The 125,526-nt window shown below is 39.9% G+C and overlaps 2 protein-coding genes and 1 long non-coding RNA gene across 5 annotated transcripts; 2 read left to right on the forward strand and 1 right to left on the reverse strand.

Annotated features, from left to right (window-relative positions):
- Positions 1-681: 681 nt before the first annotated feature.
- On the forward strand, positions 682-2,716 carry LOC125285751. The gene is made up of 3 exons (XR_007192055.1): positions 682-709; positions 1,459-1,599; positions 2,564-2,716. It is a non-coding gene; the product is annotated as an uncharacterized LOC125285751 (long non-coding RNA).
- Positions 2,717-16,044: 13,328 nt separating this feature from the next.
- On the forward strand, positions 16,045-87,691 carry msto1 (misato mitochondrial distribution and morphology regulator 1). Its single transcript, XM_048229907.1, has 14 exons — positions 16,045-16,312; positions 25,332-25,461; positions 41,094-41,163; positions 41,268-41,343; positions 41,769-41,826; positions 44,225-44,375; positions 45,833-45,947; positions 51,406-51,540; positions 69,972-70,124; positions 74,540-74,671; positions 75,456-75,640; positions 80,063-80,161; positions 83,849-83,961; positions 86,809-87,691. The coding sequence occupies exons 1-14, from the start codon at positions 16,232-16,234 to the stop codon at positions 87,066-87,068; spliced, it is 1,758 nt and encodes a 585-aa protein (XP_048085864.1). The 5' UTR covers positions 16,045-16,231; the 3' UTR covers positions 87,069-87,691.
- A 6,830-nt stretch (positions 87,692-94,521) lies between these two features.
- wdyhv1 (WDYHV motif containing 1) lies at positions 94,522-107,621 on the reverse strand. 3 transcript variants are annotated; one of them, XM_048228927.1, is made up of 6 exons: positions 107,357-107,613; positions 96,379-96,478; positions 96,245-96,295; positions 95,131-95,279; positions 94,928-95,052; positions 94,522-94,834 (listed from the first exon to the last, which is right to left on the reverse strand). In XM_048228927.1, the coding sequence occupies exons 1-6, from the start codon at positions 107,434-107,436 to the stop codon at positions 94,698-94,700; spliced, it is 642 nt and encodes a 213-aa protein (XP_048084884.1). In that variant the 5' UTR covers positions 107,437-107,613; the 3' UTR covers positions 94,522-94,697. The 3 variants fall into 3 exon arrangements, with proteins under 3 accessions (XP_048084884.1, XP_048084886.1, XP_048084885.1); XM_048228929.1 differs by having other exon boundaries at positions 96,249-96,295; positions 107,357-107,397; XM_048228928.1 differs by lacking the exon at positions 96,379-96,478 and having other exon boundaries at positions 96,249-96,295; positions 107,357-107,621.
- Positions 107,622-125,526: the final 17,905 nt, after the last annotated feature.

The raw sequence follows: 125,526 nt of genomic DNA on the forward strand, positions 1-125,526 counted from the left end.
CTTTAGTTGGGTTGTGGAGGTTAGCATAGCTTCTACTAGAATAGAATACTGGTAGAATACTGTTGGGTTGTGGAGGTTAGCACACTATAACGTTACAGCACAGGGTATCCCATACAGAAAAATCAAGGGAAAAAATATATTCACATATATGCAGCTACATCCAGCTTATATTTAAATAGATGGCTACAATATATTTAATACATATATAGTACAAGAATGTAGGCTATATATGCAAGTATATGTGGGACCCAGCAATGTAACATATATGTGGATATCGTACATGAACATATATAGTGAATATATTCAATTAACTTATTTGCACACAGGCAGTGATCGGTGGGGTTTACAAAAAGGCTACCTTCAACTTCAAAATACGTCACTACCAACGTACTCTAAGGTCGTTGGAATAACAGTTAAAATGTTTGCAGCTTTTTCACTACATAAGCATAACTAACAGCTACTACTAGTCCAAATGTAAAACGTTTGCTCTGGTTAAGTGGATTGGCGGGGAGTATGAGGGCAAAACCAGTATTTTGCCGACTGACTGCATTAGTAGACGTAACGTTAATGAGGAATACTTTTTCAACGGCTCTGGATGGGACAACATCTTGCTAGAAAGTTTCTAGTAGAAACTAACGTTATGTGGTGGAGGGGGGAGGCTGACCAAGAAGCAGTGGCAGTTTTGAGGCCATGGTGGTCAAAATTGCTGGTAAGTAGATCTTCATTGTATGCTGAATTGCTTTCATATAACATTTGCATAAATTAATGTCCGAATTAACAATGGTATTATTGGTGGAAGCTAACCTTTGCTACTTTCTGTAACATTAACGTTAGCATAAATTAGCCAGCGCTAGCTATTGTTTTACACCTGAAAGGGGTTTGAAAAATAAATTCACTGAGAAACGTTTGGACAATTAATGAAAACGACTTGTAATGACCGTGAAATACGAATTTAACCTGTCTCCCTGCCATATTTGGTAGTATATTTGCCTCTTGCATGTAGATTGATAGGCATAGATAGAAGCTATCTTATGATTTGTCATGCAAGGCAGAAAATGTAAAGTTTACGGTTAACATTACTAGCCTAAGGTGTAGACATTCTATTAGGTTTAGCTAGCTAGCTGCTATTGTTGCATCATGGACAACACTTAGAGCTAACATTTGCTTTTTTAGATAGGATGTAGTGCAAATGTGCTGGAGAGTATTAGAGTGGACGTGTAGAAATTGAAGACACAAGTACTGTGCTTAATTTCATGGAAATGGTATCGCAAGTAATGTGTTTTGTTATTGTGCACCATCAAACTACTTTGTCATGCTTTGTGCATTGACATTCTTGCAAAACCCTTCACACCCATGCTAAATTATGGAAATGTAAAAGTTGAATTGTATTGAAAAGTACCATGTATGGTCATGTAGTATATTTGAGCACTGAAACCCCCCTTTTTTTTTACATTTTAGAGAGTGAGGCAACACTCGAAAGCTACATCAAGGACACCGGAGGATGGACCAGAAGACCTGAGACCAAGACGACCCAAGCCCAACCCATAGTATGCTTCACTGACAAATGTTGATGTTGATGCTTCATCACATAGACCAAAGGTAATCAAAACTTAATGTTTACTTATGAATATAACTTTTTTGTTAAAGGTCTATTTTCGAATGCAGAACATAATCTTTTGTTTCTGAGAATTTATACATTTGTTTGAGTAGTTTTGATCTTTTTGAATAAAGAAATCAGCTTCAAGCTACTGGGGACACAAAGTGAACTGAAAATATACCTTTCCAAAATACCCCATTGGATGGATGGTCCTCTTCTCCTCTTTAGTATACAAAAAGTTAATTTTAAAGCATTGGAAAGATTCAGAGGCCCCCCCATCGCTACAGCAATGGAAGGGTCTAATGAAGTACTATTTAAATATAGAAAAATCAATGTTTGAAGATCGGAACAAAATACAACAATTTAACAATGTATGGCAGATCTATATATGAAGCCTTGTAAATTAAGTGGCTAAGTAATAAGAACTAGGTATGTGACTGAGAGCGGGGAAACCAAACGTGTGTGTGTGTGTGTGGGTGAATGTGAAATATGGATGAGTGGGAATAAATGTTATATGGGTAAATGGTATATGTGGATGAGTGGAATATGGATAAATGGTTTATTTGGATGAGTGGTAGCATGGAGAGCAAAGTATGTGTATGGCTGGGAAGGTGTGTATGTGAATGTATGAGTACTGTATGAGCATGCATGAGTGTGGGTTAAGATCCTGTGGAGTAAAGGGAGTACTGTTACTGTTTGTATTTTGATGCTGATATGAAGTTACACAGTATATGCTGGTATATGTATTAATTCTTGATGAAAATAATAAAAATAATTATAAAAAAAAAAAAAAAAATATACCTTTCCAACCATATCTTTCTATGATGGTTGGTACAGCTTCCTACAGTCTCAGATAGCAGTCTCGGAGACACTTCATGAGTGGGAATATCCCAGGACATTACATATTACGCAGTATACCCAACCAAACGCCACTCTATTCATGCTGTAAATTCTGTTCACTTGCAGGTTTCAGAGAATGCTGGTAGAGCTCTCTATGAGTGTGAGCTGTGGGAGATAACCAAGAACTGACAACCACCTACAGAAGAGGTGGTGATAATGGCTCTCCAAGAGGAGGTTGTGAGTCTGAAGGCTTTTATTCAACAAGGTTTGTAGAGTGTTTTCATACAGATGTGAACTTTTACATTAAAATTTACATTCATTAACTTTAATGAAATAGCAGCTTCTTGGTTGTACAAGTTTAGTAAAAAATTGAGGATGAATCTAACTTTTCCTTTCAGTGTGTATCTGTATGTTTCTCTTCTGTGTATATGATATATTAGTTGTGTTGTCTCATGTAAAAGTGTTAGGCTGTCTGTGTGGACTGCTTCACATTTTCACTTCCACCATCATATATCTTTTTTCTGTGTTAGTAAACTGTAACTATTTGAGGTCCTAATTGATTGTGCTATTTTTAGAGGCACTTAGAGGGAATGCCTGGACCCTGGGAGAGGACTAAGACTATAATTGGTGAGTTTATTTTATTTGAATGTCTTTCTCTCCAACTCACTTTGTATTTATCTCCAATTATCGTGATAACACAACATTGTTTCTGCACTTTAGCATCTGTATTTGTGTCACTAATATTTTGCATGTTCTATTTGTATATGTTCTGTCTTATTCAGAGACCACCCTGAAGCAGTTCCCAGGCCAGACACTCACTCCAGATTGCTGGGCCAGGCAAGAAATGCCAAAGTGACAGAACTGAGGTTCCATAACAAAAACAAAGATTTTCAATAAAATAGAATAAAAGATAACAGAAGTGTTGTGTGATTCTTCCTCTTTATACTGATACTATGGTTGATTTTAAGTAAACACAATAGTGACATATTTATTGATCAATGTGGAAAATATCAAACCATAGTAGAATATGAACTGTATTAGAGAAATATATGTCTGAAATATATAGATCATGTGATCAGAATCTTTATCAAGGGTCATGTGATCATTCTTCTTAGTGTCATATATTTAAATATTTAATTATATGCATAAAATATAAGAAAGTGGCCAATATTGAATATTTACTTATATTTTGAAATATATTGATACATGCATGGAAATATATGTATTTAACATAGATGTAAATATATTTATTTAACATAGATGTGCTTATACTGAAATATGTTCAAGCTGCATATATGTGAATATATTATTTTTCTAATCCTAATTTTATGGACTAAATTTATTCCAATCCAACTCAAAAGTTTTGAACAACACAAAGGTTTTATCCAGATCAAAACCAAGAATAGATTATGTGATCTAATCCAATTTCAGGATCCTTGTTTCCCTTTGAACAACCCATTTTCAAGATTTGAACCGAGCAGTCAAATCCGATAACCGAATCCAATCACGCTTTTTGAACAATTGGGCCCAAACAATCAAAGCATATGTAAACTAAAAGCTATGCTACCTCATGTTCATTTTGCTTGGACCCGTTAAATCACCGCTTGGCGGTTATATTAAGGGGTCCGAGCAGCGTAACTGCTGGGACCCCTATTATTGATTCTGTAAACCGTTCATTTTTTTGCCAAAATTCTGTAAAGTCATACTACAGCCCTAAACCGTAACTCAAAACTCTTGAAATTTTCAGGTGGTATGGTTACCAGTACCCCTCTACCCATAACCCAAAATTTGGGGTACTGCACCCAAAGGTGGCTAATCTCTAAACTCAGATGCATCTTTTTTGGCCCTGGGTCTTATGGTCTAAAATGTTTACTTTTGCCACAATTTCATGGAAAAGCCAAACATTATAAAAGTTTCACACTCTTCAAAAAAATAATCAAATCTTCACCAAAATTCTCTCAGACAATGTTTAGACCCAAGCCTCACAAAGTTATCGCCCTGAATTTTGATATTTTGTTCCATTTCAGAGATATGGGCCAATGAAGTTAGACCACTTAGGCCTTTTTCCTAGATCACCTATATTCCTATAAACGTGTAAAGTCCTAGAAACCACTACATTTTCAAGTATTGTTACCAATACCCCCCACTACCCATAACCCAAAATTTGGGGTTCTGCACCCAAAGATTGGCTCTTGTCAAAATGCTTATTTCTCGTTACCAGATTGACCTAGACTCAAAATTCTTTCATCATATTAATCTCTCTACATTCAGATGCATCTTTTTCACCCTGGTCTTATGCACTAAAAATGTTTACTTTTTGCCACAATTTCAGAGAGAAAAGCCAAACATCATAAAAAGTTTCACAGGCTTCAAAATTATCAAATCTTACCAAAATTTCACAGACAACGTTTAGACAAGGCCTCACAAAAGTTATCAAAATAATTTGGATATGTTGTTCCATTTCAGAAATAGGCCAATAAAGAGTTCGACCCGCTCAGCCCATTTATCCTATATCACCCTATATTCTATATGAGTACTTTATTTCTTTGGATAACAACCATACAACCATCATTAGGTGGATACCATTAACAGTGCACATTTTTCAGATCTGTACTCTTTTTTTAAAGCCCTTAATTCTATTGTCAAATGTGTGCTAGTTTTTTTTGATGTTGTGTGTTTTGCCACATTTTCACCATGTGAATGTGACTATCCAATATGTAGGATTGTCAGTGGCTCAGATGGGATAATGCCTGAGTGCTGTGGTGTTTGTTAGGTTGAGAGTTTGAATCCTGGTAGAGCTTTAGGCATACCTGCATATGCTATTGGTTATTGAAGATTCACACCATTGAACAGCACCTGAATGACATCAGGCAATCAACATACAGTCATTAGTTGCCAAGAATCAGAATGCGAGACACTCTATGACATTCAGGGGAACTTCTTTTGTTTTACTATTTTTCCTTCATCATTAAGTCTATCATATTTATTTATATTTCATCCATTAGTGTTCTTCTCTACAAATGTCTAATTGCCCAGAATTTCAAAAAAGTTGTCAGGTGTACTCTTTTTAGGAAAGCCCTTCATTTTATTGTCAAATGTATGCTTGGAGTTTTCTTGTTGTGTGTGACTTGGCCAATATGTAGGATTGACAGTGGCTCAGTGGGATAATGCCTTGTACTGGCGATCCTTAGGTTGAGGATTCAAATCCATAAAGCATTAGTGTTTGAATGCTGTTGGGTTGTGGAGGTTAGCATACTAGGAATAGAATGCTGTTGGGTTGTGGAGGTTAGCACACTATAATATTACAGCTACTTGTCAATATGGACTTCATGGCTTGTGGTCATGTGGGTTTAGTCAGATTTTTTTCTTTTTTTTTCTTTTAATGTCAAATTTCCGTCAGGGATTCCCGGGGACACTGAAAGACGAATTTTACCATGAAACTTGGTGGGCATGTAACCCCATATGGATAGCATGGAACCATCGTTTTTCGTTTTGATCTGCTTAGCCCCAGCTGGACTGGACCCCGGAAGGAGGGTGGGGAGCGAACACAGTTTTCTGTGAATATCTCGAGAACCGTGGGGTTTAGGGAGGACCATTTTATTTTGTATGTTGATCTCAAGGGGCCATGTCAACCCATTTCCATAACCACTCATTTCATGTATAGCGCCGCCTAGTTAAACACAAAAAAGTAAAAATGAGGTGTTGTAATCACAGGTATCTGTGACCTAATATAGTCAAAACTGCCACCGATCATTGTGACACCCTCTGAATGCACACCAAGTTTCGTGGAATTCGTTCATGGGGGGCCACACAATAAATTAATTTATGTTACTATACACCAACTGTGCCTGTAGGTGGCGGAAACAGTTTTCTGTGAATATCTCGAGAACCATAGGGCCTAGGAGGTCCACCTTTTTTGTATGTTGGTCTTAAGGGGCATGTCAACCCATCCCATTACCCTTATTTCATGTATAGAGCCACCTAGTTAAAATTAAAAAGCAAAAAATTAGGTGTTTTTTCATCACAATATCTCTGGCTGACATGGTCAAAACTGCAGGGAAAGTGAAAGTGTAGGATCATTATGACACCTTCGAAGGCATGCCAAGTTTTGTGAACTTTTGCTCATGGGGGCCTTACAATAAAATGATTTATGTGTACATTTAGTGACCGTACACCAACAAGGATTCCTGGGACACTGAAAGGCGAAACTTGGTGGGCATGTTACCCCACATGGATAGCATGGAACCATCGTTTTTCGTTTTGATCTGTAGCCCCCAGCTGGACTGGACCCCCGAAGGAGGGTAGGGCAGACACAGTTTTCTGTGAATATCTTGAGAACCGTGGGGCCTAGGATGACCAATTTTTCTGAATGTTTGCCTCCAGGGGTCATGTTAACCCATTCCATGTGCACACATGTGCATAAACAGATACACACGCACACACATACATTCACAGTAATCATCATTATGACACATACTCACAGTAGACATATGTACGCATGCATGCACATGCACAAACACACATCATCACATGAACAAACACACACATAAACATAAACGTGTGCACCACACATGCACACAATTCAAGAATTTCTTAGAATTATGAACTGGCAAGATGGGGGTGGGGTTGTATAAAATGAATTTTACATGTGAAATCTATGAAGTAATCATGTTTTGGTACTTGTTGTCTAGCAGATACAAGTGAGAATTGAGTGTAGATAATGCAATTTAGTGAGACAGTTGCATTAGAATCATATAGGCCTTTCAGCTTGATTTATTTTTGTGGAAAAAATGTGCTGGACTGGGCGGCGGTCATATTTTGTACCGCTCTGCGGTAAATCTAGTTATTATATTGTTTCTCATTTTTGAATGTACAGTTAAATCTGCACAAAGTCCTTGAGGTGAAAGTGGCTGTGGAGAAATTGCAGGATTGTTTGGCTCTGCCACCTAAGCACACCCAGTTTACCTGCTGGAAAACCCTGTAGCTCCGGAGCAGGGGCTCAGACCAGGATAAATTGTTTGTTCGCCCTCAGTTCACTCTTTTGTTCATCTCAACCCAGCACTCCAGTGTGTCCTGCTTTGTGTGCATCTTTGAGTTAACGTAAGTCATCACTTTAATGACCCTCACTATGACTTTTGTGATGTTTATCAGTTTGTAGAGTAGCTCTGCCATCATGTGTAAAGTTAAGGTCTTTGTTTGATGGTTTGGTGTGTTGGAGTCCCATGTGAGAGATGATTAGATGATGTTGGTTGACTTGGGATGTCAAGTATTGTTTAGTTGTACCTTATATAGCCATATGATTTCAGTTTATTGTTGTGAGTTGGGATCTGTACTGATTTACCCCATTTCACTGATTACTCTATTTTCTGTTTGTTTCCTCTTTGATGCAGCACACATACAAGTAAAGAACAAAAGAACAGATGAATTGAAACTCAAATAAAGTTCACTTGTGTTGCACCGAAACCTGCCATCTCCGTGTCATCACTCCATACCATTGAGCATTCTGACCGAGGCTCTGCCTGCTCGCCACACAACTCACTCTACCTCAACCCACATACAGCCTTTCCAGTTGGGTTGTGGAGGTTAGCATACAGTTCCTTCCAGTTGGGTTGTGGAGGTTAGCATAATGTTAGAATAGAATACTGTTAAAATACTGTTGGGTTGTGGAGGTTAGCACACTATAACGTTACAGCACAGGGTAATCCTAATTTTATGGATCAAATTTATTCCAATCCAACTCAAAAGTTTTGAACAACACAAAGGTTTTATCCAGATCAAAACCAAGAATAGATTATGTGATCTAATCCAATTTCAGGATCCTTGTTTCCCTTTGAACAACCCATTTTCGAGATTTGAAATACGATAGCCGAAATCCGGTAACTGAAATCCGATAACCGAAATCTAATCACGTTTTTTTGAACAATTGGACCCAAACAATCAAAGCATATGTAAACTAAAAAGCTATGCTACCTCATGTTCATTTTGCTCGGACCCCGGTAAATCACCGCTTGCGGTTATATTTATTATTAGAATGGTAAATCCCATAGACTGTCGTGCCAATATTAATCTTATTTGTTTGGCATTTTCTTGCTTAGATTTTGTACAAAGTATCGAGAAATACACCGAAAATCCATTGACCTAGTTACTGTAATCAGCAAATAAATCTGAGGTTATTTGCGAGGTGTCTGCCACCCAGTTTAAAGAAGAACGATGCAGGTCTGGTTATTCCTTCGTTGATTCTGGGTTTTCACTGGATTTGGGCTCGCATTCACGACACAGCTCCCCCTGCAGCTTCGGTAGCAAGTGACTGCTATGCTAAACCGCCACTAGCTAGCGAGCTAGCCATCAAGAAACCAAGCTAAACACATACAGGGCTCACAATAAAACTGTCGAGCAAGCACATTGTTCAAGATCAAACCACATTACAAAAACGAAATTCACCCATGGGTAGGCTACTTACAATTTCAACAGCAACAAAGCCAAGTTGGCGTCCGTTTTGCAGTCTTCTTCGAAACTACAACCTGACTACATTTTCGAGGCGCGATTGGATACTTCTGCTAAGCCACATCCGGTTTCCTTCGGACCGGGAACAGAAAGTTGCATATTTGGTATTTCCGCGGAAAAGCGATAGGGGGAGATGAAGCACCCACCAAATGACCCAGAAGGTGTTGTAGAACCATCAGAACGACTCAACCTGCATAATTAAGGTCATTTTTTGCTAAAATTGTTGCATAGTGCTTCTTTAAGTTATGTTAGTATAAGTATATAAGTAAGTATATATACTCTTTTGATCCCGTGAGGGAAATTTGGTCTCTGCATTTATCCCAATCCGTGAATTAGTGAAACACACACAGCACACAGTGTACACACAGTGAGGTGAAGCACACACTAATCCTGGCGCAGTGAGCTGCCTGCATCAACAGCGGCGCTCGGGGAGCAGTGAGGGGTTAGGTGCCTTGCTCAAGGGCACTTCAGCCGTGCCTACTGGTCGGGGTTCGAACCGGCAACCCTCCGGTTACAGGAAAGTGTTAGCAAAGTATTAGCAAGCAAACTTTAGCACAACTGTCCACAAAGTACTGCTTGCTGGCAAAGTGCTAATTTCAAAACGTTACTGACACATAAACACTTTACAAACGGATTGTGATTCTCCAACTACAGGCCCTTTTGGCCTTTCAACTTTTAGAAAATTAATTATCTCCAAACACACATTCAAAATCATTGATACACTCATTAATATGTCTTGAAACAAAGTATGATACTGGGCACAATTGCATGACATGGAATATTGTTATTTTTTATCAGTTTTCTAAAGCGTAAGGGAAAAGTGTAATTTCCACCACACCTCAAATTATGTCCTTTATTTGCAGATTATACAATATAATTCATTATGTTACATTATATATCAGTTACCATGTCTATGACTACTTAATCATACCACATAACAAATCCTAAGACTTTGTGAACTAAATGTATATTGCTTGAAGTTGCTCGGTACAATGAATTATGTTTTTTCATAATCAAAAATACTCTTTGTTTAAAGTATCCATAAATTATTAAAGTCACTCACATGTTTTTCTATTAATAATGAAGTATGGATTATAGTTTCTGAAAATAGTATAAGTCTATGCCACCTGGAATTATGTTTTTTTCCTTAAAACATATGTTGTGATGGTCATTTTGTGGTGGAAATGACTGTGGGGACTGTGGTGGAAATGACATTGCATCACTGTCTTGCTGACTTTGTGGTGGAAATGACCTCAATTTGTGGTGGAAATGACTGTGATGAAAATGACATTCTCACAGTTTTCAGCCATATATAATCACATTCTATTGCCATACCCAGATACTTTTGGAGATAGGGCACAATGTATCCAAAATACACACAACTATGCTTTTTTGTCACTTTGCATATTTTGACGTTTGAAGTTACAGCTGTGGTGGAAATGACGTTGAATAAAAATACTCTATTCTCAAGTGATGGTTACAATGATTTTTCTTCAGTTTCTGATCACCATATGTCTCTGATATTTGCCATCAACCTTCCTCTTTAGTAACACTATGTTTTGCCCTGGTAAACAAATAAACATTTTTAGGTAAAAAAGTATATATTACTGGAAATAGGTTGTGTGGTGGAAATGACGGAAAACCTGGGGACACTGATGTTTTCCCTAAAAAATAGTATAAATATATTATTTGCATTAGAAATTGAAATGGTATGTGTTTATTTAACTCTTTCTGGCAACAAACATGGTACAAAATAATCTAGGTTTAATTTGTTTTTAGTGTATTTTAACAGTTAAAGGTTACAAGTCTGGGTTGGGGACAAGCTCAAAACAGCCAAATCCACTGATAAAAGCCCCTCTAAGAGCAGTAAATCAGAATATATAGGCATGATTAATTTTTTATAGGATGCTGGTGATCTGGGCTTTGCAAATTGACATGATTGAAACAAAAATATTATATTTTTCCACAAAAACAACCACAAGGACACAAAAGTGCCTGTAGTTGGAGAATCACCCACAACCAAAATATGTCAGAGTTTATTTGCAAAGCTTATGTCAGTGAACTAGCATGTTGCTAATCCCCACAGTAGGCTGCTTGAAACACACAGGACAAGTTGACCAATCACAGTCCTTGCGGGGTTCATTAGGCCGCCGATCTTGGGTTACAATTTTTGGAGGTGCACGTCGAGCTACGGCGGAGGGGTCGGAGAGGGGTTCGCGGCGACGCAGAGGGGTCTGCGGGGGTACGCCGTTGATTCGACACAGAAGTATAAAATAGGCTTTACACCATATTTTTAAGCAAATACAGTTGTTTATTTAAGATTAGTGAGCGTGTGTTTTAACCTTTGTTGTGGCATCCATGTTTTTCACACATTCCGACCGCAAAGCACATGAACATTCACAGTGGGAAAAACAATGTAATCATGGGGGCGGTCCCTGATATTCCCACATGAAGTGATGTAAATGATGATGTTTTCACTGGGAAAAAAGTTTTTCCCATGCACATGAACGCACCGCTACTGCCCCTGGGCAGTCGCACTTGTGTCTTTCCTTGGTAGTTTTTCTGGTTGGTGAGTGCCTAACCAAAATTCACAAAATAATGTAACTTAATTTTCATTAAGAGACTGACTCCCCTGCTGGGTTAATTCTTGCTATCTATGTTAATTTGAGTGTTGACTTGCTTTTTGATGGTTATTGTTATAATCTTCACAGATTCTTTAGAAAAGCACAGTGATTAATGGTGTGGTGGCAAAAACAGGTGAATTGTGGTCTGAATGGTATAGGTTTGATTCTCTTACTGAGTGATATTGTCCTCTTGTTTCTGACTACATGCAGGTGAACGTGGAAATACCAAATAAAGCAGTGCAACTTTATTTGAAACAATTGTTTTTGACTGATGTCATGTTCCTTATGGTCTCTCAATGTAGAGTAACTATAGGGGCAACTCCATGCAAAACTGTCACATCCATAACACAATACCAATTTTAAATGTTGGTCGGCTTAATGCCCTCCTTACACTGAAAGATTTTGCAAAAATTGGGAAAAGACTTTTGAAAGACTACAGTCTCAGACCCTCTCACATCTAAAGACAAGTGATAGAGTTGTTGAGTCACAGACTAGTCACAGACGATTTTGCAACAACTAAGGATCATTCAGGGTCACTATTTACAAGACTGCTACTAGATTCTTTAAATTATTTCCATCATGTACTACATATTAACAGAAACTCATATGATAGCCTGCTCATATCAAAGTAATTTTTTTGTGTTTCTGTAACATTGTTGCATGTGTGACATCCCTTAGTGTGTGCTTCACCTCACTGTTTGCTCACTAATTCATGGGATAAATGCAGACCAAATTTCTTGAAATTAGAGGTATATCCTATTTTTTTCATGATTTTGGCACATTGGGCTTTTTCATATAACATTAAATTACACAAAACTTGTAATACAAATTTCCTGTGTAAAAGACTTTTCATCTAATATGCCAACACAATGAATAAGTAATTTTGAACCTGGCTTCATCCAATGTTGAGATTTTTTAAGTTTATGCAAATCAGCACATATTTAATTAGATGATGCCTAATTTGCATATTTAAATATTAAATTACAGATAACTTGTAATAATTCTTTTTATGTAATCAACTGGAGAAGTTTCATAGTGATATCTGCTAGTTATTTTTTTTACCCGATTCGCATTGTATTCAACACATTGAACAAGAAAGGGTTAATATACAAAATTGCTAAAGGGATATCCCTGGGCACCCTCCTAAATCTTAAAGAGGTACCCCTACAAGATTCTGCAAAAAGGTCTGACCTGGCTGCTGGACTATACTGGTATTATGTTTAAAACAACTCCATAATATTAGGTGGTCATGGTTTCCGAGTGTGTTGCACTAATAATTTGTCTCCTGGTGGATTTTTAATGTCTGTCAACATCATTCATTGGTAATGGTTCATGAAAGTCTTGATATAAAGTTCTGTAACAGTGATTAAAATGCACTTTTTCTTTGATTGACAGGGCTGACCCCCAAAACGGACTTTGGAATCTGTCTGCCTTCATGGAAGTATCACAAGCATTTTAGACTAGGCTATCTATTCAAAAATAAAGAAAACTATCAAATAAATAATTATGTTGAACTGTTTTATTTCAGTGCATGGCTTTTGATGGCCATTTCTAATATAGACTGTCTATATCAGGCCTTAAGCTGTTAACAGAAGGTGTGACTTTCATGTAAGTAAATACAAACTTTGAGTTATTAAAAGTTTGTACAAGCAGAGTATTTTAAAAATCAACCAGTAGATTTTGGTTACATAACCCAAACATTACGTAACTTTAACTAAACAGTTGTGTCAAAATAACCCAACACATTGATTAAATTTCAACCCAGTTGTTGGGTTAACATCAGTGATGTAGTACTCGAGTCCGGTCTCGAGACCGATTTCTGCTTTCTCGGACTCGACTCGGACTTGTTCCTTCAAAGACTCGGTCTTGACTCGGTCTCGGCAGTGGGAGGAGAAGGACTCGTAATTTCAGACCGAGTCCTCGAGACCAACGCATTTTTTTATGTTTATGTTTGCCCCTTGTTGGCCTTGGTGCCCCCTTCTTTCAATATTCTGCTTTGCGTCCGTTTAATAGCGATTTTTATTTAGCCTATAGCCTGTCAAAATAATCTTAGCATCACAGCGCAAACTAATTTAGTCTTACACAGTGGAGAAAATGACAGCGCATGGCAAGACAGAAAGTGTGTCCAAATTCACCCATTCTTCTCAGTTGAAATACTCGCAATCGCTAAGCCTACTCATCACACAGGCACATGTATCACATCACATGAAAGAGCCTTTTCTCAGCTTTTAAACAATGTTAGCCGCTAATTGCTGTGGTGAACGGTTCACGAGAAAAGTAAATAATATAATTACATTTAATCATAACGTCTACCCTTCGTTCAACACATGACAAACCATATATCAGAATAAACAGCAGACCTTACCGAACACAAAGTCCCCTGTACAGGGCCGTGGGAAGTGAGTTTTGGTTGGGGGTGCTGTAGGGGGGGCAACAGCATACTGGCATTGCATGACACACAGCACAGGCATACATCACTGTCAAGAACATTATGGCTACATTACAGAAAAAATGCGACAAAATGTCGCAAACCACAGATTGATACTAACGCAAACAAAGTAACCGTCTGCTATCTGACATTACACTAGTAAGGTAACAAAGTTTCTGTAGCCTTGCACCGAAATCGACGGTGAACACGTGAAATATAAAACTGTTGAACAGCAACATTAATAAAACGTAATAATTATTGACGCTTCTGACATGGGTGTCAAAACAGGCTAAAGACCCTAGGCCTATCGCACAGCATATTAGACCGAACACATTGACTCAAAACATATGCATAACATAGGCCTACACAACACAATATTCATAGGCTAGCCTACATTAAATTGATCCACATATCACAAATATAGTCTACAACAAATGCTGACCTACACTTTCAAAAAGAAGAGAATTGAACGCTCTGTGGAGGCCACTGAAACAGGCACGCAAAGACACAGATGAATAAGTTCATCTACCTCGCTGAAGAGAGCTCTTGTTTGTGGATGGAGCTTACTCAATATCCATGCCACCTTTCACCGTGGTGCACGAGAATCCCCGATAACACTATGCATCATTTTAAGCTGAAGATTGAGGCGGCCCGTGTTCAGCTCCTTGGGAAACTCACGGTAATATTCAGCTACTTAATATGGCATATTGTCGTACCATAAAGCTAGCGTCATAGGATATCTCCCTCAGGTTTGTTTTGTTAATTTGTTTAGTTTTTGTTTAGATCTCCCAGGTCTAATGTACATTTTTTTAGTGCATAATAGAATAATAGACAGGGGGACGGAGAGCTTCTTTTTTTTCTGACCGTGAGTGGTATGACATATAAATACGCGTGCTTTCCTGCAGGGGGTGCTGCCGCACCCCAGCACCCACTTCCCACGGCTATGCCCCTGTACAGTAAGCCGTTCCACAGTATTCCGGTTAAATTAAAAATGTAATCTGCAGCAAGATCTACATTCATGTCTCCAACTTTGGTCTTTAGGTTTCAAAATGTGTTTAAATCATTCTTCATGATTTCATAACAGGCCAAATACAAAATAAATGTTACAAATATTGCCTAGATATAGGTAAATATTAAAATCAGAGGATATACAGCTGAGTAAGAGTTTGTGAAAGGAGTCTTAATGATCCAAAAATGCTAAGCATGCATCTTGGTTGCATCAGTTTCTTAAAGCTGAGCTGTGCTTAAATTGTTCAACATGATTCCATAACAGGCCAAATATAAAATAAATATAAATATTAAATATAGCCTAGACATCTAAATATTAGATGATCAGATGATTTACAGTTCTATGTAATATGTCATGTTTCATGTTTTTGTAATGTTTCATACAGTGATTCAGGTCTACTGCTGTAAATAGGCTAAATACAACTTTGATTATTTTTATAGCCTACTACTGTATAGTTAACTTTGGCCTTGGTGCCCTGACATGTGGCCACCAAATATGCCCAACTGAAGGCCAAGCGGCCTTGCCCCTAAAATGGTGAAATTCCAAGCCTGGGCCTGACTGTTGATTATTAATTGGGGTGATATTAAATCATGAATATGAAAACTGACATGTTTTTATGGTCTTGGTCTCGACTCGGTCTCGACTCCTAAAGGACTCGGTCGACTTGCTTCTTCAAAGACTCGGTCTTGACTCGGACTCGACTGTATTTGAAAACCAACGGACTCGGTCTCGACCCTTCAAAGACTCGGTCTTGTCTCGGACTCGGCATAGGCGGTCTTGTCCCCATCACTAGTTAAGATAACCCAATGCTGTGTTGGACCCCATTTTACTCAGCGGCTGGGTTGAAAACAACAAACCCAGCATTTTTTTAGAGTGTAAGTGTACTTGGCCTATAAACCTTCATGTACGTTATTTGTACTTTAACTTAAGTAGGCTACTCGATTCAGTACTTCCTCCATCACTGAATGTGACAAATTAATAACTTGAACTCGAACTTCAATAATTGAAGAGGGCACTTTTATTTTGACAAATTGGCGGCCATGTTGGAAAATGTCGTGGCTGCTACACTCACCATGCAGCCAGACCCCCGCTTACTGAGAGCCGGTTCACTCCCTTATTCTCTGATGCAGCTAAAAGCATGCCGCGAAATTGTGTAGTAAACATTGAACGGTATATGCCATTTCCTTTCCGTGTATGTTAAGAAACAGAAAGATTATTTCTCGATCATAATGAGTCTGTGTAGAGAAGTGATAACACTGCAGCTCGGACATTATTCAAACTTTGTCGGGACCCACTGGTGGAATTTACAGGTAACATTTATTGTTCTTTCCTTGATCGTCATGCTAATAAGAACGCGTGGTAACTTGAGTTAAAATAATTATCGTAACACCCCCAATTATCACCACTTTTGTTCAGAAATTCTAAAACAACGATGTTTTTCAACACTTCAAAATAACATTTGCTAAATTAACCTGACATTTTTCAGTAGCCATAGGTGTGAAGATTTGAACAAAATCTGGTTTGTTTGTTAACGGGAGCATTTACTGCCTGAAATATCCGATTTTGTTTACCACGCTCGGAGTTATAGTGCTGGCCTGATGGGTCGCCTATTTACACCGTTTCAACGGCACATGAACGGTTAGACCGAGAATTCTCGTCGTGAAATTAAAATTCCACTGGAGCTCCAAGCGGTTGTGTACACGCAGCCTTACAACACTGTCTCCAGCTCTTTGAGTCACGGTAAAATGTCATTTTTGGTACATAGCTAATTTAGATACACCTATGGTGTGGGTGGTTGCGTTTCTTTAGGAGTCTGCTATCTTGGTTTGTATAGAAATTGATATTAAGTGACACATACACGCAAGACGGTAATAGGGGGAGTTCCGATACCAATGTTAAGTGACGGCCAAAGCTTTGAATTCGGACAAGACCGACGCTCCAAGTCTGCTTGTCTACATGTAACGTTGCTACGTAACAGTTAGCTAAATTTGCCCCTAACCACAGTACATTTCCGTTGTCACGCACCGTAACTATGTGGATTTTCCTGTTAAGCAACTTTATATCTTTGTTACATTAACGTTTCTTAGCAGCTGCATTTGTCTAAAGCGACTTAAAACAACAACAATAATAAGCTCTACAATAGCTCGCGACCACTTCCGGTTGGAACGCCGAAAACCAGCGCATGGACAACTGAAGTGAATAAAAAAATAAAAACACTAAATTCGGCAACTGGGTAATTTTCTTATGAACCAGTTGGTAGTTTGTAGATGCACTTAATCTAGCTATAGTCAACTTCAGAATGTAACACTTGCATTTCTATTTCTCATCAGAACAGTCATGACATTTTCTAAAATCATTTACAACCACGTGGTTTTGTTTTTAACGTGCGGCCAGAGCCCGTCTACGGAGAGCCTTGGCACTTCCTATTAAGCCTCATTGTATCGACATTGGTTGCAGTTCCATTAGAATTCCACTGGGTGTGATCGCGGGCGAGTACAGGTTGAATGGGGGTCTATGGAGCTAGACGGCTAAATGTATCTCTTTCACCTGCTTGTCGTAGAAGAATCATAGATTTTATTGTAGTTTATGCAGGTTCAATATAGATTTAAGATCTAAAGTTGAATGAACGAGTACTTATGTCCTTTTCATTTCTTACAGTTTGGGTCGTTGTTGCCCATATCACGCTAGCATTGTGCTAATGAATGACGTCATTGACATATTTGAAAGGCTTTTTAGAAGACTTACGTGACTTCAAAAAATATAACAATCAACAGTGTGTATTTTCTTTGCCTCTCCTAGCAAATGCAACATTCAAATTACTACTCAAAAATGAAATCCAGAGAAAAGTGGATATTGAGGGTTAAAGCTCCATAGACCTCCATGCATTCTGCACTCGCCTGCGAGCGCCCTCAAGTGGAATCTGAGGAGGAACTGCAACCAGTCCAGAAACCGGAAGTAACCAGACAGTGCCAATTCTCTTCCTGGTGCGGCCAGAGAATGTCTAATAAGGGGAGAACTGCCACTCTCGGAAAACTTCCGGTTTCTGACCTGGTTGCAGTTCCTTTTGTGGTTCCACATGAGGGCGCTCGTCCACGAGTGCAGAATTCATGGAGGTCTATAGAGCTGTACCCCTCAAAATCCAATTTTCTCGGGATATAATTTTTTTTCAAGTAATTTGAATATTGTATTTGAAAGGGGAGGCAAAGAAAATACACTTGGTGGAGTATTAGTCACTTAATTGTTCTAAAAAGCCTTTCAAACGTGTCAATGATGTCACTCATTAGCACAATGCTAGCGTGTTATGGGCAACAATGACCCAAACTGTAAGAAATCAAAAGGACATAAGTACTCGTTCATTCAACTTTTGACCTATAACCCATGTTGAAGTTATACAAACTACAATCAAATCTGAGATTTGTCAACGACAATCAGGTGAAAGACACAAATTTAGCCGTCTAGCTCCATTGACTCCCATTCATTCTGCACTCATGGCAATCGCCCCCAGTGGAAATCTGGTGGAACTGCAACCAAAATTCGGTACAATGGGACTTAATACGGAGTGGCCAGGCTCTGTTGCATACCAGCAACAGGTCTTAATTGGGCTTTCCTTGCCGAAGAAAGTACCATGAGTCAGAGGATTAAACACATCAGGTAAGTTGTATTCGTCCATAGACTGTACATTACATACTGTTAAGTGACATAGCAGGCAGCAAGATGCAACCGTTAACTAGCATAACAGCTCTTATCGTTTCATTACGTTGGTGACATACATCGTTCGAGACGAGAGATGTAGTCCACTGAGTGGATTCGCAAAAAACCAACATAACTTTTGAAGTCTATCGAACAACAGTACTTTCTTGACGTGAAAAATTATCTTTTAAATTCACACTCATCATATGTGAAATTCGTGGCACAATTCAAACTGGACCAAAAAAGAATTGTTATCTCTCCATTAACTCCCGTTCATAATTTTTTGAAAGAAGAAGTAGAAGGGGCGGGACTTCGCAACTCTATGGTAATTTCGAGCCGAAGTCCCGCCCTTTCTGTTTGCCACCATAGAGCAGTGGTTCTCAACCTTTTTTCAGGGATGTAGGCCTACCCATAGACATAATATACATAGACGCTGCATTGGCTGCTGGAAACTAGAAATGCGGCCACCATCTTGGACCGGTCATACTCCTCGTTGCGTTGCAGCAGAAGACACAAGATGCCAGCCCTGTGCAGCATGTTCCTGCTCAAATCGACGGACCATCGCAGACAGGGCTCGGGGGATTTACTTTTCACAAGTAAGATTTAACATTACCATACTATTGGTTGTATTTTGTGAATAGAATATTACCAGAGAGTTGAGAAGGAGCAAGGATCTTTGATATTACTGTATGAGAATCGTAGCCAGCTAGCTCGGTGTTCACCCGGCTATGAAATGAGACTTGATAAGTCATATTCCATAACACTGACTTAGATTACAACTGACACAAAAAGGCTATTGTAGAAATAAATCAATCTAGATTTGGCCTGCGAATTTTGCACAAGTGGCACAGACTGTAGCCTATTATTGGGCAATCGGTAGCTGCTACCTAAGTGTGTTGGTTGGTGGTAGCCTAGCTTCACTATTTCCTGAATAAAGTAACTTTTCAATAGCTTAACTTTTTTATTTATCAAGTAACTTCCACACAAGCTACACTTTTCTTGTCATGTGTAATTGGCACAATTTAAAGTAGCTTCCTATGTAGAGAACTAGCCTACTGCTGTGTTTGTTACTAATACATTTGACTGGGTGGTAGTATTGTGTAGTGTTTTATTCATGGCAGAGTAACTGATAGTTTAGCTCACTACAATTTCGAAGTAGCTTGCCCAACACTGTATTATTCACATGTCATTTACCCTAACAAGAATAAGATGCCTCTCAAATTCCTATTCATTCATTTATTTATTTTATATCTCCCCAGAACAACTGCCTTGCTCAAGGAGACTGTGAATGAACTGAATAGTCTCCTCACATCCCTGGAACTGAGGAAGGTGCAGCTCTTCATTGCAGTACTGCAGGGCATCTGCTACACTGTGACTGAATATTTGTGAGCTCCACCTTCATCACCTGCATTCACCACTCTGTGTCCCATTTTCCCATCGTCTGGTTGACTCAGTCCTCTTTTATGGAGTTTACCCAGTTTCACTATGTACTGCTATCTTATTTGCCCACCTGCTGTCTGAAGCACTTTTTTTCTTAGCCAAAGTGTACCCAAGCAATTTTAGCAAGGTGGGAACATACAAATTGCATGCACCAGTTGTCGAAATCATAGAACCAACTGCATGACAGTAACCTCTTTCTCACTGAGCCTGTGAAGACACTCCCCGATTCTTTACTGATTTCAATGAACGGGGCTGATCTTAGCAGTTTCTAAAATGTTTCTTAATTACTCTTTATTTAATCTCTTCATTGGGGCTGAAACCTTTCTGTGAACTGTAAATAACAGATGCTGTTGATGAACCCATTGACACTGTACAAGTGACAAGTCACCTTTTTGTCTTGAATTGATGAACTGTTACACTTACTATGCCAAACCAATGTCTGTTTTTTATGGATCAGAAACAAACCTACAAACTTGCACTTTACAATATTTATGGAACTTGTCTAACAAATGCTGTTGATATTGAACCCAGTTACTCCATTTTCTTTACTTATGCCACACCAATGTCTGTTCATCAAACTTTATTTTTGATGGCACTGAACTGAAAATGTTAATGGATTTTTTTCTGTCAATTTAACTCATTAAAACTTGCATCAAACCACTTTCTGTCTATGCTGTCAAACATGGATTAGTTATGTTCCCAGTGTTTATATTGGATGTCATCACTTTATAATATATCATATATCAGAATTTTCTATTACTATTAAGGCCACTATGAATATTAAAATACACACAACCATGTTTCCTGTATCATACAGCTTTTCTACTGGGAGGTTTACAACTTATTCTGTCAATTTACCCAAGTTTGTCACTAAAGATGTCTGAATGGCACTGATCTCACTTAAATGTTTATGGAACCTTTCTGTGAATAATGCTGTTGATGGAACTTTTCTGTCAACTGTCAACTATATTTAACTCATTAAACTTGTATCAAACAAGTTTTGTCTATGCTGTCAAACATGGAGTATATTCCCAGTTTTGATATCGGACGTCAGGTCACTTTATCTCATATATCAGAATATTCTATTACTGTTAAACCCACTATGAATATTAAAATACGCTAAATCATGTGTCCTGTATCATAGCTACATGTATGACCTTTGCAGCAAAAACAACCGCGTGAGAATCTGTTCGGTATTCAGTGAGATATGATCAATTAAGTGCGCTGACAGCTCATCGCACCGGCCAAACAGATTACACTGAGTGGAGTGGATGACCGGTCCAAGATGGCGACACCAAATCTCGTCAGCGGTAGTAAAGAGTAGCGGTCAATGCGGCGTCTATGTATGTTATGTCTATGGGCCCCCCCTGTGAAATATTTTTTCAGCCAAGTACCCCCTAACCAGCGCAAAGCATTTACTTAAAGCAGAGCGCTGTGACATCAGTGTCTAATTTATTAAACTTTGGAACCATGACTATCCATAAACTTCAACCACGACTCCATCGTTTGAGTTTTGACAGTGATTGACAGGTGATGGCGGGTTTCCTGACATATGTATTAAATTATTTATTAAATAATTGTTTTTAAAGTATTTTGGCATGGATCTACTAAATCTTTTAACCCTAAACTGTTTTTAGGACATTTTTAACTACCTTTATTTATAAGGATTTATCCTGATCACACACACATATTATATATGGTATTGTTTTTTTTTTTTTTTTCAGCAGAATCTAGGTTATCCAGATTAATTTCATGTATTAGTACTAGCATTGATTTTATTTTGATTTTTAAAGAATTAAAATATAAAAAGCGTATTACAAAAATTATTATATTTTGATATGTATCTCACCACAGCAAGCTCATAGCTCTTAATGCATTTCATGTGTGTGTAGGGCAGACTGTCCTGAATCTGGAAATATCATTGCCATGGTGGAGGAATTCTTTGGGGCTGAGCAATTTACAGACATATGTGGCGTGTGCCTTACAGAAATAAATGCCATTTTTTTATTTAGTGATTTAATGACCTTTCTGCGCTCCATATCTGTGACAAAAACTGATCTGACCTAACTTGACCCGAGTTTATGTGTTATAGCCTGTGTGTGCCTATCTGCACTCATGTTTCTCTTCAACTTTTTACTGCATTGCCATGAACAAAGTGAAGGCAAAAAAGGTGTTTCTTTGCCGAAAAAATTGGGATGCAATATGAGCCTTGAATTGGATGCCATGCAAGAATTTGGTAGGATCTAAAAACCGGATTATGAACATTCTTTGCCATAGAGAAACATACAATAGCGTTCGATTATAAACAAAAATGCTACAAAAACGTGAGGTAAGTCGAGCTATATGAAGTTATTATTTTGCTGTCACTTCTTCTGTTTTATAACCCAGAAGGATGTACTTGGTATCAAAGAATAGCTCCGTGTCTCCTCTTTCATCTGACATGCGCGGCATAGGCTATCTATCCGATCACAGGTCCGCAAGTAATTCAAACGAGAGTAATGTGTGTGCAGCATTGGTTTTTGTACATGACGTTATTATTTTGTAGTCACTTCATCTGGTTCCATAAGCCAGAAAGATCAACATACTTGCTATCAATGGATAGCCCTGTGTCTCCTCTTTCATCTGATATGCTTGCCATATCTATGCGTTCACGGGTTCGCGATCATGGGCGGATTATGAACTTTCGGGCCGCTGGGCCAAGATGCATTATGGGCCCCCACTAATTTATGCATATGTCGGGTTTATTTGTTTGTTATTTCCTGTATTCTGATGTGATTTTGGGGATGGCCAATACTTTAATTCAATCAGATTCATAGCCTACATCCTGATTTGCTCTCAGCCTACATCCTGATTTGCTCTCATAGCCTACATCCTGATTTGCTTTCTATGGGACCTATCTTCGGAAAAATTATGAATGAGAAATTGTTCTCTGGTCCCGATCGACTTGTGCCTTTAATTACACATGATGTTTGTCAATTTTAAAGAAATGTTTTCGTAACTATTGAATTACAACAATCAGCACCTTGTCATGCATTTAATTGTTTACAAGCAAGTAGGGAATAAACCGTTTTGAATCAAATGATATCGTTTATTGCCCAAATTCCAAAATTTTTTTATGGACCGCTTTTTATCCAAACAATACGGTTTTATGGACCAAATATAAAATAAATGTTAAATATAGCCTAGATATCTGTAAATATTAGATGATCAGATTTACAGTTCTATGTAATATGTCATGAACCTCATTTTCATGTTTTTGTAATGTTTCATACTATGTCTACTGCTGCCTGAATAGGCTAAATACAACTTTGATTTTTAATTTGTATAGCCTACTACTGAAATACTTTCATGAGTAGCCTACTCATCATCACAGACATCCAAATTATCACATTTAACTTTGGGCCTTGATGCCCTGATTCATGTGGGCATTTGTGTCCCCCACCAAATATGCCTGAAGGCCAAAGTGGCCTTACATGATTTCCCTGCAAAAAAATGATGAAATTCCAAGCCTGGTCTTACCCAGGCTATTTGAGTTTCCACTTAAAGTGACATAACCCAAATATAAAATAAATGTTAAATATAGGATATCAAATAAATTTACAGTTCATGTCATGTTTCATGTTTTTTTTTGTAATGTTTCATGCCTACGTCTCTACTGCTAAATACAACTTTGATAATTTGTATAGACTATGCCCTGATGTAAATGTCTGTGTTGATAGTTTATTTCTGTGTTGATAGTTTTATTTCTAACATTATTCTATCCTTGCATTTCAATGATCGCATAACATTTTGAGGGACTAGTTTGCGTCCAGGCTTAATTGGTTGCACAAAGACCAAGCCAGGATGAGCAGACACGGATTCATCAAGCCAGGTGAAACCGATCCTGGATAAGTGCGCGCTCACGGCTCCGCCACCGATCACAGATTCACTGATTCATCATGGCAAGTAGAGCGGCTTCATTGCTTCTTCTACGGCGTAAAGTAGGTAGCAATAGCCTTTTCACAACAGCAACACCTCTGTTTCGGAGAATATTGCAACTAGTGTCGCGACCACCACGCGCGAGTATAAATGGTTACGTCGCTCCCGTGACATCACATTGTCGCACAACAGGTCGGGAATGGCGAGTATGTAAAATACATAATTAAAAATTAAAAAGCCACAGTGATAAAGCAAAGCATACATTTTACAAACTTTAAATTTAATTAAATATATGTCCTGCAGTTATGCATGCTGTGAATTTCCTAATTTCCTCCTTCAGTGCTTCACATAGGGGGGATTAACACAGTTTAGGGCAGATTAATACAGTTGGGGGGCATACATTTTACAAACTGAAATTGATTAAGAACAAAGTCCCGATGTTAAGGATTTTCCTTAAATACAGATGTCAATGAGAACAACACTTAACATAGTCCTCACTTACACGATTTCTGTTTTGATTTTCTAATCCCGATGTTAAGGATTTTCCTTATTACAGATGTCAATGAGAACAACACTTAACATAGTCCTCACTTACATGATTTCTGTTTTGATTTTCTAATAGGAGTAAGTGTTTGTGACAACACATGTCATAATAAATTTGGTAATATTTGATCGCTGTTTTGGTATAAAGCATCTTTCATGTAATGAATTGGCACTCTAGAAAGTGAAAGTAGGCCTAGCCTACTATGCGCTCTGTGTCTGTAGCTGTCTGTTCACGTGCAATCAATTATAACATTCCTCAAATGGAGAACACATCCATGTTCCCTCGTGTCTCATAGCCACTCTAGGCGTCATGCTCCTGTGTTCGCAAAATTCCTGACAGTTCCTGATCGCTAAACTTTTGTTTTCCTTTCCTCGGTTAGCAGTTGATGTAGAAGCACCTAGCATAATTTGATTTTAGCGGTGACAACCCATTAGGCTTGCTAATTTTGAAGAACATTAGGGTGCTATAATCATTCAATGGCAAGGCAACAAAGGCTAAAAAATTAAATCTAATATACAGTATTTTCTTAATATCTGCTTTATACAGCAGTGAGGGCTTTGAGGGAAGGAATTCAATTTTTGGCATCTTTCCTAATTCTACATCTCCTTTTTGCTGTCCATCTCAGCTGTTGCATCAGCATTCCGACATAAAAGTAGTGAACAAGGGTTTGAGGGGATTTTCAATTCTAACAGCTTTTCTTACTATTTGTCTGCTTTGTGTTTAATGCTTTACGGCAGGATGCCTCTCTCTGTTATGACTTGGATGGATCACCAGGCGAGCTGCAAAGTGATGTTATGTTCAGAGAGGGGGTCACCCATGGGGGACAGGTCACCTACACCCCCCGTCTCATTGCTATGGATCTCAAAGGTGAGGGACATACACGGTGCAATTATCCTGTTGAAAGACAAGCCTTTGCTTAAGCCTCAAATTATTCAGATTCAAATTATAAACAGCAAACTATGACATGCATGTAATATTATGTACTAAGTCTATTTATTTTCTGCCATTTTCCCTTAATTATGTGTTCCCTGTAGAAGATAAGCATCCACAAAGCAGGAGGTTTCTATTATCATTGTACACTGTAGGGATAGGGCCCTATCGTGCACTCAGGCAGGCGCAATTGACTTTGTATACTGGCACTTTTGTCTTTCCTATTATGCATTCAGTGCATATTGGAATTTTTCCTTCACTGGCACACGTCGGTAAATTAGGGAATGCAATTGTGCCCACGGGGGCGGTTCAGCGAAAAAGAGGAGGCGTGTTCCGGCGCAAACGTTCCCTGTTGATATTTTGCCGTTTCAGAAAACAATTCTGCCACAGACCAGGAAAATCCTGGTCTAAAGTCAGTGGCGCAAATTCAGATGCTATTTTAAGGGCACATGCATGGTCACAGGGGCACCTGCAGGAATGAATGCTATGCACATCTACAGACACCCCCAAAAGTAAAGTAGCCTATATAGTACAACATCTACATGCAATATCTTTACAACAACAATGCCTAATTACGACCTATTAATTTGGACAACTTTATACAGCCTTATAAAGGCTAAAGTTACCTTTAGATTTGTTCCAATTTACCTTTGTGTATGGCTTTAAACATTGTGTGTGCTTTAACATCAGCCTTTATTCCAGCATTATTCCAGCTGCGCTAAGGTTTTGACAAGCACCACAATTTTGCCTACCTTGTTGTTGCCCATCTGAAATAACTCCAAGCTTTGCTTTGTTCCCTCCATCCCTTCGTTGTGTTCAAAAAACGTTTTATATCCATGATGGCCTTGAAGTCTTGAGTTAGTGAATTAGCTTAAATCAGTTTATCATGTGCTGATAACCAGCAACCATAGATAGTAAAAGAAAGCAGCAAGTAGCCTTGGCTACAATTTGTCCATGCATTGTTATTCTTTCTCCCCTGCTCAAACAAAAGTTGTGCGTGCATTAAGTTGATGCTATACTTTTTACATTACCAAGTTTTATCTGGTATGCGCTATGACATCAGTATTACACACATCAGCCAAATATCCCCAAACTAGCCTACCAATAGTTTTTCCTGATCTGAGCCGAAAGCCTATTTCCAAAGAAAACTACTGCTTCTTAGGTTATAGCTAAACTTTGTTATGATCAGAACTCGGCTCATCTTCCGATGCTCAGCTATAAAGTAGCCTACATAGTAGCAAAAGCCTCTTAATTTTGTCAACTTTATGCAGTGCTAAAAAGGCTCAATTTACCTTTAGTTTTAGTTTACCCTTGTATGACTTAAGTTTAAACTAGTGCTGTCAAACGATTACAATTTTTAATCATGAGTAATTGCTGAATTCCTATAGTTAATCACAATTAATCACATATTTTATCGCATGATTAAAATTCTATTATTTTGCATTTCTGAACTTTCCAGGAGTCCATGTTAACAATATAAAGCAATTATTGTGTATCTTGATTAGGATTCAAATGAAAGCAAAGCAAGTTACTTCATTAACTTAACTTTAAGACGTAGGTCTATTTGATTATTTCAAATCAAATTTCAAAAGATGTGCAGCAGACCTGAGGCAACACAATATATTCTTCAGAAATATAGCTAATAAAGGGCATAACAAACATAAAATACTATATTCATTATCTTTGAGTTCAGTTGAAAATAAGGAACTTTTCGACATGAGTGCACTGCCATTTTATAGGCCTACAGTCTATGGTGCACTGTCACTTGCCACACACATCAGCGCCAAAGTTTTTAACACGCAAACACTGGATGAACAATAGATTTTATGGAGCGGCGTCGACCAAATATAACTGAATCGTGATTTACACGGCGGCAAAGTGCGATGCTGGTGTGCAGAGTTGTATTGAAAAGAATAGAATCTAATGTACAGTAAATGAATGTCGAAAGCAGAGTTCATCGCACCGGCATCGGTGTCCACAGCAATTTAAAACACTATTCAGCTGACCGGGAGTTCAGAACTGCGTTAGTGTTTATTGTATGAATCTACTCTTTGGCCGGCTCGTAAGCCCAAACAAGTGTGTGCAGCATGCCTTTACGTAGCCTACTAAAGGCGCATCATCATAAAGATAGGTTACATTTAATCTGCATCACGCCCCATTTTAGCGGAAAACAAGTTAACATATCATTGATTCTAATGGGAAAGACAGATAGCCTAATCACACCTTGACGTTACATCTAGTTATAAATTTACAGGCCATTCAATAATTTTACTAACACGGCAGTTATAAAGAATTATGTGTATGTAACTTACTCATGTCGAAACGATGTAGGCTACATTACAACCGATTCAGCACGTACTAGCTACCATATCCCATGTAAAACGGTTAGCTTGCTAGCTAGCTAACTGTGGAACTTCAGTATAACAGGCATAGCCAATTATCTCACCTAGTTGTAGGAAAAAGGCTATGTTCATATTACAAGTGATAGATTGAATGTGTGACTTATGTTTAGTTGATGTTATGACATGTAAAGTTAAGCTTGCCGAACTTAGTTATAGTCAGCCACGGGCAGTTTGACTGTACATTCGTTACACTCCTGTTAGGCTAAACTGGAAAGAGCAAAAAATAGGAACATAATGGTCACATTAATCCCATAAACACACAGATAACTCTTACACCAACCTTATTTTGTGCCTTTTATTCACGTTTGTTTCAAGATTTAGTAAGTATAACCCCTTTTCGCTCCCCACTTCTATGCAGCATAGGTTTCCATTATTCAAACAGCTCCCTTTCCCCTAAAAGGGGGCGTGTACATGCAGCAGGGTCTAGCTAGATCCAGTGTGGTGTTGTAGTTGTTCTAACGTTACTAGTTGTTGCAACAGCTTGTGAAAAAACTACAAAGTTTGTTACACCAAAAAAACGTTAATCTTGCGATAAAAAAATTGACGCCGTTAAAATAGGTTTACGTTAACGCCGTTAATAACGCGTTTAACTGACAGCACAACATGCAAATTTAGCCTACCTTCTTGCTCATCTGAAATAACTCCTCCAGCTTTGCTACTTTCTTATTTTCTGTTTTTGCTGTTTGCAAAAAAGTTTTATATCCACGATGGCCTTGGAGTCTTGGGTTAGTGAATTAGTTAACCCAGCAACAAGTAAGCACTCCGTGTGTTGCCAAACCGACTTCACGTTCCAATGCGTAATTCAGCTGCATAAAACTGAACAAATAAATGTGCTTATTTTAGAGAATGTGGGCTACAGTGCAGTGATAGGTTGGGAAGTTGTGGTGGGCCAACTTGGAGTGAATACACACACACGCAGGGCAAATGCTCTCTTTGCTCGTAGCTGCCTGATAGCACGCACACTGCTACAGTGGGCAGTGCTTCGACTTGGCCAGCTTCACTCGCGGTCCGCGCGTGGGATCACGCGACTTTAATTTGTATTTTTCCAGTGACGCTGCAACGACGCTGCAACAACCCCAAACAACGGTAGGTGTCTCAAGTGAGCAGGGTGTCGTAAAAGAAATGGAGCCTGGAAAACCCTACACAGACTTCACTACAGACTTTAGCAGACTAGTGTTAATTTCGTCAGACGAGAGGAAATATGTTCGTCAACGACCTTTTTTTTCATGACTAAGGCGAGGCGATGGCCGAGGCGGCAGTAATGTCCTGAAACACTGACTAAGACTATCTTAAGATGAATTATTGTTGTGAAAAAGCCGAGACTAAAATGTTTTGCATGAAATAAGAACTAAGATAAAATCTCTCTTCATTTTCGTCTACAAAATGAGAAGACAGAATATCTAGCTGTTACGTTTTCTAAAAAATATTCGAATGAGTTCATACACAACAGCTTTCCTGTAGGCTAGTCTACGTGCTGTTGCTGCAACCCTGTGGCTGCAACACGAAACTACATGGAACAAGAACACTGGAGATTTTGCCAGAGTTACCAACTAACTACCTAAGCTTTATGCCACAATGCTACATACCCAGAAGTTGAAGCTTCTCTCATACAAATTAACATCCACCAGAATGTCCATCTGAAAATGTTCATCATGTAATGTCAACTATTTAACTAGTTAGACTGATGATGCAAAGTTTGCTAGCAAGTAAGCTAATATGGAAAGTTAAGCTAGCAAGTTAGCTATGGCTAAGATGGAGAGTCTGTTTGGGGAATGTGTTGTGTTTGAAGCATATCGCCATCTAGGCGGAGTAAAACATTAATACTTTGGTCTCGACAGTGTTTCTCAATTTTTTTCAGTTTCAGGACCTTAACTAACCCTAGCTAAAAAAAAAAAAAAAAAAGATTAGACCTACTTCAACAGTAGCCTATAATTAGTCTACACTATAGGCCTACTCACTGAACCACCTTGCTTATTGTCTTTGCACTTTGCTTATTGTGTGGATTCATACTGTATGATTTAAACTGGCATATCTTACATAGACAGTGTTGCAGAACTGTTTTTACATACAAGTTGGTTCAATATTGCAAACAACTCATCTATATTATATTTTACCACGTCTGCTCCACGGACCACTGGAGATAGCTTATGGACCACCAGATTCCCGGACCACACTTTGAGAAACACTGGTCTCACCGAATATGACAGTGGTCCAGTCAAATCTTTTACTGTCTATGGTCAAATCCCAGCCGAGCTATAACTGAAGGGTTCAGATGCAAAAGCCTCTAAATGCCACCTATGTCAAAAATGAGATAAAGATGGTGAGGGATGCTCTCCACACATAGTATCGCTAATCAAATAATTAACTTCTAAAACCCACTAAATACCACTCCTTTCCTGGTCTGAAATATCGATTTATAGGCAAAACCTATAGGAGACTGAATTTAAATGCTCATTTAAAAGAAAAGTGGTCAGACGGAGTTTAGAACTGAACTCTTCAACTGTAGCTCGACTTACCTGTGCATGTAAACATACTGACTGACAAAAATCAGAATGAGTAATTATAACAGGCGAGTAGCCCTGTGGACACACAATATTGCTGGAAAAATTGAGATGTGTGAAACACTATTTGACTCAAATGGTAATCAGAAATAATTTGTTATAAAAAAAGACTAAAATGTGTTGACTAAAACTGACTAAGACTAAGATACCTTTAGTTTTCTTATGACTACAACTAGACTAAAATGACGAGACTTTTAGTTGACTAAAACTTGACTAACAAAATTATATTTGAATGACTAAATATGACAAAAGACTAAAAAGGACATTTCGTCACAAGACTAAGACTAAATTAAAAATAGGTGACAAAATTAACACTATAGCAGACTTCGTTTAGAAATAATTTAACAGCCAGAAATATGCCTGCCCTGCCCTAATAAAGAAATATTTGGTTAACTTGAGTGAATCCGTTTGCAGCCCGTAAAAAAGCATGGGACAAATTAAACATTCTGGTTTTCTCCGAGTGCAACGATGATAGACAGACATCATTTGGACAAAATATAGAGCATATTAACCTCCGTTGCTCAGCCAAATGCCTTCCTGTTACGTCCTGGGGCAGCCGTGGCCTACTGGTTAGCACTTCGGACCTGTAACGGAGGGTTGCGGTTCGAACCCGACCAGTACCGGTGAAGTGCTTGAGCAAGGCACCTAACTCCTCACTGCTCCCGATGTTGATGCAGGCAGCTCACTCGCCCGGGATTAGTGTGTGCTTCACCTCACTGTGTGTTCACTGTGTGCTGAGTGTGTTTCACTAATTCACAGATTGGGATAAAATGCAGAGACCAAATTTCCCTCCCGGGATCAAAAGAGTATATATACTTATATTTATACTTATACTGTTATCACGAAGTTACAGGCGATAAACGATTTTTGATGGTCACAAGTTTACTTCATTAGCGGTTTATTTTTTTGATTATTAAAGATAATTCAAACCTTTAAATGTTTTTCATTTAAAGGTTTGACTTTGTGCTTATTCAGTAGAGCAGTTAGTGCTCTTCCCAATCCCAGACGTTCACATTGCATGTTTGTTTGTAATGGATGCAACCGCGAGATAGGCTACGCGTTTGATGGCAATGAGTTGTTAACAGACATGAACCAAGACATATAGCCCATGGGCGTAGATTTAGGGTGGGACGCTAAGGACTAGTCCCAATCAATATTTTAAGATGACAAAATTGTCCCCACCAATATTTTAGCGAACTTATTTGTGCTGCTGATCATTCCGACAGCCAGCACAACAGGAAACGTCGTCATATGATTTGCTGAAAAACAGAGGGGGACTGGGAAGGGTTATCTGACATGCACGCTACAATAGGCCTACACGCACGGAGAGTGTCAAACTGTAGCCTACTTGTAGTCAAGCGAGCGGGTGTGTCAACGACAACGGTAAGTTAGGGCTGTCTGCCAATACATAGCCTATCCCAAAAAAGACCAGAATAAAACATTGTGATATTCCCTTTGCCCTTCAGCATGTACATGTTTGCCCCTTTTGTGGTTTGTACAGCTATGCTACCCAAATATACAAAGCTTTTTCATTGCAGTCTAGGCAAAATAATTAGCCATACAAACTGGCAACTGGTGACCAGGCTTTCAAATGCGGATTTTACTGTGTAAAATAGCATTAGCTTTTAGGATATTACCCAGGATATTATCACAGCTAACCTAGCTTCTGTAATCTTTCAACCAAAGTTAGGAGTCATGTTGAATAAGGGTGTGCTGCACGGACAGTCACATAGGCTATAAGTCACCATCACTGACTGTTTGGCTACCAATCTTGCAGTCGCAATAAACAATGGATCCGAGACATTTTCCTGTTCTATATTCTATCCTATATTCTGTTTATGTAGGCTAATGTATTTGTGAATGTAGCCTGCACAATGCAAAGAAATAAAAGATAAACTGGTGCATTTCAGTGACAGGCACTCAATTAGATTTACACACCAAATGTGATGATATAGACAAGTGTAGCCTAATAATTTAAATATCAATATGATGTAATCAAATTACTAAATATGTTTAGCTATTAGTAATTATGCAGATCATAAAATACTATAAATATTTATCAATATACATTTATAGTTTATATGAATTCCAAAATATGAAAAGAAACCTATGACAACCATCACTTTCTATGTGTGTGTGTGTGTGGAAGGTCAATCAAATTCTATGATTGCCACTGATGTGAATGATCTCACAAATCACACAAACCAAATCAAATTTTAAAAAATTGCAATAGTATCGAAATCGAGATTCTTCACTTGCTATAAGTATTAAAACGATAATGTTGGTATCGTGACAACAGGAGTTGTGGATGTGTCCCCACCAAAGCTGAGACCAAACCTACGCCCTTGATATAGCCCAGCAGCAATCTAGGGACTGTTACGTTATTTATTGAAGGGGCCACCAGAGGAATTTTGAGTGCTTCAGTCAAAAGTTGCATGACCCTCCCTTGCCTGCTAGAAATTGTTCAATGACCCTCCGACAGAATTGTTAAAAGACATGACCCTCACCTGCCAATTGTCGCTGTCTTCCGCCAGCTGCTTTTAGCGCCACAGCCACACACTGTGATAAGCGTTCTTAAATCAATCTTTCCTGTGAGCGTGCATGCTACCAGTCCTTCCTTTTCAAATGTGTTGCGCCTGTTTGCACAATTTCACAAATAATCATATGTGAATAATAATATGACAAATAATCCCTGTGCACGGGGACCGAAACAATGCATGCCAACTTTTTCCGTGTTTATCACATATTTTAACTTTCCCCCGCTGTCTTGCCGTTTTAATGTTTTCCCGTAGAATATCCCATATTTTAATAGCCTACTCTCATAACAGCCCTGCCATCGGGCCTGTCTCTGTGTTGCCCTGTTGCTACCCCTTGCCCTTCCAACGAAACAGATGTCTTCAAATCATCGTTTTCCTTGCTTGAAGGCGAACTTAGAGTGATGTTAACCTATTTAAGTAAGTTTAACGGCGTGATTGTCGTGAGGGCACGATTCATTGGCGCTTGCATGTTCGGCCTTATGTCTACGTGCGCACCTGAGGCTACTCAGCTACTAGAGAAAGAATTTCCCCTGTTTGTATGTTCACTCCAAGTTGGCCTACCATAACTTACCAACTCTGCACTGTTGACCCTAACTGGCTATTTATATTTTTTTGTGAAATAAGCAAATGTATTTGTTCAACTTTATGAAGCAGAATTACACACTAGCCTAGGCTACTTGGAACATAACACATTTGACAAAGGACAGATGACAAAATATTAACTTTCAGTGTTTTACAATGTCTTTGTCATGGGGAAGTTTTTTTCCCCATGCATTTATTCTAGGCTACTGTCAGTGACTGCCGTGAGAGAAGCGGGTTCTGTGTTTCGTTCATTACATTACATTACATTACATTTAGCAGACACTTTTTGACCAAAGTGACTTACATATGTCAGCTATATTACAAGGGATCACATTGTCCCCAGAGCAACTTGGGGTTAAGTGCCTTGCTCAAAGGGGCTGCTTGGTGGAAGCCGGGAATTGAACCGACAACTTTCAGGCTACTGCACGCTAGCCCAGTTCCTTAACCACTACACTACCACCGTTCATGTCAGTGACTGATGCGAGAGAAGCGGGGTCTGTGTTGTGTTGCGTTCATTTATTTTCAATTGGGCATGCCATGCCGTGTCGTCCACAGCTCTTCAGTTCTGACAAAGCCGAAATTACTCCTTTTGAAAAAATGAGTGCGCGAGTTTGTATGGTTATATTGCTTGACGGGGGGATCCCAAGCTTTCAGCCATAAGGCTACAGTACTTTGAGAACATTTCCTAATTCACCCGACACTAATATTCAAAATGTTGAAAACTATTTCGGCATAGCCTATAAGCAGTTTAATTAAATGTAATGTTAGTTGTAAACAAACGGGCTACTTGGTGAGGCTTGGCCTATTAACTGACCACCCGATTCACGTTGACTGGGGGCAGGGGGGGCCATCAGACATTTGTGCCCAGTTAATCCGGCCCTGCCCCCAACAAATCACACCTTCCCACCAGCTGTGACAGCTTAAAAGAAGTCGAGAGGACTCCTAACTCACAGACCTATTCACAAACCGGTTTTGTGGCATTTAGCCTGTTTTGAAATCCTATCGCGGCTACAGGAGCTTCCAATTGTGAGGAAGCAATTTTGCATTGTAGGCATAACTAACATGCAATAACGCCACCAACAACAACCAAAACTAGGCTACTCATTGTCAACATGTAAATTAAATGTAACATTATTGTGAATCAAATGTTCGAATAAAATGTTCTCTTTTGCAAACGTAGGCATAGGCATAGTAACAGATTAATTTAATAATGTTACAAAGATACTACATCAATCCATTATGTTTCATTAGGCTACTAGGCTATTTGTTTTGTTTTTACTCTTGATTCATTTAGGCTAGGCCTTTTTATTCAGTTATTCATCATATTCTGTCCTTGTGTAGCGCACGCATTCTCAGACCTGTCACCTGCCACTCATCCTAAGGGAGGTGTTTGGAATCATTCCCGCGTTACAATCATCAGCCAATCAAGGTGGTCACTTCAGTCAAGCTCGTGCATGAGTAATAACGTCATCCATAGCAGCGAAGACTCACTCACTCTTAGTCAAAGATTCTAGGCTCAGCTCAGAATCTGTTCAGGAAGTTGTCATTTTCCCTTAGTAAGAGTAGGCTAGGTCTGAAAGGCTTTGTGAATAACTTAATAAGAGAAACTCCTAGCTAAAATCTTTTATTGCTATTTAGGAGTAGCCTACTCCTAGTGGTAAGATAAAAGGCTTTGTGAATATGGCCCTGTGTCTAACCCAATGCATAGCCCATTTAAACAAAATAATGGTCGAATATTAGGCTACTGATGATCATTGTTATTTAAGAACATGCAGTCTTGGCGTAGGGCACCAAAACATTTTGCTCGTAAAAATCATCATACCGCACATTGTAGGGTCTGTTATTTAACCTACTTACTAGGCTCGCCAAACCACAGGCCTTTATTTTTGGGCAAGCCTGCATTCGAGGCAGGCCTTCTGTTGAAGAATTTTATATAAAGCCTGCGCTAACAGTAATCCTCCTGCCCCGATACCACAGCTGTGGATAGTGTGGAATGTTCAAGTAATAACACAATCAATGTGTGTCTCAATTGTCCCCGCTGACCACCTCACACATTTCTCTAGATTTTGCAGCGACCTTACATGACACAATGCCTTAAAATGCCAGTTTTAGGACACAGAATAATGTTTGTAATGATACCAGTTAGGCCCTCGTTCAACAGTAGCGTAAGTGTAATGAGCTATTCATTGTCGAAGGTGCATGGTGAAGTGAAATTCTTACTTTGGAAAACAAACATTTGCCGATATCATTGGATAGGGGATAGGCCTACTTCTTTATTTTACGTAGCCTACAATGGCCAGTTCAGACAAAGCCGAAATTACTCATTTTGAAACATTTGTATGGTTATATTGCTTGACTTAAATCCCAGAGATTAGGCTACCGCACCCCACAGTGATGGGCCTAGCGGTCTTACGTGTTCAGTTAGTGCTGGGCGATATACCGGTTCACACCGTATACCGGTGTATATTTTCGTTATGATATGAATTTTTAATATACCGCCATACCGGTGTATTTGATTACACAACATTTGGAACGCTGCGCCACACAACAGTGTTTCAGACGGGACTTTTTTCACACGCACGCATGGTGCCACTGCGAGGCGTAGTGAGGGTAAACACAAAACCCCTTTTTTCCCTGAAGTATGACCCTTACGGCTTAATTCTCAGGTAAGGGGTTTATTTAAGGGTGTTGCACAGAATACCTTAAATTGTTTCTTTAGTTAAGGAAAAACGTTAAGGGATACTGCATCGAAAGGGATTTACCGTCACGAAAATTCTATTGAGATTGTTCAACAGCTGTAACTAGCTGGCTAGTAGGTGATGTAGTTAGCAACCCACCGAACACAGTGAAGTTTAATGTTCTTATCATTCATCTCACCTTAAGAATATTCGCTGAAATTATCCAGGTAGCAAGTAAAGCATGTTATAGACATGCACTGAGCAATACTAGCTGGCTAGTTAGAAATGATCCTGACTGTCATCAGTGCACCAAAACAAACTTTTTTGTTAATGTTTAGCCTAGCGAACCGAACCGAAGCTCATGGCAGGCTAACAAGACATCCACATCCACATGAAGTTAACGTTAGCCAACCACTAACGTCATGTAAACCACACAATAACAATAAGGCATGTTTGTGATAGGCCTATTTGACAGAGTAAGCATATTAGCAGAGAAGTTTTATTTTAAATTGTAGAATTTTCAAAAAAGTATAATTATTGCAAGTTGCACTACTTTTTGTATTGGTTTTATACAAGATGTTTGTGAAATCTGCACAGTAAAAGTTCTTTATTTTGACTGCAATTGTCTTTGCATTCTGATTAGATTCTTCATTAGAATCATGAGTGGCTCTTTGTAAACAGCATCATTTTCTGGGGCCATGCAAAACTGCATTACCACTAGTGTGGACTTATTCTACATCATGACAGTAAAATAGACCATCCTTAGTCAATCTACTGCAGCAATTCCTCTCTCAACCTGTAGAAAATGCTGTGAACATCTGATTATGCATGGAGAGAAAAATACCTTCATATACTGTGAAACTGTAAGAATTCTGAAAATACCGTGATATACATTTTTGGTCATACCGCCCAGCACTACGTTCAGTGTGGGGTATAAACAAACTGAGAATTTAGCGGTGTCACGTCTGCCTGTCACAGATGTGGGGAGCTGAAGCTTGGGATACAGTTACTACAGTAACAGTATTTTATTTTACTTCTTATGGAATATTTTTTTTCACTTTTATAAAGGCTTTGTTTGAATGCTGTTGGAACAAATAGTAGTTGATTATAAAGGCAACTTTCTGTTGCAATATTTTGTGTGTTCTGGACTGCAGGTAACTTGTTAAGCCAGTGGTTCTCAAACTTTTCTTTCATTCCCCACTTTGATCAAGGGGCATTGACTGATGATAGTGGAGATAGCGTGTTATCGAGGCCTTTGCAAGTCAGCATCTCCGGCGGTAGTCTACCCTATTAAAAATATCGTTTTCGATGTCCCAAGCGGAGAGCCATACTTTATTGTTTTAACAATCTCTATGCTACTCACCAAAATGTAGGCATGGGAACATGATGAAGTATCCAACTGTCGTGTGTTAAATTATTGTGATTACGAGCCAGTGGTTTTCAAACATTATGCGTGACTCGGACATCTAACGAAATGCAATACGTTTGTATGTAGGCAATTTATATTCACAATACTTAGGCCTACTAAAATAAATAGTATTTTATTTGTATTGGTTGTTTAGAGTAAAAAGAAATCGGTCGGTCTTAACACAAGTTTACAACCGGCAAGTCGGTCGGACTAAAAGAGGAAAAAATAAATATTTGGGTCGGTTCTAAATATTTTTAAGGATGGCCTGGCAGTGTTTTTTTGCGCGTCTGCAGAAGTAAGCCAAATATGAATGTAATTCTGCGGCATAAAGCAGATGTATTTGTTTATTGTACAGAAAAATAAAAATGACATGTCAAGCAGTCAATTGACTACATTGCAGTCAAGAAGTAGGGCAAATTAATTTCTGAAACCAAAGCGTGGGTCATAGTTGTCTAAGCCTCTATTAAGTAGCCTGTAAGCCAGATAAAAATCGGCAACAACATTGTTTTCTGCAGAAGCCTACCCAAGGCTACAGATTAATTCTGAACAGTTATTTCTCTACTGGCTCAATTATCACACAAGACTGACAATAATGTAGACAGCAAATTTCGATTTCGATTTTCGTTACCACCCTGTAGTCAAGCCTTAAGCCATACCCAAGTAGCCTAAATCGAGGTAATGTTTAATTATGCATGATTTATTTTGTTATTGAGTTCGTAGGCTGGGATTACTCTCGGCAACAATTATGTTTATTGGTAGCCTCCTTATTTTTCAGAAGGGGCGGCAGGCAGAGCGATGTACAGTGGCACAGTGACGCACAGTGGCTGAAAGTGGTACTAAAGCTTTACGCAGCTTCACGCCTCGTAATGGGCGACTGAAGTGGTCATTTGAAAGCGATGCCCACTGTATGCACACCTGCAGGTGCCACTGAAGGCCTGAGATTGGAGAACCTGGTGTTTCTCCTCAGCTGCCCACTGTAATGGCAAGCAGGTTTATTCTGGTAGTGGTTGCAGTAATGCTGATGTTACGCACAACTGGTGTATAGAATCATTGGCAGCAAGACTAGCCAAGTAAATAGCAGCACATATCTTTATTTTGGGCTTTTCCCAAATCACGGAAGTAACAGCAGGAGCGGAAGCAGCAGAGAGTAGAAGCCATTAGAAGTGTTAATTAAATAAACTCCTGGTTTATTTAGTTAGTAATTTGGTCGAGGAGTAATTAGTTTACTCCTCGACCAATGTTCGACCAAGGGGAAAAAAAGCTTCTGGGGGTGTGTTTGGCTTGCGGTCATCGTGCAAATGACCCTAGGGTGAAATTCACTCCGAACCATTGCTTTAAGCTCTAAAAGCTTTATCTCTTTTTGTCTCTTGCTTCTTCAGCTGTCAGCAGCACAGGCTGAAGCCTGAAAATATTGTTAACAAAGTAGCCTAACCAAGCTTATCATAGTCTAGGCCAGGGCTTCCCAAACTTTCCCATGACATGACCCCCCAAATACCACAAAGTTCTGGCCATGGCCCTCCTTTTGCAAGATGTCTTAACCCATCGACAATTCCAAAAATAAATTAAACTCCTCTTCTATCTGTTTAGCCACAAACACTTCGCAATGGAGCATACAGTGTGTGAAAATTCCATTTGGAGCTTTCTGCTTGATGAGAGCTGTCGGTCCACTTATTCTCAGTCATAGCCACAGCCCCGTCTGAAAACACTCTCACACAACAAGACCAGTCAAGTCCATCTGCCTCAATATACTCATCAAAAAATATTTCTCCCTTTGGCTTTCAAGAAGGTGTGCATTTTGGCAGAGCTAGCTAGTTAGCTAAATAGCAGTAACATTTGCAGGTGTCATGGACAGTTTATGTGATGATTAATGTGTTTGAATACTAGCCAATCAAAAAGATTATCACAGAAAATATATATTTTTTTAATTTATTTTTTGCTTTTATTTTTCCTTCCAACTTGCTGAGGCCCCCACTTTGAAAATCATTGGTCTAGGCTACTGGTTGGACTGTTAAGTTTTCCCACATGTGCCCTTTTCATGCTACTTTTACACATGGCCGGCTATTTTCATAAACAGACATTTCAACCTCTCCGTTTTCAAAAATAACATTGTGCACACCTGTCAGCTTTCAGAAAAGTTTTCCTTTACACTAACCTGGGTATATGCCTTCAAGAGCATGCCAAACCTGTACGTGGCAGTGTAACGAGAAGCTCAAGCCCATATTAGCCAATCAGAATCCCGAAAATATCAACAACAGCAACGAATCACTTCCTCTTTCTCTTTTGAACTGACTAAAAATCTCCGCCTTGTTACATAAATCTCCGTTTGTACCTCTTTAGACGCAAACGAACAAACAGAGTTTTCCCAAAAAACGATCAGCCTGGAGTTTTAATTACTTTTTTTACTACTTTTGCCTTTGTTTTTGCTTACTAATTATTCTTTATTTTTAAATGATTTTACCTTGTGTTTTATGTTTTCTTTTTATTATGATCTTTACCTTTTAACTATTTTTTGACTATATTGCCTTTCTATGCTTTTATTTGTTATTATTGTTTGGTTTTGTTTATGTAAAGCACATTGAATTACCTCTGTGTATGAAATGCGCTATATAAATAAACTTGACTTGACTTGACTTGCCCTGCATGTCGATATTGACAAGCAGCTGTAACGTTAACCCAACCGTATTCTAACATTAGCTTAGCGGCTTCTTACGTGCTTGTGCATAACTTAATTGAAGAGTTTGGTCTCCACAATTGACTACGTTGTTATAAGGACTTAGCAGAGTCAACTTGAACGCAACAGTTTTGAACAAATTTGCGCAGCTTGCTAATGATGCTAACCAGATTTTATAGTAGTTTACCAAGTTGTCTGTAACAGCCCTTGCACGAAATCATGAATGTTTGGATTTGTGAAATCATTATTTATTATTATTTACACAGACATGAACAAAAAACACTTATTAAAATTAAATGGACTTGTTTCGTGCAAACCCATAGCCACAGGTTTATAAAATAAAGCACCTTGTCGTGCAGTCTGCATTAACAAACACCTAATCCTTGGGCCCAGATCAAGAGGAGTCACCTACAGTATTGCTACCACTTGAGGTAGCAAAGTCTAGTAATCCTGTGTGGGACATATTCTGCTATGATAAAGTGGTAGATGAGTTTTATTTACAAAGGCTTTTATACCCATACCCTATTAGGCCATATAGCTTAATATTGGACTATGTACACGTCAGTCAGGATGCATCAAAGTACTGGAAGGTGGAGCATGTCTTAATTCCAGTTATATCACATGTACAGGATATGGGCTTTTAGAAAATGCATTATTTAGGTGCTTGAATTAGATTTCCTGGTGGAGGCCAAAATGTATCAGCCAGACATTTGGTTCCCATTCCCAACAGGAAGCCTTCAGACATTACGACAGGAGGGTATTCTGTATGAAACTGAAAACCATGCCGGTGCCTTCAGCTGGTAAGTGTGTATGGTTGTATACTTACTTTGCTCTTACAGTGTCCAGTGACTAAATATTTGATAAATGTGTCCTGATTGTATATTGCTTTCTTATTTTTTTAAAGGAAAGGACAGGTGGTAACACATAAACATACGCTGCCAACCAAAAACGCTTTCCTCCAGGATCTAGACAAGTTGGATGTGAGTTTTGGTTTAACATGAAAATGCAATATTTAACAAAGTTGAAACCCGTATTTTCACACATTAGCTCTTGAAAAGTCTTTGTTGGACCATGTCTTCTAACGTACATTTTCGACCCTAGACCTTCATCCTTCACCTTTGGGTGCGGTCAGTCACTGAAATGGTCCACAGAAAAGGAATAGTTAATAGAACAATTCAAAACCAACTCTTTGTTGAGGCCAGCTCAATGTTTAACCTACAAATGTGAAATTCTGCATGCTTTCATTGTCGAGTTTACTCACATTTCCTGAAACGCAGGTACCTTTTCCACCTATTAAACCTGTCAAACAGTTCAACCATTTCCATCTAGGGGCCACTTCAACCACACTACTTGGACCCTGTTAATCACTGCTTCCAGCTATATTAATTCTTGTCTTTGTGTCCAGAATGAGGAGATCCTGACAGAAGCTGACTTACACAGTTCCCAGCAGGCACAGTACTCAGGTAGGGATTGATACATACATTTACACAATACTGAAATTACTCAGAATGTTTTTTCTGATCAACTTGATAGCTGAGTCTTCAGTAATCACCAGCTACTCATTCAATCAGTAGAGTGTTCTGCTCTGTATAAGTATAAAGTATATATACTCTTGATCCTGTGAGTGAAATTTGGTCTCTGCATTTATCCCAATTCGTGAATTAGTGAAACACACACAGCACACAGTGAACACACAGTGAGGTGAAGCACACACTAACCCGGAGCAGTGAGCTGCCTGCTACAGCGGCGCTCAGGGAGCAGTGAGGGGTTAGGTGCCTTGCTCAAGGGCACTTCAGCCGTGGATGTAGGCATAGGAGAGCGGTGCTCAACCACTTTCCCCGCCCACATTTTTCCTACTGGGCGGTGATCGAACCGGCAACCCTTCGGTTACAAGCCCGAAGCCCTAACCAGTAGGCCACGGCTGCCCCAAACGGCTGATCAGTGATACTGTAAATGCCATTGTTAACCGAAGAGTGCCAAACTCTTCACTGCCCATGAACACCTAGGGTCCAAGTACATTTGCTTGCATCCTGTTTGCAGACATCCTTTCCCTTCAACATCATTCAAATTGAGTTACAAACCAGAAAACAGAGAAACTGCTGCAGCCTGGATCACAAGCTAATTCTGTGGATCGTGGACTTGCTCACTATTAGAACTCAGAAAGTGCTGGTCAGTCAAAGGCTCTCTGACCTCCGATACACTTCAACTGACTCTCCCAGGGCTCTATCCTTGTACTCAGATGACTACAAAAACCCAGCCATTTGAGACCACAACCACTTCTAATTAAACTCACTCAGAGCATATGGATGAGGTCTGAAGGAAAAGGCTGGAAGACTAGATTTACAGGATATTCCCCCTTTCACCTGAGAAGAACCTAATGTGGTGTTGCTTAATAAAGACATTATTCTAGAACTTCACCACACAATAGGTCTACAGTACATAACCTACTAAGAAAACCCGGTTCTCCATCTAAAAACTTTGTTCTGACTTTTTTCTCGAATGACGTACCAAAGGTAGTGCCAGAATGTCTGCCGAAGCATGTAGCATTTCTGTAATACATAATACTGTATGTAGTGGAGTGCCCTGACTTCTGGTGGATGTACTTGGACTGCCACATAATCCAAATGTGCTGCTTTCTACATTATAAACAATGTAATTGTTCAATGTATTTTGTCCTGGAATGTCAATGCCTTTTAGGGCTGTATTTTGGGCACCAGCGCATGGTGTAAAGTTCGTTTTCCACGGCGCAAAGTTTAATTCGGTATTTTGCATGTTTATTTTTTAAACATTGCGCCCAGGGGTGTGGCAATTCACAACCTAGGGAGGGGCCTGGCGTGTTGTCTAAAAATCACTATCGTACACCACCTAAACCTGGTCAGAAGTCAATGGCGAGTTGTTCATATGCTATTTTAAGAGTCATATTGGCAGGTGCACGCACTATCCTTCTATCATTCATGAACGCACACCAGTGCACGTCCATGCAAAGCATTAAAAATTGCACGATTACAATGGGAAACATAATTAGAATAAAGATATTACGAAATACTGTACATCTCATGAGTAGTTATTCACCATCATGTGCAAATTGGTAATGACGGTTAAAAGTGATTAGGGGAGAGGCGAGAGACACGTATGGAGCACAGCTGAAGACGCACTGTCACAAGATATAAGCAACTCCTCTGCAGGATAAATGTTGTTTTATTCAGTCATTTGAGCAATATTAGGGTAAGTGTTGCTTTTTCCAGGCTATGTTTTCGGTGGTAACCCATTGTCAGTCAATAGTGAAAGTAACTGCATATAACTGTCTTGTCGTTGACTGACTCCTTGGTGAAGTTAGTTTCACTTTGCCAATGAGTTCAAATAATAGACGAGTGGAAATGCGTCAAGGCTATGCTAGGTTTTAGTAAAGCATGGTTTAAGAATGACTATTCCATACGGTCTCGCAAGCAGCCTCCTTCAAATGCGCCTTTGAATGCCAAAATACCGATGCATTTATTTGACATATCGCGCTTTGCGCCATTAAAGGGAATGACAGATGTCATTCTCATTGGTTTAAAATGATGTTACGCCCCAAACACACCCATATGACTGATTAAAAAACCTAAGAACACCTTGTTGAACCATGCGCTCCACTTTGATAACGAAACCCCTCCCAATGTGAACAGGACATCCTACTAAATTTGAATAGACTTTTGACGAGTGACGATGCACTTTAGAATGTCATGATAGGGCCCTTAGACTTTTCAACTGCAAAAGGCATGTTGTTTAGGAGATGGGATATTAACTAAAAGCTCAAGGTTTTTTTAGGTTTTGAATGTTATTAATCATCAATGACTGATTGATATAACATACAAATTGCAGGAGCTATTCCCATACAAACGGTGAACAGCAGTCTGGAGCACTCAAAGAGGGTGTATAGTCTGGAGGGAAATGTGAGGGTGTGGTCTGATTTCCTGAGGCTTCACTTACACCCAAGGACCATCTCAGTAATCCATCAGTACAACCATGACGGGTAGGTTTGTTTGTCTTGATCCTATAACAAGCATTATGAAAAAATGAACAGTAATGAAAAAATCCAGAAATGTTCAGATTAAATTTTCCATGGTGTTTTTAGGAATTTTTAGAAATTTGTGAAAACTTTCAGGAGTTGTCTGGAATGTTTTATGGAAATTGTATTAGCCTCTACCTTGTTAAAAGCAAGATACATGGTAATAAGAGAGAGATTACTTAAAAGGTGACATTAGCTTTCTGAGGCGTTAGTGCTCCATATATGGGACTAGTAGCTCAAAAAGTATTCACTTTGTGGAATTGTAGCCATTTCAAACAAGATTTCCTCATTCGGGGCTTTTTTTGGGGGGAGGGGGGCAACTTTATTTTTAATAAATCAAAATATATATTTTATAGTATACACAATGTTACAATACAGACTTATATACAGTGCATTACTTTGTCTTACCGTAACCATTCATCCAGTTTAGTGAGACCCTGGTTACATAAGGGGAGGGGAGATTATAACACCACGTACAGAGTGTAACACATAACATATAAGACACGACAAGGTGACAGACAGACAACAGTGCAAATAATGATGTGCTGTTAACATTCACAAATTAGCTATTTTTGAAAACTTCCTTATGAAGAACAGGACCTTCAATATGGTCACAAGATTGAATGCAACATAAAACAAATACCGTTTTAATTTTAGAATCCTTAGTAGTGCCAACATTTCATATCAATTAATCCCTTTTTCCGGTGTGAGTGGTGTATGTTGGGTATTTCTCTTACCCCTCGGTTTCAAGTAAGCTTGCGAAAATGCTTGTTTTTAAGGGGTATCTACCCCTTCCCCTTAGCCCTACCCCTTGATCCAAAAGAGAATTGGGATAGCCCTTCCTCTCGCGTGAACGCGCAAAACTAAGGGGAAGGGGTAAGACAGAGAAATGAGATTGGCCCTAAATTTGTCCAGTGATTGATATGGCAAGATTTCTTTGATTTCCAGTTTTGGATAACTACTTTCTTAGCGGCAGCTAGAAAGATGAGCAACGGATTCCTGTATTTTTTGCAGGATATGGATTTTGGAGAAGTCACCAATGAGACAGAGTGTTAGAGAGGATGGGATTCTGTAGCTCAGGATGGTGGACAGTGTCTCAGTGACTGTGATCCAGAAAGAGTGAACTGGTTGGCAGTGCCACATGGTGTGCAAATAGTCGTCTGTGCTACCTAAAGTGCATTGTGAACAGATATCGGTATTGTGTAGGCCCATTTTTAACATTTTACTTTGGATGATGTGAGTTCTGTGAATGACTTTATATTGTATAAGCTGCAGGTTTGTGTTATCGGTCATGGCAAAGTACAGATTTGTTCCCAGTACTCAGGGCAAAAACAGCCTGCTACTTTTTATTTGGAAGGAACTTTGATGGTTATTATAATATATATATATATATATATATATATATATATATATATGTATAGTGAGTCTGATCGTCTGGAGGCATTTGGCCAGGGGGAGGCTCTCTGCAAAGGTCCAGTATTGGACGAACTGGAAGACAAGCTGCACTTCTTCATTGAAGAGTGTGATTACCTTCAGGTAACTATGCACTGCTGTAAGCTTCCTGGCCTGCGCTAACATTCCTGTATCATTCAGCACTGTTCCATTCCTCACAGATGAGTGTCAGGAGACAAAGAATCGTACAGAACTTAAAAGGAAAGTTGGAAATTAAATATTTATTTTTTCTAAACAAATACATCTTATTTGAAAGTACTTTATGTCGTACACTTTCTGTTGTGAAAACACATTACTAATAGCTATAAGAAGACAACAGAACAGAAAAAGAAACTGATTATTTATCATAATGCCGCTGTGCAGTATAATGTGTGCCTATACCTCTATTCTGTACTTTTCTAAATTGTACTTTTGTCACCTGCTGGTTGTGATGGTAATTTTCCTAGTACCACAGTTATCTGGAAACTCAGTCAGGATGATTTTCAATCAGGAAACAGGCTTTATTCTTTCAATGATGTGCATCAAGGGAGAGACACAAGCTTCACCAGGAGGATTCACCCATATCTCTAACTATACATGAGAACTTGTAAACTTAAGTATGTTACAAACAGAGGGGGGCGTGACTCCTTCTTCTAACTCAGAGGGCTGTGCCTTCTATTCGGTCATAAATGCTAGCAGCCAAACGTGACATTGGGAGGTGTGAAAGCCCCAGCATCCCTCACATAGACAGACAAATAATCCCACCTGTGAATAAACAAAGGTTTCTGGAAAGTCTCCTATTGAATTCTAATCATTCAATTATAACCCTAAGGATGCACTGCATACAGACTAAAGAAACAAGAGATTAACATGGTTACAAAAGCACAAATGATCATAAGAAATACACATGCCATGGTATAATGCTGACTCACAATTCTTTCTGTTGTAAATGGGTATTTTCACAATCCAGGTAAGTACTTTGTTTCACAAGGCCTAAAGCATCTTGAAATATCAGTATTTATGTTTTTTTTATTTTGTTTAAGGATAGTTGAAGGATAGAAAAATGTTTCATGACAACTGGTCATTGACAATTCTTAGATATAGAATGATTTAACATTTCCAATGTTAAATGTGAGTTGGAGGGGACATCTGTAAGAAATGTAGTTTTTCCATCACTATAAAGTTTATCCGATTTCACAAAACGTGGCGCAGATGATCTTCAGACCATGCCTCACAAATGCATTGCTTTTAGACCCATACTCAAAACTGGACGCCCGTCACAAGCAATCAAAATTGGTGGCAAAGCCATATCTTGGCAAGTCTTTCACGTATCAAAACCAAACTTAGTACACAGGTACAGGACCAAATTAGGAAGAGGCACAATACATTTAGTGACCTTAGACCCATAGGGGGCGCTGTAATTAGCAAAATTATGTTTTGGCCTATAACTGGTGATGTGTTTGGAATTAAAACATATTAGTGATGCAGTGTTAATTTCGTTGAAAAATCGTAAAATTAAATAAAAAGTCAGATATGATGACAAAGACTGACTATAAACTATAATAAATAGACTATAAATAAATATAACTGAGACTTATAAAAATGACACGAAAATGTTAGGGAGGGACGAATGGAGAAGAGATCCAATCAGAACTACTCTATTTGTGGGACAAGTTGGGAAGAAATCCAATCAGAGCGAATTTTTGAGGGTAGGTTGATCTATGCAGAAGCAGCAGAGCCATTTAAAAAGCCGCGGCAAATGCAGGCATAACAGCTAAACAAACGCAGCAGCAACAGTTGCATAGGAGGAGAACAAAGATGAGTTTGCAGAACTTCGCACAGTTTCAAGGGCGTTTTTCACAACAGTTAGGTTGTTTACATTATATGCACAGTCTTAGTTACACAGTTGTGACTGATTTCAGCTGTCTTCGCTCATTAATCGCATTTCATAGTGACATTTGACCTAGTGCAGTCTGGCTATCGTGACTGAAGCAGGCTGACCAGAAAGCACTGCTTTGAATGAAACCTTTAGCCTACGTTTTAAAAAGAACACCCAGACCAATACTGTTGACAGGAGCATCAATCTACTATTTCTGAATCTGAAGTAAGCAATTTCCGTTGCCTACCGTAGCAGTTCTCACGTCTGAAGTAACACCTCAATGCAAAACAATCCGGACATAGTCCTAGTTAGCACACCTCTAGATGATGATAATGCTAGCCGCCAGCCTTGTCACAGGTAAAATGTTTTGCTGAGCCTACCTTAACTAACCGACAAACTCCCTTAATAAATTGACTACATGTGTTGCACAGTTGAAACAAAATGTCTTCAAAAGTATGTTGAAGGTGGTTACATTTATTTCCAATAACTTCACAAACTACATTTCCATTTGCACTCGTAGGCTCTTTCTCTCGTTTTCCTACTGTACTGTTTTGAACTGCTCTATTTCTTATTCTGGACTGCCACCTACTGGATAGAAAAGGCAACAACCTAGTAATTATGTGAATTAAAATCTACAACATGTTTGAATGGCCAAAAAAGGATAAATCATAGGGGGTATTCCAAACATTACCTTGGTGATAGGGTAGCCTATGCTGCACATGTCATAGACAGTGAGTGGTAACTTCAGTCATTTGCATTTATCATGCTAAAAATCTGACACCAGGCACTACGCTGATGCCTGAGCCAGAGAAAATTATAATAAAAGTGACAGATGTTGAACTTTTAGTTTATAATGTTAGTTTGGCTCTTCATTGATTCACTCATCTGCCAAACTTTTTTTAAGATGTTCATAGCAAAAATGGATGCATGTGATTAATTTAGATTAATTAATCACAGAGTATGTAATTAACTAGATATTTTTTTTAATCGATTGACAGCCTTCATTTCAATAATATTGTACTTCATCTTGAAAGAATGTCATATGCATTGCATATCATTCACAGAGAATGCATATCTTTTTCAGGGAGCATGTATATTTTTCAGGGAGAGCAGGCCTTATGCAGGCCTTATATTTCCAATGCTTTCACAAGATTATTTTGTGACAAAGCCACAGTCAGTTAGCCTGGCAAGCCAGACCCACATTAAAATGTAGGGTCTGGGCACTCACCGTTCGCAGTGCTCAGTCCGAGGGGCGGGATAATCAGTTGCCTTTCAAATTCCCTCTGCTGCATAATAGGGATGCAATAGGATATTTGTTTTCAAGTAGCAGGGAATTCAAGCCAAACCGTTGCAACTCTGCCATCAATCATTATGTTAAGCCCACCAAACGACTCTATACACTATTTCAATGACCTGATTAAGTTTCGATTTCTGGAGCTCACAAGCCAACGGAGAGTTGCTAGACTAGTCCTGGCAGCAAATGTAATTTGCTGCCGCTAGGGGCGCGTCTAGATTTCTAGGCTAACAGTCAGTGTTTTTGACATTAAGAATAAAATAAAATACATCTTTTGTATTACAATCGTTAAATCTGTGTCTATTCAAACCTTAAGGCCATTCCATAACAGACTGATGGATACTTCCAATGACCGGAAAAATCTGGAGAAACATTTAGGCAACTTTAATTTAAGCTGAATAAATTTGGTAGTGTTTCAGGCAGGGCTTTGAACCGATTTTTTTTTCCAATCGGTTCGTTCCGAACAGAAACGGAATTATAACGTTTCCGGTTATGAGTTCCACCAATAAACTGACGTTCCCGAACCGGTTAGAAATAAAGAATACTGTTCCCGGAACGGTTAATTTCGTTCCTGTCAGCTGTTTAATGCTATAGAATTATGTCACATCTTTCTCATCCAGCTTAAACCAAATGTAATAATATTACAACCATTATTAAATAATAATAATTATATTATTATTAATAATAATAATTAAATAGGCCTACAATTATTTCAAATGTGTAGTTTATTGTTAAAAGAGAAAATTTCCACACAAACGTAACCACATTATTAAGACACGTGGTTATGCCACTCGGGCAACAACAAATTCCAACTGTCGGGGGGAAAGGCCATCCAGTAGGCCTACTCATACCGTAACAAGTCTTTTGTTTTGTCTTGCTTAGGCCTACTTGCAATTAGGCCTGTTTCATCAGGTAGGGCCTATTGTTTATCAACAAACATAGCCTACTAATTATAGCCTGTAATAACAGTGGCTCACATTTAACAGTTCGCAAAAACTAAAAAAATGGCTATACCAACCTGGCATTTTTAAACAAACAACAAAAAAACAAAGATTTGTGACTGACATTAGGCCTAACGAGAGTAAATTGCCTTGCACAATGCAAAAAATATAACAAAATAAAACAGCCAAACAGAGGTGTTGGCACCATTTAGCCAAATGTTGGCTAGTCCATCATTAACGTGGAGTCGACAAATATAGCTATTGATATTGTGTTTGGAATGAGCGTTTTAATTAACGATGGATCGTAATTTACCTCTTATTTAAGATGTGGAGTGGAGACTTTGTAATCCACCGCTCTCTCTCCATTCAGTCAGCGAATGTCTGATGTGATGTCACATAGTGAACCTCAGCCGTCATGGTAACGTGCGCAGGAAAATAATAACTTTTTTTTTTTTAGTTAATTAGGCAACGAAAACTTTGAGGAACGCAATAAAACCGGTATTAACCGGTTACCATTATTTTTAAATAAGTGTTCCTGTTCCAGAACATAAAAAATAATAACGTTTCCGGTTTCGTTTCTGTTCCCTGTAAAATACAAAAAGTTCCTGGTTTTCGTTTTCGTTCCTTGAACCGGTTCAAAGCCCTGGTTTCAACAATTTTGGTACGAGGCATCAGGGCATGGCCCTGACCATGCACACCAATTTCTATGCCTTTAGATCTAATCATCTAGCGCCACCAAACGGTCAAAATTAGTCAAGTTCTGCCACTGCTTGGCCACCTCATTGCTGCTCTGCAGCTATATTAAGAGTTGTAATACTGTGTTTTTGACATTATGTCAAAATGGTTTTCACATTCTCTTTCTATTTCTAGGTCATTTTTTTATGTTTTAAACTAATATTTTGACACCTGGCCCTTTCAAACCTTTATCAAGTTTGCTTGTTGGACCTTGGTTGACCAACAAGTACGGTGTACATGGTCAGCATATGAAGTTCTTGTTCATGTGCATTTTTGCCATTGTTGCTGTAGTACAGGAAACATCTGAGAAGTAATAAGTAAAACACATAAGTGGTTATGCAGCTAGCAAATTCCCCTCAACAACAAACACAGAAATGGTTTTATGTATGCAGCTCTCCTTTACGTCAATTCTCTCTGCTGTCATCATAGCGAAATATTGTACCAATACAAATTGTACATCTCTCGCATTAAACAGGAGATGGTGTTTTGAGCCATTTTCAACCCCACAAATGACACCTCTTATAATTGGAACTTTGATAACAGGAGCAATGATACTTTCACTCAGCTCAGCCATATCATTTTGTTTAGAGCTCTAAAGACATTTTAGTGTACAGTTACATTATGTGACAGGAAAAGTTGGTGAGTGTTAATAGATAGTTTCAATTTATGAATATTTTGAGGTTTTGAAGTTGAACTGCATTGTTTTTTATACAGGGCTTTCAGGTGTTGTGTGACCTCTCTGATGGGTTCTCTGGCCTAGGGTCAAAGGTTACAGAGCTGCTTCAAGACTCCTATGGAGGACGTGGCATTCTGACCTGGGGTTTGTCGCCTGTCAGTCACGCAAACTCGGTGAGTTAAATCTGCTTCATGTTTATAATGTTTGTTCAGTGTTTTATCATTCTATTTGTGTAGTATATCATTGTACATGTATACAATATATATATATATACACTAAAATACAACTAAGAACTACTTATCTACTCGTCCCACCGAAGAGTTTGTTTATTTGTTTCCCCGACTAGCACGGTAAAGTGCAAACACAACAGCACAATAAGGGTCTAGGTAGGCTGAGCTCCGCTATGCTTAGGTTAACGGAGGATCATTCACGAGAGGATTTTGGGCTGCACAGATTCAACGCAGGCCGCCGATATACTGTATCCCAACTTTTTTTGAATCATGTTGTTCCATGAAATAGTCAAATTTGTAATTTTCAACATTTGGTATGTGTTCTTTTTGCAACTAAATATGAGTCTAAGAGATTTGCAGATTATGACGTCCTGTTTTTATTCACATTTTACACAATGTCAAAACTTTTTCTGATTTGGGGTTGTCCATTTGATGTGATCAGCCACATATTTATTAATGTTTTTGATTGGAAGAAACCCTATTTATTATAGGGTTGCATTGATCCGATATTAACCCTCAGAACTCCAGCGGTACGGATCCGTGCCGCTGACGCACCCTTGAGAAATTACTCATTTTAACAGACTTAAGGCCTATTCACACCAAGAACGATAACGATAACTATAACCATAACGATAAAAGCGTTCACACTGAACAACGATAAACAAAGTCTCTCTTGTGTTAATGAATGTGACGGTTAAAATTCAATGGGTTCTGATTGGCTATTAGCTTTTTATCGTTCTGAAAATCGCTCTGAAAGTGATTCCCAACGATATCGTTCTTCATGTCGTTATCGTTATAGTTTATGTGTTAACATCGTCATTCATATTAACGAGAACAATATTTATTACAGTGCATGAAAATGCACTGTTCTGTTATCCGAAGTCTTCTTCTTATTACAGTGCATGAAAATGCACTGTACTGTTCTTCCAAGGCAACAACAACAACAACTTCTTCTTATTATTATTCCGCTTACCACTTTTTCCGTACGCAATTTCTCTTGAACAGTTTAACTTAGAAACTTCATTCAAACTTTGTAACGTAGGTATTCAAACGGACCAAGCTGCTATGTCTTTTCAACTTTGAAACTTTTATACTTTTTAAACTATTAAAGAAATATTTTTTAAAAATCCCCATAGACTTAACATTGCCGATTGTGACATCATAATACAGCCGTTAAGCAATTAGAATCCTATGGCAGGTGTTCAGGCCACCTGGATCAACTGCCAGTCTCAGGCTTTAAGCATACAAACTGGCCCTATTAAGACTACACATCCTGTTCAACTGCTTCCTCTGCCAAAAACTGTTTAAAAATAAAAGTCCTCACTACAATATTTCACTGTTAAACAATGTAACCCTTTAAACTACTGAACTTTTTAACTGTTCAGCCATTGTAACTGTTACTTGTCATCAACTATGACTCCTACCCACTGTAGTTAGTTAGCATGGTTAGCATGTTAGCATAGCTAACATTGTTAGCATTTTAGCAAAGCTGCTAAAAATGATTAGCTAAGTTAGCTAAGTAACATGGTTAGCATAGTTAGCATTGTTAGCATTTTTAGCAAAACTGCTTAAAGGGGTGATAGAATGATGAAATAGGGTATTTTGTGCTGGTCCTTAAGGTCTCTGAATAGGGTGTGTAACATTGGTTGGGCTGAAAATGGCATATGTGCTGTTCTATGCGCCCTAATGCAAGCCTGGTTAAAAGCCCTAGAATGAAACGAGAGGTTTTCTTCCTTTTATGGTATGCTCATGAATATTTAGATGACCTGCGTGCTGATTGGTTGGTTTACAACGAGCGAAGCTCCAGAGCAAAGACGCAAACATGGCCGACAGCACTCACTGAAACAGCCAAGGTGGAAATACTATGGAGACATAGGTGTTGAACAGCATATTTGAGCCTGAATCAGAGGAAGAATCTGAAATAGAGAAGTAACCAGTCGCCCATAGATTGGAAATGACTACTTCAGAGTGGTAAGTTTTGTCATTTACTTGAGTTTGCCACACGAGCCCAGTTAGCTAGCTGTAATACTCGCGACGTTAGTGTCGTAGACTAAGCTAAACATTGCATTAGGTTCGTTTTTTTTAGCATTGTAAGCAACAGAAGTTATTAATTTGCACACAAACAAATGTTTTACAACTTGTACCCTTGTGCAATTTTTGTCAAGATGTCCAGTTAGAAGCTAGCTGAAAAGTTTGTAGCCCGTCGTGGGCAGTTCAGGCTATGCTGTAGTGAAAGGAGTGCTGCTTGCAAGGAAAGTACTGCTTTTAGTCATATATATTCTCCTGGTGAATAGGTCATCTGATTAGAGTTACATACATTATTGTAGTGGTAATATGCGATCTTACAACAGGACGCCCAGTTAGCTGGGCAGGAGCTCTGTGCAGTTAAGTAGGCTATAATGTTATGGCTGAAGTGAAAGCAGTAGGCTACTACCGCCTTTAATGAAAATATTACGTTTGTGTCAGTAGGTCTAATGTACTTGTGTAACTACTATCCTGCTGATTAAGTCATCTGATTATCGAGATTTTTACGTTCTTTCCATGTAGTAATGTATGATCTTACAATGGGACATCCAGTTAGCTGGGCAGGAGCTCTGAGCAGTTTGTAGCCTATGGCTGAAGTGAAACGAGGTCAACGAAAATATTACTAGGCCAATTTGTGTCAATTCAAAAACACTTATTTATCCCCAAGGGGCAATTTACATAGTAGGCTACAATGGAGTAGAGTACAATAATCAAAAATCCTATAAATATCACTGTTTAAAATACAGTAGGTACAGTCAGTGTAATAATCTTGTAACTATCCTGCTGACATCTGATTGAGATTATTACCTTCTTTCCATGTAGTAGCCTAATATGTTAGCTTACAACTCTGGTTACTAAAACTGAAGACATTTGCTACTTTGTGCTACCTGCTCATTCAAAATTACGAAATAACAGCAGGGAAATTATGTTTGTTTTTACAGGTTATTAAAAGAATGACCCAGGTTCCTGAGGAGCTGACCTGAATGACCATCATGGCCTCAATCCGTTGTGCCTCTATATTCTTTGCAAAATGCAATGAATATTTACAGAGCTGACCATGGCCGTTTGAGAATCAGAGGAATGGAAAGGTGAGGACAATCTGATACAAGTGTTAGCAGTTACAATATATCAATAAAATATTTTTAACCAATACACATTCATTATTGGTTCAGCATATTGCAAAAACACAGTTTGATCAACACCACAAAATGATAAACTTTATTTATTTTTTTTCAACAATCGTCCAGTGATACTCTGATGTAAAATAGTAAAAAATAAATAGTAAAACATTTTTGCTTTTCCACCCTGTTCTCGTTGCAGGCAATGAAGTGACTTGGCCTACAGGTCTTTTGTGAGCAGGAGCTGGGGTTTCCTTAGAAGAAGCGTCCGTGTCATGATCCCCTTGTTTGTGGTGAACGCGATATGGAGGGAGCTTCCGGATACTTCAGGGCAGTAACGTTGGATTCAGACCCCTTTTCGACTGATCCGTGACAAATATTCAGCAACAGCATCCTCCATGGAAGGTCTGTCAAGCTGAGCACACAAGTCCTGGGGCACAGGAATCCGCTGGACGGCATCCCAATAAGGAAGAGGGTCTCGAAGAGGACAAGAAAGAGGACTTATATTGGATACTGTAATACAGTGCATTGTAGGCTGTATACTGTACAATAAACAAATTGTATGGCCCTTTTTGTGCTTTGTGCTTTGTTTACAGTACTGATGATGATTTTGACACCAGAAGCATCAGGTCTAAGACAGCCTGTTGTGTGTGAATCGATAAGTTCTTTTTAGTGCCTATACTGTTGCACATTTTGATTTGTTGTTTGTAATAAAAACATATATTTTATTAAACTTACAAATTGTTTGGCAAGTCTGTACATAGTTTCTCCTTGGCTGTCTTCTGTTGTGGGGACTCAGCATTCTCATTGAAGTGCATGGCTGCTAGATAAAACCTAAACCAAACAACAGAAATGTTGTAACACAAGTGAAAGTCACTTTTGCATGCACACACCAAGCTGTTAACTCACAGCAAAAGCATTTGCTAATATTCTAAGCCCCGCAAGATGCCACACTTGGAGCATCTGTTTGGCATGCTGCCGTTCTTGTAATGTTCTAAAATAAGAACGTGCAAATAAATCCATTGTGTCTAGACAACACGGTTTTCAACATATCGACTAGATATCATTTGAATTGATAACGGAAGTTGTTTCCACTTCTGACGCCAAAAATTATGTGTTATATGGGTATTGGTTATATTACAGCTTAGCAACCAAACTATCGCGGTTACTCAGCTTCAGTTAGCTATCTTGCTGAGAACATAACCTGTCAGAGATCTCGACAAACATGCATAGTAAAATGTAGGTTAACATGACAACACAGGTTTTATCCGAATAGAGTGGTGAAGTCCCGCCCCTTCTACTTCCGGTCCATGGGACCTATCTTTCAAAAAATGATGAACAGGAGTTAATGGAGAGATAACAATTATTTTTGGTCCAGTTTGAATTGTGCCAGAAATTTCACATATGATGTGTGTGAATTTAAAAGATAATTTTTCACGCCAAGAAAGGACTGTTGTTCGATAGACTTCAAAAGTTATGTTGGTTTTGTGCTTAATCCACTCAGTGGACTACATCTCTCGCCTCGAACGATGTATCGCCACCAACAATGAAACGATAAGAGCTGTTATGCTAGTTAACGGTTGCATCTTGCTGCCTGCTATGTCACTTAACAGTATGTAATGTACAGTCTATGGACTAATACAACTTACCTGATGTGTTTAATCCTCTGACTCATGGTATTTTCTTCGCAAGGAAAGCCCAATTAAGACCTGTTGCTGGTATGCTTGTACAATCTAGTGTGGTTGTGAATGAGCTAACGCCACTAGCGCCGACTGATGGGTTTGTAGTCGTTGGAATTACTATCTTTCACAATGTTGTAATTCAATAGTTACTTAAACAAACTGCAAATGTCTTTACATGAAAAATTGTCTTTAAAATTGACAAACATCATATGGGTAATTCAAGGCACAAGTCAACCGGGACCAGAAAATAATTTATTTTTCGCCATAGACTGCCGTTCAAAATTTTTTGAAAGATAGGTCCCATGGAGGCAAACGGAAGGGGCGGGACTTCACCACTCTATGACACACAGGAAAAATAAATAGCCTTGCCAATGAACTAAATCACACATTATACTTGCTAGATACACGTTAGCATGCCTAATAACTGCTTAGCGACAAAATAATACTTACAGCATGCGGTCGGATCAACCCCTTGTTTCAGTAACAGCAGCTTAGCAAATCCTACTTAACTGTACAAGGTTTTGAAAACTGCCTTCGTGAAATGTTTTGCAAATTAATAACGGAGGTCGAACTTTTGCAGGGATCTTCTGGTAGAAAAACATTATCCATGAACCTCGAACTAAGTTTCGGCCTGGAACACTGCATTTACGACCGTGGCTCATTTTCGATATCCTTGAAGAACTATCTGCTTTATAATTCCTGTGGAAGTAAACGAGCAGGTAGCTAAACTAGTGTTTGTCTCATCTTCGCTCTCCATTCACGTTCCTGGGCTCAGAGCACCAGTGGGCTGGTCTGTATGTAAATTTTGAGGCATGACAAATGTACAGGCCAGAGCCAAATAAGGTACCACCTGCTAGTTTGCGGAAACTCGCAGCTTCGTTTGGATTCACCCGTTTTATGGCGGGAGTTTCGAATTGTGAGATTTGCATAGGAAGGAGGTGTCGGTGGGGTATTGAAGTTCTCTGTATGTCCATTTCACCCACTGAACTATCACTATTCATCTATGACAAAGTAAACTCAGTTTTGCATTCTATGACCCCTTTAAAAATGATTAGCTAAGTTATAAGAAACATGGTTAGCATAGTTATGCTAGTTAGCATAGCTACTCAAAATAATTAGCTAGGTTAGCTAAGTCACATGGTTAGCATTGTTAGCATGTTAGTTAGCATAGTTAGCATATCTACTAAAAATGATTAGCTAGGTTAGCTAAATCACATGTTAGCATAGTTAGCATGTTAGCATTGCTAGCAAGCATAGTTAGCATAGCTACTAAAAATTATTAGCTAGGTTAGCTAAGTCACATGTTAGCATAGTTAACATGTTAGCATGCTAGTTAGCTAATGTTTTTATTTATACTAAGTTAACTAAGTTAAGTAAATTGGTTAGTATTATTATCTTTGTTAACATAGTTAGCGTAACTACTAGCAAACATTAGAGCCATTCCAACTGTCAGTTATCAACTATCTACCTAAATAATTTAACTATTTAAATTATCCACCTATTTAACTGTTCAGTCATTCCAACTATATTAAACCTTATCTACCAAGCAAATAATTTAACCATATAAACTACCCACCTATTTAACTGTTCAGTCATTCCAACTATATTAAACCTCATCTACCTAGCAAACAATATAGTTTGTTTTTACTCTGCATATTTTACATCATATTTTTTGCATTTTCATGCACTGTATTTCCTTCAGGAAATGCTTTTCTAGTTATTATTATTCTTCCCACCAAATTTCTGCGTCTAATTCAGCTTCAACCGCTTAACGAGAAACTTCGCTCAAACTTTGTAACGTAGGTCTTGAAAAGGAGACTTAAGGAACATTATTTTTCACTTTTGTAAACTTTATGCTTTTTGAGATATTAATAAAAAACAAGCTTATTTTTCCCCCAAAACTTTTGAGCTACAGCGCATTGAATCAGTGCGTGCAATACCGGAGCTAGTGTGCATGTGAGCCACTTTGTCAGAGCGATATTGTCAACGTCAATAGTATTTGCATTAGATTATCGCCTAATGGCATCAAAAAAGTTTACCTGAAATGAAGTGTTGGGTCTTTTCTATTCAAGGGACCCTGATTCTGAAGGGGAATATCTGCCTTCAGGAAATGGACGGTGATTTGTTTAGTGAGGCTTCAGATCGCCCCTGCCTTGCAATGATGCAGCTGGACAAAGTGAGAGTTTACTCCATAGTTTAGCTTTACACCAAGCACAAACGTTGAATCGTTTGCCCAATGTCACTGGTGGGAATATTGTTTCCACGGGTTCGAGTGTTCATCGGGAAGTTAGCAGGGTATTAGTGGTGTGGCTTAACGAGGCTGGAGGTAGCCTAATGTCCATGGCGCTAGCTTCTGTCTTGTGCCTCTCCACAATCGGGCGACAGTAACGTGGTGGAGCCTTTGTCTAATGCCACTGGGTATGTTAGGCGAGGTCGAAGAGCTCATAGGACAGTTAGGGGGAACGAGTGGCAGTGTGGGGAGTCGCAATGAGAATGACAGGCCTAGTCCGGAAGGCGCAAATTCTCTCCACTCGGCCACAGGCAGATCTGGCCATGCTGCTCGCATGGTGGAGGTGGTGACACGCTCTCTCCCTCTCCCTCTCCCACACACACACACACACACATTAGGTCATGCATAGACTATCACAAGATGATGGGAATGCCGGCCCTGTATGGATAGGGATAGGGGAGTCATTATCTCTACAGCAAAAGGCCTGCTACATAAAAAAAAAAATGTCAGCCATTTATTAGTAATGATTTACATAGTTGATTTGCTATCTATTTCCCTGATCATTTAGGACATACACTATGTGTTCCTTTTGTGTGTTCATGTCCTTGTGATGTGTGTGTCTTTGTCAGCTAAGAAAAAACATCAACAAAAAAACAACAAAAAGAAAAAAATACTAACATTGTCTCTTGTGTTGTCTCCTCATCATCTCACTCCTGATCTGTGCCTTGCCGCGGGCAAATGAGCTTTTGAACTAAACAGGTCTTGTCTACTTGTGTTTGTGTGTCATCTGAATAATATATATGTGCCCCATACATGGAATCAGAGTGCCTACTGTATGTAGTAAATGGAAAATCTCTACAGCAAAAGGCCAGTCTACCGCTACATGCATTTGGTTTGTTTCTGCCATTTATTAGCAGGGGTGAAAGTAAGCGGTACTGGCCGGCACGGAGTACCACTAAAATATTTGGAGAGGGTACGCCGTAATCGGAAAGAAAAACTATACTGTCTCTGAAAAATATTGCACTTTCAGCATGACAACACAACTGCTAACGCCAAATTACCAGAAGCAACACGCTTCCCCAAAATATATTTCATATACATCGTTCTGAACTGTATCTAAATTGTGTCTAAACCTCCCGTGCAGCTGGACAGACAACGAAAGCAAGCTATAGCGCGTGACAGTAGCCTAATTGCGCCTAACGTGCACTGGTATCCAAAGTGTTTTAGCAGATGGACGTTTCTTGGAAAGTCTCGAAATAAATAAAAACATACAGGCTAAAGAAAAAATATGTTGATGTTTCAATAGCCTATTCTGGTTTTATGTGTGCAGTGTTTCGCTGGAGAGACAAGAGACAGACAGCTGCGGTAACCGGTTTAACCAGATCTTGGCGCAGCAATAATGAAAGTGTTTTAGCCGGACAGAAGTATTATAGCGACCGGCTGTCAATCAGGAGTGCCCGCTATGCATAACCCCGGCATGCTCATGGTTGGCAGCCTGGAGAGGGGGGGACCCCGGAGAATATAGGCTACTGTTCGAGAAAGTTCTGCCTCTTTCGGTTCTGGGCCTGACACGCCCGCTGTGTTATATGCTGCATTGTGTGCTTTGTGACAATAAACCAGTTCATGATAGTGAAACGCTACAGTATGTTGCAGTCTCCCAAATAAAAGGCATGACTCAAAGAAACGTGTTTCATGATATACAGTAGCCTATATAAAAAACGATTGGAAGTGGGAGCGAGCAGAGTAACTAGGCTAAATAAATAAATAAATGTTGAAATTAAGTGTTTGCAATTTATTCATAATCAAAAACAGATACAGGTGGGTTAAAGATATCTAGTGATACTAGAGTGATAAGAAGTCCTAGTGAATGCTTGATAAGTAGACTATAATACAGTAAATAAACAAACAAATAAATAATAAATAATTAGGCTAAGTGAAATTTTCGGCGCACGCTCTGCGCACGCATTATAACTATATCATAGTACCACCAAGAAATAAAAACTACTTTCACCCCTGTTTATTAGTAATGATTTACACAGTTTGTTCACTACTTACTATTTACCTGAGCATTCAGTTTTGTGCAATATAGCATACAGAAGGTGAGGGACATTTTGGGGGGAAAGAAGTGGTGCATTTTATCATTCAAACATGCGACTTTTCATGAAAATTCTATAATCCAAGATGGATGCCACCATATGACGTCATAATATGCAAATTAGATATAAACATTTAATCTCTACATAAACTTTGGGTCATCCTTAATATTTCTCTAATTTACAGAAAGTCTCTATCTCTTATCCCTTTTAAGATATAGCCTTTTGAAATGAAGATGTCAAAATTGATAGTTTCGGAAAAAAACCTCTGGCGCCTAAAGGGTTAAGATGTTCAGAACTGCACCAAATTTTATGTGTATGATTGACCTGGCATTCTCTGGGGGTATGCCAAGTTTAATAGAATTTCATCCATGGGGGGGGTCTAAAAAAAAATAGGTTATGTGTACATTTAGTGACTGTACACTCATTGGCCTGTAGATGGCGGTGCACACATATACACATGCACACACACATACATAATTACAAATTCAGTAGGATTAAAAGAAAAGCCAAAATAAATATTCATCATCATCATCATGGCTGCATTTCCAGTATTGGCGATAAGTAGTCGCTTTGTCCACTACATGGCGATCGTTGCAGTGAGACGTAATTTTATTGGAAGTTAAAAGTGGGTTGGAAAAACAATGGACGCTTCCTACAAGGACTGTAACGGCAGAGAACGCCTAATAAGGATAGGACGATGTTCACATGAAATGTAATTCCCATTTCTTCTTGAAGCCCGAAATAAATCTGAGGATGTTTATCGGACATGCTTGGTTTTTACTGCAGAATAACGTTAATCTTATAATATCAATAAGGACCTAGGTAATGTTACCCAAGCGTTGTTGGTTGAGTGATGGAGGCCAATTTGATTGATTGCATTTGTAGAAAACTATAAATGCGGTTATACCAAGCAAATTGATAGCAGCACTGTAATTGTATATTTCGACTGTCATTTGTTGCACGTGCTACAAAAAAATCATTCTGTGCAATGGAAGATTTACCCATGTTACAACCGGGTCTGATACAGTTTTGCCTATACATGCGTGAGACTGAGACGCCTGTTTATTTTGTTTTAAGTGCGTGCAGGTGTGAGAGGGGAATCGATGTGCTTTGATTCCAGCTTGGTAGTTGTAGTCTGTGAAATTAAAAAGCGGTGTGTGAAGTATCCAAACAATGACACCTTCATTTCATTATGGCTGCTTTAGCAACACACCTTAAGCTACTGTGTAGTGGGTCCCATTTAGAAGTGGCTACTTCATTGGCTTTCCTTGACTCATGGAGCTGCGTGAATTTTATTACAACTTTTCGCCAATGATATGGCAGTTTAAGTCTGCTTGATACTGTAAGGCGTAAGCCATTGGTTTCTAAAGGAGATTTTATTTGTGTCGCCAGCATAGCCTATTGACAATTTATGTTGTAAATAGGCCTACCTTATAAGCCTACCTGTAGCTTAGGGAAGCTAACAGCTTTCTATTAGGATCTAGTTTGTTAGTTACAGTTTTGTCATAACTCCTGATGCATTTTGCATTTAGAATAGCCAGAGCGTGGATATCTCAATCGGAAAATTAAACAATATCGGGTGCCTATGGACTAGGCTGGGTGAACCCAGCCTGATCTGCCCGCTATTTATTATTTTTTGATTTCTTAAAAGATTGAGCTTGGTCTGGTGAAAGCCAGACTAGCCATGGACCTCAATTACACAATGCAAGGGAACATGAATCAAAGTCAAAGTCAAAGTCAAAGTCAGCTTTATTGTCAATTTCTTCACATGTTCCAGACATACAAAGAGATCGAAATTACGTTTCTCACTATCCCACGGTGAAGACAAGACATATTTTACCAATTTTAAGTCACCAATTTTAAGTCCACAGACAAACATAACATTCAAGTAAACAAAAAAGTAAGTAAATAAGTAAATAAGAGGGCACATATAATAATGAAAAAATAAGAGCAGCAAAATTTTGTTGAAATTGTGCATAGACAGTCAATAAAATACTAGTGCAAAGTCAGGCCAATAAGAGGCTTGGGTAGTTCTGTTTGACCTAAGTAATAAAGAAAGTGGCATAGTGGTGCAAGTTATGTAAGAGCAGCAGAAGTGTTGTGTTTTCAGGACAACAACACCAAGTTGTAAAGTGTACAAGTGTGCAAGTGTTCAAGTGTGCAAGTGGAGAGTGCAGGCGGCCATTGTGGGTCCAATGTCCAGGATGTTATGTAGCTGAGGGTGGAGGGGGAGAGGAGGGAGAGAGTTCAGCATCCTTACAGCTTGGTGTATGAAGCTGTTGGTGAGTCTGGTAGTGCGGGGAGCGAGGCTTCTGTACCTCTTCCCAGAGGGCAGTAGATCAAACAGATTGTGAGCGGGTGACTTGCATCACTCACAATTTTGGTCGCCCTTATGGGTGAGGTGGGTGGTGTAAATGTCCTTCAGGGAGGGGAGTGAAGCACCAATGATCCTTCCAGCTGTGTTCACTATGCGCTGCAGGGCTTTCCTGTTGTATTCAGTGCAGCTTCCCCACACAGCATACAGCTGGAGAGGATGCTCTCAATGGTGCCTCGGTAGAATGTGGTCATGATGGCTGGTGGAGCACTTGCTCGCCTGAGTTTCCGCAAGAGGAAGTACAGGCGGCGCTGAGCTCTCTTCGCCAGTGATGCAGTGTTGGTGGTCCAGCCTATCAGCCTATATTTGCACGAACAATAACAGACAACAGCTCTTCAACTTTGGCCTGTTAAAATGTGTATGAACAGTCTAGCGACGCATTTCATCAAGGCCCATTTGGACATGTCAGTTATTTGCACCACTGGTTAGATGTAAAACAGCATTTCGTTTCAGACTACTGTTACTTAATTTGTGCATTAGCAATAACGTTTCAGACTACTGTTACTTAATTTGTGCATTGACAATAAAAGTATTACATGAACTAAAGATGACTAAAATCTTATGTAGAAGAAGAAACATTCACAAAAATCCATCCATCCAAAATGACCTTTGTTTTTGATAACTGTTGAAAAGGGTATGGAACTGACAGAGATGTTTTTGTTTATAAATAAATAAATAAATAACATTATGCTGATACCTTTTGCTTTTCCCAAATACAATGTAGCCTACAGGTGTAAGTGACCTTTCATCAATCCAGTTGCAATGGATGAACTGTGATGAACTGCCCTACTTGTGATTGTTTAGAGATTTTTAAAGGTTTTATAACAATGCTACATCTTCTTTGGCTATTCTACAATCTATTCACCTTTTCAGCACCAGTAGGCTACTTTCTGTGCAGCCGCACACACACACTCAGGTACAAGGTACAAGGTACAAGGAAGTTTATTGTCACATGCATATAGTTACTGGAAGTAAGAAATGCAGTGAAATTATGTCTGGTGTCAGCCTATTTGTGCATTAATGGGGGGGGGGGTAAAAAGTGCAGTAGAAGAGGGGTTTAGTAGATTAAGTGGCAAGGGCTGCATAAAAAAGGTGGGGGAGGATTGGGATTGGGTGGGGGGCACCAACAAGGAGCACCCAAGAGCAACAGGGGCAAGGAAAAACTCCCTTACCAAGGAAGAAACCTTGGGCAGATCCACGGCTCAGGCATGCCAAACAAGCATACACAAAAGTTTCAAGAGTGGGGGATGGAGTAAAATATGGAGACAAATTGAAGTGTGATTTATTTCCTCGGAACGGATGTACAGGACTGAGCGGCGGTCATATTTTGTACCGCTATGCGGTACATCTAGTTATTATTCTTCCCACCAAATTTCGTCATCTAATTCAGCTTTAACCGTTTAACGTAGAAACTTCGTTCAAACTTTGTAACGTAGGTCTTGAAAAGGACACGTGGGGAATGTATTTTTCACTTTTGTAAACTTTATACTTTTTGAGATATTAATAAAAAACAAGCTTATTTTTCCCCATAGACTTAACATGGGCTGATGACATCACAATGGGCTAATTAACTTGATTTGCACCTGTATCAACTTCCAGCTGCTCACTACTAGGACCCATCAAAGGGCCAGTTAAACTGATTGCACCTGTATCAACTGCTTTCTGCTTAACTAGGCCAACTCTCTCTGTGTCTCTCCATTCTACAAGGATATACGGCACATTCCATCCAACTTTCTATCCATTTATCCTCTTCAAACCATTCACTCATCCACCCATTAAACTATCCACCAACATCCATTAAACAATCTGCCTATCAACATCCATTCAACTTTCTGTCTATCAACATCCATTACACTATCTAAATTCAACTTTTAAACTATATACTCTGTCTCAGGCTTTAAGCATACAATCTGGCTCTCTTAAGACTACAGATTCTGTTCCTATTTCCTCTGCCCACAACTGTTTCAAAATAAATGTCCTAGTTATTACAGTGCATGAAAATGCACTGTTTTGTTATCCGAAGTCTTCTTCTTCTTCTTCTTCTTCTTGTTCTTATTCTTCCCACCAAATTTCTGCGTCTAATTCAGCTTTAACCGTTTAACGTAGAAACTTCTGTTCAAACTTTGTAATGTAGGTCTTGAAAAGGACACGTGGGGAATGTATTTTTCACTTTTGTAAACTTTATACTTTTTGAGATATTAATAAAAAACAAGCTTATTTTTCCCCATAGACTTTGTATTAGCACTATGACATCACAATGGACTAATTAACTTGATTTTCACCTGTATCAACTTCCAGCTGCTCACTACTAGGACCCATCACAAGGGCCAGTTAAACTGATTGCACCTGTATCAACTGCTTTCTGCTTAACTAGGCCAACTCTCTCTGTGTCTCTCCATTCTACAAGGATATAAGGCACATTCCATCCAACTTTCTATCCATTCATCCTCTTCAAACCATTCACTCATCCACCCATTAAACTATACATCAACATCCATTAAACAATCTGCCTATCAACATCCATTCAACTTTCTGTCTATCAACATCCATTACACTATCTACATTCAACTTTTAAACTATATACTCTGTCTCAGGCTTTAAGCATACAATCTGGCTCTCTTAAGACTACTATTTCCTCTGCCCACAACTGTTTCAAAATACATGTCGTCACTACAATAATTCACTATTAAATAATTTAACTATTTAAACTACTCAACTATTTAACTGTTCAGCCATTTCAACTGTCAGTTGTTATCAACTATGACTCCTGCCAACTGTTATCAAATAAAAGTTTGTTTTGCATTTTATGTTAATATACAGTATGTTTATATTTTCATGGTAATTTCACTGGTAATTTCCTCGAAATTACATTTTCTAGTTATCGTTATCGTTCTTGGTGTGAATGGGCTTTTACCCTCGTTGTTCAGAGGTGCCACTGGTGTCTCTCGAAAGGGGAGATCCATTAAGTAGAACCAACGTTGTCGTCATTGTAAAAACATGTAATTATTTACCGCGACCACAATGTGTCAAAGACATGTATATATAATAGCGGGGGAAAAAACTCACATCACATTTTATCATTATTTTTGACCATCAAACCAACCAGGAAGTAAACTGAAATGACAATGGAATGTTTGTATGGAAATCATTTCCTGTCCAGGGATGAGTAGATTAACTAGATCAGCAACAGCGCCATCTATTCATAGACCGTTATCCACCTATTGACTTGCATTATAGAAAGTAGTGTCAACATGAATTTGAGGAGGGATATCTTTCTGACTATAATAGTTGTAATAGTAGAAGAGGGGTTTAGTAGATTAAGTGGCAAGGGCTGGATAAGAAAGGTGGGGGAGGATTGGGATTGGGGGCACCAACAAGGAGCACCTAAGAGCAACAGGGGCAAGGAAAACGGAAAAACTCCCTTACCAAGGAAGAAACCTTGGGCAGATCCACGGCTCAAGGGGCTAACCAACTGTCAGGGTCTTGGTGTGTGTGTTGGGGGATGACCGGGGAGATGGGATAGTCTTGAATTTCCCCTGGGGATCAATAAAGTATCTATCTATCTATCTATCTAGTGTGCTGTATATGTGGGGAGAGGGCAGTGTGCAAAATGTGTGTTGGAGAAGCTTCCTCATGAGACAATGTGCTGTGTATTGGGGGGGGGGTGGGCAGTGTGCTGTATGTTGGGGATGTGTGTTGGAGAAGCTTCCTTGCAGTGTATGTAGGGGGGGGGCAGTGTACTGCAAGTATGGTGAAGGGACTTACTATTGCAAGCAGAGTACTGTATGTGAGTGATGACAGTGAAGATGCGTGTGTGGGCGGGAGGGGAGTGGAGCAGTGACTGTGTGTGTTTGTAGTGTGTGTGGGTAGGTGGGGGCAGTGTGCTGTAAGTATGTAGAGGATGTGTGTTGGAGAAGATCCTGAAGGCAATGTGCTGTGTATGTAGGGAGGCAGTGTGCAGCAAGTATGTAGAGGAGGCTTACTGTAGCAAGCAGTGTGCTGTATGTATGTGAGGTGATGACAGTGATGATGTAAGTGTATGTGTTTTTTGTGTGTGTGTTGGGGATGGGTGGGGGGGGGGGGCAGAAGGCTAGGCAATCAAGGACATGGGTAGATAGATGGAGGAGAAATCAAAAATAATAAATAAAAAGTTCTATGGAGATGTGCAAAAGTTGGAGAAAGTCAGATGTGTGTGTGTGTGTGTTTTGACGTGTGATGAAATAAGAAAATAAATAAAAGGTCTGTAGCATAGGGAGAGGGATGTAAAAGTGCTAAAAGTCATGTGTGTGTGTGTGTGTGTGTGTGTGTGTGGGGGGTCATGAGTGCAAAGTCAGTATAGTGTGAGTTCAGAGTTGGGAAATGTTTGAGAGTGCTGAGGAGTGAATGTGTGCAAAGTCAGTATAGTGTGAGTTCAGAGTTCGGATGGCCTGGGGATAAAAATTTCTCCTGAGTCTCTCAGTTCTGGCTTTGTGACTACATAGGCGTCTTCTTGATTTCAGCGGTAGGAATAATCCATTGTTAGGATGAGAAGAGTCCTTCAGAATCTTTTGGGCTCTTAGGAGTACTCTTCTGGAATAGATATCTTGTAGAGCAGGGAGTTGAGTTCTTATAGCACGCTGCGTTCAGCTGGCACTACTCTGCAGAGTACTACAATCTCTAACTGTGGAGTTCCCATACCAGGTGATGATGCTACCAGTTAGAACACTCTCAACCGCTGAAGTGTAGAAGGCCTTCATGATGGATGTAGAAACTTTGAATTTCCTTAGCTGACGAAGGAAGTAGAGTCGATTGTCTGGACTTCTTCAGAACATATTGAGTGTTAACAGTCCATGTTAAGTCTTCAGTAATGTGGACACCAAGGTATTTAAAACTTGTGACTCTCTCTACAGGTTGCCCGCTGATCATTAGTGGGGTGTAACTGTAGTTCTGCTGCTGCCTTCTGTAATCCACTACCATTTCCTTGGTTTTAGTGATATTCAGTGTCAAGCTTTTAGATTGACACCACTGTACCACCTCATCAACCTGATCCAAGTAGAGCTATTCATTGTTGTTACTAATCAGGCCCAAGATCACTGTGTCATCTGCAAACTTGATGATGGAGGTATGACTACTGTTTGCTTTGCAGTCATGTGTGTAGATGTTGTACAGCAGTGGACTCAAAACACAGCCTTGGGGAGCACCAGTGCTGATGGTTAATGTGTCAGATGTCAGTACCCCCACTCTAACCACTTGTGAACGGTTGGTAAGAAAGTCAAATATCCAGTGACACAGGGTGGTGTTCAGTCCTAAGGCCTTCATCTTTGTGACCAAGGTGAGGGGTACTATCGTGTTGAATGCTGAACTAAAGTCAATGAACAGCATCCTCACATAATTCCCATTCCCCTCCTCCAGGTGAGTTAAGGTGGTGTGCATGTGGTTTGAGATGGCATCCTCTGTAGACCTGTTGGCTCTGTAAGCAAATTGGAGGGGGTCGAAGGAGGCAGGGAGGGATGAGCAGATAATGTTTTTCACAAGCTTCTCAAAACACTTCATCACTGTAGACGTCAGGGCTACTGGGCGGTAGTCATTCAGACATGATGGACTTTTGTTTTTCGGTACTGGAACTATAACAGACTGCTTGAGGCAAGTAGGAACTGTCTCTTGAGCCAATGATGTGTTAAAGATATAAGTGAACACAGGAGCTAACTGAGCAGCGCAGGATTTCAAAACCCTGTTAGAAATTCCATCCGGTCCAGCAGCTTTTCTACAATTACCCCTCCTAAAGGCATTGCTCACATCGACCTCAGAGACACAGAAAGGTGCATCCTCATTTGTTTTACATGCTACAGCTAGTGCAAGATAGTCTGTGTTTTTCATGTCAAAGCGAGCATAAAAAGCATTAAGTTCATCAGGGAGGGCTTTACTCACATTCATCATAGGAGGGGACTTTCTTTCAAAGCCAGTGATGGTTCGGAGTCCTTTCCACACTAGTGCTGAAGAAATCAGCTTCAACTTTGTCTCTATAGCGCAGCTTAGCATCTTTAATAGCTCTACGTAAACTATAAGATGCTGCTTTGTAAACCGTCATATCCCCTGAAAAAGCCCAGCATGATAAGTCATGGTGCGTGTCTTTAATGCCGTTCTTACTTCTCTATCCACCCATGGCTTCTGGTTAGGGAAGCTTCGGATCTTTACAGTTGGGATGATGGAATCAGTCATAAACGTTTATGACATAACTCTTCTGTTATTCAGTGACATTCGTTTTTAGTTATAACAACAAGGGTTAACTTCTCAGTTATAAGTTAACTTACGTATACCGTTTATTTACCACCATTCAAACTCGTCCAAACTTCGTGTGAACTTCCTAGGTGGGGAAACCAGATTTCATCTCATCATTATGGGTAAATAGAGGGCTTTCACGGGTGATTAGTAGTGTGAACCATTTTGGCAGGGGTGTTTTATCACTACCATGGGATTTTAATCTATACAATGCTATTTTTTGGTGGGAGAAAAATTATGTATCTGTGTGTTTTATGTTTGCTTGTTGGACTTATTATTTGGTTTTGAACTTGAATTTGAATGCTGGTCCAAGTTCCTGCTGGTGCACATTTGTTCATTTATTAATAACAATAACAACAATTCATTACATTCATATCTAAGTGTTATTTTGTTATAATTTGTCTTAGGAAAAATGTTTAGTTAGAAAAAGTATCGGGTATTGACTGATAAACAAAGCCTAGGCATCGGTATTGTTATAGAGACCGAAAAAGCCGGATTGGTGCATCTGTAATTTATCATGCCAATTTTAAATTCATGTTGATATGCTTCTGGCATATCAGTTTCATACCCTGATCTGTTTTCTTACCTCAGACACCAGTGAGGGAGCACTGTCATTTGTTGAATTGTGCTCTGGGGATGATCCATATGGCAAATCACAGTTCGTTCTTCTGCCCCCTCACACTTAGAGGAGGACTGGGGCCGCGTCCCACAGCTACACCTGATTTCACACACATGAACTATGATGTGAGTTTTATATCTCCTTATTATTATCTCTTTCATCATCAGAGACCATGGTTACATGCACACCATATTCCGATGAAGGCCCATATTCTGGTTAAGGCAATATTCAGAATAAGATGTTTACATGCACTGCAGAGTTGCAGAAACATTTCCATTCACATTTTAGTCGGCATATTCTGAATAAGCCAGTATCTTACAGTAGTGGTAGTAGTAGCTGTGTCATCACGTCTCTGTTCCTGAATTTCATCCATGCCTGCAAAATTGTAGCCTCGTGAGATCATCCTTATCTCGCAAGCTTCAGATTTTCACTCGCAGATCAGTCTGGCATCTCTCCAAAAGAGAAAATTTGGAGAAGTTTGCCAAACTAACGTCCAATCAGCGTTGGTTTTGAAGCGGGCTTACTTCCACGGATGAGATGAGCATAGCTATCGCTGAAGTTTTATCCGAATATTTGAGTATTCCTAGGGAAACTAGGAGTCTCTGCAATATAGCTGGGAGGAATGAAGGACACAGACATCCTCCACGATTCCAATTCCAGTTGCAATTCCAGTTAGTGTTTGGTAGCCCTGAATCTTAGTTACTTAACGAGAAGGAATATGCTTTCTTCAGAAGTGTAGCCTACCATGAAAACTGGGTGGGGATTGTCGTTGATGAGGTTCATGTCACATACAAATGGTAAGTTTAAAAACGTTAACGTTAGCTACTTACCTAACTTGTATGTTCAAAGATGGCTTCGTTGATCTGATTGGTTGATTTGGCCCGTCTATCACCAACATAGGTGGTGATAGACAAATGGTTTATCCAATCAGCTAACCAATATTTTCGCCCCTTCCCAAACGTTCTCCAACGGAAAGTTCCCAGATGGATATGCAGAGCAAATACGAAGCAATCCATCTGGCGGTGTCAGGTTAGCAAAATTGGTGAAATTGACTGGATTGGAGCCGCTGTTGTTATTTTAGCCCTATAACAGGCCACTTAATCTGTCAGCAGTGTGTTTGTTTTTATTTAGGTTTTGAGTAATCAGAATGTGATTTTAATTGGGTTACGACAATTGAGTTAAATTGGGTTTACATGACACCTGTGCCATCGGAACGTTAATATTTTAATATTTCAATTAAAACAGGAATATGGTGTTTCTGTGAACTAAATGACTGCCTCATCTCTATATTCTTCTTTCTCTTCCTGTTTATCTTTTCTGCCATATACCCTTATGTGTTCTTCTAATTTTTTAAAGGGCCGAGGGATATTCCATCAACCTCACTAATGAAGGCAGCGCTTAACAGAAATAGTCTGGTTTGAACTAGCGTAGACTTTCACGGCTGAAGCCGTTCCATTACCTCAAGTTAGCTGTATCTTGCCTTCGTTTATTCAAGCGAGGCTAGGGTCAGCTTCATGTCGGCTCTTGCATGAGGTAGAAAAGTAGACCAAAACAGTAGATTGACGAAAAGAGGATATACGTCATAAAATTAATGATTTCTGTTCGATTTACGAGCGCCATCTACAGGATTTTCATCGATAGTCATCAAATTGAACATCGAGAGAAAATAAAATAGATAGTTGCTTACCTAAATTGTAGAATAATGAAAGCATAAATTTAAACAACAATGATCATGGTTTGAAATCAGTTGCAAGTTTGATTGTTGAATGAATAAATAGCCTAGTATTAACTCAAGACAACTTTGGCATAGGCTATTCAAAATTATAGGCTATAGCCTATGTTCTTAGATTAAAAGGGCTCACTCCAAATTATTGTCTAGGAGGTGGTCATAAAATAAATTGGTGTCAACATAATATAGCCTATTGTCTCCCATAAGTCTCATAGTTCTGCCAAAGTGTTTGTGAAATATAATTATCTGAAATGCAATGGCTTTTAATTTGACATTTAATATTTAATCTGTGTAGCACACAGTTGATTTGACATAAATGAACAATCATCAACACATGAGGCGGTTTTAATCATTAGCCATATGCCCTATAGGCTACAGAATTATGTACAGTATTTAACTTGCATCCGATTTAATGTAGCCAACTAGCATAGCCTATTTAGTGTCACTGAACAGGCTACCAGATGTGCATGACCCTTTATCAATAGTAGGAATGTCTTTCATTAAAGAGCATAACTAAAAATTAGGTTAGAATAGATTCAGATTTATTGTGATTGTGCAGAGTACAAGTACAGAGACAACAAAATGCAGTTTGTGTCTAACCAGAAGTGCAAAAAAGCAGAAAAGTGCAATGTGATATACAAAGTAGTTGGTGCATAGACAGGACAAAAGATATAGTGCAGTGTAGACCGTATTGTACAGTTGTTTTCAGAAGGTGGTTTAGAGTAGTATAAATTAAATCTAAGCATGTGCAGTGTATTAGCAGTAACCTTATAAGAGTAGAATAAATATGGCTATGTAATATGAACAATGTATGAACAACATGTACAGATATGTGCAATGTAGTGGCAGTACCATTATAGTAGTAGTAAGAACAATATAGATATATGCAGTGTATTAACAGAATATATTACAGAAAAACGGAATAAATATGGATATGTACAGTGTGTACAGCTATGTGCAGTGTGGTAACAGTACCATTGTAGTTCAGAAACAGTAACATTATAATAGTATTCAAAATAAGTGTATGTGCAGGATGAAGAGCAGTAGAATATGGCTATGTATACGTGTAATTGCAGTATGTACATTTGTAAATAAATAGACACTATGGATGGGATAGGGTAGTGCAGGTGTGGGGGGGTCCGCCTCCTTTTTGTCCCTATCAGGGCTGCCATGGTCGTGGACACCTCAACAGGCACAGGCAAGGAGGCATTGGGTGGGGGGTGATGGGGGGGCTTAGTTCGTTGGATGTCACCGGGATGCAGAGCTAGAGTTGGAGGCCATTATCAAGTTGATAAGATATGTAAATAGCCTACTTCATGTGGGAAGCAAACCTGCAAAAACATGCATGGATATGATTCCTTTACTATGCCATCGTGCTGCGTGTTACACTATCACCGAACGCATGTGAAGCAGGGCAGCAAGATTCCTAGTTAAAGTTAAATCATTTTAAGTTGTATAATTTTCATAAATTCTTCCGAACTAGTGAATAGGTAAATCAATGCTTGGTGACACTGTCGGAAAAAAAGTTGATGAGAACATGAAGGCAGGTTGACGGAACCGTCTTTTGGGACTCGTTTTCCGACTGATGTATTTTTTTTGCAACACAGCTTGATTAAGCTTGAAAGTTAACCTGCTACAGACCAGGTTAGTTCTGTGGCATAAATTCTCTTAGTTACCAAACTGGGATTCGCGCTAACCACACTAATGGAACGGAACTCTCACTAAAATTAGCAAGACTTATCGAAATAAGCCAGGTTTGGCCTTTAGCGAGGTTGATGGAAAACCCCTTAGCTCATCTACACTTATGTGTTATGTCATCTTTTAAAGGGCAACTCTGGTCTAAGAACAACCTATAGGGTCGGTTTTTGTTTGATAACAAGGGTATAAACTTTTGTTAAGGACAAAAACAACAATAGTCCTTGTAGTTTTGAGTAAGATGAGATTATGCATTTATAAATAAATAGAATATAGCATATAGGGCGGTGGTAGTGTAGCGGTTAAGGAACTGGGCTAGCGTGCAGTAGCCTGAAAGTTGTCGGTTCAATTCCCAGCTTCCACCGTTGTGCCCTTGAGCAAGGCACTTAACCCCAAGTTGCTCCGGGGACAATGTAATCCTTTGTAATATAGTTGACATATGTAAGTCGCTTTGGCTAAAAATGTGTCAGCCAAATGTAATGTAATATAGCTTAGCTATGTCAAGTTAATCACTCTTTTGAGCTATTAACTAGGGTTAAACAAATCAACCTATGCTACTATGGCGAATACTTTACTTAATACTTAAAGTATTTTTTACCCTTGTAATTGTAAAGAAAGGGTATAGGTAGTTTGAGGACATTACTAGTCCTTTTTATACAGTTTCTGTACACTTACAGAGTTAAAATGACGGGTTTGTCTTTAGGGACCCTCTCCACAGTAACACTGAAGTGTAATTATTTTGGGCCTTGTCAGTGGCTTAAAGTAGCAGTTTGCTTTAACATAGCAAGCTTGCCCCCAAGGTAATATGCTATTATATTGTAAAGGCATATTCTGGTCTTGCTCAAAACAACCCTGATTAACGTTGTTTAACTACTCATTATCATCCAAAAATAGACCTGAGGATGATCTTAGAGTTGTTCTTTAACCTCTCTTGCCTTTCTTCTCTTCCTTTATTTAGTCAGTGGAACCTTATATTTTACATCTTTATTCATTCTAGTTATTAATGATGACTCATTTATTATTCAACTATATTATTCAGTAATTATAGTATACCAATATCAGTCTCTCTCTCTCTCTCTCTCTCTCTCTCTCTCTCTGCCTCTCTCTGCCTTATAGCCTACACTGTGGTACCACTCAAGCTCACTTTTGGCCCTAGCTCTGGATACTATGACTGTATCTTATCGTTTGAGACAGCACAGCAACCCCATGTGGCAACTGGCAGATGCACTTGCAGTTTCTGGGAGGAAGGTTAGGAATTCCCTAAATGCTAATACCAGCATGGAATATTGACCATTTTGTATTGTTTCTGTGTTTGAAAAGCCGAAAAAGTTTCAATGTCTATGACTGTGGTGTATGCTAATGTTTATTTTTTTTTTAAATTGGGTAACACTTTACGGTAAGGGTACATGAATTATCATGAATTCATGCATTAATTATGATTTATGATTTATGTATTTCTTAATTCCTTAATATCTCATGAATCATCAGAAATTTACATGAGTTCATATTCTGTCATTTGTGACCTCATACATGAACAACACATCAACTAAAGCATTAAGTATGGTGGGCACATCATTATGATTTATGATTTATTAAGAATGATCATGATGATTTCTTTTTCTGCCAAAAATGTGGTCATCACTACTCAAATTCTGATTTGAGCACAACTTGTGCAGCTCTCTAAACACATGCCATTGTTAACACTTTAGTTGAGGGGCCACAAACATGATGTACTCATGAGCTATTAACCTTACATTCATGTAATCATGATGATCATGCTTAATAAATCATAAATCATAATGATGTGGCCATCGTACCTAATGCTTTAGTTGATGTGTTGTTCATGCATGAGATCATGAATGAAAGACTATGAACTCATGTCAATTCTTGATCATTCATAAGATATAAAGGAATGAAGTAGTGCATAACTCATGAATTAATTCATGCATGAATTCATGATAATTCATGTACCCTTACTGTAAAGTGTTACCAAAATGGAGATCAAAGAGTGATGAGTTTGTGTGTGAAACAGGTGGTGTCTGCTTATGGGGCCATCCCATTTCCTGTGGTGCATGGCACACATCTCTCAGAGGCTTTTGATACCTTTGCTGATGCTTTGCCATGGAAACCTCTCTCAGCTTGTCCTGAGCTGGGTAATGGGTGCTGTTATGGCCAGTCAGTGGCTCTCAGGGGTCTGGAGAGGAAGTGCATGGTCAGGTGAGTCAAAAATGACATGACATCAGCACATATGCAAGCACAGATCACAAATCACAAAAGGTCACAAATGCAGAGTATAAGGCACATTCTTCATCCAGTGGTTCAGTAACTAGATTTTTGTGAATAAAACAATTATTAATGAATAAAATGTCAGTACATGTGTTTTTGTAAATTGTTAAGCCATAGAGTATCCCACCATCATGATTATTATATTGCCAGATTCCAGATAATCCCACCCACACAAATATGAATAGATTTCTACTGGCATGCTTCCTATGCAAAAAAGACGCAATAGACCTGTTTATACTGTGGGAAAAATCTTGATCTTGACCTAGAGAAGGGTTTATATCAGGGCTATTCAATTAAAAATTAAGTTGGGCCAAATTTTCAAACCAAGAAATTGAGCTGGGCCAGATATTTTTAGCGGTTGGTGGGATAAGCAGCAGATATAATGTTTTAAACCAACACAAATTAATGTAGGCTTATTGAAAAACAAGTAGCCTAATGTTTGTATATTGTTTTCCTTTTGAATTTTGTCACATTGGACACAGACACATCAAAAACGGCATCAAACTTGTTTGTAAACTGTGAGCACACTCTGGCACTTTGAAACCATTGGGCGGTCTCAGACATATTTGCTTTTAATTTTATTTATTATTATTTAAGAGAAAAAGTTTCTTCTTCTGTCAGGATGCCTTCTGTCTTCTGTTCTTGGACCAGTGGCAATAGACGTCGCTGAAGAATGAAAGAGTATTTGCTATTGGCCGCACCGGCTAATATATAGCCGAGCCGAACCTTCACAGGACCTGTTAGAGGACTTCAGTGGCGATCACTCGAGGAGTGTGTTCCTATTGGTTAACGCCGAGTAGTTTGACTGATAGAGAACAAAAAAAAATAGTTTTGGTGCACTGATGACAGTCAGGATAATATAACTAGCTAGCTAGTATTGTTTAGTTCATGTCTATATTGGGCTTTATTAATGGTGAATGGATAAATGTCACCGAAAATTATTAGGTAAGATTATAAGATCATTAGGTAAGATCATAAGATCAAGTTTTAGGCTATTGTGTTTGGTGGGTTGTTAACTTGCAAGCTGGTTACAACTATGTCTGTTGAACGTACCAGTTGAGTTATTTACGTTATTGCTAACATTAGCTATTGATAGGTGCATTTAAAAAGTATTGCTAACATTTTATTACAGTACTACAGTATTACAGTAATGTCACTGCTCTAAACTGCAGCAAGTTTGGCTGTCACCCGTCAAACTTATCAAAGTTAGTTATACTCAGATTTGTACCGTGTTATTAGCTATCTGATTTTATAGACAATATGTGCACACAGCTTGATATTACTTTGGACAGTCCCATATTTTAGCAAAATCTGCACCCACAGAAAAGCAAGCACAAATTAGCAAACAAACAATCTCCGTGGAAACTGAAGAATTTTCGTGCCGGAAAATCCCTTTCAATGCAATTAGTCCATAAGGAGAAATTAAGCCTTAAGGTTGATACTTAAGGGACAAAACGTAAGGTGCTTTATGCAACCGGCCCCTGGACTGATGGCCCACAGTATAAACAAGGCTATTGTTTTTTCTTGATGTTGAATTGAAACCTTTATTTAACATTCTTGGGATTACATTGAGGGCAACCCTCTTTTTCAATGCAGCAATACAACAAGGGTTATGCATGAGACAGTCGAGGCTGTGGGTAGTCTGACCAATAACAACAATAAAAACCAGGCTAAACTAGAATATGCATAGATACACATTCTTACATCACACATATCATGTCAACACAGACACACACACAAACCTGCATACATACCCACAAGCTATAGCACAAGCATGTTCACAAGCTATAGCAAATGTGGATACAAACATACGTATACCTATACACACTTTATAAGGAAGACAATAAAATAAATAAATAAATAAAAAAGGTAAAACCAGAATTAGTAAAGATAGAATTTAGAGAAAACGGTTACAAACTGGAGTGGGGAGGTTTGAGATCAAAGCCTTAAATTGCTCTAAAGATATTAATAACTCGAGTTTAAGGGTGCGTTGGATTAAGTTCCAGGACATAGGGGCATCAAAGCAGAAAGCTGACTTACCCAGCTTGGTGCGAGCATTGGGAACTGTCAGTAAGAAATAACTGCTGGAGCGGGTCTGATAAGCACTTGAGTGGCAATTTAATAATAAGGAGATGTAGGACGGGAGTTTACCTATGATGGCTTTATAAATAAACTGAATCCAGTGTTTAAAGCGTCTCTCAGTAAGCGAGGGCTAGCCAATTGTGGCATACAACGTGCAGTGGTGGGTGTTGAAAGAAGCACTTGTGGCAAACCTGATTGCTGAGTGGTATATAACATCTAGGATTTTGAGAGAAGACATAGAGGGATTCCTATAAATGATGTCGCCATAGTCTAGAACAGGCATGAAAACGGACTCAATAATCCTTTTCCGACAGGCTGATACAAGAAATATGCAAGTATAATCATATTATACATTCCCAGATTTGGGGAGCCTATGAAAGAAAACAAGATATAGCATGTATCAGGGTTTCCACGGGTCTTTGAAAACCTTGAAAGTTTGTGAACCTAAAAGAAAAAAAATCATGCCTGATTATGCCTGATTTACATTGGTTAGAACTACACGACCAACGTGATTTGTGCGTGTTTCCCACATGTAGTGCTTGTTGCCCAAATATTTAATTTAACATATTGATGAATAAACCAACAGGTTCATGGTAACGAGTTTAACTTGTTTAGGAAAATCGAAAAGTTTATTTCAGCTCAGTTTTATGCAAGCTCAGTTTTATTAACACAAACATGAAAAATGTAATATGCCTACCACATCTGTCAAATGACCAAAAATAAAAGAAAACTGGGACAAGGTATCCTTGGTCTGTTGAGGTAACATGATTTAACCATGAGGGTATTTTTAATTGCGACAAACAACGACACTGATTAAAATAGACGATAGATCCAAGTATGGTGACATCTCATTTGCACTCTCCTCCACTAGTTGCTAGACATTCAGAGCTTCGCGCGGAAGCGATGCAGGCCATAGTTTTGCACAAATTGAAGCAGAAATAGGCCTTCACCAAATGTTAAAAAAAAGTTCACAAGCTGCATTTCCTGGTCTCTGTACTCATGTACTCTACACAATAATAATAAAGTTAAATCTAATCTAATCCAATGATCGATCGTCTATGACAGTGATGGTCACGGTGCGTCTGTGAATGGAGGTGTGTCTGTGTGTATACAACGGTGTCCACTAAGCATACCATGCTTATTTCAACCCTCTGCCCAACATTGCAGGAGGTGGCAGTGCTAGTCGTGATGATAGTGTCAGTAATGTACGTGGTACAGACAGCAGGGGTAGTAAAATTAAAAAAAAAACTGATTTGACCAGGCTACTTTATCGTAGGCCTATAATAATGGTTTGTGGTTATAGTAATAGTTTACTATTGTTGGTTTACATCTTGGGCCTACTGTTTTCTTGTTAATTTGTTATGTGGGTAATATGACAAAAAGAAAGTAAACCTGCTAAAATATGTTCAACATCCAGTATTTACTGAAAGGTGCATAATTTGAGGTGCTTGAGGTTGCTAGCACAGGTGTCTAAAAAGAGATAAAAAGACTTTCTGTTTGCACTTTCTGTTTGCAGTTTTGTACAGTACAGTATTTAAAAAAAAAAACATTGCATTTTCAGAAATAGCCATTCTTTTTTGTGTTAACACTGACGTGGCCCTCCAATCAGATAGATAGATAGATAGATAGATAGATAGATACTTTATTGATCCCCAGGGAAAATTTAAGGTCTCAGTAGCATACAGACATCACACACACATTCACTAACAGCAGAAAAAAGGTAATTAAAAGTATATAATTTAAAAAACACAACTAAGCAATAAGGACAGTAGAAGATAAAGAATATACTAAAATACAAATTATACTAAATAACACTTAATCTAAATCAATTCTAAAAACAGTATCCACATAGAGGGTCATTAATCAAGAGATGCTTGCAATGACTGAGGCAGGGACTGAGCCTGTGATTCTCTGTGCATACCTTTTGTAAGGTAAGGTGCTCTGTGTGAGTGAATGTCATGGTGATGGTGCAAATGAGTAAGTCCAACAGTGCAAGAATAAAGTCTAGAGACCAGCATAAAATAGATGACGTTGGCACCAGCTCATTTGAGTTTGAGCCCTGCCCTAAAGGGTTAACACACAGTGCCCTTGAAGCAGAAAAAACACAACTAAGCAGTAAACAGATAGGTGAAAACTAACCTCCTATGTTTCAGATCTGAGAGGTGCTTGATGGAGGTATGCACTCTAAACTCAGTGCCATTTTACATTCACCATTCACATCACCTTGATGTTTAGATTGCCATGTTTGTTAATAGTTTTATTGGTTCCTAGGCCTCAGGTACCAGGCACTCAGCCTCTACTGGACTACCCCTGCAGTGGAGAGGATATATTGGCCTCATGGATCCAATCCCACTATCCAGCCAGCCCAATGTAAGCAGCTCACCTACGGTATACCATGTACAGCGTTTCCCATACATTGACTAATCTGTGGCGGGCCACCACAAGATCAACACTGGCCACCACACAGTAATGACAATAATGTTCTATGTTGTACTATTTGACATAAAATCCTTTCATTGAGCTGTGCTTTTCACACATGCAGTCTTTCCTTGCCCCGCCCCGTGCTCTCTCGTAACGGACCTGCCGCCCCTCAACATGTTGTTTCAGCAGATCTAAACGAGTGTGAAGCTTGCAGTGTAGGAACAGCGCAGCTGTTGTTTCCTTTGAAGTTGCATGAGGGTTGTTCCTATATTGTAATAGGAAGCATCAAGTCGCTGCTGAACAAATGATGTTCCCTTAGATGACATATTAGAGAATGCTTAAAGATCTTTATGAAGCATTCTGCCAGGCCGTTTGTTGCAGGGTGAAAAGGAGCTGAGTGCACATGCTTAACGCCATTAGATGTTAAAAAAACGACGTGAACTGCGGCCCATTATCATTATCGAGAACTTCATGTACTCTTTAATGACAGAAAAGACCCCTAACCACAGTCTTTGCCGAAGTGTTTGATCCCATCAGAATGACTTCTTGCCACTACAAAAGACGTACCCCACAAAAGGCCCTGCAAAATCAATGTGAATCTGCACAACCTCTAAGAAGGATTATAAACAAACATTGGAAACTCTTTGAATGTGATCCTAGTCTGAACCACTTACAAACCAAACCCAATATTGCCTTAAAAGGGGTAAAAATATCAAAGATTTAGTAGTCAGTTTCATGTACCGAGAACCTCCAGTTACAAATTGACTTACTAAACAAGTTTGTGGTAATTATAGGTGCGGCAAGTGTGCACTTTGCTCAAATACTTTGGACACCAAAACATTCACCCACCCTTACTCAGGTAAAAAGTATGGTGTTATACACTACATAGAGAGACAACTGGTGAATTGTTTATGTTAAAGTGCCCTTGGGGCTTGAGGTATATAGGCCAAACAAAAAGAAATCTGAAACTAATTATTTCTGATGGAAGCTTTGTGTTCAGCAATTCTAACATGGAGTACGCCATTGCTAGACATTACAAGGACAAAAACCATGGTGCAGCCACTACACTGATATTCATTGGTATTGAGAGGGTACCCTCATCTAAGTGGGGGTGATTTGGTTAAAACAATTGCTAAAAAGGGAGGCCTATTGGATTCACAAACTGAATACAATTGAAAAACAAGATTTGAGTGTGTTTTTGTGTGGTCTAACTTTCATTGTAAATTTTAACAAGTCTCACATGGAGCATCTTGCAAATGAGTGCCAAAATGAGTGTTCCAACAACAGCAGTCTACCTTAGTTGAATATTAATCCATTACATTTAATCATAGGCTATTGCAATCTAGTACCATTGTTAGCTGTGTTTATTTTATATTGTCATCATGGCATATCAATATAAAATGTAGTTCAACATGGAAATAGCTCAAATGAAATAATAGTAATAAAACTAGTAAAAACACTTTAAAGAGAAATTCCAGCCATTTTTAACCCAAAAATCGTTTTCCTCGAGTTGCCCCGAGTTGGGCTAAGCAAAAAACCTGACAAAAATGTATCCGACCAAACTGGAGATCTATAATGCTAACCTCTGGGGGCATGCTATTTAACTGTGTTTGGGGCCTCTAAACACACTCAGAAAACCATTCCAGGACCTATGAGTTGGTTCCTTACGAGACACCACCATGCTCATTTAACTTGAAATAGTGTGGCAAAACATTATAAACTTTGTTTTTGCGTCGAGTCACTCACCTCAGATTATCCAGCCCATTGCAGAGCCGACACGCTCTCAGCCATAGCCACAGAAACTTTTTTTCTTGGTGTTTTGATTTGTTTGCAAAAAGAAACGATCAAGCAGTGCAGTTGGTTAGATTTTATTTTTTTGCAGTGAGGAAACATCCGACTTCAACTGGATCTATTCAACCCTAGCAAAATTGTTACATAGATACAGTAACTTAAGCCAAAGAAAATATCCTCAGGCCAGGGGAAAAAATACACCACCACATACAGTATACCTTAACATACAGCATGTACCATACAGCCTGGGAGACCACAGCTGTGTACAGAGGTCAACTTTAATGTCTGTTTAAGTACAACTACCGTAAAACTTCAAATAAAAGCAGAGTCCCAAAGAGACGCCTGCCTCTTTTAAATGCCTGGCGTGGCTACAGGTTTGGGTTAAAGGCCGGTCTCCAGTAGAGGCCTGGTCTGTTTTTTAGTTTCGGGTTGTATTTAATCTTCTAAAACCCGTCAGATCGTCTGTTTAAAGCCCAATTCACACCAAAGATTCGCAATGACACGAAACCGTTACAGAAAGGATGTTACAGCGGTGTGAATTAGATGTTGCACGTCGTTGCAAAGCATTTACCATGTCTGGTCATAGTTGCAAGGTTTTAGAATGTTGCATCAAGTTGCTGGTTAATATTAGAATGTTGATTAAATTAATTAGAATGTTGCAGCTCATCTTGTCGCGAATCTTGGGTGTGATTTGGGCTTAAGTATGGTGCAGACTGCCCATGTTACGATTAGATGGCATTAAAAGACTGCGGTGGGGAAAAGCTAGAGTTCCAAATTGTATAACTTTTTTTCAATATGAACTATGCCTATATGTCCGATATCGTCATATGCTGGCAACAAATGTCCGATATCGTCATATGCTGGCAACAAAACCAGAAGGGTTCGCGAACGTTATTCTTTATTCTAAATGTAGGCTACTGCCATGGCGATAAAGAGAAAGAAGTCAGAAAAGGAATTTACCTTAGACTAGGCTATATCAGAGCCTGTCCATGGACATTCTCTGGCTATATAGTGAAATAGGTTGATGATGTAAAGTCAAGTGCGCTTCTATGGGACTGGTGTGTGCGCGCCCAGTTTTATTGATGAGTCGGAGTGGCAATTGCTGCGCATAGTTGCAGTGGAATGTGGCTGCCCAGGGCATTATAAAACTTCTCACTCTTAGACCTACTCATACACGGCGCTGAAATGGCGTATTTAGCTGTCTAAATTTGAATCATATGCTGGGGGAGAAATCGTCGGACATCCATGATTATTTTGTTATCCAGCACCCCTGGTCAAAAATATGTTCCCGCGCGCCTGGAAATAGGCTATGATTTGAAATGTAGACTGTTGTCAAATTTGGCAAATACAATACGGGAGTAAACGATATGGTTCATGCTCTCATGCTGTTTCATTCGTGCCGAAAAGGAGGGAGAATGAAACATTATGCACGTTCCACTTTTGCATAAATAATTCCTGAATGGTTTTGGTCAGGGCTGATAATGCAACTGTATTTGACAAAGGACCGATATAGGCTATTTGCTAGTGACAAAATATGAGCTTTCAGTGTGATACGATCTCTTTGTAAATTACGTTTGATTAAAACGTGTTTCATCTGTTCTGGCTATCCCCGCTATTTGGTTTTGTCTAAAGGGAATTAAAGGCCTGTCTCATATAGACACCTGTCTCTAATACTAGCCAGTGCAGTTTGGCGATGTGGAAAAAATAAAAGCCCGGGCTATTATTTGGAGTTTTACGGTATATCCATGTGATCATAATATCTTTGTCAGACTCAAACAGTGGCTCAGCACTATAATTCTTACATATATACTACAATACTTACATCACTGTCTAACTGCATTTCAGGGCTGTGCAGATTGTATCCAGCGCTAGCAAGCTGACTCCACCCTTTCCACAGATCTTCAACAAATCTGTAAGCCCACAGGGTCTCTTACAGAAGCAGGTCCCGTCCACTAGTGGTAAGTCACAGCAAGAGGAACCACAGACTTTTCAGGCGTTTTGACACCTCGGACACTATTAGTCTTCCCACCAAAGTCATACATTTAACGTCATAAACGTGACTTTCCGAATGTGCGCCATCTTAAGTCATAACTCATACGTACTGAAGATTATTACTCACTGTGCTCTGTATGGCAGTGCATATGCAGAGGCAATGAAGATCATTTAAATAAACTTGCCCAGTATATTTGTTGGTTATAAAAAGGAATAGAATAGACACAAAATTTTTCGTTTGATGGACAGTACAATTGATTCTAAATAAACCTGTCTTCATAAGGTAACATAAATGGGTCATCCTGTGTCAAATCAGACAAAATCCTGGAAAGTGGTTGCTGCACCGTCTCAGATTTTCCTCAAAGTTTGTCTACCTAATATTTAGGTCCCAAAATGAAGACCTGTAAAATATTTTTGTAATGTAATGTGTATGTTTCACTCTTGATTTTGTGTCATTTTTACACTCTCAGAAATGCATTTATCTTGTTTGGGCATTATTATTGATTATTCTCAGCATGCTCAAACTTTGTAGGGTGGAAGACAGACATGTTCTCAGTATGATTGGATCGTTAAAAGTTTGTACTGCATGCCCATTAGTTTTAGTAGATATGGAATAAAATGCAAGACTGGTGATATTGAGGGTCTTATCATTTTTTTGTATCCACATGACACCAATCATTAATTATAATGTACAATGTAATTACAATACTTTATTAATTTTGAGCCAATTTTCGACGTCTCTGCAACAAATGGACATAAAGATATTAAGGATAAAACAAGGTGTGCACTGTGCAATCACACCTAAAATGGTATGTGGGGTAGCTAGTAGGAACACTGAAATCCAAGTGGAAATAGTTCAGTGTATATTAATTTTGTGTATAAAGTGCCAATGATGTACCATGTTTCATTCATACATAAATATACTTACTTAGATACATTGTGTACTAATGCATTTTCATTCTTGTCTCTGAGGCAAAACAATGATTTTAACTCTATTTATTCATGGTACAACATTGGCACTTTGTACGCTAAATGCTAAATGAGCTACTTTCACATACATTTTCAAGCACCTACTACCAAGCAGCTTCAAGCAGCTACCCCGCATACCTATTTCATCCTATGAAAATAACCCCAAAACACAACGTCCCTTTGTTTAATCCTTAAAATATTCAAGTCCATTATATGTGGGGAGTTCAAATGTTGGTACATTAACAAAATATAGTATGTTAAGAAAATAATAATGATTGATACCAAATGTGGTATCAATTTGGGGGGCAGTTGTGGCCTACTGGTTGGGGCTTCGGGCTTGGAACCGAAGGGTTGCCAGTTCGACCCCCAACCAGTGGGAACGGCTGAAGTGCCCTTGAGCAAGGCACCCAACCCCTCAGTGCTCCCTGCCGCTGTAGCAAGGCAGCTCACTGCTCCGGGTTAGTGTGTGCTTCACCTCACTGTGTTCACTGTGTGCTCTGTGTGTTCACTAATTCACGGATGGGATAAATGCAGAGACTAAATTCCTTGTATACGCAAGTATACTCGGCCTAGAAACCTGATTTACATTTACAAAAACAAGTTTATACTACCCTTAATATCAAGAGAATGCCATACAAACATTTAATGGTTCAGTCATACTGAGAACATGTTTGTCTTCCACCCTACAAAGTTTGGGCTGCCTATGAATTACACTTTTCATGATATTAATGCCCAATAATTGCTTCCCAGATAATGTGACTTTCAGGCTGTAAAAATGGTGTAATATCAAGGGCTGAACATAACATGAAGACATAGGATTTGAATGTAAATCTTTTACAGGCCTTGGTTTTGGGACACTTTCTGGATATAGACAATTTTGAACAAAATCTGAGACAGTGCTGCAACAACCTTATCTGATTTCACATGGAATTACCCAAATCAGACTCATCAGACCCCTTCATTTAAAACTCACTATTCTTACTAGAGTAGAAAGTAATCAACACCCCATGTAGCCTGAAGACTTGCTAAATACTGTAAACCAGAGGCTTAGTTCGTTTTCCATTAGAAAGGCTTGTGAGTTACCATCTGTTGATGACAAGTTAACTGCTCAGCCCCTGCCACTAAATCTTGTTTCAAGTTCAGTCACTGTCATTAAAAACTAATTTGCCCCTTCAGTCATTAAAGGGGAAATCCGGCGATTTTTACATAGATCTCCATTTTTTGGTCATGTTATAGATAATTTATGTGGCAATTAAGAAAATATGTATGCAATGTGAAAGAATGCTGTAAATTCTTGATTTTGTATGAATTTCCACAATCACGGAATGTGGAAAAGCTGTCCTATAAACATTTTAAGGCATATACACACGTTGACCTGCTTAGCTAGTGAAGTCAAATTAGGGTTCAAAGTAGTAGCACAGACTGAGAAATTTAAACGATTTGAATATTCTGTCACTGATATGGGTATCTACTTCATTGTTCTACTCATCCTTGCAATAGGATTACATGCGGGACTCCAGCTTCATGCCAATAGCCAAAACACAGCTGTGGGTCTCATTCTTATTCATGCCATATTGCTTAAATATATAGGAGTCCCGAACATTGTGATTACACATTCAGTTAATTGGAACTTTATGCAGTATTCTGAAGAGCCATATAATAATGTAGCAATTCCTGTACACAATGTCTCAATATGTGCACCCACCCATAGTAAATGCCTGGAGTTTGCTATTGCTAAATGCTTATTTTAAAGGCCATATTTGTGAGATCCTACATGTTACTGTGCTGTGTCTGTGTATAGCTATAGCCCCTTATATATGTGTGTGTGTGTTTGTCATCTTCAGCTGTAGCCCCTCCAGTGGTCAGTGTTCCAGTGCTGACCTCTCTGCAGTCATCTCCAGCAATAGGCCCATGGCTGTCAGAGCTACATATCGCAGCAAGCCGCCTGGACCCACACCGCATCGCTCCCAGCTTCCTCACGCATGGCCCAGAGCCCAGCGACTTACAGGAGGCACTAGAACAGCTGCGGGTCCTTGCACACTGTTACCACAATGAAAACTCTGGCTTGTTCCATTCATCCTCAGAGGACGATGACAATGACTGAATTTGATGACATTGGGGATGAAGATGGCCGTAATGACTGTGATGAAGATTGTGATGAATCATGCTGACAGAAATGCAGACTTATATTATATCCGTTGCATGCTGAAGATGGGTAAAGCTGAGTCGGCACTGAATAAAAATGACCTGACCTGAAAGTACCTGACCCAAGCTAAATGACTGAGCTCCTACTACTCCTGGCAGCAATATTCTGTGCATAGACTGGATGAATCATTTCCGTTTTGCATAACTTTGATATCAGTGCTGTACTTACACATGTGTATGTTTTAATGTACCAGAAGTAGCAATTAAGTAATTTCCATCACTTAGATGTCTTGAGTGATTCTCCCTACAGAAAACAGAGAAACCATGGTATGATAACAGATTGGTACCACTACACTGCAAGTCGAAGATCTAATTCAGCTAAGCTCATAAGACCCACCTACTGCATGGGCTTCGTTATAACTTTTAAACATAAATCTTGGACATAGTCAAATGTTCTTATTCGATTGAGACTATTTCAGAAGCTCACTGTCTATTGTTCACTATAAGGCTACAAACGGGACAATATAGACAATGGTCTTGGTATGGTTGGGATTCCAGCGGAAATAAACTTTTCCATTCTAACCTGTTAGTCTTTGTCAGTAATTCACACAATTATTCTGAGTCTTTGAGACAACAGATGAGGTTCCTCCCATTACAATGGTACCAAACAGAAATATACCATACTATTATGTTTTAATGTGGGATTCCCCAAAAATGATCCCCCAAAATAAGGTAAATCTGACTAGATTAAATAACCCAAACTTTTAGACATTCAGGGCTTTCCAATGGTGACCCTCTGTGATAATTAAATCAATCCCAGTTCAAAAGGTGGTGTCTTGTCATCTCAGAACAAGTCTTCTCTATGAGAATATAAGAACAATTTTCACATAAAAATAAATTATTAAGTTTACAAAGTATGACACTTAAATTCTCACACTTAAATTTCCACAACATTTTCAGTATACACATACAAGTAGACTGTGTAAGTCAAGTCAAGTCAACTTTATTTATATAGCGCATTTCATACACAGAGGTAATTCAATTTGCCTAAACAAAAGCAAACGGGAATAGCTGAAACATAGAAACTATTCAAATTTTAGCTGAAAGACTTTCCCAGATTTAGAAATGTAAAAAATAAGTGATAAATTAGCAGAAAGCATCTGAGAAAAGTTTAGATTTGAAACTGGCTACAGTTGGGGCAACTTTGATCTCATCTGAAAGTTGGTTCCAGGGCTGAACTGCATAGCAACTAAACACTGCTTCACCATGTTTAGTTCTAACAGTAGGTTTTACTAACAAGTATTTCTCCTGAGACCTGAGGGGACAATTGCTCTGTCATTAGCTTTAACACAGTTTTAAACTCGCCGGTGACGCAAGAAGTCACGTGACGTCTTAAGCTCCATGGCTGTCATATGTACCTGTGGTTTAACCTGCTGCTGCGTTTTACCTTGATCTCAATTGCTGTGTCTTCAAGGAAATTCGCATCACACACTAGAGGGCGTATTTATTGCGTGTTAGTCTAATCTTGAAACATATGTGGATTAAAGAAGCCCTATGCAGGTCTGGTTATTCCTTCGCTGTTTCTGGGTTTTCGCCTGATTTGGGCTCGCATTTTTCACGACATAGCTTCCCCTGCAGCTTCGGTAGCAAGTGACCGCTACGCTAAACCCCCACTAGCTAGCGAGCTAGCCATCAAGAAACCAAGCTAAACACATACAGGGCTCACAATAAAACGGTCAACGGTCGAGCAAACACATTGTTCAAGAGACTATCAAATCACATTACAAAAATGAAGTTCACCCAAGGGTAGGCTACTTACAATTTTAACAGCAACAAAGCCAAGTCGGACTACATTTTCGGTCGCGATTTTATTTTTTTTTTTGTTTTTTCCGCGGAGAAAGGGTAATTTGGTCCCTTTCCATTTAGTGATTTATAAACAAGCACAAGCGCTTTAAAGCCAATTCTGTGACTTACTGGAAGCCAATGCAGGTACTTAAGTATTGGAGTAATGTGGTCATTTTATTTTATTTTTTGTGAGAACCCTAGCCGCTACATTTTTTACCAAATATAATTACTTCAGTTTTTTCTTTGTTCAACTGAAGAAAATTTTGAGACATCCAGTTGTTAGCCTTGACAGGGACATCAAGGAGGTGTCCCCCAGCCCCCACCCCCACACCACCTCATTGCCAGTGCAACACTCACCCCCACCATCACTGGATATTGCACCCCTCCGAGGTGACAACGACTTCAGTTAACAGCCAGACACACAGACCCCTGATGCACCACTCCCCCTCCCCTACCCCCTCCATCATCACTGCAGATCAGGCTATTGCACCACTCCCCCACGTGGTGACCACGAGCAGTGTGGCAACAATGGCTTCAGTAAACGGCCATCAGTCTCTAGACGCACGACAACCCCCTCAGAAGCACCCCTCCTCCTCCTCCCCTCCTCCCCCATCATCACGGCTGATCAAGTCAGATTGCAGTTAAACAAACTTCGACCTCGGGAGGCAGCCGGGCCTGACAGACTGTGTCCAAGGCTGCTCAGGGCCTGTGCTGCTAAACTGGGGGAGCTACTGAAGCACATCTTCAACCTGAGTCTCCACTTCGGACGAGTCCCAACGCTGTGGAAGACATCATGTCTCACCCCCCTCCCTAAGAAGCCACACCCAAGTGAGCTTAATGACTACAGGCCTGTCGCTCTAACATCACACGTGATGAAGACAATGGAGCGGTCTTGTGCATACTCAGACCCAAGTACGCCATGCACTCGACCCGCTACAGTTTGCATACCTGGAGAAAGTGGGCGTTGGCGATGACATCACTTATCTCCTACACAGGACACATTCTCACCTAGACAAGGGGAAAAGTGCCATGAGAATCATGTTCTTTGACTTCTCAAGTGCTTTTAACACCATCCAACCCCTCCGGCTGGGAGACAAGATCTTGCAGATGGGTGTGGACGCCCACCTGGTATCCTGGATTACAGATTACCTGACCCAGCGGCCACAGTTCGTCAGACTGAAGAACTGTCTCTCTGACACTGTGATCAGCAGCACCGGAGCTCCACAGGGAACTGTGCTCTCTCCAGTCCTTTTCACCCTGTACACATCTGACTTCTGCTACAACACTGTGTCATGCCACATGCAGAAGTTTTCAGATGATACTGCAATAGTTGGGTGTGTCAGAGGGCAGGAGGATGAATACAGAAGCCTGGTGGAGAACTTTGCTTTACCCAACTTTACCTTACGCATGCTAGTTATGTATCCACCAGCTGCCTGCCTGCAGCCTACTTCCAAAACTCCAAAGCTGCTTGATGTCAGATTTGGTTCTGAGGGCACAAGTTCAGTGTATCAACAACACTCAATAACAGTTTATGTGATGTGTTAATCAATTAAATTCCAAACAATTTCACAACAGCTAGTTCTGGAGTAGGCCATTCAACTAGCCCGGCTTGCTTCTGACGAGACTCAGGTTGCGCCCAGTCGGCACCCTTCCTTATTTGGGTTTTGGGTTGCCAGGTTTTAGCCTATGACACAATGGTTGAAATTGAAACTAAGTGATCGTGTATGTGTAGGGTGTATTTCATACACAATCTGGAAACCTGAATGGACTAATGATTTTAAAAGGAAGTTTGATGGCCATCCAAATTACGGGAGTTTTCCGGGAGAAATAACAAAACGGGAGGGTGCTGGGAGATGACCTTGAAATACGGGAGAAACCCGGGAAAAACGGGAGTGTTGACAGCTATGGTGTCAAGTTTTATTTCAGTATCCTAAGTTTTATTTCAGTGTCAAGTTTTATTTCAGTAAGTTTTATTTCAGTGTAAGTTTATTTTCCTTTTTCAAAGTTATGTTAAGTTCTAATTGAATTAGTATATATTATTTGATTGTTATATTATTATGTCTTATTTGCATTTTCATTTATGTTGATATTGTACAGCACTTTCTAACTTTGTTTTGAAAAGTGCTATATAAATAAAGATTATTATTATTATTATTATTATTATTATTATATGTAGTCACAAAGCCAGAACTGAGAGACTCAGGAGACATTTTTATCCCCAGGCCATCCGAACTCTGAACTCACACTATACTGACTTTGCACACATTCACTCCTCAGCACTCATGACCCCCTCCATCTACCCATGTCCTTGATTGCCTAGCCTTTCTGCCCCACCCCACCCCCATCCCCAACACGCACATAAAAAACACACACACTTACATCATCACATACATATTCATCGGACCTAATATTTGTAGTTGCCTTAAAAAAGGAAAAGCAAAGGTGATAGTCCTCCCCCCTCCTCCCCCTCCTCCCTCCTATTTTTATTCTCATCGGATCTGCATCGATCTCAAATATGACATTTCTAAAATCAAATTGACGGAAATCCGTCGTACGACGGAGAACTTTAATCCTTGCACCCTTGAAGGGAAGAACATGTATTCCGAGAAAAAAGAAAATCTCATAAAGAAATAAATATTTTTAATGAAAACATGTTGCTCACAATTATTGGCACCCCTAGAAAATCTTACATAAAAAACCTAACAGAAGCATTTCCCTATCTAATTTTAACTTTGTTAAGTTAGAGTGTCTGTGAACTTTCAGAGGTAGTTCATTACTTTATTTTTCACTAAGGTATGAAAATAAAGTGACACAGAGGCTAGATCCTCTTGTCATTTTTCAACATAAGAAAGACAAAAGAATACACTACATTTAAATAAAAAAAAAGTGTGTTGACATTTGTAAGTCAGTGAATGTCTATAAAAACTAGGTACTTTGTTGAAAATGGCTATATTTACAGTTAAAACAATGATTAAAAGGTTCTAATCAACTGGAAATGTTGCTTGGACAAACATGCTTGGACAAAGACCCATGGTTATCTCGCCCACACGTACAGTATGGAGGATGGTAAGGTAAAAAATTCCATAAGGACCACTATTGGAGAGTTACAGACAAAGGTGTAATCTTGGGGTCACCAAGTCCCCCAAACAATCTTCAAAAAGTGACCTCACTGCTAATAGCTTATTTAGAGGGCATTCTAGGTAAACGCCTGTCCAGTCATTTAATTACCAATGTAAATGGCAGGAGTTACCTAATGGTACAGTGACTTTGTCTGGAACTGTGGTCTATTGTTAGATGACATGAAAATTGTGCACTTTAAGTGTGTTTGGCGTACAGAAGAATGATTATACTGAAAAGAACCCCATACTTAATGAGAATTATGGTGGAGAGGCTGTGCTATTGTGGGGCTGTTTTTATTCCCAAAGGCCTTGGGAATCTAATTAAGGTGCATGGTATCACGAACAACATGAAAAACCTGAACATTTTTAAAGGAAATCTGTCAATCTCTGCCAAGATACTAAACGTTGGTCATGATTGGATCATTTATCAGGTCAATGAACCACAACAAACATCCAGATCAAAACAACGGTTTACTGAATGCAAAATCAAGCTTCGGCCATTGCCATCTCAGTCCCCTGATTTAAACTCCATAGAAGAACAGTGGGGTGAGTCAAAGAGGAGAATGCACAAGTGTGGACCTAGGAATCTGGACGATCTGGGGAGATTTTGCAAAGACCAACAGTCTTAAATCTCTTGCTTTGTATTCTCCAACTCTATGGGGTGTCATAGGTGAATATTACAAGCTGTTTTATTGGAAAAAGGAGGCTTAAGAAGGTATTACAAGCAGGGGTGCCAATAATTGTGAGCAATGTGTTTTTGTTAAAAATATTTATTTCTTTATGATATTTACCTTTTTCTCAAAACAAATTTGCTTCCCTTCAAGGTTGGATTTTTGCTATTTGTTTTCATTGTGAGATTACAATAAAATCACCAACAGATTATTTTTTATACCAGATTTTAGTCAACTTTAGCATGGGGTGCCAATAATTCTGGAGGGTACGGTTCTTGGTTACATATACCTATGTTTTCATTCTTGTCCCTGAGGCAATGTTTTTGACTATTTATTTATGTATGGGTACAACCTGGGGCCTATTGCACAAAACTAGGATAAGGGATTAAGCCGGGATATCTTGGTTATCCTGGCTCAATTTATCCGTGATCCAGTTGCACAAAAGCGGGATAGGGGGCAGCAGGATACTGTTATGGTATAAGTTACCATGGCGTTTTATTCTGTGGAGCTAGCCTGCTCCAGACCAGGCTAAGTTCCAGGATCTATTTAATCTCATCCCTTATCTCAGTCAGCAGTCACCACAAACGGAAACCAATAGTTATTCCACTGCCCACTACACATTGTTATCACATATACCTAGACCCACTGTCATTATTTAAACGTTTGTGATCATTAAATAACTTTTACATACTCGCCATTCCGACCTGTCATGCGACAATGTGACGCCACGGGAGTGCCTAACCATTTTGGCGTGGTGGTGGTCTGCACTAGTTGCAATATTCTCCTAAACAGAGGTGTTGCTGTTTGTTGCTGTGGTGAAAAGGCTATCGCTACCTACTTCACACCGTAGAAGAAGCAATGAAGCCCCTCTAGTTGCCATGGTGAATCAGTGAAGCTGTGATCGGTGACTGGGTCTATTTGAGGGAGCCGTGAGCGCGCACTTATCCAGGATAGGTTTCACCTGGCTTGGTGAATCCGTGTCTGCTCATCCTGGCTTGCTCGTTGTGCAACCAATTAAGCCTGTACGCTCTTGTTTTGGATTCATTGAGCGCAGCTCAGTAACTTATCCCGGATGTCTTAATTCTGCTTTTGTGCAACGGACCCCTGGACGATTGAAACGCGGGACGAATGAAACATTCCAGTTTTCTCTGAGTGCAACGACGATAGATAGGCATCATTTAGACAAAACATAGAACATATCAACCTCTGTTGCTTAGCCAAATGCCTTCCTGTTACGTCCTTTTATCACAGAGTTACAGGCGATAAACGATTATTGATTGTTAAAAGTATCCATTAGCGGTTTAATTTTTTTGATTATTAAAGTGGAGTCAGGCTATAAAGAATTACCCCTACACTGCAAAAACAAATCTCTGGTATTGTTTTTGACAAATTTGCTTGTTTTCAGGATGAGACGTCTTAATTGAAGAAGAGTGATTGCTTTTAAGTTAAATGATTTTACGAAAAAACGCTAGGTAAGTCTCTTTACACTGAAAACAATACCAAGAAGATGTTTTTGATCTTGATATAAGATTAATAAGATTTTATTAGATAAACAGTTTTGTACCAAATAACACAAAACCATACATCCATATCCAGACGATGAGCACCTCACAGTCAAATACAACCAGACCCTTTGAACTGATTGAAGGCCTGTTGAGTATCAATGGAAATCACAACTGTCTCCAGCTTGATCAAGATTTAGTTGTTTGGAACGTTTCAACTTCTTGTATATGGAGTTTCAAAGGAGTAGCTTTAGAAATAGTCTGATACAAGAGCATTTACAACATAGCAAGATTTATTAAGGAAACTTGCTGTAAAAGGTACATTACCAAACAATACAGTATGACAGAATAAGAGACATAACATAATAAGAATAGGATAAGAAAACATAAGCTATGTTCTGAATAAATAGACTTTGATCAACCAAGACTGAATAGGAACACAGGACAACATTTATTTTGAGAGTTGGTTGGTTAATGTTGGCAATCCTTCACCACCAAAGTGTTCCATAAATTCTGAGAGACTGTAGACTTTTCCCCAGCCAACCTGAGCGTCCATACTGATGAAGTAATTCAAGTTCATTTTAGACTCTGCAAAACATTCAACAGACTGAACTGTAACCTTGTTGTACATCATGTTAAATAAATAACAAAATGTATGTTCACCATACTGAAACTTCATACCTGCTGTCTCTATGCAGGGGTAGGAGGGTGGAAGCATTTTCCAATGGCCAACCTCATCTTTCATGTGTGAGCGATCAGAAGCAAAGCTGCTCAAGAAGGTTTCAGCTGGAATAACTCTCAGTTTTCTATGAAACAATGGAGGAGAATAAGAGACAAATAAAGTGTATGTGCAAATTAGCTTGAAATGCTTCTTCTTGCTGTACCTCCTGTATGATTCCTTCAGATAATGATCTGACCGAAAGGCCTCCTTTTCATACAAACTCAGTGGGCAGGGGTAAGGAAGTACTGTGTCCAGATCATAAATGTAGCTTTCTCCACTGTTCCAGTTATGCAATAATATGACATGGTAATCCTGAAGACATAAAGCACAGAAATGCAATCATGAACACTAACCATGCGCAAACAATGGGCCTCATGCAAGGAGCTATATACAAACAGATTTTCTCTTCTTTCTGTTTGTATCTCTTCTGTCTGTCTCTGGTTAGAGGAATGTTTACAAGTGGTTGACAGTACTCTTACCAAGATGAGAGAAAAATAGAGAGAAAAAAGAGCCCAACTGTCACAAACACTTCTTGCCAACGTTTACTGCTGCACTCTAAAGCATTTTTAACATCCTGCACAAAGGGCCGTTCACACCAGGAACAATAACTATAAGATAAGATAACTATGATAAAAGCATACAGTACACACTAACCAACGATAAGGAAAGTCTCTCCTCGTGTTGATAAATGTGATGGTTAAAATTTGATGGGTTCTGATTGGCTGTTCTCAAAATCACTCTGAAAGTGATCGCAAACGATATTGTTCTTTATGTCTTTATCGTTATATAGTTAATGTGTGGACGTCGTCATTTATAGCTGCCAGAAGGGACGTGTGCAGACATTTTGATTTTGCACTTTTTAAAAAAAACTTCTATTTATTTGAACACAACTGTACCTATCTGGACCAGGTCCACCTACGAACAAAAGTGCAAAAGTTTGCTTTTATCCTGCAAGCTTGGGACCTGTTACCAACATGCTGAAGCAAAGCCATTGTGCAATATGCTTATGTTTGTATACAGGCACACAAGCTCTGAACAGGGTTCTTCATTCAGGGTTGAAAATTATGATGTGCTGCTTCTTTTGGTATGTTGACCAAAGTATGATACAGACTTTTTACTAGGATCTCAAGAAACTATGATAAACAATTGCTATGCGCCTGCCATTTATGAGACTAGATTCAGCACATATTTAAGAAAATGTTGTTGCATGAGGCCCAAAGTGTTGAAAGCATTAGTGTGTCTTGTTCTATTCAGAAAATTTATTTAATGGATCATACCCACACGACTGGCTGATCTCCATGACTGGATTTTTGCTTCCATATAGGAACCTGTACAGAGAAAACAAATAGCTCTTTAGAGGAGGAGTTGAGTTGAAAATGGTTGACCTAAAGCTAGTAAAATGAAACCATACCATTCTCCTTTCATTAGATATGAAAACTGCATACACATCTTGAATGCAATGTTGGTGTTGTGCTTTGATATGTTCACAGAGTTTCCAAATATTTTCCTCACTGAAAAGAACATAAAACTTCCATTACAAAATTGCCTATGTTTCCAGACAGATGAAAAAACGTTTTTGACAACACAGTGCAATTCAAACGCTTAGACATAGCTAATTATTCATTCATGGGTTTTCCTTTATTTCCTTGCCTAGTAACATGGATGTTGGTGAGTAAAATGCTGGTTGGTCTGCCATGTTTTCAGTTAAAAGAAATGTTGTCCCTAACTTAAAATGTTGTTTTATTATTGTTACTGATAGGAGTCATTCCATGTTAATTTATTAACGTAAGCTATATAGGTCAATGCATTGTTAGCTGGCCTACCTGCTTGTGTAGTGAGAACACTGCAGATTACCGGTATGCAAAATGCAAAGTTGTTGTCTGGTCTTTAATCAGCCAAAGAACACGTCACTCCTCTATTAGTTACTCTTCATTGGCTTCCTATAGCAGCCACACTTAAATTCAAACTCTGGCCTACACTACACTTACCAGGGATTGGGCAAAATACATCAAATTTAAAATCAAACACTTTAATTTCAAATCAAAATAAACTATAACAGTAGCCACACACACACACACACACACACACTATACGTATCAAAATTAAATAGGCCTACTCTATTTCTGCATTTTGAAAATACTCTTTGCAAACCTCCTATGTATCTACTTTATCTCAAAACTCCAAAAATGCTACATTGAGAATACCACACAGAAATTCCAAAATCAATGCATTGTGGGTGAGCAAGTAACTGGAATTGAGTGAGTATGAGGGTATGAGAGAGGGAGTGCAATGAATAATTGTGTGTGTGTGTGTTTTGGCATTTGTGGCCAGCACTGCAGGGGTCTCTATAGCTTGATGCCTTTGAGCACAACCACCTTTTTGAATAGCCGGTAATTAGGGGTCGTCAATGAAGCTTGTTGATCAATCCAGCAAACAAAGTAAATGCAGGGTTTCTGCAGGATTCAGGCCTAGTCCACACGTACCAAACTTAAGGTTACTCACGTAACCCCGGTTCTCTGATAGCATGAGTGAGGTATCTCACTATGGGACACGCCCCCTCGCGAGTTCCCCAGAAGCCATTATTTCATTACGCCAGCCACTATTGGCTGGACGACTGACGTATCGACGGCGTGGAGGTACTTCCTCCTCCCTTATATTCTCGGCATAGCGTCATTGCTTCAGTCTAGCTAACCAACCTCTTCGCCCCGGCAAAGGGTGGTCTGGTGAGATACCTTACTCATGCTATCAGAGAACCGGGGTTACGTGAGTAACCTTAAGTTCTCTTTCAAGCATTCATTCGGTATCTCACTATGGGATATCGTGACTCCCGGATTGCCAGACAAGCTTGCGATCCCCAACAACATCAGTGCGCCCCCGGCGTCCCAGTGCCTAACACTGAATGTGCCAAAGTCGGGGCAGTGACATCAAGTCTGTACGTTGTCAGGTTTGCCCAACACGCTGCCAAGCATACATCCTCTATGGGGAAGCCCTGACATAAAGCCCATGATGTGACATTCCTCGAGTGGAATGGAATGGGCGTAAAACCGACTGGGGGTTGTAACCCCTTAATTCGTATAGGCCAGGGCAATAGCCACCACAATCCATTGTGATAGATGCTGCTTAGTGAGCGGTCTACCCAGATGTGACTTTGCACAAGACACAAACAGCTGTTCGTTTTCCTTAACTCCGCTGTTTTGTCCACGTCGCGCATAGCGCCCTGACCGGATAGAGCGCATTCAGCCGCTCCTGCTCCGAGGAGGTGAAAGGCGATGGGTTAAACACAAATAGTTCAATCGGCCGACCACGACGGTGACGGGTTGAAAACTACCGGAATTGCTGGGTTGGGTTTTAATACAACCCTCGAGTCACCGGGAAAAATTGCATACAGGCTGTATTCACAGATAGGGCATGAATATCGCTTTTGGCGCGTTTACATGCCAAAGCCACCAACAAAGCCGTCGTGAGTGAGAGCACTTTAAGATCCAACTGTTGTAATGGCTCGAAGGGAGGGCGAGACAGAACATCAAAACCATCGGCAGATCCCATGAAGGGGCCAGTGGTTTTAGAAACAGGCCGGGCGTCGAGCCCCTTTCATAAATTGGCGTATGAGAGGGTGCTGGCCCGCTGTTTGTCCCTAAAGCCTACATGGCAGGCGAGATGGCAGCCAGGTAAACTTTGTCAGTGGAGAAGGACTTGTTTTTTATCCAGTAAGTCTTGCAGAAACTTAAGGATGCGTCCACAGAGCACTGGAAGGCTATCTTCCCTGTTTTAATACACCCGCCATTTGCTATCATACACGTCCTAGTTGATGGCGCCCTTCCGTGCATCCGCCAGTACTGGATGCGCCGGTCAGTGGCAAAATTAACGCCATCTAGTGGCGCTAACTGGCGCGACCGAGCTGGCGTGGGCTGCAACGCTAGCGTGCTTATGTTGCCCATCGCCCCCGGTGGAGCTTTCGTTCCGCCTGGTTGCGTTATTAGGGAGTGATTGCACGCCATTGCCACTGAACATGGCTCGTGACTTTTTTGTGAGAGCTTTTTTTGTTCATTTGACAATTTTTGTATTCTTTTGGCGGATCGCCCTCAGCCCTCGGCCTGGCTGCTTTTGAAACATTTATTTTGAAGGGGCACTTTTGCTTGTGAGACTCTGTTGGGGCTCGAACTGGCACTCCAGGTCTCTTCTCCGCTTCAGTGGGCTGTGAACTCGGCGCCTCTGTGGCCTCTACTGCGCCTCTTGGGGGCAGTGAACATGCCTCTTTGAACAGGCCCAGGAACGGGGCCGGTGTGAGTCGAGGAGGGGGGAGTGGAGGGGGTTTTGCTGACCTCCCTGTGTCGCGTTAGGGTTAAAGGGCTTTTTAACCCAGGCACCTTTGAGCTCGGGGGTCTTACCAAGGCTCTGAGTGGCAGTCTGGGTCGGGAGCTGACGTCTCGGTATCCGGTACTGCGGCGGGCGTGCTGCTGCCTCGGAGAACGTCTGTCTGGGTGCTTTGGGACCTTTCTGGGGAGGCACAGCTGCAGCGCTTCACCGTCCCGTTTCTTTTCCTCACACCGCTTTTGCATAGTGGCCACGGCTGGTCCAAAGAGGCCTTTGGGGTCCACGGGCACATCTAGCAGCTGGGTCTTCTCCTTGTGGGAGAGGCTGGAGAGGTTGAGCCAGCGAGTTCTCTCTTAAGAGACCATGAGGGCCATAGCCCATCCCGCCGTTTGCACCGCACACCTGTGTAGCCGTAGGCAGAGGTCTGTGACCACACACATTTCGCCCAAACAGCTGGCTGGTTGGGAGCGGACGAGAAGTCTTCCTCCAGCTCGGCTTGGTAGGCCATGAGGAGAGATGAGGCGTTGGGAGCTCTCACCGCCGACGCCACTGCTTTGTAGCTTTTTTCAGTCACAGCGGACTGGAAATTGTCTTTTGGAGGGGAATGCAGGTCTAGGGGTCATCACTTGAACTTCTGGGTGGGGTGGAGATGGGGAGGCCAGGGGCGGTTCGACAGGGGCAGATGGGAGAATCCACTGTTTTCCATGTCTGGCCATTCCAGCGCCCATGCCCTTGAGCCAGGTTTTTAAGCTGAGAATGGTCTGCTCCATGGCGTGTGGCTTCCTCGAGGCACTCGGTGGACAGGCAGCGCTTCATCACTTCTCCGCGCCCGCCTTCCGGGGGGCGGCAGCCTGAGTGGCTGGGAGGAATAAGTCGTCGCCATCCTCATCCCCAGGAATAGTAGGTCGACGGAGTCATCCTCTGAGATGAGTTCAGCCGCCAGTCGCACCTAGCATCCCCATTGGGCTGTCTTGATTGGCCGGATATAGGCGATAGGCGTCGAGCTGTTACGGCCCCAGCTAGCACCCAGTTCTCCAGCTGGCGGCTCCTGGGAAAGGGTTGCTGACTCAGGGAAGGGAGGTCATCCGCTCCTAGCATGGGGGTCGTGCCGGTGAGACTAGCTAGGCGTGCTAGCCTCGTCGGCCCGAGACTGGAGGGGAAAGTCGGGCAGTGTTCACACACTTCGGGGGATGTTAAACGGGTCTGGGCCTGTTGCAGCCCCAGACACGCCGCGGCACACACCTGGTGGGTGTCAGCGGCGAAATCTTGTTCCCACAGAAACACATCCTAGCCGGGCTTCGTGCTTTCCTCGGCGAGGGGGGGGCACTGGCGCCGACATGTTGTTTCGCTACTGTTTGAGACACAGGCTGGCTACTGGCGACGACAGCTTTGTTGTATGGAGACTTTGGGGTTTGGAGGCTACTGTATTTTAGTGGGCTACTGTTTGGAGACAGGCTAGCGTGCTACTGTTTGGAGACAGGCTAGCAAGGGGAGAGGCTACTGTTTGGCGACAGGCTAGCCAAGTCCAAACCAGTGCTCTTCGAAGATGAAGCGGCGTTAAGGTGGCGTTAGGGGACCAGTCGTTACCTTGCTCAATGAACAGTTAAGCCACAGCACCTGTATCTGAGAGCAAGCCTCTGGGGGCAGAAGAGGTTTTAGACTGAAGCAATGACGTTCGCCGTGGGAATATAAGGGAGGAGGAAGTACCTCCTCCACGCGTTATATCGTCCAGTCGTCCAGCCAATGGTGGTTGGCGTAATGAAATAATGGCTTCTGGGAACTTCAGCGGCGTGTCCCATAGTGAGATACCGAATGAATGCTTGAAAGAGAACCGATCTTTTTTTCCTCCGTCTTCCCTGGAACCCTATCAAGAATATTTGCGTCCAAACGGATCCATCTCAACACATTACTTCATACCCCAGGCCTATAGGTGGCACTGTGTCTTTACAGAAATTCACCAAAACTTGCTTTAAAACAAACAGAATAGGCTCTACGGCCGAAAATGGCTAGTGCAAAGGAAACCAGAATTGTTTGTGTGGACTGATGATGAACTGTCAACTGTAGTCAACTGTAAAACTAATAAACTTTATTTTACGGTTTGTGAAGGGTGCAGTCCGTCCTTTATTTGGCTAGCGCCAGGTAGGCCTACTAATCACCTTTACTTTCTTTGGTTGTAGGATAGTCCGTGATTCACATTAGTTTTGGCTATCACCGCAATTAGGCTACTAAGCATAAGGCTTAGCCAAGTTCTAGGCTATTCTGTCGCCACATTTATAATATTGCTATAAAACCTTTTGTTAGAAACAGTCAATACTTTTGCCTGCATCAAATTGTGCATTAGCATTCAGTGTGCTACCATCGGGCTTAACATGAGTTCTAAAGCGTCTTTGTATGCTTATATCTGATTTCACTTTCGACTGTGAATGCATGTATATATGTTGTAAGACATGTAAAATAAATGAATGACACTGGCACTACGCACAAATTAATGTAGCCTAAACTTACACCGCACTTTCCTAATAACTTAAGTTCTCTCGCGTCACTGACAGTAGCTAGAATGCATAAAAAACACCGGGAAAAACAGTGTTCAGTCCACCAAGTCATAAGCTATCGGCGCTGTGCAGCATCAGTTGTGATATTTATCTTAACGGAGTGTAATCGTAGGTAATATCATGTATGAAAACTAGTATTTGTTAGGCAATACTATAAGTGCAAGTCCAGGGCAGCTGAGGTGTGGCGATGACATCATCGATAAGCAAGCAGGATGTGCGGTTTCGCATAACATTGAACAAACTTTATGAAATACCTTAAATTTACATGAGTTTAAAAATATCTTTGCCTCATGAACATTTAAAACAGGAGTTATGAGTAATGCAAAGTTGTCTGTTATTATTAAATCTTAAAACAAGTGAATTTTGCTCGTCATTTACAATATCTTTCAGAAAATAATAGTTTGTGTCACATCTACAGGTTCATAACATCAACAGTAATAACCAAATCTTACTCAAGAGTTTAATAAAAATAAGTGCCGTAAATCCAAGTGCATAAATGTTTTTTTTTGGCTTTTCACTGTTGATAGTGACAGATGTTACCGTTCAAAATACTCAATTTCAGATTGATCAAGAAACAGATAACTTGCTGACACTAATGAGAAGGGTGATACTGAGATCTGGATTTCAGTAAAGAGGCCAGGTCTGGTTTGAGGGCAGTGGTTGAAATCCGTAAAATGTCACGCAAGTGGGAGTCACTTAAGGCCCATTCACACCAAGAACGATAACGATAATGATAACTATAACCATAACGATAAAAGCGTTCACACTGAACAACGATAAACAAAGTCTCTCCTTGTGTTAATGAATGTGACGGCTAAAATTCGATGGGTTCTGATTGGCTATAAGCATTTTATCGTTGTGAAAATCGCTCTGAAAGTGATCCCCAACGATATCGTTCTTCATGTTGTTATCGTTATAGTTTATGTGTGAACGTCGTCATTAATATTATCGTTATCGTTCTTGGTGTGAATGGGCCTTTAGTCTTGACCTCAATCGGTTCTTGTTCATAAGTTCATGACAGAGAATGTCTTCTCACACAAATATGTGGAGCCGAATAAGCTCAGTATTTTCTTAGCAAATGTTCGCATTTCTGGAAACCTGTCTTTATCCAGCTTGCCGTAAAAGTCAACAAGAGAAAGCTGCTGGTGTTTGCCGCGCCATTCATCGTCACACTGCAGCTCAATGAGCTCCAGCTGCAGCTGTGGAGGAGCATCATCAGGGTCCACGGAGAAGGGAGAAGAGAAAAGCAGCATGTCCTTTTCAATAACTGCAAAATCCCGAAAGCGTTTGTTAAATTCCACAGAAAGAGATGCGATAGCTGTTGCATAACTTCATTTGCGCACCGATGTTGTCCTGTGGGAAACTGTCAATGACCTCTTTCAAAGCCGGGAAGTGCGCGGTGCAGGGCTCTGTTTGGGACAAGTGTCTTTGGAAAAGTTGCAGCTTGGTTCCAAAGGCTTTGATGTGAGCGTATAGCTGGCTCACCACTGCATCTCGTCCTTGAAGATTAACATTCAGCGCATTCAGATGCTTCGTTATGTCAACCAAAAAAGCCAAATCTGCCAGCCATACAGGATCGGTTTCATAACATGATCAAATTTGAGATGTTTGGCGCAGAGAGCCTGCTGGTGAATTATACAGTGAAGTTTAATGGCGTTACCTCCTTCTTCGCTGACTTTATTGCAGATCAGTGTGGACAATCCACTTCGCTCACCAGCCATGGCAGGCGCACCATCGGTAATGATCCCAGAAACTTTACTCCATAGTAGTTTCATATCATCAACAGCTTTACAAACAGAAACGAATAAATCCGATCCTCTGGTTTGGCCTTTCATGCTTTGGAGGTCCAGCAGCTCCTCTGTTTTGTTCATGTTATTGTCAACTCCTCTTAAAAAAATAGCTATAAATAGCTAACAGTAGCTGTGCAGTGTCAGATGCATCTATGCTTTCATCGCAGGCTAATGAGAAATAATCAAAAGCCTCTCCCCTGTCCCCCAGTTGGCTCTGAATATCCGCTGATATGTCCTCAACTCTCCGTGCCACAGTGTTACGTGCCAGGCAAACATTTGCAAATTCTTGCTTCTTCTCAGGGCAAATGTTCTCCACCATTTTCATAACACAGTCTTTGATAAATGTACCTTCAGTAAAAGGTTTGCCATGTTTAGCTATTAACATGGGCACTTCGTAGCTTGCTTTGGTGATATTTTCTTTTGACTCATAGGCCCGCGTGAAGAATCGCTGTTGTGATGCCAGTGCAGCTTGGAGCTGCTTCACTTTTTCAGCACGCTCACCCTCTGTTAGCTTGTCGTATGTGTTAGCATGTTTAGTCTGGTAGTGTCTCTTTACGTTGAAATCCTTAAACAAGGCAACCGTCTCTTTACAAATTAGACAAACACAATTGCCTTGATTTTCAGTTAAGAAGTATTGTAATTCCCATTTCTCTTGAAAGCGGTGGCCCTCACTGTCAACTTTCCTCGTTTTCTTTGCAGTGGCCATGGCAGAAATGAGCGGAGAGGGGTTCGCAGCACCGATGCAGAGACTGATAGTATTAAAGTGGTGCTGCCACCATTTGGTGAAAGGTGTCAAGTTTTATGATTTATTTATTCTGTTTGACAGTGCAGGCGGGCCATAAATAATACATTATAAGACCGAAGCTGCGGGCCATATGAAATCTGACCGCGGGCCGTGATTGGCCCCCGGGCCGGACTTTGGACATGCCTGACCTACATGAATTACAAAAAAAACCTTCAGTCATTAAAATTCCCTTCAAAATAATTATTTTGGGCGGTGTTAGAGTCTGGGAACATTGTTTGGACAAGTTTGGCTATATCTTCGTTCCCGTTGTACGAGTGGTGTTTGGTCACGGTATTCAACACCCACAGGACCTCCGCTTTCAAGGTGGAGGATGATCCGATATGTGTGTGGAACTGGAGACAAACGGAATCCCGCGCAGTATCAATCTTTAGGCTGGTGGAAAATAGTTGTGCATAGTAGGATATGTGAATGCAAATCAATCATTGTGTTTTCTGTCATTAGATAAAATAAGCTTAAATGTTCAAAAAACTAACAAGCCAAAGAAAATCTTTCTGGGATCATAGAAGAGATCAGTGTCTTGCAATGTTAATTTCTATGATTTTGGTGAGCACTAGGCCTACACTAATGACGTGATACGTGAACTAACGGGATAGTTACCTAGAAGGAGATCTCTCCAGATGTAAAAGTTTGTCAATAGGGTGTGTAGCCTATTTCTGAAATGTTATTAAACCCAACAGTAGGCCTAAATGAACTAAATTCATTAGGTAGGGTAGCAACACAAACTTCAAAGTTCAAAGTCTGCTTTATTGTCAATTTCTTCACGTCAAGACATACAAAGAGATCGAAATTGCGTTTCCTACTATCCCACGGTGGAGACAAGACATATTTTACCAATTAGGTCCACAGACAAACATAACATTCAAGTAAACAATATAAAAAGTAAAAATAAGAAGGCACATACAATGAAGAAATAAGAGCAGCACAATTTGGTAGAAATTGTGCAATTGTGCATACAGTAGACAGTCAATATCATAGTGCAAAAGTCAGGCCAATAAATGGCTGAGGTAGTTTTGTTTGACCTAAGTATGCAAGTGGCATAGTGGTGCAAGTTATGTAAGAGCAGCAGAAGTGTGTTCAGAAGTGTTCAGGACAACAACAACAAGTTGCAAGTTGCAAGTGTGTGTGGAGTGTGCAAGTGGAGTAGTGCAAGGCAGCCATCGTGGGTCTAAAAGTCCAGGATGTTATGTAGCTGAGGGTGGAGGGGGGAGAGGGGGGAGAGAGTTCAGGATCCTAACAGCCTGGTGTATGAAGCTGTTGGTGAGTCTGGTGGTGCGGGAGCGCAGGCTTCTGTACCTCTTCCCAGAGGGCAGTAGATCAAACAAATTGTGAGCGGGGTGACTTGCATCACTCACAATTGTGGTCGCCTTGCGGGTGAGGTGGGAGGTGTAAATGTCCCTCAGGGAGGAGAGTGAAGCACCAATAATCTAATAAATGCGCTGCAGGGCTTTCCTGTTGTATTCAGTGCAGCTTCCGCCCCACACAGCGATACAGCTGGAGAGGATGCTCTCAATGGTGCCTCGGTAGAATGTGGTCATGATGGCTGGTGGAGCACTTGCCTGAGCTTTCTTCGCCAGTGATGCAGTGTTGGTGGTCCAGGAGAGGTCTTCACTGATGTGCACCCCCAGGAATTTGGTGCTGCTCACTCTCTCCACCACAGCACCGTCGATGGTCAGTGGCAGGTGACCTCTACGGCAGCAAATTTCACTATGTGGTTGTTGCTGTAGGTTGCAGTGCAGTCATGCGTCAGCAGGGTGAAGAGCAGCGGACTGAGCACGCAGCCTTGGGGGCCCCCGTGCTCAGTGTGATGATATTGTTGCCAACACATACTACTTGAGGCCTCTGACAGAGGAAGTCCAGTAGCCAGTTGCAGAGGTAGGTACGGAGTCCCAGTTTGTCAAGTTTGCAGATGAGTTGTTGTGGTATTATGATGTTGAATGCAGAACTGAAGTCTATAAACAGCAATCTCACATATGAGTAAACGAACAAAACACCGTTCGGTTGGGACAGAGAGAGGTCGCTGCGTGTGCACGCGCCACCATCTTGAGAGGTGCATTTCAGCTAATCAACTTAACATTACAAACATTACTATTTGTTGCTTTGTGGTCACAGCATCACACACATGACAGCTGCAGGTTGAAAGCTGTGTGTGTGTGTGTGTGTGAGGAGAAAAGACACATAGGGCCTAGGCTACAGTAAGCACTAGAAGCATGCTTTGCGCACACTGACATGAAATACGTATCTTATTGCAAAACAACGTCATTCTTAATGGATCTTAATATCGCCGTAATTTCACAGAAACCCCCTTCAACCCTCTCTGGTGCAACACTTGACCATAGACTGTAAAAGAAAACATTGGCAGTAAAGCCTGGGAGTTCAGAGTTTGCGTGGGTTTCTGTGAAAATCCTTCTGACAAGTCTGTTTGCTGCACTGCCGTATGGACCTTGTTGTGGAACGCTGTGATAACACGCAGATTCCTCAGACAGCTACAACAAGCAAAATGAATGAATGCTGCCTGCTGCCGCCAGCGCATTTTATGTGGGGAAAAGGCGATGGTACAACCGATGGATGAACTTTTTAGGGCTTAAAATTCTTATTATCAAATTTAAGACATTTTATGACCCCGCGGAAACCCAGCTCATAATGGCAGTGACATGTTTCTATTCTAATTACTCAATTTAAATGTAAGTTACTGTAGTGTCCTAGAAATAACAGAAATGGAACGAGGGGGGCTTAAGACTACAGAAGCAGTGCTTCACCAAAAAAAAAAAGTCACAAAAAAGTTAAAAAAAAAAAAATCTTCCAATAATTTAGTACTTTGAAATAGAAATACAACCACTAACACAAGCAAAAATCAATTCTGAGAGTGACAACAGAGTGCCATCGCCACCCACCCGCGAAGTAAAACAGCGTTGTTAGACACAAACTCACCAGTAACAGCTCGTGTAGACACACTCCTCTCTTGGTGGAGTGATGATGACATACTCCAGTGAAAGGTCCAGTTTATTCATGCTTTAAAATTGTGTTAAGAATAACGTTACCTTATGTAAAGTTACAATCATTTAACTGTCCTCTTCAGACCGGTTCAGGCCAAAATCCTCTTTATGTTTCAAGTGTAACCGAAATTTGAGTCCGTGCTGGAAACAAGACTTTGTTGGCAACATGCAGAAGGTTCTGATCAGTAGTGATGTTACCAAGGGGGCAGGCGAATTCCCGGAAGTAGAAGAATCGACGTAGGCTGGAGGGACCACCTCTCTGCTAACTTTCATAGAAGTCCATTCATTCTAGGATTTTTTTGAAATACCATAACTTCATATAACATATATCCTGTGCTGATATTGTAGCTTTTGTGTAATCAACATAAACACTACAAAGGCAAAACAGACTCCACTACCTCGTCCGTAATGTTGGTTACCCGTAAGAAGAATGGTTAGCTTGTTTGGTTGGAGGGAAGCTAGCTTTGACGTAATCTCTCTTTCGCGCCGTAGGGAGATCACCGTATTGTTTGGATAAGAAGCTCAGTCCACCTTACTGTCTATGACGGTAACTCGTAAGCAAAACCTAGCATACACGACCGTATGTTAAGGTAAAGCATTACACAGAGGCAACCTAATTAAAAAAAAAAAAAAAAAACGGCAGTAATCATTTCAGAGGTTTTCGATGGATTGACCGTAGGTCGGAAAAGTGGAAATAAAATAGCTTCAAGGCTATAACTTTTTGTTTTGTTTTTAGCATGACTGTTTTGAAGATGATCATGTATGGTAGCTTCAACATTAACACGATTTGGTGAGGATGATATTAATAATAATACATAAATAAATGTTTAACTTTGATGACTTTGAAGGCTAAGGAAATGTGAGAAGAATTTCTGTGTGTCTATCATATGAGTTACAAGATTCAGTTCTATGGCTATCGCCACGGTTAAGTGTGAGGCTGCGCGCAGTACTGGGGGACCAACTGAAAAATCGTTCTATTTGACTCAGTGCCCTCCCATTGAAAACGACGGAGTCTGTTCGTCCATTTCTTTTACTGTCTATGGATGTTACCCGTGAACCCCCTGCTTCGAAGCGTGTATCGAAGACATGAACCAATTTGGAGAAAAGCTTTGTATCTGAGCTTGATTCGTTTTGTGATAATCACATGATCAGTGACGTCCGAAGCTTCGTTTCACACACACCCACGTGACTGCTTCGAAATTTAATTCAAAGCATTAAAGTTGCGCGACACAGGGGGCGCCGTTGTGGGTTGTTGAAGAAGGAGAGCCAACAGACTCAATAGCGCTGCTGACACGAACATAGACTGTATATATAGAACTGGACAGTGTGCCGTCTGTTAAGAGTGATGCGAGCGCTAGTCCAGAGCCCCCTGGTGGCTGGCTGCAGTACAATGTGTAACTCCGCCCATCCCCATGTATTTCAATGGCCAAGTAGCCAACTTTCCGTGTCACTTTTCTCATCTAAAACTATTTTTGTATCAACAACTTTTATTTGGAAAAAATAGTTTTCAAGATGCTTCAATACACACAATTTTTTTTTTCTCGCTGAAATGATTTTTTTTAATGTTATATTAACAAATCTAAAAGGGTTTGTTTACACCTATGATTGACAGCTGGCTGCAGACACTACCGCGTCATCGCCACTTATTTTAACACCTGATTTCAACCCTATGATTTCGATTACATAATCTAACCTAAATAAGTGTTGCTGTTTTATCATTAGGCTATATCTTATCACAGTCTGACTAAATACATATTGATAGTCATACATTGTGTAGTTGCTGGTAAGAGACATCGTTGTTAGTTGTGACAGATTCTTTGTGAAAAAAGATATGTTCTGTTCTTTCGTAGATGCTAAGTAAATTAGCTCATAGCATGCTACATCATGCTAGCATTAGCCAATTGATAGGTAAAGTAAAAGGGCTCAGCTATATTGATCCGAAGTGACGTTAGCCATAGTCACCATCATTTACAGTCCTACTTGTTTCAAATGGTTTAACGTAACCAGTGATTGCCGCCATCATCGTTGCAACTTCATTTGAATATACTTTGTCACTGGAGAAGGCGATGTAAAGTTTCATTAACGTTAACTCTTGCTTAGTTTTGCGAATGGCAAAACGCCACCTAGCCTGCTAGGTCGACAACCTCGGTATGCCCATTTATGAATCAGCCCGACAAATAACGTTACTTGTGTTTTAGTGAACACATTAATGGACCATAGCTTAACGTGAGGAGGGATTCAAAGTTACAAATGGCCAATTTGCTTAGTATACTCAGAACAGCGGTATCTGAAAATGCGTTAAGGTATCGTTGTTACCTGCGATTGCACTGCTGGAGAAGCATTTTGCATTAGAAATCCTCCCGTAGACGTACATCATTTCAAAATAATACGTCTAAATTGAAAACTGTGACAACTCATTGATAGGCCCTCTCAAAATGTCTGTAATCATATGCCTCTACCACAGGCTTGCTAGTCTTTCACCAGAGAGGGTGCTCCATTATAAATCAAAAATGTAATACTGCAGCCTTCATGTCAGCTGTAAAAATATGAGAACATGGACCTACTACATCAGGACAGGATACTCTAAACATTTTACACATAATCAGGAAGCTACTTTGCTGTTCAGTGTGTGATGTGTTTAAAGTGGTACTACGTTTAAAGAAACATTTTTATTCTTTGTTTCAAGTGCATAAGAAAATACCACATTATGATGGTTATGGTTACCCTTAACAAATACAAAACAATATAATACTTAAAACAGGGATCAATCAATAGCCTAATGAAATAAACAATGAGGGGGGAAAGCAATAATAAATAATAATGCCCATTCAATCAATAATATAATAACAATAACATGGTAAGACTACATTAAGGAGAATATCAATAATAAACAATGTCAAATTAATCAACAGCCTATAATGAAAATAAAACAGTACTACTGCATACAAACCATAATGTATAAGAAGTGCTTAAAAGACCAAAAACTATCACAAGAACGAAGAGCACTGGGCAACTCATTCCACCAACATGGTACCACTGAGGAAAAGAGTCTTGAATTTGACCTAGCGTTTAAGACTGGTCGACACAACAGAAGTTCATCAGAAGACCACAGTGGGCGGTTGGGGATGTATATCTTGATCATTGAATTAAAATAACAAGGAGCAGATCCAGTCAATGTCCTATAGGCCAAAGTGAGAGATTTAAATTTAATTCTGTCTACTGTAGGGAGCCAATGGAGAGTAACTAGGAGAGGAGTTACGATGTGTCCTCTTTGGCTGATTGTGGCATGTTGCAGCATTCTGAATGATAGATCACACAAAAGAAATAAAAAACATTCAATATTGATTTAGTATCAACCAATAATTATTCTGATATTAACATTCTTGTAACATCTACATCTTTGTGTAGGCTACAGTTAAATACTAAGCAATGGCCTCTGACTTAAATACCAAGGCAGTTAAATGACTGTGGTATAGTCCATTGATACACAGGACTACACAGTAAACCCATTTAAAATAGGCAAGGATATGTATTTAATAACATTTGGGGTTGCTCACAGTATACCCACCACTACAACTAACTAACTCGACTACACCACTAGTTAAATGGCGCATTGCAATTTACAATTTGTGTGAGTTCAGGGGCATACAGAAAGTTGAAGTTTGGGTGACATCAATAAAGAAAATAGAAACAAAGGGATGTGTACAGCCTCAAGTATAAATGATGTCACATTAACAGAAGGTTCAGAGCAGAGGCAGACCTTTCTTGGTGCCATGCAAGTTATTGAAAGTCATGTGTTTTCAGAACGTAGTGGTGCTGTGCCATGTCCCATGTATAAGGGGCTTCAGGTTGATCCAGTGACGGTGGGTGATGATGTCAGGGAGATGGATGTCAGGGTACTTGGAGAAAGGGGGAGGACATGCCACCTCAGACCACCCCAGCCAAACATCTTCACGTAGGCATTCCCTTGCTTGCAGACTAATGTAGACCATGGAGACCACCTTGCCGCCACCTCCAGTACATTCAGTCATCACCCATATCTTACCTGCAAAAAGGAAAGTTACAATAAAGTTAGTCAGACAATTTTACAACATTACAAAGCATCTAATCAGGCACTCAACACCACTAGTAATACCAATTAATTAAATATATGTGTGCAATAAACTTCACAGCCTACCTATAATGTTAACTACACATTTAAATATGTGGTGTGAATGTTATTAACTTGCGTCAGCTTGAAAAATAACGTTATCAGTATGACTGATCATGGACGTTAGATGACAAACTAAGGTCTTTCTCAAATGTTCACCGAAGTGACTGGTTCTTGACGTAGCAGCTAGTGTTTAATGCAGGCGTTTCATTTATCGATCATTCACTTATGCGGTCTACAACTACTGACCTACCGATCTATTTTTTACAGTCTATGCTACCGACCTACCATCACAGAAGTAGCTCTAACAGAGGTGTCGTTAACGTTAGAAAAAATGGCTAGTAGATACATTAACACGAGGTTGATGAGGTCCATGCTTCACATTACGTTAACGTTAACTTGTGTTGCTTTATCACATCATACCGTTGCTTTATCACATCATATACTGTACTGACTGTCTAGTGTTATTAATCCCCATGTACAGTCAATGGTTACTCCATGTTGAGATGGCATACATGATATTTGAAAACAGCAACAACTAATAAAACCAAGTATATCATGCATCGACTGTTAAGGGAGCTGTGTGCTAATCTTCACTTCAATGACTAACTTAGCCTCCCGGTAACGTTAATGTAGCTGCTAACGTTAGCATGTAATTCGCTGTCCGCATTTCTGTTGTTAGCTCATTAGTATTCACCATACTAAATTGTCACAGTCTATAATCAACATAATAAGCTCTCTTAGACGATTTAAGAACACCAATAGAAAAAAAAACGTTTCAGTTGATAATGCTAACACTTACCAGACAAGAACAAACCGATTGTTGTTTGTACTGTTTAGCTAACTCAGTCACAGCCGTAAAATTCATCCAGCCAGCTAGCCTTCGGGCCGAAAGTCGACCTGCGTTGTGGAAAGGAGAAGGGGGGTTTCACTTGACAAGGGCGGTTTAACTTCGCTGAGTGGCAACTGAGTGGGCGTGCCTGACCGCGACTCCTCTTCACTGCGATGCTTCAACTTTGCCGCGCAGCCGCGACTTCAAATTGGCTCCAAATTTTCCAAGATGGCGTCGCCCGGCGGCTTCAATTCCATAGAACACTGTAGAATGCAGCCACACTGTCCAGTTCTATATATACAGTCTATGGACACGAAAGCTTATAGCCTGGGCTTTTAGCTCTATCAGCACGCTCGACTCCCGTTCTAAGGTGCGTCTGTTTCGCGGGTTCGAGTCCAGGCGTGTGCAGGACTGAATCGCACAGTTAGAACACAACCCAGATTACAATTGGTCTAGGCTACGTACTCAATATATATAGCGCGGGAATGATGCCAAAAACCTCCCTTCCTACCATCCGGTGGATCCATCAAACGTCATGTCAAACGCCTACCAGCACGTTCATTGCTTATCATGCAACAACAAATGTTTGTTGTTTTTGGTGCATTTTGTCTGTTTGTCTAAAATCTAAGACAGTAGAAAATTATGTTTAAAGACTTAATTAAATTAAAAACATAATTTTCTACTGTCTTAGATTTAGTTTCACATTGCAAGTAACGCTTAACATGACCAATAGGGCTACAAATTGTGGTTAACTAGTGTCGAGTTGTCGACAGCATATTGCGAGTAGGCCTAGTTGTGAACTTTAATCGTAGCCAATTATAGCGCGGGAATGATGCCAAAAACCTCCCTTCCTACCAACCGGTGGTGGATCCATCAAACGTCATGTCAAACGCCTACCAGCAGGTTCATTGCTTTATCATCCAACAACAAATGTGTAGCTACCTCTCCGGAGGTTTTGTTTTTGGTGCATTTTGTCTGTTTGTCTAAAATCTAAGACAGTAGAAAATTATAATTTTCTACTGTCTTAGATTTTAGTTTCACATTGCAAGTAACGCTTAACATGACCAATAGGGCTACAAATTGTGGTTAACTAGTGTCGGATAGCATATTGCGAGTAGTTGTGAACCATAGGAACTTTAATCGTAGCCTATAGCCAAATTGAAATAAATGCGAATTTATGATAAGCCTGTCAGTTCGACTGGCGACCCACAGTGTGATAAGCAGGTTCCCCCGAGCAGTCTGCATTGCTACACTGAGGGCTTCTCTGTCTGCTGATGTTTTGCTCAAAGGTCCAGGCTGTCCACATATCCTTCATGCCATTTCAGCTGAAAACACTTTTCATTTGTTAGCCTACTTAATAAACGTATCTTTATTAGTGTCAACATTACAGTATTTAGGCTATGTTAAACTCAAGCCACTCTAAGAAATGGCCGTAGGCCTACTTTTACAGTACAGCACAGCAAAATCTATTCAGATTGCAGTCCGAGGGATATTGTCCATAAAACGTTGTTAAACTTAGCCTATAGGCTAGGATACATAATCCAGTGTTTCCCCTACAATGTATTCATCAGCGCAGCGCCGCTGCTGGAATTCAAGCGCCACTGGCAAAAAGAGTTGCCTAATTAAAAAAAAAATACACGCACGTGAACTTCAGGAACAGCTGCCGTTCGTTCAGGTTTCATGTCAACAAATGATAGTAGGCTAACGTTGAAGGCGCAGTCAGGGATTCCACAGGAGATCACGCTTGTTTGTGTTTATGTTTAAGTTTATTAGCAGACGCAATTTTGTGCAAAAAAACGTAGCCTACATTATGTTAACCAAGAAACCAAATTAAACACGCCAGCGAGATAGCTCGCCCCTACCTTCAGTAGCCTATTCCCAGATAAATCCACGCATTGTTTCGTTTTTGTTTGTGATACAGGCAATGCTTTCAAGCCCTGTGTTGCTAACATACCTAGGCTGTGAAACTAAGGTCTAGCTAGCTAGCCTATTGGTGGGTTTAATTGAATTTGAGTAATAGGATACGCAAGCATTTACATCTGAGATAGTTTGTAATTCCTGTAGAGCTCATCAACATTATAGATATGATACAAGACACTTATCTGCTATAATCCACGTGAATTTTCTTCGAATTTTTGAACATTTATTTTACCAAATGACATGGGAAACATAATTCATTTCATCCACATATTCTTATGCACCATGCACAACAACGCTAGCCTAGAAATCTAGACGCGCCCCTAGCGGCAGCAAATTATATTTTCTGCCATTATATTTGCTACCAGGGCTAGTCTAGCAACTCTCCGTTGGATTGTGAGCTCCAGAAATCGAAACTTAATCAGGACATTGAAATCGTGTATAGAGTCGTTTGGTGGGCTTAACATAATGATTGATGGCAGAGTTGCAACAGTTTGGCTTGAATTCCCTGCTACTTGAAAACAAATATCCTATTGCGTCCTATTGCGTGCAGAGGGAATTTGAAAGACAACTGATTATCCCGCCCCTCGGACTGAGCACTGCGAACGGTGAGTGCCCAGACCCTACATTTTAATGTGGGTCTGGCTCGCCAGGCTACAACAACGCTACTAAGTTAGCTTAAAACCGTGAGAATCAAGCCAGCGTCACGGGCCATCACGGTATTAAAGTGACAGGCACTCAATTCGACTTGCACAGCACCAATACAGTGTAATGGCATGAAAGAGAAGTCTATATAGTTTATAGTGCTGTGCAAAAGTTAAGACACCCATGCTGAAATTGACTAAAGGGAGGAATAAAAACATATTTTGCCTTTTGTCTTAATGCCTTAATAAAAAAAAATAGGACATCAATTATTTTTAATGCATCATGTATCGTAAATAAATACATTATATATAAATGTCTTAACTTATGCACAGCACTGTATATTCTAAATAGTAATAGTTTGTACAGTGGCCTACAGTGTACAGTTGTACAGTGGCTAATACTAATAATGTAAAATGAAAAAAAGGTGAAAAAAAAACATGAATAATCCTGTTCAAGTACTGCAATAATCATGCTTGTGTTGATGGTTATGTCATAATTTGTAACTCAATCTGTCCATTTCTTTCACAAAATCCACCAGAAGTCACAATTTAAGGAGTCATTTTTTCAAATATTTCTCTTTTGTGTGGGGCTTACGATCAACAGCACCGCTGCTGGAAAAAATTCTAGGGGAAACACTGTAATCACATATTTGGAGATTTGAAGTGGGCTCATATGCTTCCATAACATATTGATGCAAGAAAGAGAAAGTGTGGTAAGGCCAGCCTATGGCATTTCTCATATCTAGCAGATAATTGGTTATAGTCCTGTTTTGCAGATGGTTATTACGCATAATAATTTAAGCAACAATAGCAATAGCTTGGCACTAATAACGACACAAATAGACTAATGAATGTTCATTTAATGAAATTTCAACATTGTACAGTTTTCCTACATGTATTCATGTTCCAACACAAGCCTACATGTATCCATCATGTTCCAACAGAATAAGTAGCAATTCTGGGCACATGTTGGATGCGTGTAGGTTCATGTAAGTATAAGTATAAGTATATACTCTTTTGATCCTGTGAGGGAAATTTGGTCTCTGCATTTATCCCAATCCGTGAATTAGTGAAACAGACACAGCACACAGTGTACACACAGTGAGGTGAAGCACACACTAATCCCGGCGCAGTGAGCTGCCTGCAACAACAGCGGCACTCAGGGAGCAGTGAAGGGTTAGGTGCCTTGCTCAAGGACACTTCAGCCGTGCCTACTGGTCGGGGTTCGAACCGGCAACCCTCCGGTTACAGGTCCGAAGTGCTAACCAGTAGGCCACGGCTGCCCCACATGTAGGTATGTAGGCTGCTTATAAAAAGGTAATTATTCTGATACATGTAAGTAAGGCGGGTGGTAGGCTATGACGTTCGGTTGGTCGATCGGTTGGTTGATCAGATGGACGGTCGGAAGGTTTTAGGCACAATTCCCGCGCCATAGCCTATAGCCAAATTGAAATAAATGCGAATTTATGATAAGCCTGTCAGTTCGACTGGCGACCCACAGTTGGATAAGCAGGTCCCCCGAACAATCTGCATTGCTACACTGAGGGCTTCTCTGTCTGCTGATGTTTTGCTCAGAGGTCCAGGCGGTCCACATATAGCCTTCATGCCATTTCAGCTGAAAACACTTTTCATTTGTTAGCCTACTTATAAACGTATCTTTATTAGTGTCAACATTACAGTATTTAGGCTATGTTAATCTCAAGCCACTCTAAGAAATGGCCGTAGGTCTACTTTTACAGTACAGCACAGCAAAATCTATTCAAATTGCAGTCCGAGGGATATTGTCCATAAAACGTTGTTAAACTTAGCCTATAGGCTAGGATACATAATCACATATTTGGAGATTTGAAGTGGGCTCATATGCTTCCATAACGTATTGATGTAAGAAAGAGAAAATGTGGTAAGGCCAGCCTATGGCATTTCTCATATCTCGCAGATAATTGGTTAGTCCTGTTTTGCCGATGGTTATTACGCATAACAGTTTAAGCAACAATAGCAATAGCTTGTCACTAATAACGACACAAATAGACTAATGAATGTTCATTTAATGAAGTTTCAACATTGTACAGTGTTCCTACATGTATGCATGTTCCAACACAAGCCTACATGTATCCATCATGTTCCAAACATAATAAGTAGGCCTACATGTTGCAACAATTCTGGGCACATGTTGGATACGTGTAAGTTCATGTAGGTATATGTAGGCTGCTTATAAAAAGGCAATTATTCTGATACATGTAAGTAAGGCGGGTGGAATCATGTTCGGTTGGTCGATCGGTTGGTTGATCAGATGGACGGTCAAGGTTTAAGGCACGATTCCCGCGCCATAAATATAATCACAGAAATGTGTGTGCAATGTGCATGCCCATTCTTTATTCATCTCCCTTCTAAATTGATGTTTGTTTACGAATACAAGAAATGTTCACAGCCAAAATACTACCTTTATTGTTTTTGTAGAGAAGGCAATTACATTTGTATTTATGCAGGGTACAAAATAGGCTTAGTTAGGCCTATTTATGACATTATTTATTTATCCATTAATTCATGCTCAACATTTATTCATCTTCGACTCAGACATTCATGGCTAATGTCTGAAACACTTCGTGACACAATGCTATCCTTAACTTTCACCAGCAGAGGTCCTCAGAGTTCTGAAGCTTGAGTACTGAACCTTTTTTCGATACAATTGGATTGAAAGCTTCACTGGTTCAGAAAGCTTCAGTTCGCCATCACTACTGATCAGAGGGTTGTGGCCAGGCCAGAGCCATGCTAGGACCGTTACGGCAGCCCAAAGTCCAGTCGTTAGTTCCATCTCTTCCGTTGTCAAGCGGACATATCAGGATTCTGATGAACCTTATCTTTGAAACATCGATATTTTAATTAGCCTACTGCTATCCAACTAGCTGAAAACACCTCCGTCATATGCATAGGTAATAATAATAAAAACAACAACAACACATTACAATTTATATAGCGCTTTTCTCGATACTCAAAGCGCGTCACATGGATGGGGGGACCTCACCAGAGCCATAGAAAAAGAGAGTTGCAACACTCTTTGAAGTCGCCGCCACGCGGTCACGTGGTTCACGTACGCTTCAACAGTTCCAAACAGCTCTTTGCGTGTCGTGTTATTTCAATGGGATAGACAGCAGCGAGTGCGCGTTAAACATTACAACAAACCAAAAACGAGTGTTATTGAGATACGTTAATACGTATTGATACGTACGTAACGTATTGATTCTCAATACGTTATTGAGAAACATAAGGAAACAAGATTAACAATAAGCAAGTGAATATTAAAAAATAGATGGATATTCAGATATATAATCAGCAGATTGAACATTCTCAGATAAACCAGCTCAAAGAAAGCAAGTCAAATCAAAGTAATCATTTAACCCATGTGGATGTAATGTTTTGAGGTAGATCCAGCGCGCTTCACACCGAAGGAGCATCTGTCCTGTACAGCTCCTCCTATGTGTAGAAGAGACTCTATCTATTCCTAGAAATTTAAGCTCTGACACGAAGTGGTTAGCTTCTGCGAAATGATGCGCAACTGGCGATTTAGGGTCCTGCCTGTTAATAGCACTGCGGTGTTCATTGAGTCGGACTCTTAACGATCTCCTTGTGCAGCCTGTGTATTGCAAACCACAAGGGCAATATAGCAAGTAAATTACATTAGTGGAATTGCATGTAATGAATTTTCTGATGTTGTTCTGTTTGCCAGTGGAGTAGCTAGTGAATTGGCTGGTCTTAGTGATCGAAGTACAGGACATGCAATTGCGGCAGGGAAAGAAGCCCGTCAGATCATCCAAGCGTTCGCGGGGACACATTGAGTGATTGAAGGTGTCCGAGTGGACCAGCCTGTCTTTTAAGTTAGCAGATCTGGAGTGAGTAAAAAGCGGTGGGTTGGGAAAAATCTCAGCACATTTGGGGTCAGCCTGAAGAACATGCCAGTGCTGTCTAATGATTTGATTGGTTGGCTGAAGGGTGTGTACCCAGTAAACAAAATAAAGTCCTGGCGACGTCCCCTAAAGGTCCCCTGGCGAACGTCACCTCCTCGACATTGTGTAGGGTTCCCTTTCGCCCCGCGGACCTCTGTTCGAGGTCTAAAAGACGTCCACGAGACTTTGAGAGGGCGCCCTGTAATGGTCACCGGGCGTTATCGCGGCGCAACGTTTATATTTCCTTGATGGTAAAAAAACATGAAGCGCGATTTGGTATGGTATTACATCCTGTAAATCTCAGCGTTGCTAGGAGAGAGGTAGACGGAACACGAACACGCATTAATGACTTGTTCTACAACTATGCAAACATTTATACCGGGCTAGGATGTGCTGCTTTCACATCTACGGTGTCATTTTCTTAATAAACTAATACGACGTTTTAATGGGCATATCCCCGTAGCATATTGTTCAAAACATCATCAGAGTAGGCCTAGGCTAGCCTTAAGATAAATTGTTCAAACCATATTGTTTCAAAATATTAAAACTAATAATAGCCACAGATACTAAATGAATCGCAATGCATGCAAGCTTCTGCTCCTCGTTAGAAATCTCATCAGATATGTGCATTCTTTGCCGTTTCCACAAGGAGCTGCTGTAACATCAGGGAAAGCTAGGCCAATGCGAGACAGTTTTAAACGCGAGCATGCGTCAAATAAATTACAATGACATTTAAACAAGTCATGAAGAAGCAGTATCCTTAATTCTTCTGCAATGTAGAGCTAGATCGTTTTGTTTTTACAAATTAAGTAGTCACTTATGTTGCTAGACAACCCTAAACAAATGCTACGCGGTCTGTTTTAACATGTCTCTAGTTTTATTGCATCGTATTCAGCTCCAAAAGCCGGTTCAGTCCCAATTCGGCCGTGTGTGTGTGTTTCTGAAAATAAAACAGATAATAAATGCGTGACTACGTTAAATAAACCACTGCCTATTTAGAGCATGTTACATGCATCACGAATGACAGTTATCTGAAGAAAAGCATTGTAGGCTAAGCTAGAAGCTAAGAACATCGACTTTGCTAACGTTACACCAAGCATCACATCAGCTAACATTTTGATAAAATCCTTCCCTAGTTTGTAACGTTATACATTAACGTTAAACTCAAAATGTATGTGCTACATAATTAAAGATGTCCCAGTTTATGAAGGCAGATATGAGCAAAGTAGACATATGGTTCTACTTTGCTCATAGGACGCACAACTTCATAAACTGTATGATATGTTGCCTTAGACTACGGCACGCTAATGCAGCTACTGCTAGAGACTAGATAGATAGATACTTTAGTCATCCCCAGGCGCGGTAGCGTGAAGTTGTGCATGGATGTGATGTCTCCGTCCTGCAGGCTGTAGCCAGAGCGCTCTCAACTCCGCTGCCATGTGTGAATAAACAAATGTCCCCCCCATGTCCCTGTTATAACGTTATTGTCGGGTCCTTAGGAGGTATTTGAAATGACCAAATGCAAATGTCATCCGAGGGACCTGACGGTGACGTCCCCAGAAAGTCCTGCACCGGACGTCACGCAATAACCAAATGATAACTTGCTCCGGACGTCAATAAGGTCACCGGAACGTCCGCTAGACAACATGATGTTCGGGACCAATCGGGGACGTTGTGAATGTCGGCATGAGGTCCGGAGGACGTCCCGTGTTTGTCAGGTAGGTTGTGCAACAAATCAAAGGTGGATCGCTACGCTGGGTGTTCGATATGGAGCGATCAAGATGTACATGTTTGCGTACTCGTTCCAAGGCACTATCAAGAACCTCGGAGGTATAGCCTCGTGCACGGAAATCCATATAAAGTGCTTTGGACTCAACCTCGAAGTAGTCATCTCTATGACAAATGCGTCTAATGCGTAAAAACTGACTATAAGGGAGTCCCTTCTTACTCAGTGCAGGATGGAAACTTAACGCATGTAGATAGCTGTTCATGTCTGTGGGTTTCTTGTATAAAGTGGTGTGTAGATTGAGGGTCTCTCGCACTACCCAGGTGTCAAGAAAATGTATGCACCTGCGATCAAATTCAAGACTATCTTAATGGTCTCATTGACTATATTAAATTCAGTCATGAAACTCATGAAGATATGCTTCTGTGCCCTTCCAAATAAAAAATAAATCGTCTAAATAGCGCCTGTAAAGCAGTATGTTGTCAGAAAATGGATTGTCAGCATGGATGTGGTGATGCTCAAGGTAACCCATGAACAGATTAGCATAATCAGGCTCGAATGTGGCACCCATGGCAGTGCCACGAATATGTACGAAATAATCATTGTTGAACAAGAAGTAATTTTTAGTCAATACCAATCTGGCCATTTCAGTCAAGAAAGACGTGGGAGGACAGCACTCTGTGCGTGTGTTCAGAAATAACTCTAGGAGTCCAGAATCATGGGGAATGTTCGTATTCCCCATGTATACGTATATAAACGTATACATATAATAAACGTATATCCGTTCGTTTATTTATTTTTCAACGGCAAACAATGGTGTGCGAGTTTTTCTGTAATTTCAAGGCAATCGGTTTGCATGTTTTTTTTAAACTAAGGTTAACTAACAGTTAAGTAAGGTTAAGTAACTAACGTCACAGTGTAGCAAAACTTCAGCAATTCAAGTATAGTTTACTTGATTTAAATGATCATGTTTACTTTTCCACCTCAACATTAAATTACACTCATTTTAGGCAATCTCAAAAGACAAAATCAACATAATCAACAAAATACAAAAACTGAGTTATACTTACTACACATTTTAAGTAAGGATAGCTGTTAGATTTCACAGTGTATGAGTAGGGCCTATTTATATATATCTATATATTCTGCAAAATAGCACAGAGAGGCTCATTACTATAGACCCCTTCGCAACGGTGGTGAAAACATAAACATTCGGGTGGGCGTGACGTCACTGGAGGCAGAAACAATCGTTTTGGATAGTGAGGCTGCTATTTGAATAGTACTAGTGAGTAGGCTAAAATCAGACAGTAATCTAAAATCTTTGCTAAAATGTGTAACGATATAACACAATACGCATACACTCAGTGTAATGCGGATCGGGAGGATTAAAAAAAAAAAAACTAAGGCTACATTATCAGATGGGACCATCCTGACAGACCCAATACCGGCCAGTGATTGAAAGACATGTTTGCCATCAGTTGAATGGCGGACATTATTGAAAACCCGAAAGTGTCTACAGTAAGGAGAAGCTGAGGGTGTATAAATCATTGAATGCATATACCTATCTCCTAAATGGTCATGTCCAATACTTACAATAGGCCTACAATGACGTGGTGAGTTTTGTGTTTGCCGAACCGACATTTTACCGAGCCAGCGCCCGCCCATGTCGCAAGGCAAAGATGTATTGCAAACGTGCTAATTACCAACCATTTCGTTTGAAAATTCTAAAACAATGTTTTTTAATACTTCAAAATAACATTTGATAAATGAACCTCACCTTTTTCAGTAGCCATAGGTGTCTAGATTTGAACAAAATTTAGTTTGTTTCTTACCGGGGCTTTTACTGCCTGAAATATCCAATTTTGTTTACCACGCTCGTAGTGCTGGGCCTTACACAGTAGTAGCCTAGTAGCTAGTAATCAAGGATTTGGTTTAGCACTTCGAGTCACAGTAAAAGTAAAATTTTAATTTTTAGGAGTCTTGGTTTGTATAGAAATGAATAAGTGACATACATGTAAAGAGGTTGGAAATACAGGACGATTGGTAGGCTAATATGTGAGGTTCCGATACAAGGCTTGGGTTATCGTGAGTCAAACAAACAACTACGTTCTCCCTGGAAACTGTAGCCTAGGCCTACTTATTTCAAAATTTAACCGATGACTTTTTCGGTTCTGGCACCCGACAGCACAGCAAGATGAGACCATGATAACCTTTAGCCTCCCGAATATGACTGTTCGTTTAGCTTCCCAGCTGAGGTGATGGTTTGTTTTGCCTCCAGTGAACGTAATGACGTAGGCTCAGAAGGTACCTATTAGGCCTATTTGCCTGGCATTTTCTCTCACTATGTCTCATCACTTTCTCTCTCTTTCTCACTCCTGCATGTAGGCTAATCAATTTTCCCCAAAAACAAATCGTACTAGTGTATTTTGATGTAAAAATGCATACAGGTTGGCAGGTCTGTTGCTGTCATAAGCTTAAACGTTGTGATTAATAACTTTGATTAACGCCCCCCCATTTGTACCGGAGTACCCCCCTTTCTGTTGAACCTTCCACAAGCACAGCTAAGCTAGCTGGCATCCGTTACACTCACCCCCCTAAACCTCACTCCCGGATCCGGGTCACGGCACCAATGTAACCTGCGTTGTGTTGAACCTGCGTGATTCAGCCCTGCACACGCCCGGACTCGAACCCGCGAACAGCAGCACCTCGGATCGGCAGGCGAGCGCGCTAACAATTGAGCCAATAGCCCAGGCTACTGGCTCGCATGCCAGCAGCACTCTTGAGGCGTCGGGGAGTGAGGTTTACCAACGTTCCACAAGCACAGCTAAGCTAGCTGGCATCCGTTACATATGCATAACATAAATATTTTTTAAAACTTTTGGAAGAATCACTTAATAATTTTCAAGACAGTTTATTGCTAAAATGTCCACATGAGCAGAGATCAAGCCCTAAATAGGGACACAACTCATTGACCATGTTATGCCAGTGTTAGCGTTAGCATTAGCCAATGTAGAACCACTAATTGGGTTCCAATTATCAAGCTAAATCTAGGCAAACAAAGGCATCCCTAGGCTAATTGTGTCTCCATGATCACCTGGGGTGCATATTTGTGAATGCTACCCATTTTTGAGGGGTATGCAACAACAATATTGCCCCCCAAAAAAAAAACAAAAAAACACAAACAACTACAGCAAAACAAAGGGCCAATAATTTACACTATTACTGTGCATTAGTGTCTATTGAATATGTTTTTAAAGAAATGCTGCCAATTTGATGTTTATGATAAGTATTGATAAATGGTGCATTGCATTACTTGATGTTATACTTGATAAGTATTGATAAATGGTGCATTGCCACTTTAAGAGCGTATAAACGGTTCTCATGTCCTTTTGCCAGCTATTGCTCACAATGGATGAGGCTGATAGGCACTCTAGCCTTGTTTGTTTGCACCACATTGACAACACAATATTAAGTTATTACAAAGAGCCTTCATTGTTATATAGGATATTGAAACATGTAATGAGTTGCTGCTAGCATGACATTTCTGTTTGCAGTTGGCCATTAAAAGTGCAGTATGAGCATGGTAGCCACCTAGCTATCTGAATGGAATAGGCTATGTTTCAATCAGGGCTTTGAACCGGTTCAAGGAACGAAAACGAAAACCGGGAACTTTTTGTATTTTACAGGGAACAGAAACGAAACCGGAAACGTTATTATTTTTTATGTTCTGGAACAGGAACACTTATTTAAAAATAATGGTAACCGGTTAATACCGGTTTTATTTTGTTCCCCAAAGTTTTCGTTGCCTAAAAAAAAAAGTAATCATTTTCCTGCGCACGTTACCATGACGGCTGAGGTTCACTTCCTGTGTGACATCACGGTGGATTACAAAGTCTCCACTCCACATCTTAAATAAGGGGTAAATTACGATCCATCGTTAATTAAAACGCTCATTCCAAACACAATAACAATAGCTATATTTGTCGACTCCGTTAATGATGGACTAGCGAACATTTGGCTAAATGGCGCCAACACCTCTGTTTGCCTAATGCACAGATGGCTTGTTACGGTATGAGTAGGCCTACTGGATGGCCTTTCCCCCGACAGTTGGAATTTGTTGTTGCCCGAGTGGCATAACCACGTGTCTTAATAATGTTGTTACGTTTGTGTGGACATTTTCTCTTTTAACAATAAACTACACACTTGAAATAATTGTAGGCCTATTTAATTATTATTATTATTAATAATATAATTATTATTATTTAATAATGGTTGTAATATTATTACATTTGGTTTAAGCTGGATGAGAAAGATGTGACATAATTCTATAGCATTAAACAGCTAACAGGAACGAAATTAACCGTTCCGGGAACAGTATTTTTTTGTTCTAACCGGTTCGGGAACGTCAGTTTATTGGTGGAACTCATAACCGGAAACGCTATAATTCCGTTTCTGTTCGGAACAAACCGATTGGGGGGAAAAAATCGGTTCAAAGCCCTGGTTTCAATCGGCATTATGCTTAAGAAACGCTAGTTAGTCTGTTAACATTCATATTTGCGAGCCTCCAAGTACAGACGTCATCACTTTAAATGTTGCCTTTTACCGTCCACTTATTTAACTGCTGTTGCATCCCTTGACATGCCATCTCCTTTTCCCTCTTTCTTTTTCTATTTTTAGTCGTCAACAGCTGTATTTTTTTTGTTTGTTGCTGTATCCATCTTTTTCCATAGACGGCAACTCACTACTCGTAGGCCTATCTGCTTGCCCAGCCCCAGCGCTCCCACTCCCTCTTCTATGTCAAAATTCTATGATGGAATCTTATGAGATAGGGCGCCTACTCTAGCCTGTTAGTCCTCTAAAATGTTATAGAACATTGATATTTTTTTTACTATCGC

This window comes from Alosa alosa, chromosome 20, assembly GCF_017589495.1.
Source record: "Alosa alosa isolate M-15738 ecotype Scorff River chromosome 20, AALO_Geno_1.1, whole genome shotgun sequence".
Lineage (NCBI taxonomy): Eukaryota > Metazoa > Chordata > Actinopteri > Clupeiformes > Clupeidae > Alosa > Alosa alosa.

Coding starts and splice junctions, on each gene's coding strand:
- msto1 (XM_048229907.1), top strand. CDS start 16,232: ATGAGTCTGTGTAGAGAAGTGATAACACTGCAGCTCGGACATTATTCA. Junction 41,827..44,224: donor CCAGCAGGCACAGTACTCAG/GTAGGGATTGAT, acceptor TACAAATTGCAG/GAGCTATTCCCATACAAACG. Junction 75,641..80,062: donor GAGAGGAAGTGCATGGTCAG/GTGAGTCAAAAA, acceptor ATTGGTTCCTAG/GCCTCAGGTACCAGGCACTC.
- wdyhv1 (XM_048228927.1), bottom strand. CDS start 107,436: ATGAATAAACTGGACCTTTCACTGGAGTATGTCATCATCACTCCACCA. Junction 96,296..96,378: donor TATCTAATGAAAGGAGAATG/GTATGGTTTCAT, acceptor TTCTCTGTACAG/GTTCCTATATGGAAGCAAAA. Junction 95,280..96,244: donor GAGATCAGCCAGTCGTGTGG/GTATGATCCATT, acceptor TTATGTCTTCAG/GATTACCATGTCATATTATT.